The 144,179-nt window shown below is 38.0% G+C and overlaps 3 protein-coding genes across 13 annotated transcripts in view; all 3 read right to left on the bottom strand.

The window, feature by feature from the left end:
- Positions 1-32,474, bottom strand: part of TRIM36 (tripartite motif containing 36) — a 48,589-nt gene extending 16,115 nt beyond the window's left edge. Inside the window, exons 1-8 of one of the 10 annotated variants that reach the window (XM_014730323.3) lie at positions 32,086-32,269; positions 19,235-19,469; positions 11,016-11,036; positions 9,915-10,240; positions 7,551-7,697; positions 3,590-3,685; positions 353-606; positions 3-127 (exon numbers count right to left, since the gene is read on the bottom strand). In XM_014730323.3, the coding sequence (XP_014585809.1) occupies positions 3-127; positions 353-606; positions 3,590-3,685; positions 7,551-7,697; positions 9,915-10,240; positions 11,016-11,036; positions 19,235-19,469; positions 32,086-32,148 (1,267 nt within the window). In that variant the 5' untranslated portion in view covers positions 32,149-32,269. 10 annotated transcript variants of the gene reach the window in all.
- Positions 32,475-62,636: 30,162 nt separating this feature from the next.
- PGGT1B (protein geranylgeranyltransferase type I subunit beta) lies at positions 62,637-110,429 on the bottom strand. Its single transcript, XM_001504572.6, has 9 exons — positions 109,372-110,429; positions 102,321-102,439; positions 90,113-90,180; positions 86,272-86,423; positions 84,786-84,918; positions 78,927-78,972; positions 73,161-73,345; positions 68,747-68,855; positions 62,637-64,904 (listed from the first exon to the last, which is right to left on the bottom strand). Exons 1-9 carry the CDS (start codon positions 109,509-109,511, stop codon positions 64,723-64,725), a joined length of 1,134 nt encoding a protein of 377 aa, XP_001504622.2. The 5' UTR covers positions 109,512-110,429; the 3' UTR covers positions 62,637-64,722.
- A 1,873-nt stretch (positions 110,430-112,302) lies between these two features.
- Positions 112,303-138,396, bottom strand: CCDC112 (coiled-coil domain containing 112). Of its 2 annotated transcripts, XM_023617849.2 has the most exons (10): positions 137,991-138,396; positions 129,235-129,356; positions 125,128-125,249; positions 122,206-122,295; positions 119,832-119,907; positions 119,032-119,422; positions 115,647-116,060; positions 114,104-114,199; positions 113,241-113,359; positions 112,303-113,030 (listed from the first exon to the last, which is right to left on the bottom strand). In XM_023617849.2, the coding sequence occupies exons 1-10, from the start codon at positions 138,105-138,107 to the stop codon at positions 113,000-113,002; spliced, it is 1,578 nt and encodes a 525-aa protein (XP_023473617.2). In that variant the 5' UTR covers positions 138,108-138,396; the 3' UTR covers positions 112,303-112,999. The 2 variants fall into 2 exon arrangements, with proteins under 2 accessions (XP_023473617.2, XP_070090538.1); XM_070234437.1 differs by lacking the exon at positions 122,206-122,295 and having other exon boundaries at positions 137,991-138,307.
- Between the last annotated feature and the right edge of the window lie 5,783 nt (positions 138,397-144,179).

The following is a 144,179-nucleotide window of genomic DNA, read 5'->3' as shown; positions in this document are numbered from 1 at the left end:
ACCACTAGAGAAAAAGGACAATTCTCCAAGAAGTTCTGTTTGTTTAGATGTATTAACAACATAGTCTTCAAAAGAAGTCTGAGCCGCAGGTCTAAAGCTCTTCAAAGATTCCGTAGCCTTCTGAATTCTGCAGACAGATATAGTACATATTATACAAAAATGACTTTTGAAAAGGAAAAGCAGAAGAAATGTTTGTAATGTGATTAACAAAAGAAAACTACACTCAACATTGACACGTGAAGCAAGAGGCTCTGCACGCAACGCAGCATCACGAACCACTCGAGGCCAAAGCTGAAACACACACAGCATTTAACCACATTGCTGGAGAGATTCTAAGTTAAAAGTGAACTACCTGAGGTGGAGTTGCTTTGCTGTCTGCACAAAGCAAGACTGATCTGTCTCCTTAAGCACTTCTTGAGCATATCCCACAAGGCCACTGTTCTCGAGAAGCCCCTGGTATTCTTCCATTTGAGTCTGAAATTTGTCTAATCTTAGCTTCTTAGAAGCATCAATTGCCTTCAAAACAGATGATTTCCTCTCTTCCAGAACTTCAAAGAGCTTTTCAAAATGTGTAATTGCTTCTTCTTTAGCCCTCTCTCCGTTACACTATTATAAAACAAGCAAAGCATTATCTCATCTGCTAAATCCAATGTCTCCTCATAAAATAGCCAAAACAACAAAACAAACCCAAATATTGTACTGAAAAAAATTTCATCTGACTCTGAAGTTTTCAGAACAATATTTGGCATCAAATACACTTAGCAAGGAACGACTGGCAACTTTTATTTAGACATACTTTGTAATTTTATAATATTGTACTTTCCTTAAGTTTTTAATCTCCAATGTCCAGCAATAAACAATTTATTCAATTAAATAAAAAAACAACTTTCAATTTGTATACAAAGGAACTTGAGGCAGAAATTAAGTGATTTAACCAAAGACACAGGAAAATACAATTCTGGAGTTTTTAATTCCTTTCTAATTCAGGAAAATTATGACACTTTCTACTCTATTCCAATTTTTTTAAAAGTTAAACTACAGCCATGAAACTCAGAAAAGATGACACCCTTTACCAAGATATAAAAATGTAACTCTTATCTTCAAATTACTATTAATTTAATTATAATTAAAAGCTGTATGGCCTTATGCAAATTAACTTCATGGTTGAGTTTTTCTCTTCTGAAAACTGGGGATAAGAGAAACCATTTAGGTTTTTTTGAAGATTGAAAGAGATTATTTACATAAAATGCCCACTACAATGTCACACATTCTGAATAAGCATTATTTTCATTGTACATGCAGTTATTCCTCTACTTTGTCATAAAATGATCCTATCTGTGGTGCTTAATAAACATTTTGAATGACCATAAAATCAGAGATCAACTTGATTTTGCAAATAAGACCAGCAGAGCACTCATAAGCACTTATCTTAACAGACTCATCTGCAGCAGCCAACAGAAAAGAGTCTTCAAAAACATTCTTGAAAGCTGACAATATATGGTAGAAGTGCACTGTGCGTTTTCCAATGGCTTATAGCCAACATTTACAACGAAAGGAAATTTGTTCCAGATTGTTTCTCTGTTTCCTAACCCCAACAGCCAAAATTTCTTTAAAATTGGGGCAGTGGGGAGAAGACAGAGGGTGGTGACATTTTGGTAGTATTTTATGACATCACAACATTAAATCCATAGGTAAAAAGGAGATTTTTCTTTCTGGCTAAGTATAATTACAGATAAAAAGACAGTGTCACAACTGTCACTGAGTTAAATTCAAGAATAGAGATGAATTCTCTAGTGTTGAAGAAAATTCTTACTGATAAACCTACAAATGCAGCTTAGGTCAAAGATACAAAAAGAAGTTAAATAATTTCTCCAGGATTCCAAGGAATCAGTGTCTATATGAAAACTTGACACCTGAGTTCCTCAATTTTCAACCCAGTGAATGACAAACTCAAACACAGGTACTGGGTTTTCCTTATTTCAGAAGCAAAGGACAGTGTGACTGAGAGAACCGGTAAAGACAAGCCTGAAATGACCAAAGCTACAAGCCCTGAAGCAACCTGCCACCTAGGTGATCATTTGCTAAGTGCTGGAGGACTACACCAAACTGAGTCTGTCAACCAGACAAACGTATGAAAAACAAAATCCCAGCTTTTTTTTTTGCAGGGAAAGATTCACCCTGAGCTAACATCTGTTGCCAACCTTCCTGTTCTTTTTTTTTTTCCTCTCAAAGCCCCAGTACATAGTCGTATATTTTAGTTGTGAGTCATTCTAATTCTTCTATGTGAGCCACTGCCACAGCATGGCAACTGACAGATGAGTGGTGTGGGTCCACAATGGGGAAGTGAACCCGGGCCACCAAACGGGTGAGCACCAAACTTTAACTACTAGGCCATCAGGACTGGCTCAACCCCACTTTTAAATTACATGGAAAAACAACTTATTTAGGGTGATAAATGCAGTCAGTGAATATCAGAAAAAAGAACATTAAGTGCAAAAGCAATACTGGTAACATGGTGCTAATTTACATAATCTCTCAATAATTTCAACCCATTTTTAAAAACCATTTTCAAGAAGCAACAGTCTTATATATTTAATTACAACTTTTAAAGTGATCAGAAGTAATGGCTCTTCAATTTATTTCAAATAGAGAGAAGAAATAGGTAAAGTCAGTAAAGAATATTTGGAATTTTAAAACAACCTAGTCCTATCCTGTTTTACTATATTTTTTAAATGCTATCAATTTTTCTAATTTTTTTATTGGAAATACAATAAACAGAAAAATGTACATGTAATGGAGAGACTGATGAATCTCTGCAAGCACACCCAAACAAACAGCATCCAGATTCTATAAAAGAACCTCACCAGTGTCCTAGCGGCCACCCTTACAACCTTTCCAGGCACTAATCCTCCCGCTCTTCAACAACTCCTCTCCTGAACAATATAAACCAACACGGTCCAGTCTCACCTTTATGGAATCACACAGTAAGTACTCCTTTGTATCGGGCATCTTTCTTTCAATACTATTGCAAGATTTATCTACATTGTTGCATATAATTGTAGATATTCATTCTTACTGCTATTTATATTACATCATTGATGGGCATTTGGGTAATTTCCACTTTGTGGCTATTACAAATAATGTAGCTATGAACATTCTAATTCATGTCTTTGGTGAACATATGTCAGGTGTATACTTAGGAATAGCTGGAATTTTAAATAAACCTGGTCCTATCCACATATAGTATGTTTTTCAAATGCCATCTGTTAATTCTGGAAAATACAGATAACTGTAAAAGCTATCATCTCCCTTATATTGCTATTTTTGAGTCCTTGTTAACTGCCACATAAAGAGTTAGTCGTTCTTTGCTCTGTGCTCCAATATCATTTAATCACTACTTCTGTTGCAGCACTGATCATACAGCATAACTTATTTTGTACATTTGTTTTCCTAGTCCCAGAAAAGCAGGGGGTGAAATCTAACACAACTTTGTCCTCTCAGCTCATCTAATACCCTCAGGATTTTATAAATGAATAAGTGAACATCTAGATGAATGAATGAGAAATACGCAAGCCAGTTTATCACTTACCTCTGTTTCTTTCATTAACAAGTTTAGTTCAGAAATTTGACTCTTCACCTGGCTCTCCTTGCCAATAAGGTAATCAATATCCTTTGAAAGTTTTTCCTGTTGGAAATTATTAGTAACACAAATAAGCAGAAATATAAGTTTAACAAAGGCCTTAAAGAATTTTTTTTTCAGAGTACTCATCCTCTTTGTTAGCCTGTGATAAACAGACAGTAAAATTGACAAACAGTAACATCAACTATGGTGATTATCCTTATTAACCCAAGGTAAACAGTTACTTGCCTTGAGCACACAGGCCCAAGGATATACGAGAAAGTAGAAGAAGGGTGGAAACAAGAACAAAATAGTGAAGCTCAGATTATCAAAAATCCCAAAGACACTAATAGTACATTTTTGTTGTCTCATCATCACTCCCAGGACTCTTTCTCTAAGTCTTCTAAGTAAATGGAAGGGCAGAAATTCAAACAGTATTTTCTTCCATCAGATTTTACAATTCACTCACACACAAAAACAATAGGAACAGAAAAAAAGAACCTTCCAAAATAATCTTCATAGCCCATCCCAGCCTAGATGGTCATTAAATAATTATACGATAAACAATATGAAAATACAGATTTATAAAACAGAGCTTATTAAGCTTCCAGAGCTTAATGAACAACTTGTTTACAAAGCAGTCATTTGAGAATCAGTAAAGTTTACCATAGAGATAACGTCACAGGTTTTGGTAAGATCTCTAAGTCTAGCCCAGAAAAAATAATATGTAATATGCTGAAGTATATTAAAAAGCAAACAAAAACCCTGAAGTACTTTGGGGTACAAAGTTCTAACAGACAAATGTATTCAGAGTCTAAAAAGAATAAGAACATCCAGAAAACACCTAAGGAGGTGCAGCCCTGCCTGGAGGACCTGAGCATTTCTCTGTCACTGCTGATGATCTGAATGAAAAGAGGGTAAGAAAAGAAAGGGGCAGAGACCCAGCTTTGAGGAATTTAAGAAGTGAGTCTCCTACCAATATTATCTTCCTCTTTTTTCCCTTAGACCACATAGCAGGGTAAGAGAACGGATGCAGAAACCAAAGTGACAGGTCTCCGGCAGCACCTGGCTCTAATTCACTGAACACCCAGCAGTCAGACACAGTGAGTTTCCTTGATGGCTCGCTGGAGGGACAGAGGAAGGACCCATGAGGTAGAGGAACAAGATTTCTGAGGACTAAAGGCAGGACAGGACCAAGAAAGAAACTGTAGGATGTTAGGGATAGGAAGAGACATAAAATCTTGTGTCTTAACCCAGCATTTTACAGATGAGGAAACCAAAGCTCAGTGAGTACAAATATCACATAGTCAGTAGCTGAACTAGACACTTCCTCAGTGCCCAGTACTAACCATCATTCCTTCCACGGGGCCTTCCGCAGCACCAAGCTGCAAGGAAGGTGACAGTTCCTCCCATGCTGCCCTGTCAGGCCCATGCTGGAACCAGAAGTACCGCGTGCAGGGGGTTGTACTCCTTTTGGCTACAGCAGCAAAGAGAAGAATTTGTAAAACTACAGAGGCCAGGCTTGTCCTACTTCAAGGTGCGCGGGCCTGTGTGATCTTCATTAGCTCTGGGGAAACTGACTCACGCTAGCATTTGAGAAGCACTGCTCTAGAGGAAAGCTTTGAGCAATTTTTGGGTCCTTGAGAAATTAGGCTTTGATGAGTTCCTAGAGAACTGGGGCCTACTATATCCAAAAGATTTAAAACTGCTTCCCCCATTAGACGCACTTCCTGAAGGAAGGAGCCACGTCTCTTCATGTTTTACTTTAATGCTCAGTCAATGCCTAGTGTCAGTGTCTGGTGCATGTACTTTTTGGAGGCCTATAAACAAATGGACACACTGATTCTTGGTTAAAACAGATCTAGTCTTAACACAGATTGCCTAGGTCCAATGGGACGCAGAAGAGAAATGATAATATAACATATATCATGGAGCCCTCCAGCTTAAAATCTAAAACCAAGTGAAAAGGAAGGAGATCTAAGGAGATCAGTTTGCTACTTTTAGCAAATAGCAAATCTAAATAATTTTATTCTTACTAAAAAGTGAGTAAATTAAGAAACCTATTATGGAGTCTATTTAAAAAAAAGGCTGAAACATAAGTGAGAGAAATTAACGCCAGAACATAAAGAATAACAAGTGTATACTGTAGTCAAAGATTTATTCCAGGTAACAGAAAAAAACTGGGGGACAGCTTGTGTAAGATCAAACCAATAAGAAACAAAAAAACAAGGTGTCAGAGTTAAACGTAATCAGCAAACAGTGGCACTGCGACTGTGGGGCATAATGCCCCAGCTTACTGTCTGAAGAGGCTTCTGAAGCCTGGTGCAGAGAACTCAAGTGGAGCTGAGGATCTACCATGAGTTGAGGAGAGGAAGTTGGGAGTCCAGGGAGGCCAGAGTTTATACAACACCTAACAACAATAGCTATAAAGAGAAAGAACTCTGCAGAGGTACAAGGGGGCCCCCTCGCCTATTCAGCAGAGCACTGATTCATTCACATGTGTGAGGAAACCGTCAGAGGCCATGGACAGTAGCACCCAGAAGGAGGAGAGGGAAGAACTCCAGGAGTTCACACAGGCTGGGAACAGCACCTGTTCCCTACCAGCCAGACTAAAAAATAACCCTCAAAATTCACAGGGCATCGGGAAGAGTACACAAAGGGTTTTACTTCAATAGTCAGGTAAGATTGCTCCGAGAAGTAATCGCCACTCAGTCCTGCCTAAGGCAGCTCCAAAGCAAGACCCGAAAGGAACAAACTGTTCCCAAGTAACTTAATCGCACACCAGAAGGAAACTCAAGAATATCTGGAGAAATGCAAAAATATCTAGTGCCCAAGAAGGTAAAATTTACAATACCTGGTGGCCAATAAAGAATTGCCAGGCATGCAAAGGAGGAGGGGAATCATAAGAAGAAAAAATCAGACAAAACTGACCTGGTAATGACACAGACAACAGAATTAATAAACAAGGACAATAAAACAACCACACATATAATTCACCTGTTCAATGGAGAAGGAAGACTGAGCATGACAGACATACAAAATGCAAAATATAAAATTGTACGTACATATGCAAATTACATATAGGCCAAAAAGTGCGTACACATATTGTTAAAAATTGAAACAAAAATTAAAATGGATGTTAGATTTACGGAAGAATTAATTCCTTTTTAAAAAGGAAAAAGGAATGGAATAAAAAATAGCATTATATCACTGCCTACTTGGCTGTAAATTATCAACCAAATTTGCAAGTTTTAAAAGGGCCACATACAGTCATGCATCACATAACAACGTTTTGGTCAACGACAGACCGCATCTATGACGGTGGTCCCATAAGATTAGCACCATAGTGCCTAGGTGTGTAGTAGGCTGTACCATCTAGGTTTGTGTACATTGCTCTATGATGTTCACACAATGACAAAATCACCTAATGACACATTTCTCAAAATCACCTAATGACACATTTCTCAGAACGTATCCCTGTCATCAAGCAAGGCATGGCTGTATAAGCTTACCAGACAGCAAGTAACTCAGTTTTAGATAGTACCCACCAGAATAAACAAAACAGTTTATACTAATTCTACAGGCAAGCAACAAGAATCAAGTGTCAAAATAGCTACTGTCTTTCAAAGTGTGTCATTCTCATATACACACGCGGTATCACAGGCATTGGGCTCACTGGCGACCATATGAAGTATCCGTCGTCCCGCTCTCTTTCTCAGAGTTCAGAACTAGCAGAGCACTGTGGCAAAGAACTGCCTGGTCAGAAATACTAACCTCATATTAGCAGATCAGTAAGTAACACTTTGGATGTTCACTCATTTCAGTAAAACAGACCACACAACATGCCACGATTTCAAAAGGAAAAAGTTAAAGGTATAAAGTAAAATAAAGTTACAAGGAATCAAAATTTAGTTCCAAAAATAAGTCCCACCTTTAAGGTTTTGTAGGCACTGCTCATGGTAGTCACACGGTGATTGGAATGATTACCACCCAACTTACAGAGATGACAAACTGGCCTCCTACATAATTCACAGTACATGTTGATTCTCTCTGTTTCATGTTCTGGGCACATTAAAATCTATTGAGGAAAGAATAAAAGTGTGATTAAGGGTCTTCATAGCTTACATGGCACTCAAAAGTTTTCAAGTAATGGGATAAAGTCCCAAAATGCAAAGATTTGCTTTATAAAATCACTAAATAAAGCCATTTAAATGAATGAAAGTGTGAAAAGAAATAAAAGTGTTTGGTACATCATATGAAAATTCTCTACAGTAGAATCACTGTTTTTCAATTTGAGGGTTCAAATGGTCAATAAAATACACAGATGTTGTCATCTCCCCTAAACTTGATGATAAGGTGAAAATTTCACTGCTATGAGACTCAAGTAAAACGCTTAACCAAGCTAGAAAGGCCCCTGGCCACAGTGACTAGGCAGCTCTTAATGATCACGATCAATGTTTTTATAAGGTACCATAACAAATAATTTATGAGAACCATGGCCTCATGATCCTCACAGGACATCTGTTACTAAGAGAGTCTTGGAATACTTTAGGATATAAGCTTCCAGATGCGTTTGCTTTTACATTTTAATTGCACACACACTGACCAAGTTCAGAACTGTGTTTTTCTGATTTAAGTTTCTACCTTTTTATTTAGTCTGTAAACTACCATCATAGCTACATTTGAAATTTTACATAAAATAACTGTTTTCATTTGGCAGAAGGGGAGAATTCCTTTAAGCTAGTGTCGTTAATGAAATCAAAAAGTTGTCCATGATTCCAATAGGTTAGATTTTAAGTAACTATAACTCATCTGATAACTGAGAGACATTAAAAAAAATTTCTTCTCAGGATATAAAGTCCTGATTCCGACGAGGAGGCACAGGAGAAAAACAACTGGAAAAGATTTCTAAGTATGTTCAAGTTCCTACATTCTCAAAGTCACTACATTAAAAATAAAATAGAAAGTTTGCCTTTCTCAAAGGAATGATCACAAGAACTCAAAGTTACAGGAAAATATTCTATAGGATACACAGACACTTTTTTAGAATTTTTTATAGTGAATAACACTAAAGACTTGAAGGAAAAAAACGTTTTTTTCTCAACGTACCTATTCATATGCCTTTGGTTCTCTCTTATCAATCTGATATTTGCAAATAGAATAAGACTCCAATTTATACTCAAAATTTTTCAATTTCATGAAATTCTTAGCTCATAAAAACTCAAGCCCAATATAATTCAACTAACAACCATAGGTTCTCTCATGATAGAATAGTATTAATCAGTTTAACTCATCTTTTACAAGATACAAAACACCAGACGGAAGTCATAAATTTTTAAAAATCTATGACCTTAAGCATTTAAAATGAGATAAGGACCATAACAGAGGACTAGAAACTATTTGATCAATCTATTGCCACACTGACATAGTTTGAGAAAAGAGTCATCAAAACGTGGGCACATAGACTGTTTTTGTTTTAATCTACCTGTCGTCCTACACTACTTCATATGATGTCAGAAAGGCTCAGCTCACAGCTTCAAAATAACTTGTGGGATCTTTTCTTCCATTTTTCTATTACAAATTAAAGGTTTTATGTTCAAGAACACAAAAACAGATTTTCAAACTCACAAGTTATTAGATTGGAATAAGAACTTTAAAAGAATCAATTACAGTGTTTTTATCTATATAAATCAGAAAGCAGTATAAGTGAAGATATCCATGAATCATTCTGCTTTTCAGTTACGCAGCAGAGAAAACAATACATAAAGTTCTCCTGAACGTTGTTATAGAAAGTACCCAGAATATTTAAGAAATGCAAATTCTACTTCAGACGTTATATAACCACTATATCACAAGCTTCAAACTGTTAGGCTGTAATTAGTCTTATTTATTCATAGTACTTAGCTAACTAAAAATGTCTGAAAAATGTTTACCAATTAAATCTTTTAGATAATTATGGCTTTATCACATTAAAGCACAAAAGCTCTTTAACTTGAATAATTTCAATCTTAGAGAGTACATCTGAGATAAGGTAACCTTTATTACTCAGAGTTACCATTAGGACATTCAACTGTGTCGTCTGACACTGTACTGTAACAGAGTGAACGGTAATATTGCCTTTTAAGCTGTGGGGCTGTTTAGCAACATACTAAATAACCTCAACTACTAGGCCTTAATTTCTTGTACCAGCTTCTCAAGTCAAGCAAGTTCCTTTCTTACTGTCAAGTTCTAGACTGGTAATAATTTCTCTTATAAATTAAGTTTAATACTCCAACTTAATAAACACTTCACTTACCTTGGGTCTAAAATTAGTGGTTGGGCCCACATACTCATGCTGAGCTTTTACAGTACCCCAAGGATGATAAATTTTAAAGCATTCATTGCAGTAGCTTGCACTACAGTCCAGGCAACTTTTTGTGGATTCTTGAGGTGGTGGTTTACACAGGTCACACATAATGGCTGTGGCCGCCCTGGCTGCCTGCCGGTATCTTTCAACAATAGTTTCCAAAGTGAAATTTCGAAACAGACCGCTGATTCCTCGTTCTCCAAGATCCACGTCATGCTCACAGCCAGGGCAAGGAAAAGTAGTCGTCCTAGGGGTCAATGAATTGCGCTTCCAGCCTGTGTAATTAGCAAGTCCTTGTTTAGTTACATCAGCAGGAAAATGAATAGAGTGAGGGAAAAAAGAGTCACGTTTTGGAAAGATATATATCCACAAATATTTTCCAAAAATATAATACTCAAAGTGGCTCCACTTGAGTCAATTTATATTCTGGAAATGCTTTTTTAAGAAGTTTTTCCTTGCATACAGAAGACAATCCCAAGTTACTAAATAGTTATTAAATCAAAGAGGAAAGGAAAATATTCTATAGTAAATCCCACATAAAAATCATATTAAATCAAACAGATATATGGACAAGACAGGTAATACAATACTACACAGGGTCAGGATCTTTTGCAATTATATAATTAACATTTACAGTTATTTTATATATTATATCCAAAGGAAATTGGCTTCCACTTAAATGAACACAGCCTTGGCTGACTGATAGGAAATGAATTCATAAATAAAAGAGCAGGATTCGTTAACTCAGGGTCCACGGATACACTCCAGAGAGAGCCAAACAGTTCTGTAAACTATTTGAAATTATAGGCAAAATTTTGCATCTATGTACCTATGCATATTTTCCGGTTAAAAAACCATAGCTTTTATCAGATTCTCAAAGGAATATGTGAGCACAAAAGTGTTAAGAACCACTGCAAAAGAGGGTTTCCCACTGTAGTATTGTTTTATTTGGAAACATTCAGTAGGCAAATCAGTTAATTGAGTGCAATCTATAAAAGAGTGAAAAGCTCATTCATAGACCCAGATCTAGTGACACTAAGAGGGACCAACCATTTAGTATCTTCTTTTGACCTGAAACAAAGAATCATTAAGATTACTTAAATTCAGTAAGCCAAAAGTTACCCAAAAAGTATAAAAAATAATTTTATAATATATACATAATACAATAAATGACCTTAAACATCACACTTTTGTTCAGCCTTATCCTGATTTTAACAAATCAGGAAATCAAGGCATGACAGACCTTATCCACAAGTTCACAAGAATCTGGGGCTGTCCACTTCACACAGGTGCGTGCCCACCATAGTCCCTCCTCTCATTTATGAATCTGTTCTTAGAGTTTGTAGTCCTGGTTGACCACAAAATAACTCCCTAAATATAAACACAAACTTCTTAACCTACAGCCTTCTTTTATACTACCATGTATCCAGTACCAAAAATGAATGGTTAAACTTAGCACACAACATTTATAAAAGGCCTTTAAACAGCCATATTAATAGTGCCTTGGCACATTACTACCATCACTGAAAAGACTGTCTCAAAAGATGTCTGGCAGGGCCAGCCCATGGCATGGTGGTTAAGTTTGTGCACTCCGCTTCAGTGGCCTGGGGTTCACAGGTTCGGATCCTGGGCGCAGACCTAGCACTGCTTGTCAAGCCACACTGTGTGGCAGCATCCCACATAAAATAGAGGAAGATTGGCACAGATATTAGCTCAGCGACAATCTTCCTCACCAAGAAAAGGTCTGGCATGATACACTATAGGTAAAATTTAGCAATCATCCCATGCTATTAATCATTTAAAATGACTTTACATCATGCTAAATGGCATTGAGCCCTGAAAGCTACTTATACTATAAACATGCAGAATATTTTTAATATTTTCATTTAAAAACATTTTTAACTTTTACATTTTTAAACATACAAAAAATGCATATACCAAAAAAACCTGCCCCATAAAAATCTGAAAATCCAAAATAAAATATATTCTTGTAATAATTCTAAAAACATGCAATACAGTCCAAAGTATTTCACACCACAGCAGGCATATAATGAAACAAGCAGCAGAGCTACTTTTAAAACACATGCCAATGAAAATTCCATTTAGTGAAAAAACAAGCCAAATAATTCTGGAAGTGATATAGTGCAGTGGTCAAGTTTAAACAAATGGAAATTCACATTTAATTGCATGCTTCCGCTCATGAAATAGGTGCTAGAAATTAAAATGGATAACTAATCTCAACAGTCAATGTTTTTAAAAAGTGGGTTATTATTGGTTTTACAAATTGAAGGTTGTGATCAATCAAGTAAAGGGAAAAAGAAATGAAATCATGACAACAAAATCATGCTTTAACTTGTACACTGGTGACACCCAGATCTTGGGCTTCATGTTCAGAAATTTCAAAAAACATGTTTTGTCCCTTTTCTGTAAACCTCTTTCAAACTATTTTTATAATAAAAATCCAAGTGTAAAGGATCACACTGAACTTCTTAAATCAGACAAAATATTTCATCAATACATCTTGGCTATTTTTATAAACAGACCTAAAAGCTCTCAAATGTTTTTAGAACTTATATTTTATTTCATCTGTCTTATACTTCTACCATTGTTTTCATAAAAACAAACAACAGAATATATGTTCAGGGCACTAAAGAAAACAGGACAGATTTAAGGCCATTCTGGGAAGGAAACCTAATTAAAAAAAAAATCAAGACAGTGGAACTAAGAATATAGTGTAATAGAGTCAACTTTTTACTCTCTATAGTTGTGCTGTCTAATACAGTAACCATTAGCCAAACTGGCTATTTAACTTTAATCAAAATTAAATTAAATTAGAAATTCAGTTCCTTGGTTGCGCTAGCCACATTTAAAATTCTCAACAGCCACCTGTGGCTAGCGGCTACCATACTGCACAGTGCAGGGTGAAACATTTCCCTGATCGCAGAAAGTTCACTGGATAACAGTGCTCTCTAGAGAGAGATAATGAGGAAGAAAAGCAACGATGGCTGAGAGAGGTAAGGAAGCAACGTAGGCCAAGCAGTGCAACTTCATATGTCAAACAGTATGCAAATTGTTTGAATACTGTCACCCTGCAGAATCAATTCTTTTCCCCACATACCTTTATTCCAAAGATAGATTAAACAAGTACAAATCATGACACAATTTTAAAATGAAGACTCTAAAAAATCTTCAAATTGGTTTATAGTAAATCTCCAAAAAAGAGGGCTTTCAGTCATGTCCTACCATTTAAATATCAAACTGAAAATAAAGCATTTCAAACCAGGAGTAAACTCAGCACTAACAGGTCCAAAACGTCTGCCAGCTGCGTCCTCTCGCCGCACATTCTGGTGGTAACAGCGTCCCCACTATTACCACCTGGCTGGTCAGGGGCTACCTTGCCCCAAGCTCAACACTCATGTCGGGCTTCTCGGTGTTTGGCAATGGGCTGATGTCTTCTACTGCCACCCTAATGTTTCTTTTAGCACACTCTGACCATCTGATGGCCACCAATTGCATTTACCCTTGAAGTATTATTAGCATTTTCAACCTGCAAAACCTTTTTCTTAAATGCTGTCTGAATCAAAAAAGGATAATAAGCAATTAACTTATTTTAAGCAAACTGCTCCTACCTTTCCTTCTAATTATTAAGTTGGAACACTTAAAATTCTCAGGGACTCGCCAAAGCCTATAAGAGGAAAGATCACATGTGGCATATAGAAGCAGCTGTAAGATTCTAGAACAGATGCATGCATGTAAGGAAGACAGAAAAGGGATAACATTTCAAGTGTTTATTTTCTTCAATAAAACATAAGGTATCACCAGCATTCGACAAAAAAAGTAGCCAATTTTACTTTAAAGGTCAACTGGAGTAAAAAAAAAAAAAATTATAGTAAGATAGGTCGGCCTATCTTTCATTCAGAATCAAATATTTCAGAAAGCCTAAAAAAGCAGTGTGCATTATTTACCCACAAATGGGTAAGATCTGTGTTAAAACTGAAATACTTTGAAACATTAACAAAGAAAAGACATCATAAGCATAAAACAAGCAAAGATTATGCTATTAACTACAAAAATGATCAATACCTGTAAACAAACTTTTAAATACAGAAGGAAGTACTGGCTTGTTTAACCTCCCCAAGGTAGCGAATGTGGCTGTTAACACAAGCTTCGTTCCACTAAGCAAATGAAAAAGACTTTTAAGGTAACCTACATGAAAAAAGCTAACAACAGGGGTATGTCATTTTCTTCAACAATATCTTGTCACTTATATTGACAAAATACAAGCTCTCAAAATCAGTGCTCCCTTTAGAAACATCAGAACTTGCTTGGAAATTTAGTCCTGTTGACCTTTAAGTCCTCTCAGCCCAATTCATTCACCTTCGACAAAATTTCGCAGACTTGACCACTGATATTTAAAAACCTTATCTACACGAGGTTATTTAACTCTAACACTATACTGCCTGCGGCCACACAAGCAATAAAGCGTTTTCTACCTCTCCACCCCCAAGATCTCCTCTGCGAAGCTGTGAACAATGAACAGAAAGCTGGATTTAGAATTTAATTTCAAAGAGAAGATTCACAACTTGTTAACAAAAGATAAAGCAGTAACTGTGTCCTGCACATAACACAATTTTTGAGTTAACAGTAGAAGAACGTGTTTTTCCTGGTACACATGGTATTTATGAAGCCATCACTGTAAGACATTCATCAAGCTCATCTCCGAGTTCAGAATTAATCACTGTTGGCACAGCACTCAAGAGGCCTACACTTTACCTTATAGATTGGTATTTTTGAACAATCATATCTCTAACTGTTGAAAATACAAAGTAAAATCAAGCATCTTTTGTCTGATTTTTTTTACTGATGTAAAGCAATACTATAAATAAACATTACTAAAACTGACTATATTTTTCTGATGAAAGGAGATGCAAAATGAGGGGAAACCTTGCAAATATATGACCAAAAATGTACAGCAATATACCTCTTTCATTTTTACATAATTTAATATACTATTGTGTTATACACACAAACCTTACTTGCCTTTCAAGGTACCCTTTTATTCTAAAAATCTGTCAAATGTCCAATGCATTGCTATCCAAAAGGAATATGTGAGCCAAAAGTGTAAGCCACAAGTCATTTTACATTTTCCAGAAGCCAGATTAATAAAAAGGAAACAAGTGAAATTAATTTTAATAATGCTATTTAATCCTAATATATTCAAAACACTATCACTTCAAAACATAATCAATATAAAAGTTATTAAACAGAACTTTTATATTCTGTTTTTCATTTTAAGTGTTTGAAATCCACTGTGTATTTTACACTTAAAGCACATCTCAATTCAGACTAGCACATTTCAAGTGCTCAACAGCCACTTGTGACTAGTGGCTACTGTACTGGACAGTCCACATCTAATTAATCCCTTATTAAAACAATGGCAACACTAATTTTTAGAATTCTATTCCTCCCACACCAATTGCTCAGAATAGGGTTTCTGGTTTCCTTCCCAAGTATGTCTAAATGATGAAAAATAATAAACCTGCTAGAAAAAAAAGGGAACCCATTCCTTACGCTTGAATTTATCTTTGAATCTATCCTAAGAAAAATTATTGGCAAATGCCCCATAAGTGGTGGGTAAGTAACATTATACTTGTAACACGATAACTTCTACTAGTTTAAAACTGGTGGTCACCAGGAAAGCAATCTTAAAATTGGCATTCATTTGATGATAACCTCCAGGAATGACTATACCTGGAGCCTTCTCACCCTCTGGCGCTCCATCTGTATTTGTTAACTTGCTCTGTATGTTCTTGATGAAGGACTAAGTTCTAATTATTGCACCTCTTATGACATACTTTGTATACTGCTAGGCTACACGCTTCTTAATAAAAGGAGGACTGGATCTATCATGTCATTACGCTTCAGCATTTAGCCATGCCTGGTAACTAGGAGGCAACTTAAATATTTGTTGAATGAATGAATGGAAATGGTACTCTATAAGGCATAGAATTTCAGGCCTGGAGAAGATAGGGCAGTTGACATAACAACTGGCTTGACCTACCACCCAAGGCAGAAATCCCCTCTACAGTACTTGCAAACAGTGGTCACCTATCCACTGTTTAAAACAAAGACTCCATGGGGCTGGCCGAGTGGTTAAGTTCGCGCACTCTGCTGCAGGCGGCCCAGTGTTTTGTTGGTTCGAATCCTGGGCACGGACATAGCACCGCTCATCAAACCACATTGAGGCAGCGTCCCACATGCGACAACTAGAAGGACCCACAACAAAGAATATACAACTATGTGCCGGAGGGCTTTGGGGAGAAAAAGGAAAAAAATAAAATCTTTAAAAAATAAAAAAAAATAAATAAAACAAAGACTCCAAACACTGATGGCCCAAAAGCTGGATGGGGCAGAGTCAAAGGTGTGTTTTGGCTGCCCAGGCCTCTGTGGAGCTGGCATCATCTTTTTAAATAATTTGAATTAACTGCCAACATTTAAAAAACAGATTTCACATCAAAACTACCATCAGGTTTTTGTGGGGGAAAGAAAGAAACAGTAAATCCGACAATCTGGCACCCCCAAACCATATGATAATTCCCTAGTGCCAAGTGAGGCTACTGCGACATTAGACAAGGCGTCTATTCTAATTGCCACAGTCCCAAACCACACCCCACCGTCTCCAAAAGGAGAGGCCTAGAGTCAGGTGGCTGTTGACACATGGGCTGCTGGTTTTCTTATAGTAGTTGAGTTCATGGGAAAATAAAATATTTACTGTCTCTATTTGAAAGAAGTAAAATGAAAGAGGGACCAGTATCTATTATGCCTAGGGCCCGCTTCCTTAATGTACCTGTTTGGCCCCTGCAGCATCTAAATTTGACCCATAATTTAAACCCTTCTAATGACAAGGATCTGCCCAAATCAGGCAGCCCATTTTATTTGGACAGCCTTAGGTATCTGTTTGCTCTCATGCTAAGTTGAAATCTGCCTTCCTGTTTCCTCTACTCATTGATCTGGAAGCTTCGCTGTGAAGATAGTCCGTGTACTACTCTCTTCCACAAGACAGCCATCATATTCTGCAGTCAGCCTTTCTCCAAGTCAAATACTGTTATTTCCTGTAATCGTTCTTCCCCACTCAGGACGTAATTCAATTTAACAGTTTTCTTCCTAAAGAAGCAGGAGGAGCATCTCCGCAATTCTATTTCTGATCTAGATAGTGCAAAGTATGGTGGAATGGATCTCTTGTTCTGGAAAAAATGCCATTATTACTGAATATAAGCCATTATGGCAGGCTTTGTACAAATCTTGTAGTGGAGGTTTGTCATTCAACGGCCACTCAACAAATATTTATTACCATCTACGGAGTACCATGTGAGGTAAGCTCCTGAAAACGATGAAACTATATTTCATCTAGATAACTATATCTCATATGAATCACATATAAAAACTAATCAAATTTTAAGATTAGAACCTACATAAAATACAGGATTTCAAAAAGTACATATGTGAGCTCAGTCTAATTGTAAGTAGACCTACTAGCACAGAACTAAAATTCCTTTGAACAGCCTATGCTCAATGTAGAAAAAGCGCATTTGCCTTCATCAGTTAAGCAGGGATCCCTGATTAGCCAGTGAGGTTCTACCAAGAGAATATCAAGTTTTATCTGGTAGGATGATTTTGAACAGTAATAGTTCAAAATTGTTCAGAATAGTTCAAAATCGTCTCCTTCCTCCTCAGTGCACCAGATTCCCAGCAAGGAGGGAGACACGACAGTGATGACTTCACAATGAGCACAACCCTCTCCGCCCTAATACCCCTAAACTCCCACAATTACCTAATGCTCCTTTTTTTGCCTATATGTATAATTTTTATGTGTGCAAAATATCTTACAAGTAATTAGTGATTACCATCTAAAGAAAAATATGTGTTTAAAATGACATAAGACTACTCTTAGAATAAATCTACTTTCATCCACTCTCTGATGGAGCACAAAGACACGAATGTTGCCCAAGGGCATTCCATATCACAGTGTGGAAGAGAAAAGACAACATTCTCTAAAATGCAAATAAGGAGAAAGAAGTTCTTTTCTAATCAGAAAGGTTTTTTTACAAGATTAAAAAGTTATTCCTATAACAGAGAGAAATGGACAGAGTGGACGAAAGAATTAAACTTGAAACCTCAAAGCCAGGGGCCGGCCCAGTGGCGCAGTGGTTAAGTGCACATGTTCTGCTTCTTGGCAGCCCAAGGTTCGACAGTTCAAGATCCTGGGTGCGGACATGGCACCACTTGGCAAAAGCCATGCTGTGATAGGCATCCCATGTATAAAGTAGAGGAAGATGGGCGTGGATGTTAGCTTAGGGCCAGTCTTCCCCAGCAAAAAGAGGAGGATTGGCAGTAGTTAGTTCAGGGCTAATCTTCCTCAAAAAAAAAAAAAACCTCAAAGCCAAATTGGGAGGAGTTGAAGCCCTGAAGTCTGGTGCTTACAGCGACTGAGTATTCTCCATACAAAGGATGAAGGAGGTGCGGATTTCTACCCAAGCCTCTGCCTCCCCATGGTCCTCACTCCTTTGGCCCTTCATGTCCCAGTGGCTCTGTTCCCAGTGATTTCAAGTTAATTTTGGTGTACATCAATCCTGCAATGGATGCCCACAAGAAAGAAAGTAACACTGTCCCAACAGGAAACAATTTAAACACTGGCTATATAACAAAGGTACAGTATGTGTGCTATTCATCTCATTAGATCTACTTCTATCATTACCACAGGGTTCCAGTACATTTAATTGATGTTCAAAATCCTTATTTTACAAAATGGATTAAAAACAGCTGAAGAAAATAAAATCCTCAGGTAGCCTAAGATGATACCAAATAACTCCTCTAAAAAATATTTTAGGACTAGTCATTATGTAATGTCATCCTTTACTTCTGCAACATTTATTTATATATTACCATACCTAGATGTTTCCCTAGCCAGTACTTCGGTAGTTCATTATTTCATCCCTCCTATGAAGGAGGTCACAGGGTGAGAACACCCCCTACAATACAGACGCAGTGAACAAGGGGGTTAACACAAAGTTGGCATTCAACATCCAACTTTAAGTGCATACGGAGACAGTGAGAGTTCATTTTGACATTTTAAAAGGGGGAGGGGTTCCTTGATAACTCAGTTTTAATTTATTCACCTGGAAAGCTTAACTCTCAAAATCACAAAAATAATTTCCCTTTCACTCTTACCACCAACTACCCCCTCCCCACCCCAGAGTTCTCCCACATACCTGGTCTGCTAATTCTGTCAATTTTATCCACGCTGGGGGAGGGGAGCCGCAGCCGAGGACTGCTCTGATTGGAGTTATCTGATCCCACGTCATTGAATGAATCATCAACTGTCAGTAAGAGTTCTTTTACACATTTATGACAGATACTGTGTTGACAAGGAAGAATCAACGGGTGGGTAAACAGCTCCTTGCATGCTGGGCAAATGAGCTCTCTTTCGATATTCCTGATGGTAACCTTAAATTGAGAAAAAGAAATCAGAATCAAACGCTCTTAGTAAACATATTAACATGCTTATACCTCTTGTATAAGTACATGTGTTTACCTTTCCAAAAAGAATTAAGAAACAGGGTTTTTTTAATGGAAAGTTCCTTTGGGCTATGAAATTCTATACCATCAACCCCCGTCAACATCCCATAGCCTAGAACTGAAGGGATATCTGATGGTAAAAACTGAAGCATGAGAAAAATCAGCAAAAAATATTAGGGGGCCATAATATTTCATCAATTACAAAATTATTAAATCATTAATTCATTGATTTAAGACTTCAGTGAAATCCTAAAAGTAGATTACTTCAACAAAAATTAAGAATATAGCATTAAGAATAAGGCTGTCTTCCTATTTCACACATTAACTCTGTGACTGGCAAATAACAAGAGCTGGTAAAAACTGGGTTAGCCAGTTTGTTCATGGAGCCCTACTTGAAATCTGTTTACAAGCTGAATTATCAGTAATTGTCTACTTTAAATGTGACCTTTTTTCATAAGCTGCAACTGTAATGTAGGTAAAATGCTTGAGGTTCTCATGCTGCAGATCAAGGCTGTTATGTTAACAGCACTTTATGAATATTGAAAGGGTGCAGAGGCTTAGAAGGCTCCATTCTAAGTGCTCTCAATACTAAAGGCTTGCATTATTTTCAATGAGAAACATCTAGACTCTTATCACAACTAAAAAGGTTTGATGACCTCATGCCAGTTTTCCCATCCTTTCCCTAGTAGCTTTTCCTCCATGTACCCCAAACTTCAGGTGCTAGGATTCTATATTCAGCATCCCTGACATTTTACTGATAGTCCAGTTTTAAGGTACTCATAACCTTGTACGATCATTTTGACTACTGGAAATAGAAAATTAAAACTGAATTCACTTATTTTAATTAAATAAAAATGTATGCTACCCTATTCCCCCTAAAGTGACACAGGGGCTTTAAGAACCCCTGACAACAGCACTACAGCCAACAGGCTTTATCATTGTCAATGGGTCTTTGCAGTGCTTCTTGCTGCATCACTCAACAAATACTTACTAAAAGCCCACATACATCACGTCACAATTTTAAATTTGGAAGACAGCCACACCTCACAATTCTGATCAAAGAATATAGAATACTCACACCCTATCTCACTTCACAAAGGAACTGACACCTAATTTAAAGGAAAATATTGTCCTGAATGTCTAAAATAGGTTCTCAGACCATATTTTATGGGAGATCTACTTCCCACTGGAAGATCTAAAATCATTTCCATTTTTCTTGTGCATAAGGCAGTATACAAGCTTCTAATCACAAGGGACACAAAGTAATTCTTATCCAAAAGGAAAATGAGTGTTCATTTTACATTCACTGAGAGGAAACATTCTGATGAAGAGAATGTGGACGTGGTGGCTCCCACAATTAAGCTGTTTCGAAATTAATGAGGTTCGACGGGAAACTAACATGTTCGAGGAATTGCATATTCGACCGCTTCAAACAACAACCCTTGCACCCCGACAGCTGCCGGCGCCAGCCCGCCTCCCGCGAGCAGACGCGGCGGGGAGGAGCTCCGCTGGCTGCGACGGCGAGCCAAGCCGGGCCGGCGGGGACCCGAGCGCCGGCCCCACGGCGCTCCCAGACAATGGGGGGCCGGGCACGCGCGAGGCACGCGCCCCTGGCCGCGACTGGCACCCGACCCCCGCGAGCGAGTTAATTATACAGACCGAACCCCATTAAAGACCCCCGCCCGACCTCCCCGAGGTGCTCAGGTGGGTGATCACCGCACCCGAGCGGCGCCCTCTTCCGGGCCCAGGGGACCCCGAGTCCGACCCTCCGAGGGGCAGAAAGAGGGCGCCCCGGCTTGCGGAACCAGCCCGGGGCGGGGAAGGCGAAGAGGAAACGGGGCCATCACACGGCCGACCCGGCTCCTCCGGAGCAGAGGCTCCCTCCCGGCTCACGGCGGAGGGAAGAGAGAAGCCCAGGAGCCCCGGCGCGCCGCCATCGAGGCGTCGAGCGGCCGCCCCTCTCCCCCGCTCACCAGCGAGTCTGAACCATCCCCCTCCATGGTAGCCTTCTGCCAGGTGTCATCAACGGCAGGGTCCAAACTGGCAGACGGGCGGCGCCGGGCAGGGGCTGGTGGGCGGCTCCCTGCGGCGGCCGTGGAGCCTCGGCTCGGAGCCGGAGGGCGAGCTGGTCAGCTGGACTCGGCCAGCCGACCGACGCGGCGAGGGGCAGGCCAGGGCGGGCGAACGCACAGGCGCGGAGAGCCGAGCTCTGCTCCCTGCGACGGCCCCAGAATGCCGCCCCGCGGCCGGCAGCGGCGGCGGCTCCTGCGGACTGCGGCTGGGCGGGCGGCAGCGCCGGGACCAGGATGGGGCGCCTCGGGGGGCGGGGCCAGGGCGGGGCGCCACCGTCGCCCGGGCAACAGCGCCCACCGCACAAAGGAGGAGGGGCTGCGGGCGGCTGGCTACCCCGCGACTGTGCGGCTGGGCGGGGGTGTGGCGCGGGGTGGGGTCGCCCCCCTTCCGCCGCTCACCCCTCGCCGGGTGGTCGCGGTCGCCCCCTGCCGGGGTAGGAAGGCTCTGAGGGGCGGAAGTGAGGGCCCGGCGGGGGCGGCGGGGGCGGCGGAGGCCGGGGCGGGGCCGGGGTGGAGCCCTCCGGCCGCGCTGACCCAGGCTGCAGCCCTGGCCCCCAACCCCGCGCAGCCCATCTGCTCTTGATTTTGTTTGCCCTGCGCGGTGGCAGAGCGCGGTGCGAGGCATCACTGACAAGCCCATTTTCTGACTCTGGACGGGGCGGTGGGGCCGAGGGCGGGACCAAGCCGCCTTCCCAGTGCGGTCGCACAGAGCACCGCAGAGCCGCGCGCTGGGGAGGCGACCAGAGTGAGAGCCCGCCCACCCCACCCCTTCTGGGGCTGGGGGTTCCCCTGATGAGTCGCTGTCCCTGCCTGGCTCTTCCTCTTCTTCTGGCCCAATTCTTTGGGGGAACTTCACATTCCCCTACTGGTCACCAACCACTCATATGCTGCTTTCTGCTTCTGCTTTTACACACCAGCGCGCGGCGCTGTCACGCACGACACGTTCTTGCCACGAGGCGCGGGGTAGGACCCCTCTCCCGGGTGCTGGCTAGGAATTGAATTCAAGAGACGGCGGCAAGGGAGCGCCCTCCCCCGCCCGGGCAGCCGCTCTGCGGTGTCCCCCCTGGGGATGGAAGGCGCAGGGAAATCGGGACGGCTGCTCCTGGGGTGCTCCGGCACCCATGCACCCACCCGGTGGGTGCCCGTCCGAGTGCTAAGGCGCGCGCTCGCCCGCTCAGGGGCTAGCAGCGTAAAATTCACCTGCCACGGCTCAAGCGCGTTTCTTGTCTTGTTTTCAAGGCAAACGGAAAACAAATTAATCTGGGATTGTTGGAAGCTGTATTATTAGATCATGCCACTGCCTTCCCGGCTGGCTAAATAATTCCACCCTTACGTATAGACTGAGAAAACAAGCGCTTTAAACAGCTGGTGAAGGGACCAAGGAGCTATAGCGCGATATTCTGTTTAGGTTTTGAAATGCTTCCCACTTTTATTTCCCACTTGGGAGAAGTCTCTCGCTGTGGAAAGTTCTGCCGTCTTCCCACAACTCTTTCAGCAGTGGTAGCCTTTTCTCCAGTCAGGCAATTAAATCACGGTGTAGCAAGGTAGAATTAGGAACAGCAAGAAACCATAGCAATCGTCTTTAATGGAATACCCTCACTTTACAGATGAGGTGCAGAGAGGATGAACACCTTGCCAAGTAATGACTGGACTATTCTGATCTGGATTAATGCCCGTTCCGTGGCCTCACGTGCTGGTGTGGAGGCTGCTTCCCACAGGTTCTGAAGCATCCTAATCAGGAGGGAAATGAGGAAAATAAACGCCTGCGTAATTTAGTCACCTATATCATGTACTACATGTTCCCATATAGCGTTTGAAAGCCTCAACCATTAAAAAGGCATTATAAATCAGTTTCCGTTTTTAATACTGGTCTTTGGGTTAAATAATTCCCGTCTGGCTGTAATCTCACATGAGCACACTTAAATAGAGCTTTGGTCCAAAACTAACTCCTAGTTAAACAGAGTAAAAAAGATTAGGCTTCATTAACATGAACTAAAGATAAAACTTGTACAGACAATATTTGGCTGGAAATACATTTGAAAGCCTTTCCATTATGCAATCAAACTTCAATGAGATTCTCAAAGTTCAAAAATGATGTTCACACTCTTGGCAAGAATGTGGGGAAGTAGGCACTTCCAAACTTTTTTGTGACACTAGCTTGGTTCAGTTTATTTGAAGGGAAATTTTGCAAATCCTATTAAAAATTGTAAATGCTTATACCTTTGACTAAGCAATTCCACTTCTAAGGATTTTCCAACTGAAAGACTACTATGCATGCACAAAAACATGTGTACAAAGATCTACTGGGACCTTATTTGTAGAAACTAAATATCTCTCATCCATAATATAGGGCAAGACCATGGAATACTATGCAGCTCTTAATATGACTGTAGTGTGAGAAAGGATTTCTACAATATAGTATTAAAGTACAAAAGCATATGGATTCTGTATGTTGCTACTTTAGCAAAAAAGATGAGACAGGCATGTATGCTTATATAGGCAAATAAGTAAATAAAAGTACATCTCTGAAATAGAGCACAAAAAGGGTAACTATTGTGGAGAAGCAGGGGAGGGAGTCAGGGGTGGAAGACACTTTTCACTCACATTGTATTGCATTGTCTGCACTTTTATAATATGTGCATGTTTTACTTCTAGAACCTTTTTAATGTAATTTAATCCTTGAACATTTTAATCTATATTTATTTAAAGTATTAACTCATAAACTTTTAAAGGCAAAAAGGGAGGAGGGGGATTATTGGTAAGAAGAGAGCAAACATGAAAACCACCATTTACACCCCGGCTCTCCCACTTCCCTAGTCTTTCCTGTCCTCCTTGGCTGCCATGCTTTGGGTCATCTCATCAATTTCTCTCAACACCCATACATCCCAGCCTCCCAGTTATGAAAGATGCCAAACATATTCCCAGTTCCTTATGTTAAAATCCTGTGGGTTCTTTTAATCCTTCTCTCTCCTTCCCCCTGTAGCTCTGGTCAGCCTTCAAATCCTCTTGTTTCTTCTTGTCAGATCTTGTCCCTTCTCATCCTCACAACTAATTCCTCTGCCCACCCTGAGCCTGCCCTCCCCATGCCTAGATTACCATAACAGCCTATCAATTAGGTATTTACAGATGACTTTCCATGTGTGTATCACTGGCCTTACAGCTCCATTTGCACAGGGGCAGAATGAGCTATGGCCCTGGACCACAAGAAGCTTAGTGTAGGAATACAACTGGGAGGGGATGTATGTGCATGTGAACGCATCTGAATGATGGGGGGCAGGGATTATAGCAGGGGTGGTAAACTTGCAATAACACAAAATGAGTCTGGTACAGGATGGAGGGTCTGGAATACAATGCATCTTTTCTGTAGACACTGGGGAGCTTTGAAGGCTTTTAAGTGGGAAATCTGTTTTGTTTTGTTTTTTAAATTATTCTCCCAATTTTCATCGCATATGGTATCCCTTGGTGCCTACCCCTTCCAGTTTGAAGTATCCTAGCACCTCCTTTTCCAATACTTTCTTTTAAAATACAGGTCAAAATTCAACACAAGGAAGCCTGTTCCACACTTATCACCCCAAGTCCACAGACCTTTAGTCTCTTGCCTACATTATGAGATCTTATCTTGCACTTGTTGGTGTTGCTTAATTGCTTAATTAATATCACAGAGGCAGGAGCTATCTCACATCTATCTACTTCATGAAGTCCAAAAGGTCAGGGAAGGATGTCATCAATTTTCTCCAACTTCACCTACTGACAACCACCACTCCCCCTCCCAGCCCCACACACACACATACACACCACTCAGGTTTAGTAAAATAGAGGCTCAATAAATGTTCATTACCTGACATTTAAAATATAAACCTGTGACCTTTTAGGCTATACACTACCCACTAACCTGACCTAGTCTCTTTCCTTACTGACTCCTAATACCCCAAGAGATTAAATTCCTGGCCGAGTCAGGTCCTAATGACCACGGTGCATATTTCAGTCAGTGCTGTGAGGCACCGCTCTCTCTTAATCTGTTCGGTCTGAGACGAAACGGCCAGGGTACCATTCTGTTAGCATGTCCTGAACAAGAAGTAGCAAAAAGGTGATATGGCTACATACTCCTAAATCTTGCCCCCTGTGGGGAACTCCTAGCCATTGAACCACCTGGGTACAAAATTAAGAGAGCCCCCGGACGTAGGAGAAATAAATGAAGGGCAATCAAGTAAATCACAGGGTTTCACAGTGGACTGGCACACGCACTCTCTATGCTGTTGGCTATCAGGAGGTTACAGGTGAAGGGACAATGAATGGCATTTATCAATTATTGACCCAAGCCTCTGACAGGCCAAGCTAACATGTCATAAAGTGTTTCTATGGGAACGACCTCAGGGGAGAGGAGTGGAGCAGGCCAGAAAGTTCAGGTTTCCATTACCTAGCCAAATCCTACTCATCTTTCAAGAGCAGACCTAGAGCCTCTTCCTCATTAGTCTAGTTTTCACTGATCAGCTCCCCTTACTTTGAACTCCTTTAGCACTTATTATCGCTCAGTTTAACACGATCATATACTCTCATTTCTTACACTCATGTTTAATGTTTTCTAAGCCTTATCTTCCCATTCACTTAAGCTTTTATTTGTTTTAAAAGAAAATCCAGTAGGCATTTATCTACTAATGGTAGCACCAGACCAGCAATCTGAAATCTGATAGAGGAACACATTGGTGCTCTGCCAGACATTTTTCCGTTAATGGCAGGAGTGTCCTGGTGGGCAGAGGTCTCTAAGCCAAGCTGAGGTGAACAATATTGGTAATATTTAGAGGTTGTTAGCAGGTCCCCTTTGACCACATCTTATTATTCCTACACTTAGGGTTTCTAGGTATAGTAAATAAAAACCGAGGACACCCTGTTAAATCTGAATTTCAGATACACAATGAAAGTTTTTTAGTATGAGCATGCCCCAAATATTGAATGGGACATACTTATACCAAAAAAATTATTTGTTGTTTACCTGAAATTCAAATTTAATTCTATATCCTATATTTCATCTGACAACTCTACATCCCTTGTTAATGATCACAGTTTAAATATGTGTCTCAAGACCCAAGCCTGTTGTCATAGTAGCTAGATATAATAGCTTTCATTTATTAAGCGCCTACTATGTGCCAATAACTGTATTAGGAATTTGCATAAAATATTCATGAATCCTTTCAATAACCCTGTGAAACAAGTATGATCTTTTCAGAGGGGACAGGTAACAACCACAAACCCTCCCTACCTCCACCCAGAGATTAAGTACTACCCTCAAGGTCACATGGCTCAACACCAAGAGCCAGGATTCAAACCAGGGTCTCCTTCCAGCATCCCTATTGCACGGCCACAGGTAAGAATAAAACAGGCAACTTACAATTTCATAAAAGATACGATTTAAACATTCTTTGACAAAGTAGTTTAAAAGATACTTTTTTTTCAAATCATCTTTTGAACAATGTAGTAAAAACAGAGGAAAATTATAATGATATTTATGACATTAGCTGTTTTCAAATGATATTGCTAAATTCTAAATCTTCTGTTTGCCTTCCCTATTCCCACAACAGGCACATTTTACTCAATTCCAAGATATAAAAAAATTTTAAAGAATACTTTGCAGTGGACACAACCTTGGTATTTTCACCCATTTTAGATTTCAGTCGTGTGAGCAACTACCTATTGAGCCTTCTGAAACAGCTCATTTGGTGGTATTCTAGTTTAGCTCTCAGGAGATGCTTAAGACTTTACATTAGTCTAGATTTGAGGATTTTCTAAACTTAATTCTTGCAGAATATAAGTATCTTCTTGTCTTACAGGAAATCTTGTGTTTATAAAAGTTCTTGAATTTTTTGTGCCTCAAAGTTAAAAGTAATAATTCACCAAATAATGGAATCATTGCCTGTTTCTCTATCAAAATTAAATGTAGGCTTTCCAAAGCCTCTTTCTTTTTATTTATTTAATAATATTTATTTTAAAAAATTGTATTTATTTAAAAGATAAATATTTTATTTAAAAATAAATATTGTATTTATTTATCAAAATTTTTATTTATTTATTTATTTAAAAAATGATATTTTTTTTTGAGGAAGATTAGCCTTGAGTTAACATCTGCTGCCAATCCTCCTCTTTTTGCTGAAGAAGACTGGCCCTGAGCTAACATCAGTGCCCATCTTCCTCTACTTTATATGTGGGATGCCTGCCATAGCATGGCTTGACACGCGGTGCTAGGTCTGCACCTGGATCAGAACCTGCGAACCCCCAGTCGCCAAAGCAGAGCACATGAACTTAATGGCTACATCACCAGGCCAGCCCCCCAAAAGCCCCTTTCATTTTGCTTAAACTATTATACTCCATGGAAGTTCCTGAACAGTAACTATTGAACTATGAGAAACAAGAATTAGTGTCTAGCTATTTATACATAAATGTAAATATGTTAAATACTCTAAATATGAAGAGGTATACTAAATTTAAATTCTAAATTTTTCTATGTTCCTTGTCATCAGGTCTTCATGATATGATGCTGAAGCCAGGAACCTGAAGGTTACTGTAAATACTCAATAAGAACATGATTACCTTTCAACCTTATTCCCAAAACAGATATAGAGGAAAAGAAGTTAACCTTGTTAATTTGTTGTCTTCTCTTTTAACCCGAGGGATGACTCAATGGTCACAAGGATTTGAGCTTGTTTTGCAGAAGAATGCCTTCAAGGAAGTTAGGATCACCAGATAACCAGCCCCCAGCCACAATGGACACCTGGAAGTCAAACTGTCCTTATCTGGAGTGAAAGAAACACAGATCACCCCTTTGTTTCTCCAAAACCCCTCCTGCCAAGCCCCTTAGCTCTATAAACTCCCCTGCTTTCTTCTCTTGTTAAGGCAAATTTGAGAGAACCTATCCTCTCTCACCTTCTCATTTTGTCCAATTGGAATAAACCTTTCTCCATCTCCAAGCACTGATGTCTCAGTGACTGGCTTACTGTGCATCGGGCACATGACCTTGAGATGAAGAGGTTCAGTATCAACTCCAGAAGAGTGTGTGATGGTGTGAAGGGAAAAGGTGTATGAAGATAAAAAATCAATGAGGCAAATCTTTCTAGAGACCAAAATAGTTTGAAAATACTGCTTTGAGCAATCCTAGAAATTGACCACAGATTTGGAAAGCTCTCTTTCCGTCCAAAGAGATGAGTTACAAAAGAAACAAAAAGGGGCCAGCCCCATGGCCCAGTGGTTAAGTTCGTGTGCTCTGCTCCAGCAGTCCAGGTTTTCGCCAGTTTGAATCGTGGGCGCAGACATGGCACTACTCATTAAGCCATGCTGAGGTGACATCCCACATGGCACAACTAGAAGGACCCACAACTAAAAATACACAACTATGTACTGGGGGGCTTTGGGAGAAAAAGGAAAAATAAAAAAAATTTAAAAATAAAGAAATAAAAAGCAGCTTTCAGGAATGATACAAATTTCTCTTGATAGTGAAATATAAGGGAGTCCATTTATATTGATTTTTAAACCTCTTGATATTAATCATAGATATTAACTGTATTTATGGGGAATTATTTGATGAGCAGAAAGACCACAATGGTAGAGATCACTGTGTGCTTTAAATATTAAAGTGATCATCACAACAGAGTAAAACAAGCTGATCAAGTTTGTCATGCAAGTTTTAGGTTACCCCAAGATGAAAGGCTCACCTGCCACATTCAGAGAACACACAATAAGCTAATTTAATTCCAAATAAACACGCAAAAAACTGCTGCCCTGGGGAAGGCAATGGATTGGAGGTGGGAGTGAAGTTCCACTTTTTACTCTGTAAAACTTTCTATAGCGTTTGAATATTCTGCAACAAACGCATTAATTTTGTAAAATTTTAAAAGCATCAGAAAAAGTGAAAAAAATTATGACGATGGTCAACCCACTGGTCTCAGCTTTGAAGGAAGGAAAGGGAAGCGGACAGGAAGACTAGGGCCTCTGCTCTCCTTGAACTCCATGAACTTGGTGTAATTAGACCACTTTCACATTATTCTTTACATTACAAACCCACACTGCAAAGTGGAACCTAACTCCTCAAAGGAAAATAAGGCAAGTCAATCTCAAAGGTCTGCGACTCCATGGCTAACACTCAGTTATTCAGTGTTCAAATCCTGTATCACACACACATAAGGAGGGTTTTACATGGAGTTGGACTGGGGTGGGGTATGAGGAAAGAGGGCAGGGAATAAGCTTGAGTTGAAATGATTAGCAGGCTACTCAGGACACCCTCACCGCCCCCCACCCCAACCTCGCCAAAAAAGGGCACAGAGGGAACCACCCTGCGTTCTTATTGTGAGAGCCTGTTTTCCAACCTGAGATTTCATAAGGACACCTGGCTCTCTAACTTGGGAAGTCAGCTGAGAATGCTCTCGTGTTTGGGCCAGGCCCATGGCTGAAGCCTAGTGAAGAGGTCTGTCCAGCTGAGAAGGAGGCAGAGAAATTCAGAGGATGAAGCCAGAAGGTTATTTTGGTTTTGTTGTTTCATTACAGTGAGCATGTTGTGAACACACTGCTGATTCTGAGAGGTTTATTTTTGTTTACCTGACTTTATTATAAGAAGTTTTAAGGGTTCACTCATGGTTTCTCCCTACTTGACCATTTAATGTTTATGGGAAGTTCACCTGTCTGTTTCAGAATCACCTGGGGAGTCAACATGCAGATCCCTGGGTCCCACCCCAGAACTAGTCTCTCAGAATTTCAAGTTTTGCTTACTGCTGAAGGAAAGCATTAGCCCACTAATACAATTCTGTCTTATTTTGAGGAAATTCTGATCACCACAGGCCTAAACTCACCTCTCAATCATCCTATTCCGGATCCCATCAAAAATGGTCATTTATTTTGTAGTCAATAAAAGGCATCCTCTTTTCTCCTCGGCCCTGCCCGCCGCCGAGTTCCTGGGCAGCCAAGGTCCTGCTGTGTGCTTTAGAGAACCTGGCCCTCTGACTGCAAGCTTCCTCGCTCAGAGCCATACTTCCTTCTGGACTTCTCCTCTCCCCAGGGACGGTCCCCCAGAGGGTGGAGCGGGCTGTGGTACGCACCCTTGGCCCTGGGGGTGGCCAAGAGGAGGCTGCTTGGGTCGACAAGGAGCTTGGATGTACTGCCCAGGCTGTCCCCACGCATGCGCGAGGGCTCCCCGAAGTTCAGGATGCAGCTCCGGGTAGGAAGAAATCCGGAACGAGGGTCCTCCATTTGTACTTCTAGTCCCGGGCTATAAATGGTACGGGTTTTGTTAATAAGTACGCATTCTATTTCAAATGAGTGTATTCCGTGTTTGCAGAACAGAGAATTCAGGAGGCGCAGGGTTGGCTGGGACGCTCGGCTGGGAGCGCCTTAAACCGGCTCCCCAACCTGGGAGCCCCGAGACTGGTGGCCTGAAGCTGAAACCACTCCAAGCTCTACATCCGCGGAGTTGGGGTTAGTGAGGTATCAGACTGAAGCTTCAGGGGCTCATACCAGGGCTGCAGAATCATCCTCTCCTTGCCGATGACCGCGCACAGAGTCCTTTTCTTCTCGGCGCCATCACCTCTTCTCGAAAGTCCAGGTGCCGACGGCAAATGCAGACTCCGTTTCTCGCTTTCTCGCCGCCTGCGAATCCCGGCGGACCGCGCACCGTGCAGCCTTTGCATTTCCCGACACCTTCCGCCTGCAAACCACTTAGGAGCCCCCCTGGGCACTTTCTCGGATGCAGCGCGGAGACCAGCCTCCCCGCAAGGCTTTCTGCCCAGGCGCGGCGCCACCCGGCCCGGCTGAGGGCGTGGTCGCCAGGCGCCACCGACAGCGCCAACCCGGGTCTTCTAAGGGCTCCGGGACAGGTGCCGGGCTAAAATAAGGCTCCTTAGCATTTCCCCCTCCCCACCAAGAGAAGGTGTTTGAAATGCTCGCGGCCTGGGGCAGCGGCTAAGGACCTAAGAGGAGGTTTAAAAACGCCAAGGCAGGGCGGTCGCAAGTTCTGCTCCTATTTACAGACCAACATGGTCGGACTGCGCGCTGAACCCGATCGTGCCCTCCGGGGCTATGCAGCCGCTGCTCGGACCCTCCCTCCGAGCTCCGCGCCTGGACAGACGAGGTCACCCGCTCGAAGTCACCACCCTTGGGCAGCCCTGGGCGCGTCGAAGAGCGCCTCCCTCGGCCAACGCCCGACCGTCCTCCCCATCTTCGCGTGCTGAGCTTTCGCCCCTCGCCGTCCCGGGAGCTCCCGCCGTCGCCCAGCTGGCCAAGTCGCCCTTGGCTCATTTCAGAGATGCCGCGCAATAAAGAAAAGGCGGCTACTTTGCATTCTGCAGCTGCCCGGACGCCCGGGCCGAGCGCGAGGACCCGGGATTCCAGCCCCGCCCTCCTCGGGCGCTGGAAGGGACCGGGACGCGCACAGCTCCGGGCCAGGTAGAGCCAGGGGTGGGGGCCCCGGCCGCGGCACCGCGCGCCCCGGCACTTACCTTGCCTCTGGCTAGCAATTCCATGATGTAGCCAAATTCACTTATCTCCCCCGATTCAGACATGGTTACGACCCTTCACAAACTCCGGAGGGCCGAGGCGGGTGCATCGAATTTGTTCTTTTTTTCTCCCTTTTTCTCTTTTTAGTCTGTTTTTCCTTGCCAAGCGCCCCGCCACTATGTTGTTAACAAGGAAAAGTGAGAAAGCGGGGAAAAAAGCAAAAAGCAGGGTTGGGTGGGATGAAGGCCATAAAGACCTCCTGGGCAGCCGCGTCCGGTGTACTTGGCTCCGGGAGAGGTGGTCCGGGCAGGGCGAGGTAACGGAACAAACGCGGGCGGCGGCGGCCGTGAAACCCTCGCCAGGCGGAGCCGGGCGCGGAGGCCCCGCCTCCTCGGGGGTCGCGGCCCGCGCCTCCCGCCCGGGGTCGGACGGCTGCGGAGACAAACACCGACACAAAAGCCGGTCCGTCTCCGGCGTGGCGCGGACCCAGCCCCGACACCCCTGGAGGGTTAAAGTGGTCCCTTCTCCGATGCCGGGGAAGGTGGCCGTCCGGAGCTCTCAGCGCGAGGACCAGGAAAGATCCCCATCACACTGTCTGGAGGTGCGAGGGCAGAGAGAATGAATGCAGAGGAGACACAACAAAGGATCTGGCTGCCAGCGCTGGAAAAAAAATAAGTGAGGGCCCAGGAAATGGCAACGCCGCATGTCAAGTCAGCCTTCCTGAAATCCAATAGGTAACAAAGACCAAGCCTAGCGCTTCTGAGATGAGAACAAATACGAGGATTGTATTTTAAACACTCTAAGAGTGTAAGGTCGATTGTATCTCTATATCCTCTTGATACTCAACTTTCCTTTAATTAAAAACAAACAAAAAGAGGCATTCCCCTAAGCAACGTCCTGAACACTCTCACTCTTGGTTATGACTAACTCACTATTCCAATTCGTTTCATTGATTGAGTTCAACATTCAGTGCATGTTTCTCACATTTTATACTTCTTTTTAAAGTGGCAGCCCCCCTAGGAGGCTGCGGATGAAATGGCCTCTCAGTCTTCTCGCTGCTTCATTCACACCTGACAATCTTTGCTTCTCTTGAAAAGAAGACTTGGCTGACCAAAGTCAATCCTGGTATATTACTCCACTCTAGGCAGCCTCTTATCTTTCTTGAAAAGGAGGAAAGTGACAAGGGCCAGAGATAATTAGATTCGACACAAATATAAGATTTACTACAGGAGTGAAACTGCTTTCCTTCAGCAGGTTGGCAGACTTTGCACTGGGCTGAGCATCAGCGGACAGGGTGATGTGTGGAAATGACCCATTTTGCAGGTGCACAGGAGTGTTGGAGGTTTTTTGAGACACAGGGGTTTTCTTGTTTGCCCCTTCTTTTGGTCATTTTCTAATTTCTCCCCTCTGGCCCAGAAAACTAAACACATGCAACAATTTCTTTCTCTCTTTCTTTCTTTCCTACACACCTCTCCTTAAAGCTCCAATAGTATTGGTCCTTGACTTTCTTCTACCCAAACTTTGCTCCTTCAATGTATTACATTCCTCCGTGGGGTGGTGCTGATAGCCTCTTAAAGCAAGCAGCAAATTAATGTGCTGTGTTCACAGTTGGGGCTCACTAAGAGGTAAGACACAATCAGAATGCTTCTTGCTTAGAAGCTTTTTGTCCTTTTCAAGTTCTGTAAAAGCTCCTGCCTGCTCTTTGCTTCTGTAAGGAAAACTAGTAGATTTCACATAAGGTCTGTAGCATCCATGAATGGACTCCTCCCTAATATTAGCAATACTTGACAGATTACCAGAAAGAGGTATTGCTCTAAAAGTGAAAGTTTTTCAAGCCCAGATTGGATTCTGGAACATGATAAAAATCACAGTGTTACAGCTGGACAACCAATCTTACGTCTGCATTACATGCAGGAAGGAGCAAAGTGGACACAAAGGTGTGTACAAGCCAAGTGCTTCCGCTTAAATAGCTTTTCCCCAAATCCCATCCATGAGGACCACATACGTCTCCCTGGTGAGCACTGGGTCAGACCTCCACCCCTAACTGCAAGGGAGGTGGAGAGGGTGAGTACTCTACTCTGGGAACATTGCCACTCTAAACAAAATCAAGGATTTGTTAGTAAGGAAGAAAGTGAGACACATTGGGTAGCAGTTTCTGCTACCGCTGGGGTAAGTCTGTTCAATTTCCTGAGTTTCAGTTTTCTCTTATGTAAAATGACTGGCTTCGAGCTAAATGGTATCTAACCCCTTCCTGCTCTAGATGCTAAGATCTCTGATCTAGGGATCCCTTTGCCATCTGGCAGCACTAGCTGCCACTCTCTTCCCTGAAAAAGTTATTATTGTAACAGGTCTGTCCACCTGATCACTTGCTACTAGGAAATACTCCAGGCCAAATATCTTTGTCAGTTGCCTGGATTCCTACCTAAGACCAAGATGGAGGTGGGAGCAAGGGTCGTGGACTTAGCTGCTATGTGGCAGAGAATGGAATTGCCCATGAGAGTCCAGATCAATGTCCAGAAGTTAGAACCTGGGTTGGGTCCTGAGCCCTTCTCAGAGGCCTGGTGGTAATTGCCCCTCTTATTGTTGTCAGTGTGTGAGGCACTATGGAGCATTAAAGACCTTTTCAAAGATGACAGGCAAACAAAATGAACACCACTTTAAAATTTCCCCGGAAATAATTATATGCATGGACTTCAAAGACACAAGGTCAGACGGTCAACAGGTACCGAACAAAAGTTGCTTTATTATTTCTCTTACTTCTAAAAACAAAATCAAACTTCATTCTCCACAGGAACCAAAAATAAGAAAAAGTTAATTCATATTTCTAAAAAATATAAAATTAACAGATGCTGCTTCACAGGGAACTTCCCCACCTAAGAGAAAGATATTTAAGAGAGGGATTATGTGATGTGTGAATTTCTCACACTGAGAAGACTAGCAATTTTAGAGTCTCTTCCTGTGGAAAATCTGCTAATTGCCAACTTCCATCTAATGGAGAAAATTTATCAACATAACTGCTCTATTGCCCTGCCAATTATTGAAATAATTGTAACCTATAGAGAACCACAGCTTTTGACTTCCTTTTCCTCCACAACACCCTGTTTTCTCCTCCTGATGGTAAACAACACAACATATAATAGTTTTAACAAATAACACTGACAAAATACACATTCCAAATTTTTTTTAGACTGTGGACACAAACAACTGTATTTGTGAAGGTTTAGAAATTGAAATCTATAATGATGAATGTTTAGCAGTTTAATTTAAGAGTTAGAACCTGAATAAGGAAACTAAAAATATCTTGGTTTTAATAAACCCTCATATTTACTTCAACAGTTTTTATTTCAAAAGTGCAAACATAAAATGTGACTTCCTGCCACAAATGCATCCTAGCACCTGTATCTAGAAAGGTCATTTTAAAAACCAATTCTTTTTTAAAAAACAGTTTCTTTGAAGTAAGATTTACATACCATAAAATCCACCAACTGTAAGTCTACACTTTAGTGATTTTTATTAAATTATGGACTTGTGCCACCATCTCATAATCTTTTTTTTTTAAGCATTTTTTTTTAAAGATTGGCACCTGAGCTAACATCTGTTTCCAATCTTTTTCCTCTTCTTCTTCTTCTTATTCTTCTTCTTGTCCTCCTGCCCAAAGCCCCCCGGTCCATAGTTGTAGATTCTAGTTGTGAGTGCCTCTGGTTGTGCTATGTGGGACACCGCCTCAGCATGGCTTGATGAGCGGTGCCATGTCCACGCCCAGGATCCGAACCAGCGAAACCCTGGGCTGCCAAAGCAGAGAGCAGGAACTTAACCACTGGCCCACGGAGCCGGCCCCTCATAATCTGGTTTTAAAACATTTGAATCTCTCTCCATTTATTTAGATTTTCTTTAATTTCTCTTAGCTATGCTCTATAGATTTTAGTATCCAGATATACTGTACTTCTTTTGTTAAATGTATTGCTAAATATTATTATGAACAAAATTGGATTTCTTAATTTTATTTTTGGGTTGTTCACTGCTTGTATATAGAAATACAACTAATAATTAAATAATGAGCTGTATCTTGCAATGTTGTAAAATTCATTTATCCCATGAGGTTTTATTTGTAGATTTCTTATGATATTATCTGTAAATAAAGAAAGACTTACTTTTTCCTTTCCAATCTGTATGCCTTTAACTTATTTTTCTTGCTTTATTGCTCTGGCTAGAACCTCCAGGATGATACTGAATAAAAGTGACAAGAGTGGACATCCTTGTCTTATTTCCTAATCATTGGGTAGAAGCGTCAGTCTTTAACCTTTAAGCATTGGTTTAGCTACATTCCATAAATTTTGATATGTTGTGTTTTTGTTTTCATTTAGTTAGAAATATTATCTAATTTCCCCATGTGATTTCTTCTTTGACCCATGGGTTATTTAGAAATAGTATGTTGTTTAATTTCTAAATTATTCCAAACTTCTAAATATTTTAGATTTCCCATATTTCTTTGTGATAATTTCTAATCTGATTATGTTTTGGACAAAGACTATCCTTTGAATGATTCCAATGTTTTTAAAACATATTGAGGCTTTTTTATGGTCTAACATGGGAGTCAGCAGACTTTTTCTTAATGGGTGAGGTATTAATTAAACATTTACACTTGTAGCCATTTAGTCTTTTTGACTACTCAGTTCTGCTGTTACAGGATGAAGGCAACCATCAACAATAGGTAAACAAACAGGTGAGGCTATGTTCCAATAAACATTTATTTAGAAAAGTAGGCAGCTGAATAAGCACATGAAAAGATGCTCAACATCATTAGTCTTTAGGGAAATGCAAATCAAGATTGATACTTCACATACCTATTAGGATGGCTATAATGGAAAAAATGGAAAATAAGTGTTGTTGACAATTTGCAGAAATTGGAATCCTCATACATGGCTGGTGGAAATGTAAAGTGGTGCAGCCACTGTGGGAAACAGTTTAGTGGTCCCTCAGAAAGTTAAACATAAAATTACCATATGACCCAGAAGTTCCACTTCTAGGTATATACCCAAAAGAACTGAAAACAGGGACTCAAGCAGATACTTGTACACGAGTGTTCGCTGCTGCATTTTTCACAATAACTAAAAGATAGAAATAACCCAAGTTTTGATCAACAGATGAATGGATAAACAAAATGTGGTATATACTTAAAATAGAATATTATTTGGGTATAAAATTGAATGAACTTCTGATATATGCTACAATATGGATGGACCTTGAAAACATTATGCTAAGTGCAATAAGCCAGACAGAGGAGGACAAATATTGCATGATTTCATTTATGTGAAATATATAGGATAGGCAAATTCATTGGGACACAAAGATCAGAGAGACTGGAAGGAGTAGGGAATGAAGAGCTATTGTTTAATGGGTACAGAGTTTATGTTGGGATGAGGAAAAGGTTTGGGTATAGATAGTGGTGATGGTTGCACAACATTATAAACATAATTAATAGCACTGAATTGCACACTTAAAAATGATTTTAAAAATTTAGGTGGCTGGCCTAGGGCTGTAGTTTACTGACTCTGGCCTAAAATGGCATCTATTTTAGAGTAACATTCCAGGTGTGCTTAAACAGCATGTGTATTCTGCTGTTGGGTAGAGTGTTCCACGTGGGTAAAGTTGGGTTTCGATGTCTTAATCCTTCCTCCATTCCCTCTTTACTGCATTCTTTTGTGTTAAATATTTTTTAGTGTACCTCTTTTATTCTTCTGTTATTTTTAATGAAGCTTTTGTTTCTTAATAGTTACTCAAGGCATTATGATATAACTGATCACAATCTACTTTTGGTTAATCTTGGCTTAATTCTGGTAAAATATAGCAACTTTACAGTATAGTTCCAATTCTCTTCCCTCCATTGTCATATATATTACATCTATGTTATGAACTCAACAATATGGTGTTATAATTATTGCTTTACACAGTCTAATAAAAGATTGTGTGTTTTTAAAATAACTAAGAGGAAAAAATATATGTATGCAATTTATTTATTCACAAGTTTATCATTTCTGGTGCTCATCATTTCTTACTATCTGTAGTCATTTCCTTTCATTCTGAAAACTTCCTTTAGTATATCTTGTAAGACAATCTGTTAGCAATGATTTTCTTCAATCTTTTTATTACTTTGTAAATCCAAATTGCAATAAAAATCTCAAGGATTTTCCAGGAATTGTCAAGTTAATTCTAAAATTAATTTAAAAGAGAAATGCATAAGAAGGCCCAAGATGATTTATAAAAGAAGAACAATGCTCTAGCAAATACAAAAATGAAGCCATAATAATTAGAACAATTGGTATAAGAATAGACAAAACATAAATAAAATAGAACAGAAAAATCTAGATAAAAGCTCATAATCAAATTTTACATGATTTATATTTATTTACTAAATATTGAAGGTGACATTTCAAATCATTGGTGAAAGGATGGACCAATCAAATGGTGATGAGAAAATCTCTGTACATCAAAAGATACCAAAGTTAAAAGAAATAGAGAGACTAGGAGAAAATATTTGCAACATATACAATGGATAAAGGATACATTTAAGAATACGTAGAGAACCTCCTATCAAACATGACTCTACCAAATGACCACAATAATCTTCCAGAAATTGATCCCAAAGACATGGAGATCTGCAATATACCCAAAAAGAATTCAAAATGGCTGTTTTAAGGAAACTCAATGAGCTATAAGAAAACATAGGAAGACAATACAACCAAATCAGAAAAACAATACTGGGGTGGGGGAAATGGGAATCTAATGTATAGCATAGTGAATATAGTTAACATTACTGTATTATATACGTGAAAGTTCTTGAGAGATCTTAAATCTTAAATGTTCTCATCATGAAAAAGAAATAGTAATTATGTGAGGTGACGGAGGTCTTAGCTAACACTATGTGGTTATCATTTTCAATATGTAAGTGTATCAGCTCAATACATTGTACACCTTAAACTTACACAATGTTATATATCATTTCTATCTCAATAAAGCTGGAAAAAAGAAAAGAATGAAACCTTGGGAAATAGCATTAAGAGGCAGGAAGTGAAAGAAAGAGTCTCAAAAAAAAAAAAAAAGAAGAACCTCCTGGAAATCAATAAGAGAAAAATAAATAACCCAATAGAAAAATGGGTAAGGAATATGAACAAATTATTTGTAAATGAGGGAAAACAAAATGACCAATCAACATGAAAAGATGCATAACCATAATAGTAACAAGGAAACAGAAATTAAAACTATGAGACACCATCATTCATTCACCAGACTATTGGACATTAAAAATGGCAAATTGAAATGGCAAGCAATAGGATATATTGGAGTATATGAGGAAGCCATTTGGTATAAACCTAATTCGGCCTGACTTTGTTTTTTCCAAAAGGGCCTGACTGTGGCCATTGAGCATGCATTGTATATCTGCTTAGACATTTTGAGATAAAGGTGCAACTCCCTGCCCCTCCCAACATTGGCATCTCCTTAAAGATTAAGCATCTTTCTTTAGGGTGGGAACCGATTGCAGCACTCATCTGTGACAGCCCAGCTGGAGGCAACACACCTGCCAACCTGCGGCGTTCACTGAGACAGCAGACCTATCTGCTGTTTCCATCAATCACTGTGCTGACAGAGCAGCCTCGTGACTATTGTAAAAGAGACATTTCAATCATAAGTGAAACATACTCTTCGAGGGTATATAACCATCCTGTATACCCCCAGTTCTTTGGAGTGCTCTGTTCTTTTGTGGAAAGACTTTCCCGGGTTACAATCCTCAGATTTAAGCTCAGAATAAACTCACCCAAATTTTCATTTATATATTGGTTATGGATTATTTTCATCGACAAAAGAAATGGATAATACAAATTTTTCTAAGAGTGTAAGGAAATGTGTATCTTTAAGAACTTTTGGTTTCAGTATTGAACCAGCTATTTTGGAGGGCAATTTGGTAAGAGTGATTAAAATGTTAAATGACCCAGCAATTCCACTTTTCAGTATCCAGAGAAGCACCCTTCAAGGAGGCATATATTAATACATTAATTGCAACATTGTTTATAATCGTAAAACACTAGAAGCAATTTAATCGTCACCAATAAAGGAATGCTTAAATAATTTATGCTTTACCAAACTTGAGACTCTGTATAGTATATATATATATATATTTGGTGTTGAAAAAAAGAGGAGAAACAGAGGAAGGTAGAGAAAATATTTGGAGAAATAATAGCTAAAAACTTCCCAAATTTGATGGAAAACATTAATCTACAGATCCAAGGACTCAACAAATCCCAAGAAAGATAACCCCAAAGAGGTCCACACACCTAGCCACAAAGCAGACTTCAGCATCTTCTTGCTGTGCTCTCCCATGGCAGAGGGGCAAGAATACTCTCTGGGGTCTCTTTATAAGGGCACTAATCTCATTCATGAAGGCTCCACTCTCACGACCTAATCACCTCCCAAAGTCCCCACCTCCTATTAACATCACATTGGGGGTTAAATTTCAATACACGAATTTTTGAGGGGACACAAACATTCAGTCCATAGCAATATCTTCTAAATGGATATTGCTACTAAGTTGGAAGGAGATGGATTTTCTCTGTTAATCTTGTTTCTGGTCACCTTGTTGGGTTCTCTTATTATTTCTAATAGTTTGTTGATTCTTCTGGAATTTTTCAAAAAGACAATTATATTATCTGCATATATGTGTGCAATTTTTTCCTATTCTTTGCCAATATTTAGAGATTTTTTTTTCTTGTCTTATTTGTTAGAACTTCCAGTGTAATGTTGGATAGCAGAAGTGATAGTAGTCATTCTTGTCTTATTTCTGACTTTAATGGAAACAGTCGTTTGTAGCTGGGAATTTTTTGGGTTAAGGATCTGGGATTAGTAATATCCTTTATTGGGTTAAGAAGGTTCTTTCTATTCCTAGTATGCAACAAAAAAATGTTCATTAGGTAAATAAATTGAATTTTATAAACTGTCTTTCTGGGACATCTACTTACATGATTGTAGGGTTTCCATTTTTAATCTAGTAATAAGAGTGAATTACATTAATTTTTTTTCAACATTGAACCTCTCCTGGAATAAATACTGCTTGGTTATCATATATAATTCTATTAATACATTACTGAATCTGACATACTAACATGTTTTTCAGCATTTTTGCTTTAACGTCCACATTTGTCCCATCTGATCACTTTGTCATGGCGTAGGGCTCTTCCTGTTCCGTGTGTCTGCCCTTTCTGAGTCAGTAGTGCATTTAAAGTCATCCCATTGTTAGGTAGTAGTTCTTCTCTGCTAACATTATTCTATCTGCCTTGCATATTTCAGGATTCCTTATAATAATTTCTGGCCCACCTAGTGTGTCCATTTCTGTTTTCTAGTACTACTTTGAGTTAAAAAAAATAAATCTGTCACTTCTAGGAATTTGGGATGGGAGGGACAGAGGCTGTTGCATGGGATTTACCTTCTATCTTGTCCAAGATCCAAGAATGATGCCATTTTGGGGCTCTTGCTTGAACCTGATTATTCCTATTACTCTCTGCTTGGTTTAAATATCACCAGAAAAGTAGGCACACCTACCTAACATTTCCTTCTCTTTCAATAATGTGGTTTTCTATTTACTTCTATAAAATGTTGACCATCCGGAAGAAAGGTAGTACATTAGCCAAAGTTGTCTGTAATGGAGGTATGTCACAATATGCCTTTCCTAGATGGCTCTTCAACACCTATTTGGGACAAATTCTTAGAATTTCTTCTTGGAATGAACCAGCTTGTTCAGCTACCAGTATTTTTTTCTCTTCTACATCAGAATAGCATTTTTCTTTTTCCAGGTGAAGTGCTGGTTACCTCAGCAGCATTAAGAACAGAGTTTCCTTTTCAAGTCCCTTTTTCCTCGAGGTGAAAAGGACATTGTGTTTTCTAACAGTTTCTTTTCTTTGGAAGTTTATTACAGACAATCTTTGTCCCAAAGAGTGTAGCCAACTGCCCTGGGAATGTTTGTGTAAGGACAAAGGACCAATCCTTTTCTTTCCCAAATGGCAAATTTGGAACTGTGTGCATATATCCTAAATTCATTCTCAGTCTTGGAGGATGACAAGTTATTTCTCTAGCAAGCAAGACTTTGCCCAGGCGGAAGTCTGGGCTGGCCAACCCAGGCTATCACAGGAGCTGTTGTCCTTACACAAACACTCCCAAGGCAGTTTGCTACCCTCTTTGGGACATAGATTGTGTGCAACAAACTTCCAAAGAAAAGAAACTGATAGAAGTCCATTCACTGACTCCCAATATACCAACAACATTCATTCATTCATTCCATATGACTGACTACCTACTATGTGCATGGCAGTGTTCTGGCAGTACAGATCCAGCAGTGAACAAGATAAACAAGATTCTTAAAATATAGATGCCCTCTTAATACCATGCTGTACTTGAAAGCTTCAATTTTGTATTAGGCTTTTTGATGCGGAGGTAATATGACCTTGGTAGGGAGGGCAGAACCTTTTTTTCCTGCAGGGTACACTGTGACATGATATACCACTTCTTTCCTAGGAAATGAGATATGTGAAGAGATCATCAGTTTGTTTGTCATTAGATATGGTAGCGCTATATTGGATAACGAGTCTTCTCTTAACTAAGGTCCTGACCTGTAACCACCCCCGCCCCCCAACACTACCTGTACTTTCCCATTGGAGCGTAATTGTTTGGGGGGTGGCAGCTTCTTCAGGTTCGAGGAAGGTAGGGTTAAGAGAGAAAACAGCCTCTGATCAATACAGCTGCGGCCTCATCATAAATAATTTAACCAATTCTCCGTTTTTAGTTTCTTTGATCTGCTTCTCTCATCATGCCTGGTTGTGTTACTGCCACAAAAGTTTGCTCTTTGTGAGGCTGAAGCACCTCCCCGCAGTATCTCAGTCATCTTCCTGGGGCAAAAGTCAACTTTGTATTATTCCTCCTGCCTCTCATAGCTTAGCATCTCTGTTTTTTTGACCATCCTGAAAGATCTTGAGTGTATTGTTGCTTTGAGATGTGAAAGCTGGAGATAAAGGAAGGTACTTGGTGCTGGTACTAAGATAAATGGGCTGGCTCTAACAGTCATCTTCCCGTTGTTCCTCATTCATTTTAGAAGGTTGTTTGTTTCGTGAGTGTTGAGGGAGGGAAAACATGGAGAAGAAGGAGGAGGGATAATTTACAGGATCTCAGATTCAGATCCAGTATTGTTTTTGGTGGCAGTAAGTGAGCAGATGGGCTATATTAAGAGGTAGTAATTAGAGTAAGATTGGCTGCCGTCTGATTATCAAACAAGGAGCTGATTGGCTCCGGCAAAAATGATAAAGTGTGCCTATTGTTCTATTTTACCACAAGACATATTTTCAAAATCTCCTTCTTGTTGTGCCAGGGTTTCTCAACAAAGAGCACAGCTCACATCTCCATTAATTTGAACTTTGGAATGTTACCAACATCAGTATACGCTTCTGATTTATTGATTAATCTAAGTATTTGCTAGGGCTCAAGCACTGTGCTATTATAGAGAGCAATATCTGGGAAGAAATTGGCAGAGTAGAAAAAACTGCTAAGAAAGGGGTTCTTTAAGCATCAGACTATAAAAATAACATTGACTTTGAGGAGCAGAAAGGATAAGCTTTGGCCAAGAGAGCGGCACATTTTCACCTACAAACTGGCCAGCCAAGGCAAAGAGAGGAGCTGTGGCGTATGCTTAAAATAAAAAAATCACCTTTTTCTGGATAAGATCAAGGACACAACAGGCAAAGCATGTTGAGAACAGCATTTATTAACCTATTTGCTGCTTTTTTGTAACTGCCATATTGCTCCCTTTGCACAGAACACTTCCCTTCAGAGTCTTGCTGTTCTCGCTGTCTCCCTTCTCCTTGTTGACTCTGTTTTACTTCATTTTTTTTCTTATTTGAACCCATAATTGAAATGGAGGGTTCCGTGTCTTTTGTAATGTGAAGTAAATACACTCTGTTTTACAGACTTAAGTGGCTTTTGTGGTCCCTTTCCCTAATGCCTGCACATTTAGACAGATCTCCAACCAGTGGACAGAAAACAAAGTTCCTAGCTGCTCGGAGCTTCCTCCCACAGCCACCGTTGGCTGTGTACTCTGGCAAAGGAAAGGCGAAGAGTTCAATAGTTTAAATAGCTTGTCTAGTGTCAGAAGGTAATCAGAATTAGTACCAAACTGAAAATGAACTACAACACCCCAGCCACAGCCTTAGGCTCTGACTCGAATTCCTCTCTCTTCATTTATTGTGACATGCACAATTTTCAATTTTATCAGGGGAGACATCATTATAATATTTTCAATTGTAGAGGATTTTTCTACCACCACTTTCTTCCTAACATATTTTTGGAACATAGTAACAGTATTTATAAATATTTCCTTATAGAAGCGATATGGCTACATTAATATAAATGAGAATATTTTCTGCAATATATCTATTTCAGATTTACATCAGCTTGCTAGGGGAGAGCATTGTATTTCACAAAGGGATTTCAGAGTATATTGTTCACTCTTAAAAAGGAAAATTGTTAATATTTATCTTCCTGTATCCTTACACAGAAAGATTCACAATATATGTTTTGCTGTGTGTAATGTGTACTTAGGTGAAATATTTGTAACTCATCATTCCAAAAGGAGTTTTAAATTTCTTTTCAGTGTACCAAATTCAGTTTAGCTGTATTAAAGAAATACTTTCTATTTAAGCATAAAAGTATTCATTGAATAACAAACTTGTTACACATTACCCTATTATTTTAACAATGAGACAAAAATGACTATCACATATAAAGCATCCAACACCTATTAAGCCCATAAGTATTTATTCAATGAATGAACGAATGAATGAATACATCTACTTTACAACTGGAGAAACTGAGGTCAAAAGAAAGGTTTTAGCCATAATCAAGTATAGGATAACTCAGTTAAGAAATTCTCTAAAACTTTAATTTAAATATTCTTTTCATTTTTTTCCTTAAAAGACAACTGAAAGCTTTAATATTGGACATTTACTCTTTGAAAAGGAAATTTGAGAGTAATGTCTTGCAGGAAAAAGACCTTCAGCTTAAAGTTTCAGAATAAAAATAAGGAAGAAAATTATCTCATCTGAACACCACTTCTGTCTTGCTTTTACTCTTATTTGTAAGAATCTAAAATAACCATTTAAATACTATGACATTAGAGAATCTCATCAATTCTAACACCAAATTGTGGATAAGGGAAAACTGGAAATCTTGGCAAAGTTCTGACTTTTTTTATTGTGTACGCCATCTTGTTTGTATTTTCCAAATGACTACAGCAAGTGGGAAATAAAAACAGTAATACAGTCTTATCTTAACCTGCTAGCCAACACCACAGTTGTAGTCTGAGAAACTGTATTTTATGGTGCATGGGTCCAAAATTTATTTTCTCCTCCTTCTTTATTACAGAACCTTGAGAAATGTGCCCAAAAAACAAAAAAATAAAACACATTTCCCAGCCTTCTTTATAGCAGAGGTGGCTAATGGGATGTGAACGGAAGTCATTAGGTGGGGCTTCTGGGAAAGCCCTCATGCCCTCTCCTTCCTGCTCTTCTAAGTGAAACACAGTTCTGCTGCCTGGCCTTCCAATTTCCGTCTTGGACTACTGAGGAGAACCTGAGGATTGAAGTCATGCCCTAAGATGACTAGAGAAGAAAGAGAGATGAGCCTGAGTCTCTTAGAGTGGTAGGGCTGTCATTCTAGCCTTAGACTAGCTACCTCCCATCTTCCTTTATTCAAGAGAAAATTAAACTCTAACTTGTTTAAACCATATTGTTTGAGTTTTCTGTTACATGCAACCAAACCTAGTCCCAAGTGATACAGCCGCATTTGGCTATCTGACCTTTAGCAATTCATTTAACTTCTCTGTATCTCAGTTTACTCATCTGTAAAAATAGGCACTTTAAAATAGTACTGGCCCAGACAGTTGTTATAAGAATTAAATGAATTAATACATGTAACGAGCTTAGAATTGTAACCAGCACAGACTGAGAGCTCAATGAATCCTCTCCGTTGTTATCATACACTTGCACCATCTATAATACAATTCCTGGAGTGGAAATGTGAAAGGAAAGGGTATATGAAGAGAAGAAATCACTGCATTTGTTTCTTGTCACATTCTTCAGAGACAGAGACCTGGGCAAAGAGCTTAACGGAACACTGATAATACTTCTCAATTAAAAGCACTTTATAGATTACCAAGCACTATCAGAGAACTGAGGCCCTCTAAAGCTCACCAGATCTCTGAGATGACGGTGAATGTTGAAGCTTGTTTGTGTTGGCAAGTCATTAGCTGGCTGGCTCAGTGGCCGGAGTCCAAATGCACTGTTCCGAAGAAGGCCAGTTGGCTTGGCTCCATTTCATGACCCTAGACAGTGCAGCATACTCAGCCCTGGTTAACTGCCCTCTGAACATGATTCCAAGTTTAAATCGTGTGGGAGAAGACAGGAGGAAGTACAACTCAGCATGCTCTTGAGAAATTCTAACTAAGCGTCTGCTGCCTCCACCTGCCAGCAGGTGCATGTGGGTTGTAACTAAGGCATTTTTTTAAAGAGTGTTTTCCTGAATCTTTTCCACAAACCTGACATTTTTTTCAGCTAGTTTATTTAGAAGTCTTCTGAGACTTAGAGTTTTAACTTTAGGATGCTTCCCAGATTAGCTCCACTCCAATCTTAATATAATAATAATGAGAATAGTTAATATGTATTGTGCACTCACTATGGGTCAGGCACTTACCATAGGCACTTACATCATCCCACTTGATCCCCAGAAAACTACAAGGCAAGGACTACTATATCCACCCTTCAGACATGGTCACCCCGAGGCACAAACAGTGGAGTGACTTGCCCAAAGTCCCTGGGGCCAGGCAGTGGCAAAGCCAGGAGACAGCCCACGCTCTTAGCCACCACCCAGTATCTGTCTTGTATTCATATACCCGCCACTTTCTGCCCTTACTCTTCAAGCTCAGCCCCTCCGGAGAGCACGGGTGTTTCTTTGACCAGATGCCTTTGATTGTGGCCATATTTTTATCACTTATTGTTCCACATTCCAGTCTTTTATTACTCACAAAGGATTGTAAAATCCCTCAGGCAGTGTCTTCTCCCAGAATTGTTCCGTTTTCCACGAGGGAGGCTTTTTGCCTTTGGCTGTTCCTTCATCTCGTTCGCTGTCAAAAGCCCAGGAGACCCTCTGGTCTGTGGCTCTAAGGCCACTCCTCCAGGGAAGTTTTTCCTAAGGAGTCCATTGCTAGCAATATCCATTTGGGTAAGAATGACTTCCTGTAATACACGCTAGAACAAAGCTTCATTTCCTTGATCCGCCAGGCAGTATCAATGTAATAACAGCTTTGAGGCATGGAGGGAAGAGAGTGGGGGGGAGGAATTGAGACAGGATTTTTAAAAAGTGGGAAGGTATAAAAATGCACTTTACTTCTATAATCTTCCTCCCAAAACCCCGTAATCTCAGTCAAATAATGAGAAAAACATTAGACAAATCCAACTGAGGGACATTCTACAAAATACCTGATCAGTACTCCTCAAAACTGTCAAATTCATCTAGAACAAGGAGAGTCTCAGAAACCGTCACAGCCAAGAGGAGATATGATAACTAAATCTAAGGTGGGAGATGTGGGGGGAAGGAGGAGGGGAGAGGAAAAGGAGGAGACAGAAAACAATGTAATGTGGGAACCCGGAACAGAAAAAGGACAACAGGTAAAACTAAGGAAATCGGAATAGAGTTAATAATAATGCATTAATACTGGCTAATTAGTTGTAGCAAATGTACCATATGAATGTAACATGTTAATAGGAGAAACTGGGTGCAGAGTATCTGGGAACTCTCTGTACTATCTCTGCAATTTTTCCATAAATCTAAAACTTCTAAAATAAAAAGTTCATTAAAACAAACAAGTGTGGGCAACATAGTAATGTTCTGTGGTATCTGAAATTCTGCTGGGCTGGCCGACATGCTGTCTCCTCATTTATAGAAACCCTGAACCAAACAGCCCCTCCTCTCCTCTGAACAGTTTCGGGCACATTTTAGATGGGGACACATCAGTTTTTATTGCTTCTCCTGATGCAGGTGGTGCATTTTATGATTCCTGTGTTACAGGGTAATGAGATGTGACACAGGGAATGGTTTGCCAAAGGTCACCAGAATGGGGACATAGCTGGGTGGGGAGCCCTGTCTGTTTACCTTTCCTAGTACCATTGCAGGCTGGGCAGGAAAACTGGCTTAGATGAATTCAACTCTGTTCAATTCAACCAATATTAACTAGCACCTACTATGTATTGTAAGCACTGGGAATCAGCAACTGAGTGACATTCAGTTCCCTGCTCAAGGGCCATGTGGTGCAGCTGGGGAGAGACAAAGATATCAGTAGGTAATTTCAACACAACAAGCTAAGTGCCTGGCAGACGTGTGAAGGGCGTAGAGGGAGCTTGGAGGAAAGATGCCTCCAGGCCAGAGGTGGTTATTCAGCCCTAGGAAAAAGTCTCAGCCTGAAGTGCGGGTGAATCCTGGCTGGGGAAAAATATGTTTCTTGGTTCTGCTGCACCTGATTTCTCACAGGCCTGGCGGCTCTTCTGAAGGGTTCACTTGGTGGCAGTAGTGGGACCGCACTAAAGCCCATTTTCTGGCAGGGCATGAACCCTACATTCAGTGGCCTAGTTCTGGTGAGAACATGAAAGGGCTTTGCCATACACAAGTAGAAAAATCACTGTCCAAGTAACTTGGCTTACTCCTGTGTCTCTGAGGTATGAACTGAGGTATGAATGGAGAAGGGAGATTTGAGCAGGATTTTCTGGACTGTAAAATATGTCGGCACTCCTGAGAGTGTGACAGCCCTGATTTTCTGCTTATGCTTTAAGTGACTGATCAGCTCGTCGGGACAATGGAGATTAATGCTATTTTCTTATAGCCTTTACTAGCGAGGCAAGGGCATTTCTTCTTTAGGCCGTGAACCAGATCCAGGAGACCCTCCCTGGGCCCCTTCCTCCCTGCGAGAGATTTTAGGAGCCGTGTTAACTGTTTAGGCCACGAGGCCTCGGTTCCAGGCACTGTAAAAGGCCTACTTTACAAACTTGAGAGATTTTTTCTTTTTAATTGTGAGTCTCTGCCTTAGAGAAGCAGTTTTCTAAACTGGGGGTTCCAAATCAGTTGTCTGTGCTAGGTTTGATTCTATATATTCTGAAATTCTTTGCTCCCTGTTCACGTTTTCGGAGGGATGGTGAGCAGCCAAGTGTCGAGTCCTCTTCTCTCTCTGCTTGGAGTCTTTGCTGTCACCACTACCTCCCTTTCTCGTGTCCTAGAAGTTTCTCCTCTCAAAGACAGAGGCCACGTCATATCCTGAGAGAGCTAACATCCTTCCCTTCATACCCACTTTCCTAAACTCAGAAGGGGAAAGAAACTGTCTGCTTGGTTTTATTCAGCGCCTGGTGTGGTCTCACAGGCTGCAATTCTTTGGTAAATTACACCAATAATTGCTCAGCTTTCAGGGGGAAATTGGCCCTTTATAACATCTTCCTTTTATGGATCTCCTTAACATGATGGAACGGCCCTAGCACCCAGATGAGGATTTAAAAAGTGGTGTGTGGAGAAGGCCAGCTGAGAATGTGTATACTCAGGAAGAAAAACGATACAATATGAGAACACGAATTTTGGGGGCCGGCCCGGTGGCATAGTGATTGAGTTCACACATGCTGCTTTGGCTGCCTGGGATTCGCAGGTTCAGATCCCAGGTGCAGACATGGCACCACTTGCCAAGCCATGCTGTGGCAGCATCCCACATAAAATAGAGGAAGATTGAGATGTTAGCTCAGGGCCAATCTTCCTCACACACAAAAAATATAAAGAAAGAGTATGATTTTTAAAGTGGATACAGACCAGCTGAAATAAAGATTTCTTACTATCTTTAAGGAAAAACAGTGAATGATCAATATTTAGGCTTATATTTTTCAAAAATAAGCACTGAACAGTGATTTAGTAGACAGTGGTCATATCCGAAGACGTTTTCTTCTATAACTTATTTTGATATTATTGAATTTCTCTTTGGAATAACTTTATTACACTTAAGATATATTAAATCTTGAAAAGGCAGACTATAATTTTACATCTGGCCTGAGGGATAAAATGGGGTTTACATGGTATCCTGAATTTTATGAAACTGGCTACAAATCAGAGGAACACAAACAGAATTATTTTGAAATGATTTATAAATATTATATACACTATTGTTTTTAGAGTAAATAGTTTTCTGGAAGAAATGGCTAGCAAGATTCCCTAACTGATTTATCCAATAAGCATGAATTTCACACCGACCATGTGTTGTGTTACCTCCTAGAAATTCAAAGATGACTAAACCAAAGCCACTGAGACCAAGAGCTCACAGTCTTCTTGAGAAAATAGACAGTAAACCGACAATTATTGTCCAATGTGCTAAGTACTATAACAGAGGCACATAATCAGAACTTGGGAGCAACAGGGTGGAAATGAGACTTTGTAAAGGGCTAGTGTCTTGCGCAGCCTAAGTCAGCTGGGGCAGGTGAAACTTGACTTTTACATTGACAGTTGAAGGATAAGTAAGAGTTCAGACAGGCAGGTAAAGGGCATTCTAGGTCGAGAACCAGCCTGTGCAAAGGAAAGAATAGCGGGAGCAGAGTGTGTTCAGGTATTATAGATACTTCACTGTGAGTGGGTTGGGGAGAGAAGAATGACCAAAGATGAGGCTGGAAAGGGGGGTAGGGCTTAGGTCTCCAAGGTCCTTATTCAGGATGCTAAGGAGGTAGATATCACCCTGTAAGCCAACACTTCTCAAACTTTAGCATAATGAGACTCACTTGGGGAGCTTGTTAAACTGTAGATACTGATTTGATGGGTCCAAGTGTCAGCTGTTTCTAAGAAGCTCCAGGTGATGCTGCTGCTGCACTAAAGTGATCTGCAAGCCTCACTTAGGTAGCAAATAATTACGGATTCCAGTACTGGGAATGGATTACCTGTGTGCTCAGATATGATACCTTCAGCCCTTTGAGAGGAAGGGTGCGGGCTGAGACCTGGGCCAAAAGAGCCTTCAGGATGGTGGATTCTGCCCAGAAGCTGCCTCTTGTGTTTCCTGCAGGTGCCCTAAAAACAATATTTTCTATGCGTTCTATGATGTGAAGAAGGTGGGGAAGCAATGCCAGTTCCAACAAGCAGGTCTGCGCTGTAAGAACCACAATCTGGCTTTCTACTAAGAAACCAGAGTTCCAACAAATAGGCCCAGTTACCCAAAGCACCTGATAGTGGTTTGTCATAATGGCCCAGAGGCTTCTCTGCTCAGGCATTAAGCATTTGGAGATGGAAATCTCGGCTCCAGTTTCCCTCTGCAGTGGGACTTAGTTCATCTCAGCCTGAGTTGGTTTCTGCAGCAGCCCAACTCTGTCAAGCTCAAAGTTAAGAAATTCTGTTATGCAGTGGCAACAGAGGAGTGGAGGAATTAAAAAATAAGAATCTTGTTCTATGACCTTCCAGTTATTATTGTTTAATTATTATTTTTATGAGTTTATAAGTTATTTTAAGTCATTTCTTTGTCCTTTCTCAAAATGTAACAAAAATTGTCAGCCATTTTTCCTAATTGCCTGCAAATGACAGGCTATGTCAAGTGAATGAAAATTTGAATTTCTGTTGAGTCAACTGGTCCTTGAGTCACCATTGTAGGTAAGTGTCTGAGTATAAACATATTTACACATGTGGTTGTATCTCCAGCTCCATTTCTAGAAAAGAAACTGGTCACACTTGTTGCCTCTGCAGAGGACTGGGAAATGGGGGGTCAGGTGTGGGAGGGAGACCTTGTCAACAACATCTCTTTTGTCCTGTTTAAATTTTTCTGATATGATTGCTTACCTTTTTTTAAAAAAGAAAAATTAGAAAAGACAGAGACTGCTGGTTTGGGTAGTAACAATCGCTTTCCTCCTGGGACGTATAGTCTTGAAATAGTTATATCTTTTGTTTAAGGGGAAAAGATGAATGTCAGTAGGTCTCCTGTGTTTAAACCCAGGTTGCTAAATTACCCATTAGTCTGTTAGTAAGGAAATAAATCTTTGAAATAAAAAATTCCCTGTAAGTCAGAATTCTTTTCAATTGTTTCCTCAGTTGACAATTTCTGCCCTCTTTTCAGACAATAGTGAAATATAATTGAAAAGAGATACAACATCACAAAACAACAAGGAACTGGAGAGAAAGATATTTGTTTTTAGAACAGGCAGGCATCTTCATCGATGCCACTCCAACCACCTTCTCTCTTCCCTCAACTATACTATCACAGAACTCTGGGGAAAAGTACATTCCAGATACATGCTACATTGACTGTTAACATTTAATGGATAACTTCCATTATGTTATTATATATTTATAAGCAGAGAAGAAGTGTTATTGTGTCTTCTACCAATACTATGAGTATATTAAAGATTCAACAGTTATAACCCAGTTTGCAATCTCCTATGACTTACATAAAATCTCATTTAATAAATTGGAGTGAGCTCTCTGAACTCATTTAGACACTAAAGTAATGGTACATGCCTGTGGTAGAAATGATGGCTGAAATAATTTGGTTTGCAGCTCTGTTGTTCTGTAATCTCTTTCCAGTAGGTCGCACAATGTTTGAAAAAATTTAAAAGCAGTGCTTCCGGAAATTCATTTGTCTACATACATATTAATAGGCCTTCCATTTAGAAATTCTTCCCACATTCTTAGGTTTCATTTCTGAGGGATGTAGAGATAAAACACAAATGTTTGCAATACCAAAACATTGAGCCAACCCCTACTTCTCAAATGTTTTCAATGAAAACATCTTCCTTCTTCAGTGTTGGACATCGCCTAGTCAAGCTCAGCCTGAAGTAGAAAATAAAGACCTGCTGGATTTCTTATTCTTTTTTTCAAATCTTCAGAATTCCTACTACTGATGAACCTTCCAGGAAAAAAATGCTTCTGCTGGAAACTTACCCGCCTCCTAAAGACGCTGCTCGCCACTACTACTGAAGAGACACACTTGGCAGCCCGCAGTTACCTGAAGATCATGCACTCTCCAGGTTAGAAGGGACTTTTGAGTACTTAATATAGCGATTCCTAAACCTGGCTTCTCATCAGAATTACCCATGGAGGTTAAAACAAACAAGCAAGAAGATTCCTCTCTATCATGGCCTTCTGAATAAAAAGCCTCAGAGGTAAGCTCCACTACAGACTTTAAAAGCGAAGCTCTGAATTCATCAATCTAAATTCTGAATGTATCTCTAAAATATGAGAAAAATGTTTTATATAACACAAACCATTATCTCAACTAACAAAATTAAAAATAATTTTTTTTTTTTAAGGATTGGCACCTGGGCTAACAACTGTTGCCAATCTTTTTTTTTTCCTTTTCTGCTTTATCTCCCCAACCCCTCCCTGTACACAGTTGTATATCTTAGTTGCAGGTCCTGCTAGTTGTGGGATGTGGGATGCCACCTCAACGTGGCCTGACGAGCGGTGCCATGTCCGCGCCCAGGATCTGAACCCTGGGCCGCCACAGCGGAGGGCACGAACTTAACCACTCGACCACAGAGCCGGCCCCTAAAAATAATTCTTTAACGTCATTTAATATGTAGTTCATAATAGTTTTTCCTGATTCCTCTCAAAAATATCTTTTAAAAGTTAGTTTGTTCAGGGGGCCGGCCCCGTGGCTGAGTGGTTGGGTTCCCGTGCTCCGCTTCAGCGGCCCAGGGTTTCGCTGGTTTGAATCCTGGCGCTGACATGGCACCGCTCATCGGGCCATGCTGAGGCGGCATCCCACATGCCACGGCTGGACTGACCCACAACTAGAAGTGCACAACTATGTACCGGGGGGCTTTGGGAGAAAAAAGAAAAATAAAATCTTTAAAAAAAAAAAGTTAGTTCAAATTAGGACCCAAACAGAGTCCATATGTTGTTATGTCTCTTACATTTCTTTTAATCTAGAACAGTCTACTTTATCCTTCCTCCTACATTTTTTTATCCCTTCCACTTGAAGAAACCAGATTTGTCTTTAGGAAGTTGTACCTTCTGATATGGCTGACTGTTTCCTCGTGGTGCCATTTAGTTATTCCCCTTTCACTTGTTAGATCTAGAAGTTAGACTACGAGATTGATAAATTCAGTCTCAACTTTGTTTGGCCAGGGTACTATACATAGTACTGTGTATGTCACACAGCATTGTATCAGGAAGCTCTTAATGTCTGATGTCCCACTCGTAGAGGCGCCCAGATGATCAGTGGATGCAGGTGGTGGCAGCCTGAGCCTGCCATTTTTAAGTTCTCCATCAACTTTTCTCACAGTGGTTTCAGCATCCACCGATGATTGTTGCCTAGAATCTATTCATATTTGCAAAATAGTTCTTTAGTACTGCCATCATTCCTTCTACATTTACGAACTGAGAATTTTTCTGAAAAAGAGAACTTTCCCTCATCAACCACGATGATTTGTTCACTCTGAAAATGCAGTTTCTTGAAAACAGGCAATATAAATGCTGCTTTTTTAGAGAAATTGGTTAATACTCTACAATAATTGTGTTTGTTTTCCTGTTTGTTGTCCAAACTGAATGCCATCCGAATGCGGGTCTAGCTAGGTACTGCAAGCCTGCAGTCCTCAGGCTCCATTCCTGCTTGCCAGGTGAGACCCACTTCTCCGGCAGCAGGGAACCTACTGGGCTACCCATTCCAGCCTCAGGCAGCTCTGATGTTGCAAAGGTCTTTATGTTTCTCACATAGTGATTTGTTTATTCATTCCATTATTCAACAACTATTATCTGTGGCACATGCTAAAGTTTTGAGCAGCCCAGTTTCTGGTGGAGCTGGGGTGACTAAGGAGGGCTTACCTTAAGACTAACCTGTAATCTTCACCTGCTCTAAAGCCAGCTCAAATAAATGCACAATAAATACAAAGAGTACAGTGATCCGCAAACCATCTTCAAGGCAAGTCCTCTGGGCCTCACCTTCTTACTGATGGCCAGCCTCTAAGCCCCTTCTAAACAGAAATTCTGGAGTTGCCGCTGGATCTAAACCTTCTCTCATAGAACAGCTCTTTATATATTTGGATATGATAAATATGGCCCATTTCTCCTTGCCCCCCTGGAAAGCCACATCTTCCTACTTCTGACCTTTTTAATGTGTGGCACCTTGAACCGATTGTGTGTCCTGACGGTACATAGCACAGTGGTGTCATCACCTCCTTCATTTTAGCTACCCTACTCCTATTAAAGTTGTGTGGCAGGGAAACTAACTTTGAAAAATTTTGATGTGTTACTTTGCCTTTACATTTCCTATTCCACAGAGGCACTCGTTTACCTGAGAACTTTAGCATATTACAGCAAGGAGAAAGGGAGGAAATACACAGCAGCAAAATAAGGATCATAAAGCCAGCCTTTGTCACCTGAGAAAGGAGTTTCTCAATTTCTTAAACGTCAATAAACATGTCAAGGCAGCAGTAGAGAGAACTCAGGAGATGAAGAAAGTCCCATCCCTGCCACAAACGAAGCAGGGAAATCTTATGACTCCCAGTCCTGGGAGAGTGGAAAGGATGAAGGAGATGGCAGAAGAGAGGAGGTGTGTGGAATGCCAAGTAGCAAGGTCCAGACAGGCATGAAGAAAACTAAGAACATAGAGGCTGGTGGCCTGCCGGTACTGCCCTTAGATTCCGGCAAGTGGGGCCTTGTACGTTAGAGGACCCCATTCCAGTGTTCCCTGTAAGATGAGGAATTGGTGGGGCCCCTTTCTGGAGCATGCCCCAGGTACCTGAGATCCTGGAATTCCCACCTGAGCCCACTTCCAGGGCCTGCACGGGCTTCTTCCCTGGGTCCTTTTTGGACTGTGCTGCCAAGGTGTGTACCCTAGGTCCAAGGTGTGATGATGGAGCAGCTGTTTGGGAGAAGTTGGAGGTGATATGGAGCTTGTCACAAGAACAAGGGAGCTCCTTAGGTATGGGAGGGTGCCTAGGGTGGGCAAAAGGGCTGGCCATGGGCTGGGAACCCTGAGGCCAAGATTTCTTGATTTGAACCTGGTCTTCCAGCTTCAGGTTCCTTTGAGGCACTTGAAAGGGTGATATTGATGGGGAGGCTGGATGTGTGTTGTGAACAAAGATCTTCTGATTCTGACTGTGTGGAATAAAGAGGAAACGAGCTCAGAAGGAGGCGGTGCAGATGGGCAAATAGAGGAGATAAAGTTGGGATGAAAGAACCACCTGCTATACTACCTCCAAGAAGAGAAAGTAGGTTTTTTGTGTGGATATCCCCAAGGATTGCAGGGAGGCAGGGCTGGCAAGATAGTAAGCCAGGGAGCAATCTTTCCTTTTGTCCACTCTGCTCCAGCCCAGCAGCAGCCACTGCCAAATCATGGTGTGGGGTGGAAAATGAAATTAATTATGGATTTGTGCTATTCATAACTATTTGGCATGACCTGCTATTTTTAAAAATCTGTCATTGTATATTTGTCAGCCTAGGAAGATGGAACATCATAATTTTCTAGTTTGATTTGTAACTCTTAAATATTTAGACATGTGGTATGTGAGGTTGTCCTCTGACCTGCTTCTCCAGGCATAGCCTAGAAGAAGCTGCAGTCCTAGGAGAAACAGTTTGAACGTATATCTATATCCAAGGTGGTTTGGTAGCATTGCAGTGAGAGGAGAGGTAGCTAGACGTAGGAAATGGAGACAGTGCTTCAGGCATAAAGATCTAGGAGTTTCTGTATATGCCAAAGAGGTGTGTTTATGGAGGGGGATGGAAGGTATAGCTATGGAGTCACTAAGATGAGGTAGATTGGAGGAGGCCTGGAATTAGAGCAAAAGGCCATTGTGCTGGGACTGTGCAATAGCAGCAAATGGCAGCAACCCACCTCTAAAGGCCACATTAGGCCATTGGCAGACACTTCAGGAGGTACCAATCCAGGCACCAGACCAGAGCAGCAACCTGCAGCAGAGGCCTCCACCAACCACCAGGAGTCATATACACCCAGACAGCAAGGAGCAGGAGAAAAAAACACGGATATCAGAAGAGGCCGAGTTTGTTAGCTGACAAATTTAAATGGCCCCATTCCCTAGCCTCCCCTAACCCTTCACAGCCAAAGATATGGGCAAATGAAAATTGGGTCCATTTGAGAAAATAAATTATATTTTCCTTGCACATCTGAGTATTCACTACATTTCAACCCTACTACCACAGACTAAGATCATATTAGCTCTTTCAGGGTGGGAGTAAAGATCACATTGTTGAATCATACTGCGCTTACTGTTAACTAAAACCCCTTTTTTAGGGGGCTGCCCCCATGGCCGAGTGGTTAAGTTCACATGCTCCACATCGGTGGCCCAGGGTTTCTCTCGCTGGTTCGGATCCTGAATGCAGACCTAGCACCGCTCATGAGGCCATGCTGAGGTGGCATCCCACATGCCACAGAGGGACCTGCAAATAGAATATACAACTATGTACTGGGGGGCTTTGGGGAGAAGAAGAGGAAGAAAAAAAGATTGGCAACAGACATTAGCTCAAGTGCCAATCTTTGAAAAGAATCCTTTTAAAATTTAAATTTACAAATAATTATGAGGTTTTCACTTGCATCTCCTGCCCAAGCTGCTTTTTCTAAAGCAGTAACTGCTTCTCAAATTTGAGTGTGCATCAGAGCCACTTGGGGGGCTTATTAAAACACACATAGCTGGTCCCAGGCCCAGAGTTTCTGAGACAGTAGGTGTGAGGTGGAGCCAGAGAATTTGCATTTCTGAGTTCTCAGGTGATACCAATACTCCTGTCTGCAGCCCACACTTTGAAAAGTATCGTTTTAAGTCCTCTGTTAAGCAAAGGCATTATTCTGATTTCACTCGCACAGACATAGAACGATTACATTCATTTACACAGCACATATAAAGAGTGACCGCCCCCTACAAACCTGGACTTGTTTTCTACACATATTGTTTATCAACAAGGGAATACCACTTTTTTCCCCATGCAGAATGGAAAAGTCTTAAGATTGGTAACACCCAGTGTTGCAGAGAATATGAAGAAACAAGTGCTCTAATACCCTGTTGGTGAGTTTAGGAATGGCTACACTGTTTTTGGACGGCAATTTAACAGTTACTACCAGTATTTTTAAAAGCATACATCCAGAAATTAATCCAGAAATTTCCTTCTAGGAACTCCATGGAAAAATATATATGATATTCACAGCAACATTTGTGAGCTGGAAATGAGAAATATTAAAATATGTATCAAGAGGCATAAAAGTAAAAGGTATTGCCTGAACAACTATTCTTATATGCATATTTCTACAATTTAACCACTGTATGTTTTCTACAGTATGTTCTGTAGCAGAAAAAAAGATATTCTACAGCAGAATATCATTTGTGGACATTCTAGTGGGCTACTCAAATGCTGAAATCCAAATGGAAAGACGAAAATCTGTTAACATTCTAGCAAGCTACTTATGTACACTTTATGAAATTGATTATTTTAATGATTATTTTCCTTCACTCCTTAGAGATTTCATAAAGCTTTACCAAACTCCCCAAGACTTGCTCATCTAGGAGTAAATGAGAGGGAAATTGGCTTTGAGCCTAAGCTCATGGTTTCCCCAATGAATTTCACATACCTTTCATATTCTCAAATACACATTTTAAAAACTTTTAATTTTGAAAAATTTAGACTCACAAGGAGTTGCAAACAAACTATGGAGAAGCCCTGGGTACGTGTCACCCAGCTGCTCCAATGACATCTTACATAACTAATGCATTATCAATCAATTCAGGAAATCCCATGTACACTTTTAATGGCAACACTGATTTAGCTAAAGCTCTAATGAGAGCTTTAATTAAAAGTTATTAGAACTAAACATCTGGAAAAATGTGAAAAGGGCAAGAGGATGAACACCTCAAAGAAATGTTATGGCATGAAAAGAAGATGCCTGTCCTGGAGACAGAAAATGCACACTCTCCTTGTGGTATTGCCACTAATTCCATATATATAAAAATACACACATATTAGATCGTGAGTGAGTTATTTCATCTTTGGGCCTCAGATTTATCATTTGTAAAATGAGAGTGAGGAACTAAGCCACTAAGGTCTTTTCCAATGGCACAATTCTGAGTCACAAGTAGATGGTATTTTATTATCAGAAGAAGATTTTCTGATCACCTTTAAAATCTCAGTGTCAAGGGATTGTGTACCAGTACAACCTTCTTAGAAAGCAGTGTGGCAAAAGCAACCAGAATTTAAAATGTGCACTTTTTGCCCCAGCAATTCCACATCTATAAATTTAAAGAATCACTAAGTAGACAATGATACATTTTCAAGGATCTTACAGCAACATTTTTGTAATTGTGAAAAATAAGATACTAGTTATGTTCATGCAATACTATGCAATTACTTGTTTCTTTTTGCAATCGTAAAAGGCATCTTTTCAAATATATCTTCTAACAGTTTGCGTTTGTATATATATGAAGTCTTTTATTCTTTTTACTAAACATTTTTATTGAACTATAATTAATATATACAGAAAAGTGCACAAATCATAGGTGTACAGCTTGATAAATATTCATAAAGTAACCAGCACCTAGATCATGAAACAGAACATTACCAGCACCATAGAAGCCATCTTGTACTCTTCTAGTCCTTATTGAGATAAAGCCAGTTGAAAAATAATGTATATGATTCCACTTACATAAAGTTCAAAAACAGACAATACTAATTAATGGTGATTTGTCATGATAGTGCTTACCTTTGGGGAAGGAGGTAGTGACTGCAAGGGGACACTGATTTCTGACACCATAGATAAGTTTTGCCTGTTTTGAACTCCATCTAAATTGAATCAGAGTATGCACTCTTTTGCGTCTGGTGAAGGCTACTGATATGTGTATGTTAATTGTATATAATTACTACTTTACTGCGTCTGGTGAAGGCTACTGATATGTGTATGTTAATTGTATATAATTACTACTTTACTAAGTTCTCTTACAGTTTTTCAACAAATTTCTTTGGGTTTCCAAATATACATAAAATCATATCTGAAATAGCTTTTTATAATTTATTAAAAAATTCTTCTTTCCAACTCATGTCTTTTTTTTTTGTCAAACTTCCATTGGCTAAAACCCTCAACACAATGTTGAGTAGTACAGGAGATAGTGGGCCTTGTTCCTGACTTTAGTTGGAAAGCCTCATTTGTTCTGACATTAAGATGCTGGCTTTTGAGCAGAGGTACAATGTCAATGAATTACTCATCAATTTCTATTTAGTGAGTAGACAACATGAATGAGTGCTCCATTCTGTCAAATGCCTTTTCTGCAAAGATGGACATAATCGTGATTTTTCTCCCTCTTTGACTATGACTATTAATGAGTTGTCTAATATTGCATTATCTGTGCATGCCTATAATAAACCCAACTTAGTCATGATTTAGTAGTTTTTGAAAGTGCTGTTGGATTGTTTGCTAATATAGTTAAAATTTTTTCCACTGATATTCGTGAGAATTTTCTCTTTGGTACACAATCTTTGTCAGATTTTGGAAACAATGCTATTATATTCACTTACAAAATGAATTTTGGAAGGCTTTTTTGTTTGGCACTTTGAGGTTCAAGATTCTTTTTCTAGCCTCTGGGATTGTTCAACAACATTAGGATTATTTAATCTTGAAGGTTTGGTAGAAATCCCCTTGACACAATCTAAGCCTGATGCTTTTTTTGTAAGGAGCCCTTTATTTTTTTTTCTATGGTAATTGGTTTGTTTTGAATTTCTGTCAACTAGGATAAATTTTGGCAATTTGCTCTTTTCTAAAAAAAGTTATTTTTCTAATTTATTAAAAAAGTAGTCTTATCATTTTGAAAATTTTGCTGTTTTGTGGTTATTTCTTCCTTGTCATTTAAACTTTCATTTCCTCCCCTTTTTTCTTGACTAGGTTAGTTGGTGGTGTGTCTATCTTTTTCTCCCTCTCCCCACCTTTTTACTAATTCCTTCCTTCTGCTTTCTCTTGGTTTGCTTTTTCCTAGAGTTTTTAAAACTTGGTGATTTAATTTTTAGCTTTTGCCATTTTTATTGATAGTTCTAAATTCTATAAATCTCCTGTCATAACTGCTTTTTTTTAAGGATTAGGTTTTCCTCAGTCTTGTGGTCATGTGTTTCTGGTGCTTTCACTGTGGGGATGTTGGTCTGCTTATTCTTTTCTTTCCTATAACTTTGAATGGGATTTGACTGTAACCCTTCTCAGTTGTTTTGGTGAAATGAGTTTTCCTGTACTTCTGGAGGGAGCGGTGTTCTAGGATGACTTTTCTTAGCTCCACAACCCTAAAGCTCCCTTTTCATTTTCAAAAAGTAATTTAAAAGTTATATATGTCTTATATATAATATCTATGCATACTGGCCTTCCTTGCCAACATTTATCTGGAATTTCACTTCTCTTTGTCCTATTGTACCTGTCCTGTCCGATTTGGATCTTAATTCTAGCAGTTTCTTCCCAGTGCTAGGCAGTGAGACATCATTACTTTTAAGATGTATACAGGACAGGGCCCAGACTGTTCTAGTAGAATCATCAGACCTTATTATATTGCTATTACACCTACCTGCAAATGGGAGCCTGTGGAACCCCTTCCAGTTTCAGCTTCCGCTCTCAGATTGGCCCACTGCAGTGAGCAATGTGGGCAATGTTATAGTTCTCCTATTCTCAAGACTGTCAGAATTCAGCTGCCTGCCTCCCACTTCCTCCCATACAGACGCTGAAACTCACTTATTTGTATTTTGAGGTTCATGGGGACACCACGTCATCTAGTTTTGTAGGATAGGGTCTGTGGCTATCTTAGTTACTCTCATTCTCATGGGGAGATTCAAAACTACACTGCTGCCGTTATCTTCCCCAAGTTTAAACTGTGTGAGATCTCCATTACAGAAAAGAGATTTTAATAACAATAATTTTATGATGGTTATGACAAATTATAATCAGGAATTTACTGTGTTTCAGGTACTATGCTAAGTCCTTTATATGCATTATCTCATTTAATCCTCAAATAACCTCACTAGTTAGGTTTTTTCGCTGTCGTTTTATCAGTGAGGAAGTTAGGATCAAAGGTCACAATGCTGGACTGGCAGATCTGGGATTCAAACCCAAGTCATTTGAATCCACAGCACCTTCTTACTTGAATTGACTCTCAAATGTTATCAGGCCCAACAGTTTTCAAACTATGTACCACTGTCAGCAAAACTTCTATTTGAAGTTAAACTAAAGATTTATAAATAACTATTTAAAGATCTAATAAAAACATATACATATTAGAGGTCAATTCTAAAAACACTGTAAATGATAAATAGTTGAATTATGTTGTATGACCTGATTAACCTTGTTTTCATGCATATGCTCAAAACGAAGCTTCTCCTACTATCTTCTAAAGAATACCATACTGGAGGTGGGGGTAGAGCATAGGAAAGAGAGTTGAGGTTTTGAACTTCATATTTTCCTTCTCATTATATCACCACTGCTAAAGAACAAAGTATATATGTGAAATATTGCTTATAATTAACTTTATTAATAAATACTTTTCTTGTAAATAACTATTCAGAAAAAGAAAGTTTCTCCACAGTTCACACTGGCCTGGTATTTTTTGGTCAATATGTTGCTGTGGAATGTGAACATTCACTGGTCCATAGAGTTTCACAAGGCCTCTCACAAGTATATCAATTAGAATCATACTGTAATTTATAATCTTACGTCACTAAATTATACAAGGAGTTAGAAAATACTTATTAGTAGTTTTATGAAATACTTTTACCTTGGAATTCTCTTTCATTTACGTTACTATTACTAACTGTCTTACCTTCCAACCACTAATGGTGATTCAGGAAAAACAATCTGGGCTTTTTACATAGTTTTAAAGCCATTACATAAATGCTATTTTAACTCCCAGTGTCTAAGAGATGACTTAGTTTGAGATATGGATGTCTTAATTTGCCAAGATTCAAATAGAAGCAACTAGAATAACTCACAGAAGGATAACATCTGTTGTTAAGCTTATTTTTTCCCCACCATCAGAAAATCAATTTTATTTCTAATTAAAAAAAAAAGTTTACTTTGCCAAACTGAGGTTTAAAACTAAGCATGCCAATAATAAATGAATCATTTCTCCAAATATATACTAGGTTTCCCTTGGGAAGGGCCATTATTTAAGGGTCTTTTCCTCTCCAGTTTAGGAAAGAAATTAAAATAAAAATTTAAATATTCCAATATCTAAACAGTGATACTAGTAATTTAGTTTTTATACTGATGCTTGTAGAACTAATAATTCAACATTTATGATCACCAAGACTTTAACTTAAACCCAGCTCCTTTAGTGAAGATTTCAGTATGAGTCTCACATATTTGAATGTTATCAAGCAACTGTGATGGATATAATTTATTGATAAATTGATTACTAATAAAGATGAATTTTTATACTAACTCCTTTACAATTAGCTAGTTCACAGAATGAAGAAAAAAACCCAAAAAGAAAAGCAAAACTCCACTCCTTAACCCCTAAATGGTACATTTCCCTCCCACTTACCTGAAAATATAAAAATATAAATGACCATGGATGGAGCTACACCATTAAATTTACTTGAGTGTTCTTTTTTTACTTATTTAATTTGAAAAAATTAGAAAATTATCAGTTTGAAATTATAGCTGCTAACAAACTGGGGGCAACAAACTAAAAAAAATCCAAATGGCTAAAAATAACTCAGTTATAAAAGTACAAGTATAATTTACAATATCACATATCTCAAATAAACAAACCACTAAAAGTCTTTCCTTCTAGATAAGACTGTTTTCTCCCCAGAAAGAAAAAAAAGCAACTAGTGATTTGAGATTAAAATCAAACATAATTGCTCTTCACCAGCAACATCTAAATAAATGACCGGCACAGCACAAAATTTTCCCATTCACAATCACATACAGTTAAATTCCTTTTCCCTCAGTTACATAATAATCTTCTTAAAACAATTTCCCTTTATAAAATTATTGTATTAGTTAAGCCTATTCATTCTCGCTATGAAGTTAATTTCATTTATATAGGCCACACAAGTTTAATTGGCACACTGAAGAATAAGACAAAATAAGTCCTTCTTTTTAAAAACTATGGGATCATGTTTTCAAAGAATAATCCCAGATACTTAATTCCTTAAAGCAAATTTCTACCATCAGCAATCAAGCTTTTAAAATGATCACTGAGTTTTCACCCAAAGATTATCAATGCTATGTGAACTGTAAACTTATTTGGAAGGTTTTTGTCCCTTTTGTAATGATACAATTTGTACTGAAGAGTTTTTTAAAAAGATAACCTACATACAGTTAATATGACTCAAAGAACTTCTTAGAAATACAGTATAAACATTTAAGAACCACAACAGAGTCCACTGTGGTTCAAACTTCAACAAAGATTTTCTTGAAACCCAGTACAAAGGTTACTGGCTCAAGACCATATCCCAAAGTGACATCAGCACAAGATTTGATTGTAAGACTCTACCTCTTAAAAAAAGAGCACACTTGGTTATACATGGCTTTTAACCTTGAGCTACAGTTATGCTACAAATCCCCCACCCTCCCAACCTAAAGACAGTCATGTGGAGATGTGGACATTCTCTGAGCATTGTTTAGAGTCCTTGGTTTTCCAGCTCTGATGGAGATCTCGAAGGCGTTCAGAAGTCCGTGTGCTTACATTCAGGGCAGGATGAACTTTACAAATTCCACTTTCCTCCATTAGTGACAGGCCACAGATCCCAAAGTACGCATGCAAAGCATCTGAAAATGAGGCATTTTTATCATAATAGGCATACTTATTTGTACCTGCTTCAAAATACTTTAGCTACATACCTATCAGCCCATCACTACATTAAAAATAAATTTAGAAAAATACTATAGTTTTTGAAATACTTGCTCTCTCAAAGTCTCAAACATCAATTTTTTAAAAACCAGATGATCAAAATTAGATGATATTTTATTCAAGAAAATATCATTAACAAAGAAAAACAAAAGTTCCTAGCTGAAGCCGTGACATTCCCAACATCCTGTGTGATTAAAGGACAAAAAGGAAGATTAGCAGTAATATGTAAGACTTCTCACTCTAGCGAGTTCCCCTTTTGCTTACTACAGAATATGTAAACAAGGGCCTTTAACTCTATACCATAAAAGGAAAATTTTTTCTTAAACAAATCTCTTAATCAAGGTAGCAATACCACCTACTCCTCTCAAGTTTTACCTCTGACAGTTCTTAAACCATATACATATTGTTAAATGAAAGAAGTTTAAGCAAAATAATCCATTCTGGAATGCTGTACAATATTTAATTTTTCTATTTAGGGTAATGTCAGCCATTCTAAAAATATCTGACCTCAGGATAAAAACAAACTCACATTCTGTTTGGTTATAATAACGTGAGTGTTCACACCATAACAACTCTTCTACACTGGTCTCACTACCGTTTCCCATCTTTCAAGGGGCAGCAACCCTCTTCTATTTAAGTGGCCACTGAAATCACAAGGCTGTTGCCTGCCCAGAGCCTTATATGGGCTTCTGAAGAGCTCAGAGCCCTGCAGTTATGGGAACACTACAAAAAAACAGAGTTTGTAGCAGTCACTCTTTTTTCTATTTTTGAATAGGTCATTATTTATGACCTCAAGAGCTATTAAAGTTCAAAACATGTTACCAAATAAGACTTTGTGAAAAGAACTAAAGAAAAAGTTTTACTTACATGAGTATCATTTACTTTTCAAAACAGGAATGACAAAGAGTTATGCTTACTTAATGCTATTTGTGAAAAAGTTATTTTACTAATGAAGGCCCATGTCAGTCTCCTTTTATGTCTGTTCAGAGAATGCTTTGATTTCTTCTGGGTCATTCTCTGATTTTCAGAGCACAAAAAATAAATTTGATTTCCCCTGTACTATTACATTTTCCCTGCAGTTATCCTAAAATTACAAAGGGCACAAAGCAATATTAAATAATATTAAATAAAGAAATGAGGAAACTTGTCCAGGAAAAAATGCAAAAGAAAGAGAAATAAAGTACATCCAGAATAACATAAAATAGGATTGTACACTTTTCAGATAATGTAAAAATAAAACATTTTTTTCTCAAAAGGATTTTTGTAAAAGCCAACGAATCAGAAGTTAATTGTTTCAAACCTCAAATAGCTTTTGTTTTTTAAAATTCCTTATTTGTAGGTGGTAGTCAAGGACTTCAGATGTTGAAATATATATTTTCTTTGTAATAAAACTTCATTCTTTTCAAAAGTTTCTTCTATAAATGTATATAAAAACCCCTTTGTCAAATCTGCTACTAGATTTACTAGAATCAAGAATAAACTAATTTTAATAATCCTGTTAAAATGATTTCTATAAAGGCTGTGGGAATAGGTGTTTCCACATATACTCAATTTAGCATACCTATATTTTATACTCTGTAGTGCATATGTTCTGAAGACATTGTAAAATATCTGTAAAAAGTATTACATCCAAGTATTCACACAAATGTTAAAGTGAGCAACTGATCTCTAGAAAAAAGCCTCAAGAATTTTCTTTTAAAAAAGCTGCTGTAAATACTCAAAATGTATTTCAAATGCTTTTTAAGAGATTATTTCCCTCTTCCCATTATTTGTTATAATAGTGTATAATTTGTTAAAATAGTACCATGCCTGACTGAAAACAATGGCATCAAGGCACTTTTCTAATATATTTATAGCTGTGTCACAGGTAGCAAAAATTTAAAAATATTATTTTGCTTTAAAAATTAAAAGCACTGTACATTTTTTCTAAAGAAACATTTTTCACATGAAAACACAAGTACGTATGGATGTGAGGAAATACTCTTGCTCATTTCAGGTACAAAAATATGATTTCAAGAGCCCCTTAGTTATATTTTGATTCAAGGACATATTCCGACTATAGTAATTCTATGACAGGAGATGAGCTGAAGAGATTCTAGACTAATACTAAAAACCATGATTCTTTTGCACTGCTGCGAAAACAATCATTCCTTGAATCTAGTTTCATATATTTATAGCTAATACTTTGTCAACTTGCTTATAAAAAATGTCAGTATTCTGAATTATTTTTAACAAACTCTTAAATTGATTTTTGGGGAAGCTGTAAATAGATTCATTTTGCTGGAGGTAAAAACATAAGGGGAAGGTCTAGGTAGCATGGAGAACGATGCTAGAGGTGGGAGAGGAGCCATATCTTGGGAGGGCCTTGTGTGCCATGCCAAAGCACTGACTTTGATTGCTGAGAAGGTCTTTGAATAATTGAATAGATTTAATAGAAGAGTTTAGATTAGAGCTTCTCAACCTTTTTTGCATCAGAGGTCACTTTGAGAGTCTGAAAAAAGCTTTGGCCCCTCTCCTCTCATTTAAGCACAAGTGTACACACACACACAAACACACAAAGTGTCAATGTGAGGGAGACAGACTAGAGGCAGGAGACTGATGATAAGACTTTTGCACAATCTGAGGCCTGAGCTTGGGCCCAGTGCCACTAACACTCTGGGGCAGGCTAGAGCATGGAGATAACGAGTTCAGCTGGCAGGCGAGGTCTGAGGGGCCTGTAGACGGCATCCATGTAGTTACTGAGCAGGCAGTTTTAAGTATACAGCTTAGACTGAGGTTGTTTCGGTTTAGGAAACAGCAGCATTATCCATGTATTTTGAAGAAATGTCTTTATTAATAAAGATTTTTCATTATTTCTAAAGAATCCATTCAAAAGTACTTATTTTGCTCTTCACCTCCATGCCATTCCTGAATTTGGAAAGCATGGAATATCATTTTGTCTGATTCTCTTTGGTTCCTGAGTTTTAGATAATGAATGGTGAAAGTTTGGATAGCAAAGTATTCAGCTAAAATTCAGAGAACAAGAATATGGACAGTGAGCAACACCTGTGTTCAGGATTTAAAATTTTTGATTTAATGAATTCTGAAAAGAGTAAGAACTGGTTCCCTTTTGGATTAAGAGTAATTTATTCTAAATAGCTCAGTGATAGCTAATAATCTTAAAGATTTTGGATGGAACAAATGCTTCTCTTATTTTGGAAAGGGCCCATTCAGATCATCTGCCTTATTGCCTCAAATGAAATAAAACAATGCTAAGTGAATATTTGGGGAAAAAATACAAACTATGCCAATATATCCTGATAATTAAGCCCTTCCTTTATACCCGCAACACCCTAAATATACCCTAAACTTAAACAACTTAGCTTTTTAAAAATATATTACTGGGGCTGGCCTGGTGGTGCAGTGGTTAAGTTCATGTGTTCTGCTTCAGTGGCCCAGGGTTCACTGGTTTGGATCCCAGGCACGGACCTACACACTGCTTATCAAGCTATGCTGTGGCAGGTGTCCCACAAATAAAATGAAGGAAGATGGGCACAGATGCTAGCTCAAGGCCAATCTTCCTCAGTAAAAAGAGGAGGATTTGTGGCAGATGCTAGCTCAGGGCTAATCTTCTTCAAAAAAATCCCCATATTATTTAATGTAAGTTTACAAATGTGGCTAAATTTTCTATCATATGCCCTTTCTGACAAAGATGCTTGAAGATCTACTCAAGAAATAACAGAAGAAAAGTTGTTCTAGATTCATACAAAAAACAAATTACCTGGATGACTATCTGGCCACTTGGCAAATCCCCCTACAAGGCGATCTTGAGTTGATAAGATGTAATTTCTATTTTTCTCAAAGTTAGTGTATTGGAAAATTTTCAGAAGCTGAAAAAACATGATAAATATAAATTTAATGACATAAACTTTCATATTAACCTTTGGCTCAATTTTCAGATGTGTATCATTTAAATATGCTCTTTTCTATCTAACGCTCTCAGAGCAAGCTTCTGTGGACTTGAGCACTTAAAATGATTCAACCACATTACTGTCTTTTTTTTTATCATCTTATCAAATCTACTCTCCTTTTCTTGACCCACCACTCACTATTTCCTTCTTCTAAACCACGCCCAAATAACAACCTCTTTGCATCACATTTAGCTAGGTTCAAAACACAACTTCTGCAATCTGTTCAACTTAGTCATTTAAAAAAATGCAATTTTATCTTCTCATATTTTAAGACTTATGATGCTTTTGAGCTATTAGTTACAAACTGGTGGTAACTAGAACTAAAAATATTTCAAAAGAGAGCAACAAAATTATTACCAAGATGCTAGAGACAGTTTTGTTTGAGAATAGTAAAAAATTATAGCTCTGTAATTAGGAAAGATAGAAGGTGAGACAAACGTGGTTTTAGCACAAAAATTAGGTAGCTTAAAGATTTAGGACATGTGTTTGTCTTCACTCTCAAGATCCCACTAAATAGAAAAAACTAAAGGATAAATCAAACTGTGAAGAGAATAGGGCAGGGGGTGAGCAGTAGACAAGAGAGTTAAAGAGATTTCTGTAAGACATAAAGCAGTTGAAAGTATGTAAATGAATCAGAGAGCCAGGGAAGATATTAGTGATTAATAAAAAAGCATTTTCTCAAAAAGAAAAACAAAACCAACATAGTTATGGTACAAATAAGAAACAAACCTATTCATTCATTTTGATTTAATTCATAGGATATAAGGAAAGAGACTCTAGAATCCTGATGCTAGAAACATTTTCCATCAAGTGGCACATGGATCATTAAATAAACAGAAATTATAATCTTAACACTGTATTTAGTTCAGCAATAAACAATATTTACATGATCATAATAAGTGATTATTTGTTTTCAAACTTTAGAATCAACCTACAGGCAAAGGAAACAACAAATAAAAAACAAAATAAACAAAATAAGTAATTTATAAATAAAACAAAATAAATAATATTTAAATATTTTATTATTGTTAGTAAACAAAACGAAATAAAATAATTTACAAATTTATAAAACAAAATAAAAAATATTTTATTATTGTTACTAAATAAAATTTGAATGCTACCTAACTTGACATTACAAAAGTGAAGGCAAACTGACAGAACTAGAAGGTGTAAAAGGTTCAGAACTAAAAAAAATATAAAACCAGTAACAATTTGCTAGAAAAAAAGAAGGCTAAATCTTCATTTTTCCTAGCTAGAAATAAAGCTACTGTCTAAAGGTGCTAAGTCAAGAAATCAGTATATTATTTAAATTATCCACAAGAATTAAAATTTTAAAAATGTTTAAAAGTTGTCAAAGAATACCAAGGTCATATGAAGAAGACTCAAGACCAAACTGAAGGGGCTCCTTCTGGCTAAAGATGGGACAATTTGAACATTACAAACAATATAATGAATTAAAACATATAAAATGTTAAAATCTATGAGTTCACAATGATACTTAAAGGAAAAAAAGCCTGTAAAACCCAATTATTTTATTGGAAAACTTTAGGGGATGCTAGCAAACCAACTCACTGTACTGGACGAACATTATTGAAATTAAGAGAAAGAATTAACTGTTTATCTGCCTTTCACTGGACCAACTATACCTCAGGGTAAAGTAAAATTCTTCTTTATAGAAGAATCCTAGTTAATATATTTAGAAAGAATGACAGATTATCACCATTTTGCAACCCCCAGTGACATAATGGATCTATTGAGCAATGATCCTCAATGGCTGCTAAAACCATTCTGTAAAAAGGTTGATAAGGTTTTTATACGCTAGCAACAAACAATCCAAAAGGAAATTAAGACAGCAATTATGCTTACAATAGCATCTAAAAGAATTAGATACCTAGGAATAAATATAACCAAGGAGGTGAAAGACTTGTATGCTGAAAGCTACAAAACACTGCTGAAAGAAATTAAAGGTCTAAAGAAATGGAAAGACATTCCATGCTCACAGATAGGAAGACTTAACAAAATTTCAACAGCCTTTTCCTAAGAAATTGGAAAGCCAATCCTCAAATTCATATGAAAGTACAAGGGGACCCAAATAGCCAAACAATCTTGAAAAAGAACAAAGTTGGAAGACTCATACTTCCTGACTTTGAAACTTACTACAAAGCCACAGTAATTAAAACAATATGGTACTGGCACAGGGATAGACCCATGGACCAATGGAATAGAACTGAGAGCCCAGAGATAAACCCTCACATATATGGTCAGCTGATTTTCAACAAGGGTGCCAAGACCATTTAATGGGGAAAGGACAGTCTTTTCAACAAATGGTACTGGGAAAACTGGATATCCACATGCAAAAAATGAAGTTGGACTCTCAGTTTATACCATATACAAAATTTACTCAAAATGGATCAGAGACCTAAACTGAAGAGCTAAAACTATAATAATGTTGGAAGAAAACATTGGGGAAAAATCTTCAAGACACTGGACTTGGCAATGATTTCATGGATAGGACAACCAAAAGCACAGGCAACAAAAGAAAAAACGGATAAATTGGACTTCGTCAAAATTAAAAACTTTTGTACATCAAAGGATAATATCAGCAGAGTGAAAAGGCAACCACGAAACTGGAGAAAATATTTGCAAATATTTTTCTTGATAAGGGATTAATATGCAGAATCTATGAAGAATTTAAACAACCCAACAAGAAAAAAAACAAACAACGTGATTAAAAAATGGGCAAAGGACCTGAATAGACATTTCTCCAAAGATATACAGACGGCCAATAAGCACATCACAAGAAGCTCATATCACTAATCATTAGGGAAATGAAAATCAAAACCACAATGAGATACCACTTCACATCCATTAGAATGGCTATCATAAAAAAAAAGAAAAAACAAGTGTTGGTGAGGATGTAGGGAAATTGGAACCCTCATACATTGCTGGTGGGAATGCAAAATGGTGCAGACACTGTGGAAAACAGTTTGGTGGTTCCTCAAAAGAGTAAACATAGAGCTACCACATGATCCAGCAATTCCACTCCTAGGTAAATATTCAGAAGAAATGAAAGTAGAGACTCGAACAGGTATCTGCACATTAATGTTCATAGCCACCTTATCTACAATAACCAAAAGGTGGAAACAACTCAAGTGTCCATCAACAGATGAAAGGCTAAACAAAATGTGGTATACATACAACAGAATATACATAGCTATATTATGTATACATACAATAGAATATTACTCAGCCACAAAAAGGAATGAAATTTTGATAAATGCTACAACATGTATGGAACTTTAGAATATTATGCTAAGTGAAAGAAGCCAGAGAAGGGCACATATTATATAATTCCACTTATATGAGCTACATAGAATAGGCAAATTCACAGAGAAAATAGAATAGAGGTTACCAGGGGCTGGAGGGAGGGGAGAAAGGGGAGTTAGTGTTTAATGAGTACACATTTTCTGTTGAAGACGATAAAGTGTTTTGGGTATAGAGTGGTAATGGTTACACATCATTGTGATTGTAATCAATATCACTGAATCATACATTTACAAATAGTTAAGCTGACAAATATTACATTATGTATATTTTACCACCGTAAAAAAAGTAAAAAGAAAAAAAGCTGATGGGTAACTTTATAATGGATAAATTAAGTTTGACAACTCTGGAGCCCTTTGATCAAAAAGAGAGACAACCACTGATTACGTGCCCTTGATGTGATGCAGCAGTAACAATTATTATCACTAACTGGATATTTAATGATAATAAGGAATTATCACTGATTTTTTAGACGTGATAATGATACTGTAGTCCTGGTTTTTTAAAAAGTTACTTTTGTTTAACAATTATACTGAAGAATTTCCAGATAATATAAAGAAATGACTCGTGGTTTATTCTTTTAAGATTAATATCTTCCCATAAAACCTTTATTGGTATGTTTGGACTACCAGTCAGTTTCAGTAAGTTTTTTGTGAACTTATATCTACTTTCTTACCTAGGTTCTGGGCCACTTGAGTTTTGTAAGAATGCGAATTTTCAAGTAGTACAACAGATAACTGAAGTCTATGGAAAAACCAGAGACTAGCGTTGCCAGAGCAACAGGAAAAACTTAGTAGCCTATAACTAACAATATTTAATGAACATTACAAAGACCAACCCTTTAAGCACAGTTTATATTAACATAGAATACAGGTTTCTCATTTTTATTATTTCTCTTACCTTTAGAGTTGCTCCCACCCAAAAAGAGTAACAGGTGTCTACGGGCTTATTAGGTCTTCCATGGTAACCATTTTGTTGCCTCATTATACACCACCTCTTTATCCTGTTCAATTCTTTTTCTGAAAAAACTTCTTCTAGTTTACCCATCAGACATAGTGATGCAATGCCACAAAAAGTGGATCCTCCTGTTAATCAAAACCATACAATACTTTAGACTTCAAGTTAGATGTCTAGGAAAATAACATAAAATGGTTGGAGGAAAAAAAAAAGCAATTACATAATTCTGGAAAATAGTGAAATAAAAGTAATTTAAATTTGAAAGACAATTAATTATGATTTTAAAATAGCCACTAAGCACTGAAATCTTCAAAATTAATTTGATGAGAGAGAAAAGAATTTAAAATAATTTAAAGCTAAAAGAAACATTTTTCTTACAAAAAAAAGTAAGACTGGGAGAGATTAAGGAACTTGTTCAAAATTACATAGTTAATGGCAGAGTTGAAACTACACTCTAGGACCACTACTCCCCATCCAAGACTCTATCACCTGAGTCTAATTTTAATTCTCTTAAAGACAGTCTATTGCTTATGAATTGAGGTTAAATCTGCTTCAAGCTACAGACTAATTTTCACATATAACATAAACATGGTAGAAGCTGATGTACAGATATGATACCTTGTCAACTTAAGAAATTTAAGGAAGAAAAGTCTGAGGGGGGAGTGAGGGAGTGTGTGAGGGGAAGAAAAGTGTATCTGGAAGTAGATGCACAGTGAGTATCCATACTTAAGACTGAATACTCTCCCCAACGATACTCAGGTACAAATCCCTAGAACATGTGCCTGTCACCTTATGTGGCAAAAAGGACTTTGCAGATGTGATTACATTAAGGATCTTGAGATGGGGAGGTTATCCTGGATTATCTGGGTGGGCCCTAAATGTAACCACAAGTGTCCTTATAAGGGGGGCAGAGGCAGATTAAACTACAGAAAGAGGGGGCAATGTGACCATCAAAGTAGAGACTGGAGTGATGTGGCTACAAGTCAAGGAATGTTGGCAGCCACCAGAAGCTGGAAGAGGCAAAGGAACAGATTCTTCCCTGGAGCCTCCAGAAGGAACCAGCCCTGCTGACATCTTGATTTTAGCCATATAAGATGCAGCTCAGACTTGTAGCCTCCAGAACTGTAGAGAATAAATTTGTGTTGTTTTACACCCCTACGTTTGCAGTAAAATGTTACAGCAGTAACAGGAAACCAATATACTCCCAAAGGTAATTACTTCCCTCAGGAAATGAAACGTCAGTATTTTCCATAAAGGAAAAGAAACAATACTTTCCACCGGCACTACCTGTCAACTCCAAACAATTTGAAAATACTTACATTCTCAATTTATTACAACTTCACTTAGCGATTTTTATTAATTTCAGCTATTTAAATGGATTATTCCTGGGAGCTAAACAAAGTAAGTTAGACAGAGAAAGCCAAATGCCATATGATTTCACTTATATGTGCAAGATAAAAAAACAACAATCACCAAACACATAGGTACAGAGAATAGATTGGTGGTTACCATAGGGGAGGGGCGGAGGGAGGGTGAAAGGGGTAAAAGGGTACATGTGTACGGTGACACATGGCAATTAGATGTTTGGCAGTGAGCATGATATAGTCTATACATAAGTTGCAATATAATGATGTACACCTGAAATTTATATAATGTTATAAACCAATGTTACCTCAATAAAAAATTAATTAACAAAATAAAATAAATTGATTGTTCCTAATATGCCTCATCCTGTAACTTTCCTTCTGGTGTTAGAAATCTTGGATGTATTCTCTGGAAAAGTGAACACTCCCTCTAGAAAGCTCAAGGCATCTATGACATTAAAAGGGTTCCTGTCAGTAAGAACCATTTAATCTTCAGAATTTTTCCCAATTATTTGGGAGATCTATATTAGTCATGAGTGAATTAAAACAGAAAAGTAAAAGAAATTTATCATAACCTTTAGAAGAACGTCTATTAAGCAACTATGAATCTTATTTCCTCTTCAATGATCCACTAGTTTCAATTTCTCTTTCATGATAAGTTGGCCACGACTTCAGGTATTACAACATCATTACATACAAAGCCTCTAACAGACAGAATGTAATCTTTACAACTACTGAAAAGTAAAAAGAGGTATTTGTTACTCTCCAAATACTTGTTAGAATTCTTTAAAGCTAACTGGCACAATTCAAAGTAAAAATACTCTTTACTTGCCCAAATCACTAGATTTTGAAAATAATAACTTCTCAAGTAAGTATGGGCTCTGAGTAGCCAAAAACAGTTATGCTTTAAGCTAAATTGATTTAACCAACATTTACCCATGAGAGGTTCTTGTTTCACACGAAATTCCAAAAAATTAATTCTAAAAACCTGGATTAAAAGCAAGATGTTAGAAGAGTGTTAGAGGCATACATAAAAACAGCGAGAAAAGACAGGTAATATCCTGACAATAAGTAAATTAAGAAATACTACGAAAAAGCAGGTACAAGAATGCAAATAGAATATTCTTTTAGGGCTAGACAGGATTAGGTCAATGATTCCTACAAGTTTCAAAAAACCTCAAGAGTATCACATTATTAAATTACAGTACAATCCAAGAACTGCTTCTCATAATAATGATCTGAATTCATCAAGAAAAGGTTAAATTGTGTTCATTATGCCTTGGTTGAAGAAGGTATGAAAATAACCTTTACTGAAGGCACGTAACAGTACAAGAATATTAGGGCACATGCAAATAAGAGACAGATTTCCAACTGCAATTGCTAAAAGTTTGCCACCTAAAGTGATACACTTCAGTTAGATGGATAATTAATGTACACAGAGTACCTCAGTCATAAAGCATCGCAGCTAGAAGGGACCACAGAGGTTCTCTATTAACAACGTACCCAAGTTCTTTGAGGTGCAACGGAAAGGAGGTGTTCCTGACTCTAGTTCCGTATTCAAGGGAGTTGAACGCTTAGATGAAATTAGGCCAAAAAGAGTTTAATATTTCTCTTCTGGATTAAGGAGTAGAGATATTTTAAAAGAATCACTAAATCAAATTAGTTTATCTGAAATTTTATATTATGAATCCTGAGAGGAAAAAATAGTGTTAATCCCTGCAATGTGGGAAAATTCAATTCCTATAAAACACATGAACATTGTATCCTATAACTATACTATCATAAGAGAATCACTAGGATAAACAAAATCATCACACGTGATGATCACGGCCTAGAAGGGTACAGTGTGCCTGTTTACTTTTCATGACAAATGGGCTTCAGGCTAAGGAGCAGTTGGAGAAGAGCAGATGAATTAAAAAGAAAAAAACTCCAGTGTATTAAATAACGTTTAGACTGCAGACTTAGAAAGAAAAGCACATGAAGAAACTTGATTATTATCAAACTGTAGCAGAAGTACCCATTCCAGATTCAGCCTTCTCAGCTTCAGGATGGGGAGTGGGATAAAGGATAACCAACTCAATGAATACATACTGAACAACTACAAGTGTACAGGGCATATGGAGTAAGATACGAATAAGACATGATCAGCTTACAATCTAGCAGAGAAGATAAGGTAAACAGAGATAAGTACCGTGAAAATGGTATGAACCAAGTTTATGGGATTACAGAAAAGGGAGAAAGTGCTCAGGGCTAGTGGGGATGAGAGATGATGAAAGGTCTTAGAGAGAATGTGACACTGGAACTAGGCATAGAAAGATGGGCAAACTTTGAAGGTTAAGAAAAGGGAAACGAGAAAAAGCAGGTGGAAGAGAAGCATTTCAGGCTCAAAACAACCCAGAATAATAGCAAAGTCCAGAGGTGAAAAGGCATGTAAGAACATTTGGAGAATACATTTTCTCTACAGCCTAAAGTGCGTGGAAGGGCTCTCTCACACGTGTGTCTACAAAGCTAGGGTAGAACTGGATCATGGAGAACTAACCTAAGGGATTTAAATGCGGGCAGAATGGTATTGCTGAGTAAGCACAGGGTTTCAAGTGGGTTATGACATTTATCTGATATGTGAGCCTACTACGCAAGTTATTTAACTTCTCTGAGTAAAATGACAATAATTATTGTGGTGGTTTTGTATTGTGTTAACTTGGCTAAGCTAGAACTCTGTTTCCCAGAATCCTCTTTCCTGTATGGCCTAAAGTTAGAGAAATCTGTGTAAGATTTGTAAGGTGGAAGTGAAGCAGCAGCCATTACCCTGGTTGTGGTTAGAGGATGTAAGAGAAAGGCAGAGGCACTGGTAGATTCCAGCTTGCCCTTATTCTCTCATATACTTGGAATCCAAATTTTCTTACTTCTCATCCTGGTGACAGCAGGCCCATGAACGGATGCAGGAGCAAGAGTTCTCCACAGACTCTTCCACCACAGTCCCAGTCTGGCAGCTGGATGTGCCTGGCTTTCCAGATTCCCCTGCAGGATCTGACTTGTCTACCTGTGCCAGTGCTTCAGAAGGGCTTGTCAGTGACTTTTCTCTGACCCGCCAATTACTCCGTTCAGGCCCTTACTTCTCCATTTTCTTCCAGAACTGTGTAAAATCTTATTCTTATAATAAACCTTATTCTTTAATATTCATAGTGGTTTTGCTTCTCTGACTGAATCCAACTAATACAGACTCAGGCACACACAAGAATTATGGTGTCCTAATTAGAGTATGGCTTCAAGGGAAAATCCAAGACAGTCTTCTACGTACTCCTTAGTGACACATACTCTACAAATACTTACATGGAAGGAGGGAGTAAAGATGTTGAGAGAGGGAGGAGAGACCTGATAGGACAAGGTCCCAGGGGAAGTACAAGGATATGAGGTTGAGGAGTATATGTTAAAAACATCTTTTTATACATGTTTTATAGTTTACAAACCACTCTTCCCATATCTCTTATAATCCTAACAAGAATCTTAAAGAAAGATATAATTATTTCTACACTGTCGATGAGGAAACCCTGAGAGAGATAAGTGAGGAGACAAGGTCACACAGCAAGTGTCAGGGCCAAGATCTGATTACTGATGTGTTCTGTCCACTCTATCACACTAGCAGAGGGATGGACACAACAAGTAAGCACAGAAACTGCTGTGATCAAGAGGAAATAAGAGTTTACTCAGAAAGCCTCCTTGATCTGGGCTCTTTCTTTTCAAAAAAAAGAATATGTAAGCTTATTTACTTTTACATGGAAATACTCAATTTGAAAGAGTTCAGGCTATGGATGTGCTGACAAACTAAATGAACAACATCTTACTATTCTGATTCTGCCAAAAGTGGGGGAAAATGTGAAAGAAGAGATTATATTAACGTATGTACTGAACATATGCTATGTAGCAAAACGTTTTATGACCATGACTGAAGATAATTATATTAAAGGTAAATAAAAAATTTTCATTCACAAACTAATTCATGTTTAATATTCTGCATCTAGCCTTTTTTAGTTATGCCAAAGGAGAAACATTGCTGTTTTCTAACAATATCTTAAGAAATCACTCCAAGATATTTTCATGAAGTTAATACTTGAAAAGATTACTAGCAAATACTGTAGGAACATTTTAGTCTGAATAATCTCTGAATGATTACTGACCTAGAAGAGGGTCAAATTGGCACCACAGTGTCAAAAGAGAAGTAGGAAAGAAGATAATCAGGCTGTACCAAGGGTTGAGACAAACTTCTGAGGGCCTCCATGTCAGATACCATGATGCTATTTAAAGGAACAAAATAAACTATGTGTTCATTTATTTTAAGATGCCTTACCATGAGATTCAAGTCCAGCTCCCTGTGCCAACCCATTGTCATAGGACTGAAAAAGAAAAACATTGTTCAGTTTAATAGGGAAATAAAATAGACAAATAAGTTGTCATTATGCTATGTTTTTTGTCTCAGTCTAATTTATTTCTCCTTTATATCTTCCAAAACATGTACTCTTTTCCACAAAGAAGTAGATCTAAGCATTTTCAAAACTTGATCTTGTCTTATTCACTATGCCAAATTATTAAATGTATATACTAGGCACATTCTGAGAACAGACTGCTCAAATAGGGCATCTACATATTCAACTTCCACCCAACAGAAAGCCCCAATCCTTATCATCTCCCACTTGCAAGAACATATGAGTTTAAGAAAAATGTAAGCATTTTATAGTCATAAAACATTATAAACATGAAACAAATCTATTTTGAGGCTTTGAGTAGCCGAGGATAATGGTGCCTGCCTAAATTTCAATCTCCCCATGTACCATACAAAATCAAAACAGAACACCACAACTATATAAAACTGAAGCCTTAGCAAAGTTGGAAGACGTGTTCAAGCTTCAAACTAATTCTCTATAGAAAAAGAAACATCAAATCCCAGCAAGCCATCTCTCTGACTCCTGACACACTTTTCCAGAGAACATGGGCAATTTGTGAAAAATCATGAGAAGGGAGAGGAAGGGAGCTAATGGCAGGTCTGAGATTGATCTAAAATTACTGCCTGAAAGAGAAAGTCTACCCTAACTGTGAAATACAGGCAGACCTTGCTTTGCGCAGTTCCAATATGCACTAATTCCAGGTACGTACCATGGCTTAGTTACACAACACGATAGGGTTCAAATTTCAGTAACCATGTATACTAACTGTGAGTGATCACATAAAGTACAAACTTGCTGCTAGCTCCTCAGTCTACAAATCACTACATAAATAACAGACACGCATCGCGATCAGTGACCAATCATGTCACCTTTCTCAAAGCCAGTTAGAAATTTGTCACTGAACATGTTATTCAGTTCACACACAGACAGCAAAGTATGTGGCTGTATGGTCTCTTTGGCTCTTAGTAATACGCCCACATGACATTTTACAAAAAGGCACAACCAAAAGAGGAGATTGGCCACCAAAGCTGAAAGTGCAGTAAAGAAATGAAAAGCAGTAACACTGGAATGGAAATTGAGTTCAAACAGAGTGATATAAGAAACAGCTGATCATGGGACTGTTGCCAGTACCACTGTTTGAGACTACATATGGAGTCAAAAGAGCTAAGTGAGGGAGCAATGTCTACATGAGTGAGGAGAGCAGCTGAGATGAAAAGGGTGAAGATATTCGAGAAAAAGTGATGCGGGCAAAAACTTCACAGAAAAAGAACTCTCAGAGATATTTCACAACAATGATAATGGAAAAGATAAAAATGTTGAAAGCTGATACAAACTAAGAAAAGTATAAACATTTACCAAGACAGAAAAGACGTTTGCTCCATATAAGTTATATTATGAGAAGAAGGCAAAGCATTGTTCAAACTACTCTTTATAAATTCTTTGCAAAGAAAACACTTTAATTCTCAATATTACTAATGCTTTAAATTATAGGGTACTAGATAAATATCGGCCTTACTAATAAAAAAATTATATATTTATGACTGACAGTAAAATAATTTTTAATGTTTTGCCAACAAAGTGTAACACAACAATCGTGATTTTTCCCACGGATGATTAAGACCACTGTGCATGATTTCAGCTTGCATGCTCATCACTGCAGTCCGGCACTACCATGCAAAGTGAGCACTTCCTGAACTGAAAGAGTTCTGGTAAAACTCAGCACTGACTAGAGGCAAGGGACGACTTAAGAGAGTGTGTAAGTCAAGGCAGCAAAGGGCATAACTGCAGTGAAGACAGTTAACAAGGAAGGGAGAAGGGCCCTCTGAAGATCAGACGATAAAGGAAAACTCAAAAGAGAAAAATTTAGAGATCTAGGAAACCAAAGAGAATTTCTCTCCTACTGGAAAATCATAGAACTCATAACTCTTCCTCCATCACTAAAAAAAAAATAAACAATACTCATTAAAGAAATCAAACTTTATTTCTTTGTATTGAAAAGAGGGCACTATTAAACTAGGAATTATTGTAAGAAAAAAATCCACTAAATGACTAAACAGAAAAAGACAAATCTGTACAAAGTAACTCTGAGACGCAAACACAGTGATTGGAATGAAAACATCTCAGTATATGAAAATCTACTTCCAACTCCAAGAAACAGTGATAAAGCAGAAGAAACCTGTAATACAGCACCCAAATTACACATCACCCCCAATTACAAACTCAATTACAGATCCTCAAACAAGCACTTGGGAATATGAAAAGGAAATTAAAAATTAAAAGCAGAAAAGACCAAACAGTAAGAAATAGAGAGTTAAATGATTTCAGGAAAGAAAGGGAAGAAAAAGACAGACAGAAATGAAGGCTAAATTATAGGATGCCTAAAGAATAACAGTCTCAAATGAAAAGACAATAAGGGACATTAAGAAAGGCTGAAAAGAGCCAGAAGAATAAAAATAAGATAAAGTAGTAAGAAGGGTCAGAGAAAAGTGGCTAAAATGAAAGATAAGTAAAGAAGAAAGAACATACACAAAACTAGAATACCTAAAGAAAAAAGCAAAATAATAAACTAGAAGTAGGGGTCAGCAACCAGGGACTGCAGGCTAAATCTGGCCTTCAGCCTGGTTTTATATAGTCCTGGAGTTAAGAAAATGGTCAATCTCACTCATAATAAAAGAAATGCAAATTAAAAATACACTGAGATATCATTTTTCATCCACTAGATTGGTAAAAATCAAAAAAGCATGGTAACACATTCCATTAGTGAGGCTGTGTGGAAACAGGCACTCTCATATACCGGTGGGAAAATAAACTGGTCCATAATTTTTGGAGAGAAATGGGCAGTATCTAATAAGGTTACATAAGCATTTACCTTTTGATCAAGCAATTCCACTATTAGGAATTTACCCTGAAGATATATCTCCAATAATACATAAATACACATGCAGGTTTTAATTTCAACACTGTTTATATTTGGAAAATAGGTACCCTATACATAGATCAGTTGAAAAAACCACGCTACATGCACACAATGGAGTACTATGAAACTTTAAAAAAAGGAATGAGGAAAATCTCCATGACTTGATATGGAATGATTTTTAAGCTATACTGTTAAGTAAGAAAGGCACACTACAAAAAAGTCTCTGTGGTATGCTACGTTTAGAGTAAGAAATTGAGGGCGAAATAAAAATATACATTATCTGCTCATCAAAAAGAATAGGAAAGATAAAAAATTAACGAGAATGGTTACCTACAGAGTGAATGGGACTAAGGTGGTAAATATGGAGGTTAGGAAGGGGGTGGAAGATAGAAGGGACAGGAGGAGGCCCCCATGAGCTACGTGTATCTGACTTTACTTTTCTTCTTTGAGGAAGATTGGCCCTGAGCTAACATCTATTGACAATCTTCTTCTTCTTTTCTTTTTCCTCCCCAAAGCCCCAGTACATAGTTGTATACCCTAGTTGTAAGTCATTCTAGTTCTTCCATGTGGCATGCCACCACAGCATGGCTTGATGAGCGGTGTGTAGGTCCATGCTCAGGATCGGAACTGGCGAACCCTGTGCTGCTATAAAGCAGAGCACATAAACTTAACCACTCAACCATGGGGCTGGCCCCTGAATATACTTTTTTGTATAGTTCTGACTTTCAGAACCAAGTTAATATTTCACATATTAAGTAAACAAAACCAACAAAGTTGGGGGGGGGATCCTAAAATGGAACCCAAACAGAAACAAATAAACTTAACTGTATTTCAAATAAATAAGATAAACATACTAAAGGGGCAAAATAAAAGAAGTAACCTAAATATTTATTAAATATAATATTTTGACTACACACTCTCAGGCTCTCCACAAAAGAACCAATGCATTCTGGATAATAGGAGCCAAGTTTGCCACTGTCAGAGAAGGGAGTTACAAATGAAAAGAGGAAAGTTAAAGTGGACCTTGTGACGTTGGACTGAAAGTTGAGGTATCAGTATGGTTTGTGGCTTTTAATATATAGATAGATAAATAGATACAGAAATAGATATAGATGTAAGTATGTGTTTAAGGGAGTGTGTCTGTGTGTACATGCGTATATATACATTTCCTAGCTCTGCCTGCTGAGAGAGGGGCCAGACGCAATGATAGCCCAACACCAATGAGCATATCTAGTGCCCAAATCCTGGCTTTTAAACACTACTCTCCAATAAGAAGAATCAGGGCTCCTTGAAGAAATGACTGATTCCAGAACTAAGGCTGGGAAAGTAAAAGATGAACCTTGAATATCTTGTGTAGAAAGGAATGAGGTGATCAAAGAAGTAGGGGACATGTCAAAAAGGCACAAGAGCCTGCCTGAAGGGGTTCTCACTGGCCAAATCTGGGACAATCTGAGCATCAAAACAAATAATGGGAGTAACAGATAATAACCCACTGAATAAAGCAAGAATCCAGAGTCCAGGACGAAATAAAATAAGTAAATAAATAAATGGAGGCAAAGGTAAAGCTTTTTTTAACAGTACCATTTCAATTGATAAGTATAGAAAGAAAGACAAAGCTGGAAAATCACCAATGTATACTAACACTAGTGGATAAAAGTTTGACAAAGGACAGGATATTTACATAGTCTCCAAATATCTCACCACAAGATACTGAATAATCACAAAGGGAAAAATGCTAACTTTACAGAGAAAAATCTGGCATACATCAACTTAACCAAGTGATCAAAGTTAACATCACCAGTAACAGGGCAAATCAACACACTGTACTACCAAATACAACGCACTGAGAAGAACACAGTATTACTTCTGTAGTACTCACGCCAAAATGCCTATTAAACCTCTGTATAGGACATAAATCTCTTTTCCTCTTAAAACTTCTTCAAAGGTTTGCGCTCCCTGCCTCCACAGGCTTTTAAAAATTTGTGCTTCTGTAGATGCTACAAAATCTGATTCATATTCACACATTCAAGTTAAAAATAAATCCGTTCCTTTAAGAATTTACATTTTCATTTTGAAATACTGACTAGTGAAAGCTGAATTACCAGTCTAAAATATTCTAATCTATAATATTAATAACTTCATATTTGGGAAGTAATAAACCTGGGAAGCAGGACTTCTACTTCTCCAGTCTTATATGAGAAACTACAAAGTAGAGTAAAAGATAATTGTGGCTGAGACTAAGCTTTCTTTACAACTGCCAATAAAAAGATTAAATTGTATTGTGTGAAAAAATAACATTTCTACCTGACATTCTTCTTAAAATAAACCTTAGATTAAAAAAAAAAGACACATTAAAGTATTAAGAAACCAAAAGTGATCCAAAAATCTGTCAGCCCAGTCAATCTTGTTACATTTGGGTCTTACTAGTCAAAATGTTTTAAGGAACTCACACCTCACACCTAACATAGGAATAATCTCACTGAGGATGCCACAATTTTTCATTATGTTTGGCCAGGGCTCCCCAGTGACCTCTGCTAGGATAGACTATCAATATTTGCCTTTGAGATTTTATTTTATTTTTTTAGAGGGTAACCAATCTCTTTCTGAAAAAGACATTTTGTTTTTGTTAGATACAATCAGATCACATTTAAGTTTTAATGGCCAAGGAGTCAATCTGTCCTTGAAGATTATTTCCACATGGTGGTTCTGATACATGACATACCTAGCAAGCAATCATATTGCCCTTATTTCCAAATTCTTGCTGAAGGAGATGAGGCATGCATTATACTGCAGCCCCCATACCCCAGAAATAATAACCTAAAACGAACAATTTATCAATATAACTCACCATACTTCTCCTAATATAGTTGATGGCTTTTTTCATATCCATGCCGGACCAGTTGTTGAGCATATAGCAAATACAGGAAGCACAGTATACAAATCGCATGTCATTTTCACTGCCTTCAGGTACTGCACAAAAACTGAAAATAATAACAATATTATTTACTATTAACACTGTACTATATATTTTTTTGCAGAGGATTAGAAACACCTATTTCATGTCTTTACTCAGAGAAACCTATCACTAAATATGGGATTTAAAAATCTAAATATAGATTTTAAAACCATATACTACTTGTATTATTCAATAAAGAAGAAACTATAAACTCAAATAATATAAAACTCTCTAAATCATTATTCGGATTTCTGGGTAGCTTTACATACCACCAGTTACTCCTTCCCAGATGCCACCACTGAGAGTAAGTTTGTTTGCTCTCAGCCAAGGACAGTGGTGGCACATTCGCTTGAGAATGCAGAAAAAGTAGCAGGTAAAACCTCGGGCCTATTGGGTAAGAAATTCCCAAGCCCAAGTTTTGCTACGTGAAATTTCTTCTAAATGTATATATAGATAACCATTAACTAACTGATCACATTATTTTAATTTTTACCTATTTAATTAGTTTTAGAGAGGTAATAGTCTATGTTTTATATCTATTCTTTTATTTATCAACAACAATAAGGTAGCAGTAATCAAAGACTATACTGAAATACTGAGAAATTAGTCACATGTAACGACTGAGGTAAATATTTAGTTTTATAGTATTTCCAATTAGCATCAATTTATCTTAATATGTCTACATTAATTTTTCCTTCATCAAGAGCAGTGTTTTTAAAATACTGACAGGAAAATAGAGATGTTAGCAGCTGGAGTACAGATGTAACAACAGAGCAGGATTTGTCCCGAATCTTTTCCTTAGACAGCATCACTACTGCTTATCACTTCCTGGACTTAACAAAAGTTTCACCTGAAAACTCGAGGAAGACTCCTCTTTACTTAGATACACCACACAAACCATCAAATATTAATGAATTCACTTCTTCTTCTGGCCTTTAAAAATGTCATGGAAACTACCTATACTAGAATATTCAATGTTCATTCCTTTCTCCCCCATCACTATGTCAAAAGGAATAAAAGTTCAGACTAAATGTAGGTTTACTTCAAAATATCTATTTTTTTACCCAGAAGGTAAATTAAAGCAGATCATAATCCTGAAACTATTCAACCATTTATTTATGGATCTGTTGTCTCAGTTAAAAAAAAAAAAAAGAAACCAAAAGGGAAAGAATGGAGTTCTGCTATTTTCATTCACGTAAGAAATCACGGATTACTTTTTTGATTAGGTACTTACCTGTACATATACAGTGAACTTTAGGTGGTTCTAAGAAGAGTTTATGATAAACCCTAGAGTTCTAGTATAGTAATTTATCCATTTTTTTTAGTTCCAAAACATTTTTCTTTGGGGAAAAAACAGTAACAAAAGAGTGACCCATACCTTCCATCTTCCAGCTGAAGGGCTCTCAAGCCTGCTAAGCAAGCTTCCTTATTTACTCGGCTTAGGTCGTCTCCAAGAATAACTAAGCATGAAAGGCCAGTGTAGGTCATTGCTATGTGGCCACTATCATAAGGATGAGCTGTTCCAGGATTCTGAATTCAAAATTAATATAACATTAATTAGTAAACTGAAATGAAAACCTATTTCATTAAGTAATTTGACATGAGGTTTCAGTAAATAGTAAAATTAAATGTTGTTCACACTGATCTGCATAGATGTCTGACTGAGAAAAACAAACCTAAATTTTATATATGTCTCAATATAAGTATAACTGCCTACTTTCCAGGCTACATAATTTTCAAATTTATCCTAAAGACTTTTAAGCTTTATGGGAGTAGTTCTGATATTCAAATAAACCAAATTATTTGAACTTCATATTTAATCAACCATATCAGTTGATTCAAGTATAATAATTTGTCTTATAAAGTTATAAAATCATATAGAAATAAAAATTCTTTTATGCTGTACAAATCCATATTAAATACCATAGTAGTAATCACTATATAAAAATATTACAAAACAATACAGATGAAAAACCTTATTCTGCTCTCATATACAGTTTAATTATTTGAGTCTCTAATAAATACCAGTGCTTAGAATAGCAAAAAACAAAAAAATGCAAAGAGCTCAAGATATTAAAATCAAAAAGTTCTCTAAAAATAGAATAGTGTAACTTTTAAAATTTAGAGCCCAAATGGGTATTGATTGCAACAAGTGTTTTGTGAAGACTATTAGATTAGCAATTGTTTAAGCAGAGCTGGGAAGTCTTACTAGGAAACTCATATTACCACAGTATGTGTTGAACTAATTTTTCACTGATTTGACCATTTCAACAAAAGATAACCAGAAACAGTTATCAAAGACCTTTTAAGCTTTTTATAAAATATGTGACTCCTTGTAGGAAATCCTGTAAAGACTCTAGGAGCTGGCACAGGCCCACTGGGCCAAATAATCAACCAATCCTATTAATCAGTTATTTAAAAAAAATTATTTCACTTGAAAAATGTAAAATTTCACCTTGTACTAATTTACTACTCAGTTTAAGAAAGTTTTAGTTTTGATAGAATACGAGCATATTTTTAATTCATCTTCCTCATTGGCTTCCCTTCTATTTTAGTTTGGGCTCATCAATAATTGCCTCAAATACCAGAATAATTACTCATAATACCAGAAAGTTAAAATGAAACTTTACCAAAGATTTGGTTAAAACAGACTCCTCTGCTTTCTAAAATGTTAGCTTCTACAACCACTGAAAGATCAAATCCTGGCTCTACTATCTGTTGGCTTAATTTTCCTCATTCTGGAAAATGGAGATATTAGTACATACCTCATAGGGTTATTGTGAGGATTAAATAAACTTAACTATCTATAAAGGTCCTAGTTATCTCAAGGATGATGATGCAAATGCAAGACAGATATCAAAAGGGCCTACTACTTTTTTGGACTCAAGGGTCTTGGAACCACCAGTGACTTAATCACATTATTTCCTGTTCACTGACCTTCCAGAGTTCCTCACAGAATAAGTGTGTATGGTGGTCAATACCCTCTACAGTCTGAACGCAGCCCACACATCCAGCCTTAGATATATGGTTCTTTATAGCTTCACAAATATGCCAAGCAAATTTTCATCTTGATATCTCTCATTCTGAGTTCCTCCTTAGAACTCAATTCTCATACTCCTGGCTATTTTATTCCACATTTATAACAGCCTTATTAGAAGTCCTATAGCATAGTTCATTTTTGGTACTTAAACTAAATGTCTCCTATGTTAAAATCCAAACATAAATCAAATGTGGACCGACCTTAACCTTGAGGGTAGAAGAGAGGCCCGCTTAAATAATTTTAACACAAAGCAGTATGTAACAAATGTCATGAGGGAGATATAATAACACATGGATTTAAATAAAGGATTCTTTTCTGCAGCAGAAGAGGAGCTTGGCTAGATATACATGGAGAGGAGGCTTTAGAGGTAGAAGAAAAAGTAAAAGCAAAAAAGCAGAGAAGGAAAATTCTGGGGTATATGGTACATGTTAAGGACAATACACAATTTAATACATACGTGATTTGTGAAGGAAAATAGTGAGAAAAGTCAGCCGGGAGAATCTCTTAGTGTTTCTCAAAAAGTGCTCTAAGACCAGTGAAGGTCCTGGGCATTTATCAGGTAAGGCAATGGCCCACAGGTGGTTTAGTGGTTTCAGAAGAAAAACCAATGATACTATTTTACTTATATACTGTATTGGACAATCCTATGTGCCTCCTAAGATTCTCTTGGTTTCATCTGTCCCCTGGACTCTCAACCACTGCCTTCAGTGAAAACTCCTTGTGAGCCTTTCTGATTCCACCTGAAGTCTCTAGCTCCTTCCAGCACTCAGAATTCAGATGAAGGGAACACAGAAGGGAATGGCACCTAGCTTCCCCAGAATATGCCAGGGTCTAGGTGAACTAAGGGCCAAAAATGGGTTTCAGGACAGTCTGTGAACCAAGGGCAAAAAATAGTTTCTTCTTAAATTTTATTCCTGTTATTCTGAAAACGTCTTGCGGGGGAGGAAGACGGCTGTCTTTATAAAGTAATGCTATCAAAGCACTGTTTTCCTCCAACAAGTATAGGTGTACACCTGTAATATGGTATGGTAGTGTACAATGGTCATCATTACCAATGTCATGACATCCAGATATCCTGTCTATTTTAAAAAAATGGAGAGCTATCTTTATTCAGGACTGGCTTAAATTGGAAAATATTATATGCATCAGAAAAAAGGACAAATTTTACGAATTGTTTTCAGAGTCCCTGCTAAAATGCAACAGGCACACACAACTGGAGACACCTTGGCAAACTGACATGACCTTGACAAGACAGGTTGGTCTACAGCTTAAGGCAGAGGAAGAAAGTTGAAGCAGTGCCTCTATGAAATCATGTCACTGTCTCCAAAATCACTGCCATTTATTCTAAAATTATGAAGCAGATTATGGAAAAACTGGCAGCACACCATTTACCTTCAGCTTGCCACTGGACATAAATCTTGACATACTCAGTGTAGCCAGATACTGGCTTGTAATTATTATATAAGCAGATTGACCTCCATTAAGGAAAATGTTTCTATGCTATGAGGACTCTTTTGCTAAAATGATGAAGTTATTCTCTGCTTTCTACTGTAGAAAAATATTACTATTTTGTGTACAGATGAAATACCTACAAGCTTGTTCTGGATCTGATTCTTCAAAGAAAAAAAACTCACTTTGTTAGAACTCACTGCTTTCCACCTGCATGTGCTGGTACCAAAGCCTCTGCCTATAACCATGAAGACAGTGTGCCTACTGCCATGAAGGTCATCAAATTCATCACTACTGAGGTCTTCAGTCACTGCCTTGGCAAGAGCTTTTTCTTTTATTCCTAGCAAATGAGAGCCAAATACAAAATCCTTCTCTAACACATGGGAGTTCACTGGCTTCTTAGAGAATAAGTATCAAGCACTTAGGTGCTTTATTTCCATTTTCCACAGGAAATCACCAATTATTTTTACACATATACACAGGGTAGTAAGGACATAATTTTTATAACAACAGGAATTTGTGTGTGTATATGTGCTGTGCATTCCTCCAGGAAGTAAGGCAGATACAGCTTTCTTTTAAACAGTTTCAGTTCATAATGTACATTATAAGACAGTATTTAACTATATTAGAACCTGGAAGCCTGGTACTTCCTGTATAATTTCTTAGTTTTCTTTCTCACTAAAATCTCCCCACCTCCCTTCCCCTTCCTTCTGACCCAAAGAGAACTAACCTTTGATGGATTGAATGGAATACCGAGGTATGAAGAGCCTCGGAAACCACAGCGATTTAGATTTGATCCTAGAAAATAAAAACATGTACTTATGTAAAGTATACCTTTTCTTGTATAGATTCTAAAGCAGTTCAATTATACAATCTTTCAGAAATAGAGCATTTTAGCACCAAAACTTTGCCGCTATCTCCATTTTCATTCTAGCTAATGTTGAATGATTACTATGTGCCAGATCTATTCTAAGTGCTTTATGGGAATTTCTTCATTTAATCTCCAAACAGTCAGAGACAAAATGACAATATCCTACCACTTATTTTTAGTTTATAAACCACCTCACCGTGTACAAAACACTTTCATACTTCTCCTATATGACCATATTTCATGGGATCAACATATTCAATCTCCCATTCTCAGAACAGAAAGTAGAAGCCTAGAGGTTAAGTGACATGTTCAAGGAAAACAGTCAGTTAATAACATAACAGGAGCTAGAATCGTAACTTCCCATCTTTTTATTCGAACTCATTGCTTCTTTACATGTCAGCAAGCTAAACGTCTAAGCTGTTCTACAGTCACAGAAAATATATGTACTTTGTCTTTCAGTATTAGACAAATCTTCATTCTGAGTGCAATAACCCATTTCATTTCAAAGTACGAAGAACACTATGTTAGCTCTTAATCTCTACTCAAAGTATGTTTACTCACACAAGTATTTTTTTAATCTAAAAATTATCATTTTTCAAGATATCAATGGAATATAAACCAGGAACTTAAGAAAGAAAACAAGTCACATCCACGAAAAGGGAACCCTTGTACCCTGTTGGTGGGAATGTAAATTGGTGCAGCCACTATGGAAGACAGTATGAAGGTTCCTTAAAAAATCAAAAACAGAGCTACCATATGATCCACCGACCCCACTTCTAGGTATACATTCAAAGAAAATGAAATCGCTACTTTGAAGAGATATCTGCACCCCCATGTTCACTGCAGCATTATTTACAATAGCCAAGATATGGAAACAATCTAAGTGTCCACTGATGGATGAATGGATAAAGAAAATATATACAGGAATATTATTCAGCCATAAAAAAGGAAATCTTGGCTTTTGCAACAATATGGATGAAGCTTGAGGACATTATGCTAACTGAAATAAGCCAGACAGAGAAAGACAAATACCACATGTTCTCACTTATATGTGGAATCTAAAAAAGCTGAACTTGTACAAAGAGAGTAGAACAGTGGTTGCCAGTAGGGAGATGTTGGTCAAAGGGGACAAACTTCTAAGTATAAGATAAATAAGTTCTGGGGATCTAATGTACAGCATGGTGACTATAACTAACAGTATCTTATATACTTGAAAGATGTTAAGAGAGATCTTAAATGTTACCACCATACACATACACACACACACACATGCACACACACACACACACACACACACACACAGAGCACAGAGGCAATTCCGTAAGGGGATGAAGGTGTTAACTAACCTTATTGTGGTAATCATTTTGCAAATACTATACATGTGACAAACCATCATGCTGTATACCTTAAACTTACATATGTTATATGTCAATAATATGTCAGTAAAGCTGGAAAAAAGAAATTAAAAAAATGAAAAAAGTTGTATCCACAATAAGAAAATAATTATGGTTTTGGTAGCTATTAGAAAACCAGCATGATAGATAGAGAAGATAGAAATGTAGTTTCAGCAGACTGTGCATGCATTGTCAATTAAAAAAATCAAGTTGATTTAAAATAGCTTCTGATATGAGGAACCAGCTTCACATCTCTTATGACAGGTACATGACTAATTCACAACAACTGGTTTTCACTCTTCTATTTCTTCAAATCAGGCACTGTACTCTATTCAGCTTTATATCCCCCCAAATACTTACAACACTGGCTTATACATTAATTCTTTGAACAATTTAGGAAACCTTGCCACTAAATTTAAAACCTTCCACCAAGCATCTTCACCTATTAACAAAAAAATTACTTAAAAAGGATACCATCTAATAGTGATTTTGATGAACATGGTTCTCTTATCCTTGCTAAAGACTTTTAAATTGGCAGCCCATTTAAGACTTGCCACTACATAAGAATGATAAAAGTGCTCATACCCTTTGACTTGGTAATGATACATCTGAGAATCTACTCTAATAACTTCAAATAGGAGAAAGCTCATATGCAAAGAAACACTCACTGCAGTATCAGTGAAAATTTATAAGCGACACAGGTTAAGGATAACATACTGTATCTACTAAAAGGAACATTACACAGTCACGCACTGTATGTCGGTCAATGACACACTACATATACAACAGTGGTCTCATAAGGTTAGTACCATATAGCCAAGGTGTGTAGTAGGCTATACCATCTAGGTTTGTCTAAGTGCAATCTATGACGTTTGCATAACTACAAAATCACCTAACAATGCACTTCTCAGAACTTATCCCTGTCATTAAGCGATGTATAATTGCCATTAAAAGTAATAATTAGGGAAATCTATGTAGCAACACGGAGAAACATATATCATCAAGTTAAGAGAAAAAGTAGAATACAAACATATGTGCATTATCATGTTTATAATTAAGCAAAGGGTGCTTATCAATAAAGCTCAGAAGGGAACAAACAAAATAATATTGTGGGATGATACAAGGGTGAATTTTGTTCTCTGTTATGAGTCATCGTTGCCATAACAAATTACTACAAACTCAGAAGATAAAAAAGCCACTTACTTATTATCTCACAGCTCTGTAAGGTCTGGAGTTCAAGGCAGATCTCACCTGGCTAAAATCAAGATGTCGGTAGGGCTACCTTCCTTACTGGAGGCTCTGCGAGAAAATCTGCCTCCAAGTTCATTCAGGTTCTTCGGCAGAATCAAGTTCCTTGCAGTTGTGAGACTGAGGTCTCCGTTTCTTTGCTAGCTGTCAAGTGGGGCCTCCTTAAGCTTCCAGAGGCTGCTCTTGCCATTTCTTGCACATACGTCTCTATATCTCAGAGCCAGCAACAGTGCTCAAATTCTTTTCATGCTTAGACTCTCTGGCTTCCCCTTCTGCAGCATCTCTCTTTTGCCCTCTTCCACTGCATTTCTCTGACTGACTCTTCTGCTTTCTCCTTTTAAGGGCTCCTGTGATAATACTGGGCCCACCTGTTTACATAACAGCTAAAGATAATCTCCATATTTTAAGATCAGCTGATTAGTAACCTTAACTTCATCTGCAAGTCTGTGTAGTACAGTAGTCCCCTCATTGTTGCAGTTTCAGTTACCCGTGGTCAACTGGGCTCTGAATATATTAAATGCAAAATCCCAGAAATAAATATTCATAAGTTTTAAATTATGAGCGCCTTTCTGAGTAGCATGATGAAATCTTGTGCTGTCCCACTCTGTCCTACCCAAGACATGAATGATCCCTTTGTCCAGCATATCCTCGCTGTGTACGCTATCTGCCCTTTAGTCACTTGGTAGCCACGTTGAGGTATTGAAGTGCTTGTGTTCAAGTAACCCTCATTTTACTTAATAATGCCCCCAAAGTGCAAGAGTAGTGACACTGGCAATTTGGATATGCCAAAGAGAAGCCATAAAGTTCTTCAAGTGAAAAGGTGAAAGTTCTCAACTTAATAAGAAAAAAATTGTATGCTGAGGTTGCTAAGATCTATGGTAAGAATGAACCTTCTATCTGTGAAATCGTGAAAAAGGAAAAAGAAATTTGTGCTAAGTCTGTTGTCACAGCTCAAACTGAAAAAGTTGTGGCCACAGCACATGATAAGTGCTTAGTTAAGATGGAAAAGGAATTAAATTTGTACGATAAGCTATTTTGAGAGATAGAGACCACATTCACATAACTTGTATTACAGTGTAGTTATAATTGTTCTATTTTACTATTACTATTGTTAATCTCTTACTGTGCCTAATTTATGAATTACACTTTATCGTAGGTATGTATGTGTAGGAAAAAACATTGTATATATAGGGTTCAGTACTATCCACGGTTCCAGGCATCCACTGGGGGTCTTGGAACATATCCCTCACAGAGAAGAAGCAGGGACTATTATACCTAGATTACTGTTTGATTGAATAACCAGTGCACAGGAATTCTGGGGGGAGGGGGACATGTTTAAAAATTTGCCTACCACTCTTCCACATTCCAAACTGGATGTAATGTTATACTTTTAAAATCTAAAAATAATCCCTTCCTTACCAAGCTGTGGATGCCTTTATCATTTTATCTTCACTCGTTTCCATCTCTCCCTACTCAGGGGAGGGGTTGTTTTCAAAGGAGCATTTTCCTAAGCCCTGCATTTTATCTGAAGCCTAAAATGTTTTCCTATTATGATTTAAATTTTTGAAATCAGTTCTTTCCTTTTTTCCCCTAGGATTGCCTTTTTAAAGGTTATACTTTCAAACTACTGACTTTTTAATAGTCCTCTATAAAAATCTGATCCCATTTCTACTTTTGATGGAAGAAAGCTCTGACTCCACGTTTCAGGTCTGAGTTTCTATTTCCATTAGGAAGCCTTTCTTGAGCCCCCTGCTAAGTTAGATAATTCTGCCAGGTGTTTTACACAGAAGCTGACATACAGTAGAGATTAAATATGTATTTGTTTCTGAATGAAATATCATTTCCTTAGAGGTAAATGAGTGAATGGCATTTCTATTTGTTCATTTCTAGGTTTTCAGCTTATTTAAATTAATAATTTTCTGAAAAGCAGCAAAAATATTGATGCTCAAAAATACCACATAAGGTTAGGAGACTGTGGCATGGACACTGGGAATCAAATTCAAGATTCTATTCTTACTAGCTCTGGGTTCAGTAGGCAAGTAACAACCTCTCTGAGCTAGTTCCCTCCATTTTTGAACTAGGAACAGTAGTATATTGCAAGCATATCTTGTAGGGTTCTTGTTAAGGGTTAAAGGACATATTTAGATTGAGCTCAGGAGAGTGACCACGGCTCAATAAACAGTAGCCATTTAAAATCAGTTAATTGGATTTTATCAAAAGAGAAATAGGAAGAAACGAACAGCTTCTGCTGTAATTTCTCAAGGAAAGCTTCTTTAAAACACAAATGCCTTTTAGCCCCTTTTCAAAAGGAGAGTGCAAATTGTCATCTTAAAAACTCATTAGCGATCCTTTCTGTTTCCTGTCAAGATCTGTCTGCCCTTGTGCTTTCCTTTATAGTTCTAGTAAGCTTACTTATTCATAATTATTAAAGTATAAATACGCAATTCATTTCAAATTTACAAGTGGATGTATACGCAGGATAAAGTCTGAACTTCTTTGGCAGTAATTAGATAGCACCATCTAGTGTTCCTATTCAGTAGCAGCAAAACAAAGTGTGCTGTGGCTGCCCACAGAAACAATTGAATAGTTTGAAAAAATGTCTATGTTTCTTTGGTCCTAAGCCAGGTTCATATCAAATCCCTGAGAGTGGAGCCTGGACAATCACATATAAAAAAGAAAAACAATCCTGTCTGATACACAGCCAGAAGGAAGAACCACTGATTTGATGAATGCATCCTCCACCATTGTAGAGCCATGAAGTCAAACCAGTTTATCCTGTTACACGGAAGGAGTTCAGATAGCAAAATATCACAAAAATCCAGATTACTTCAGAAAGATGAAATTGGGTAGATGGGAAGAAAAGGAGAAGCAGAAAAAATGGAAACAACTACATGGATGTAATACGTATGTGTGCTTATGTGAATGTAGAAGGATGTGTTATTAGAGAATATAGTGTGTTTAGCTATCAACTGAAAGGAAAAACAATCTCTTTATTTGTGTGCCTCCTCGTGAAAGACAATCGTTAAGCTACAAATCTGACTCCTGCCTGATGATTGGGTCATATCTCACTTTTTAACTTACAGTTTTACAATTACACTCATAATAAACACCAACTACATGTCAAGCATCAAAAAGACAGTGCATTTAGAAATTCTTAGGAAAACAAAGAAAATGGTTATAAACTTGTACGATATAAAACTGAAATGAGCATTTAAAAAGACATTTTAATCAGTGGAGTTGCTTTACATAAGAAGAAAGTGGCATATTTCCTCTCTAAGAGAAAACTTTATTGTGAAAGATAAAATGAAAATATGTTAAAAATTATACTTAGGTGCTTCTAATAAAGGACAATTCTTGGGCTAAAATAGCACCACACTATTAACAGTGATCATGCTATAATTCAAAACCTCATTTGGAGATGTTCTTAACTTTCTAATCTCCATTTTAAAAGTTAGATGTCTGACCTAAGCAAACAGAATTCAAGTGAGGAATGTGGAAATTTTTTATGTAAAAATGGACATTTACATTTTATGACAATAGAAATAATTCCTCACCGGTCTCAAGAAACACAAGATTTCCCAGTAAAAGGACATACATTACACAACTCCTTGTTTCAGGATATCAAGAGAGACCCAGACAAAGTAAATAAAAAATTCTATAGCTTAAAAAAGTTTTTTATATCTATTTTCTAAATTTTACAGATTAGTTTCAGAATCAAATCTAGACCAATTAAAGAAAACACATGTGGGAGACTTTCACAGAGAGTAGAGATTTAACAGCATTTCATTTAGAATTGCAGTTGGATTGTGAAAGATCTGTGGTGTGGCCCAGGGACAGCTGGGGTACATAAAGCAACCACTGTGGGACTATCTTAGCAAAAAATGCTTGATCTATAATGCTTCCAAAACAGGTGCTCTATAATTTTTAAAATGTGGAACATGCTCAATTTAGCCAAATAAAACTATATTTACATTTTAAGTATGTTATTAGAAAAGGACAGCACTCTGACTGTAAAATCTACTAAAAAAATAAAATCATTAAACATTTTACCTTTTAATATTAAACCACTTTACCTACATTTCCAAACACTTAATCCTAAAATTTTATGGGATCTATTAAGGAACAGATACCAGAACTATGTTCCTTTAGAGCCATAAGACAGCTTAAGTTTTCATTAAAAAAAGCCATATCTCAGAAAAACATACATGATAAACAGAGTACCTACTGCACTTAACCAGTATTGGAAATACCCAGTAATGGAAATATCAAAAGACTAGAAAACAGAAAACTGTATTCTAATTTTGCCTCTAGCATTAACTAGCTATATTATTGTGGATAAATTACTAATCTCTCTGGACCTTAATATCCTCATTTATAAAATGATGGACTATAATATTCCTTGCTCTGTTTCAGCTCTAAAATTTTCTGGTTGTGCCCTTGATCAGAGAAGGGAACAGACAATTCCCAGCCTCATCTCTTGTGTTTCCTAAATCTTCCTCCTGAGGTTGATGAGAAAGGCTCCAATACTCCAATGGGCTGACCACACACTTATTAGCAGGGTACTACTAGCGTCTTCACAATCCTGGAGTTAAGCGGAAGGTCAGGGTTAATTGTGATGAAATATTCACAATGTACTTAAGTGGTATACATGACATATATATATACATATATATATATATATATAAATAGTTTCCACCAGGGACCTATATACTTCAACAGTGAAGCAGCATTGGGACTTGGAGTCAGAAGCCTGGGATTTTAGTCCAACTCTATCACTTGACATCCGTGTGTGACCTCGGGCAGGTCTCTTAATCACTCTGCCTCTCATTTTCCTCTTCTGGGGAAGGCAGATTAGGCGAAGAACAAATTCGATGGTATATTTGACAGTGCTTTGAAAACAATATTAAATAATGTAAACCATTATTTCTGCCATTAGCAAAACATCAATATTTGTGTATAACCATATAACTTTAAGCTCAGTTTTATTTTTTTTTGTTTTGAAGAGAAGTTAAGCTAAAGCTTTTCTAACTTGAATTTTTAAATACAGAAACATACTGTAAACATTCAAACAGTACCCTGCCATCCTCCTCTTCTGTTCCCATCTACCTCCCCCCTCCACAAAGATTTTCTACGTATCCTTTCAGTTTTTCCTATATATTTACATCCCAAGATTATTTAAGCAAAACACCTCTGTACAAGTTGGCATTTATCATTTAACCACACATGATGAACAATTTCACATCAATACATACAGAGGTCTACCTCAATCACTTTACTATTGCACAGTATTCTTTACTGGACCATAGTTTATTTAACTGTTTCCCTTTTGGTGAACATTTATTTTGCTTCTCATTTGTTACTGTAATAAACAATGCCAAAACAAACATTTTGTGCACATGTCTCAGTTTCCCGGGGTTAGTAACAAATTACCACAAACCTGGAGGCTTTAAACAACAGAAATTTATTCTCTCACAGTTCTGGAGCCCAGAAGTCCAAAACCACAGTGTTGGCAGGGTCGGTTCCTTCTGGAGGCTCTGAGGGAGAATCCGTTCCATGCCTCTCTCTGAGCTTCTGGAGGCTGTGGGCAATCCTGGCGATCCTTAGTGTGCTGACCCAGCACTTTAATCTCTGCCTCCATCTTCACATGGCCTTCCCCTCTGTGTCTCAAATCTCCCTCTCCTTCCTCTTATAAGGACATCAGCCATTGATCTTGAGATCTTTACCTTAATTACATCTGTAAACATCCTTATTCCAAATAAAGTTATTTGGAGGTCCTGGTGAATATATCTTTTTGGGGCCATTATTCAACGCAGTACAACACACGTGACAATATGTCAGATAGAGTAAAAAAATAATACTGCTAAAATGCCCTTCAAAATGTTGTAAACATTTTCACTTCCACCAAAAGAATATTAAATTTCTCTTTCCTCCATACACTTGCCAACTTTTTAAAACTTTTTGCTAAGTTGAGGTGTTAGGTAAAAAGTAATGTAATATCATTGTTTCTACTGAATCTCTCTGATTTCTAGTAAGGCTAACCCTCTTTTCATGTATTTACTGGCTATCTGTACTTCTTTTGCGAACCTTTTCATAAAGTTTGTCATTTTTCTAAACGGCAATGTGTCATTTTCTTCTCAATCTTAAATAATTTCTCATAGTCTGGATAATAATATTTTGTCTATTATATATATGCCATAATTTCCTCCAAGTCTATCACTTATCTAACTTTATCTTCCACTGATAACATTTTAAAATATTTAGTCAAATCTATCAAATTTTTCCTTTATGGTCTCCAGATTTTGTTTAATGTTTTCGGATTTTTTAATTCCCTAAGATTTTATGTGATATAACAAAGTGGGACAAATACAGACCTATGATTTAGAGAAAGCATATTCTACTCAGCCTTCAAATGCCTTATGAATGAGAAAATACTTGAGGAGCCAGAGGATGCTCCGGATGCTCTAGGTGAAATGTGAGAATACAGAAAAGAGGAACAGTAAAGTTGGAGAAGGTACAGGTGAATAATAGCAGTCCAACAACTGCTGATATCTAACAATACTTTAGGCACTGAAAGGGAAAAGAAATGTAAGACAGACACATTCTCTGCCCTCCAGAAGTTTACAATTCGGATGTAAGCAAAAATATTTTAACCAACAGTTAAGCAGGAATGATTGAAAAAAATAGCAATGGGCTTCAAACCAATGAAGTCCATGGACTTCACAATTCAATGGGAAAGAGAATTCTGATGGGTCTCAAAAGAGACAGTGAGTACCGATCCCAATTCAAAGAAAAAAAATTTTAAGCTTTCATGACAGTATAATAAACATAAGAAAAGCACAACTGCTCAATGAACTCATACAAAGTAAACTCCCCTGTACAACCAGCATTCAGCTCAGGAAGAAGCACATGACAGCACCCGAGAAGCTCCTTCCTCATTCCTTCTAGTCACTCCCAAAAGCTCCGACTGGTTTTGCCTATTTTTGTACTTTATATAAATGGAATAATACACTATGTACTTCTTTCTTTCCAAACATGTTTGTGACATTTATCCAAATTTGTGCACGGAGTTATAGATTGATTGTTCTTTCCCATTACTGCCTAGTATTCCATTCTAATACGTCATTTATCCATTATACTGATGACAGATAGTTTGTATAGTTCCTACTTCTGGGCTCCTGTGAAAAATAATGCTATGAACATTCTAGTACATACCTTTTGGTGAACACATGATTTCATTTCGCTGAGAATGTACTAGGAGTAGAATTGCTGGGTCACAGACGGTACATGTGTTCAGCTTTAGTAAAGACTGCCAAACCGTTTTCCAAAGCAGCTGTAAAACTCCTTCAGCACTGGATGAGAGTGCCAGTTGTGCTACATCCTCATCAACACTTATTCTACTTCACCCTTTTCATTTTAGTCATTCCAGTGAGTTTGTAGCAAACACAATTATTACGGATAATATGAAAGCTCAGATAATAGCAAATCTCTCACAACAAAAGATCAAACAATGAGTCAGGTAAGCAGCTATTTAAAAACAACAAGGTATTAAAAAAACTTCTCTCTTTGTTGTAAAAAACTCATTTCACTAAAAAAAATAGAAGGGGAAAGTAAACACATAGTAAAGAACAGACAAAAAAACAGCTCAACCACAGAACCAGTAAATAGCCCTAAAAAGTGGGGAAAATTATAAGAAAAGACAGAAAGTTTGAAGTATGGTGAGTAAGTGACCAATGTTCTAGTAAGTGTAACCTATAGTATTAGATCTCTCACTAAAATGTTATGGTCCACACTTTTCTTTCCTTTTTTTTCATTTTTTTTTTAACTTTTTTTTTTAATTGAGGTAACATTGGTTTATGGGTCCACACTTTTCTATAGAGACAATGGCCATTTTATTTCAGGGGAATGAATATCAGTAAATTTTTTTCTAAAAGTAATAAAAAAGATATTTTAGCAAAAACTTACAGAACAGCTTTCCATGTACTACAGTGTGTAATTCCCCATCTGTACTATGTGAGATATATTTCTTTAAGACACTACAGTGTATAATTTGATCAGGACACATATGTATTCTTACTAAACAAACAAAAATCAGAAGCTGTAATAATACTACCTTGCATCTGGCTAGTATCTAACTTTGCAAAAAACCCCAGACTTTCACTTAAATTAGTGAAAAAAAAATGCTGGTAAAAAGGGAAAATACAAATTACTTTCATTTTGCAGATGACTAGCACTGGGACCTCACCTCAGCCAAAAGCTCCTAGAGAGTGAGGACCCTATCACAGCCTTCTCTACAGGTTTAGCAGAATAGTCAATAAATTCTACTGGACAACATGTTAGAATCTATAATTACTAACCAATACATCACATACGCTGCTTCATGTAGCTGGTGAAAAGTGATTAGATATTTATGTATTAGATTCTGGTAGACCTAGTTCAAAAGGCTTAATCATTTTTTAATAAGAATTCATCAACAGGCACAGATTTTAAAAGTTATATAAAAACAAACACAATGAACTTCAAGAACAATAAAGTATAAAGCCACAAACTCTATGCAATAGCATCTACTAATAGATCAAACCTCTTTTCTCTCTCTCTTTCTAAATAAAGCTTTAGCCTATTATTTCTCCTAAATTCATCTGGGGGAGATTTATATATGATTACTCCAACCAACGAACCACACTGTTAATTTATAAATGCTGACTCTTAAAAGACATGTGAGTGGTGACCATGATAAAAATTGCATGATTTTTCTGGGAGTTTATTTGTTTAATCTTTTCAAAGTTAGAATTTCTAGCCTTTAAAAGGTAAATTGAAGTTAGGTATTTTACGCTTAATAGTGAACAATAGAGTTTATAAAACGTGTGTGTTTAGTTGATCAGGTAATTTAGGAATTTTGAGACTTTATTTGATCAAAATTTATGAAGTTTTAAGAAGCATAAAAATGATTAAAGTGTAAGTAAGAGCGCTAAGAAACCATTAAAGAACTACTAATGAAACAGTAGAGGGAAAACAACCAGGAGATTGAAATAAAACTTTCTGATGGAAAAGAGTTTTTCACTGAAGAGACAAAAAGAATGCTTGAGAATGAAAAACACATCGAATATGATAAAACTACTCGGACATAAACATGGAATACAAATAATCAACAAGATTCATCAAAGCAGAAGTACACAACACAGCATGGCGCAACAACTGTGAATCTATTTAATCCCAGATGACTCTAAATTGTTCTCTCAAGAGATTAATGACTACACTTGTTAAGTCTTGGTATTTGAACAGAATGGGAGTGTTGCATTACAAGGAAAACATAGATGAATAAAATACATTAATAGTTTATGAATAAATACTAAGATTTCCTAGTCCAACACACATTACGTCAGGTACAACTAGTCACACTAAAAATATACTGCTAAAAACTCACTCACTGTCTTCTGTGGGAAGGACCTGCAGGGAGTAAATCCACTCTATTATATCATCTTTGTTCACCACATCTAAGGAATCCAACATATCCAGCCCGGAGAGCGCAAAAAATGCAATTGTCAACCTAAAAGAAAAAAACGTAAAATTTCATCTTAACTATCAAACCACTGAAGTCTTCCTGGTTCAGAAAAATAATAAACTCATTCTAATTTTACAATTTAAACAATACTCCCATCTTGCAAAAGCCAGAAGACCCAATTTATTTTTATAATTTAATAATATCAAAGTTTTGTTTCAAATTTTTTTTTTTTTTTGGCAAAGAAGATTGGCCTGGAGCTAACATCTGTTGCCAATCTTCCTCTTTTTGCTTGGGGAAGATTGTCACTGGGCTAACATCTGAGTCAATCTTCCTCTATTTTGTATGTGGGACACCTCCATGGCATGGCTTGATGAGCAGTGCATAGGTCTGTGCCTGGGATCCAAACCTGCCAACCCTGGGCCACCGAGTGGAGCATGTGAACTGACCCCCTTGTTTCAATTTTTTAAAAAGAGACATTTAGGAGTTAAGAGACCAATCCTAATCATCTGAAGCATACCTGAATTCACTGAAGCCAGTATATTAGCAACCTGAAGGCTAAAAGTAGACATAAAAAAGAGATTTCCCTGCACCTAATCTGTAAAATAAGGCCAAAAGGCTAGAAAATATATAAAAATCACAATTTTCACTAATTTGCCAAGAGCAACTATGCTTATAGCTGGTGGTTAATTCTTAAGGAATGTTAGAATAAATCCATCTTTATTCAAATTTATTTACCAATAAAGTGACTCCCTTGGAAAAAATACTTTTAACGAATTTTGGGAAATAAGGAACACTTTAAAAAGTACTAATGCATTTTAGCTCCATTTTCCAAGAGAGAAACATTCTTTGATGGAGTGAAAAACTATAAGGCAACAATGTCGCCCCTTAAGATTGTATACTAAATCAGAAATCTAAACCTTGTGCTTCCACAAAAACTAGTGCCTTAGTGACTGCTTTTTACATACAGAGTTTATTATATATCATTCCTTTCATGTTGAGATGCATTCTACAATGTTGTTTGAGCATGGTTATCTCACTTCCATATTCTAATAATTCCTATGACTAATACTGATAAGTTAATACTACAAATTATTTGGTCTAAAATCTTGTAGTAGAGCCACTTGGCACATTCCGTAACCTTTCTAACAGATTCCAAAAGAGAATCAAGACTTAATGCCCCAAGGCATCCACTGTATATAATAAATTAACTTCTTTCCTGTGTATCTAGAATGGTATTATCTAGAATGGTATTACCAACTTTGGGAGGAATGAGAAAACAGTAACTCATTTTTTCTAGGGTGTAATTCTCTCTCTGATCTCTGGCTGGAAAGGGCTAGCAACCATTAGATAACAAGAGGAGAAGCAAAGAAGAATTCAATTCCACTCTTCTCCAAAACAAAATGACACTTTAGACAAGGGAAAAACTTCTACCTAACAAAAGCCAAGTTGGAAAATCACTGCTCTTGGTGATAATGTCTCAAGAGACAAGGTCTGCCTTGTTCGTGGTATGCACTCAAATATTTATTGAATTAACTGACTAAAAGACCTGCAATACTATAGCTAACTCTCCTAGAGAGCTCTATCAGGGTTTTCAGTTTTGCTGTTATCCATAAAGTGAATGATTACAATCAGATAAAATTAAGCATCTAATAATTTAGTTGATTAAAGCACTATTATGGAAAAAAGCAAAAGGAAGACAGAGATAACAGTGGAAAAATATGAGGCTGTTGATAAAACAACCTGCTGAGGTTGCCAAATCAAGTTGCTTCACCAGAGGATCAGTTTGCAGATGGGAGGGGTAAACTAAATGATGTCTCCAAAAAAATCTCAAAACTTTCAGGCTTAAGAACAAATTTTTCAGGCTTAAAAAACAGCATGAAATAAACAAGGATTAAGAAGAACAAAAAGAAAAAGTCTGGATAGTGGAAAAAGAAAATTTAGCCATACTAACCTGATTTTCCTATGCCACTAAATTTGTAGTGTATTGTCAGGCTAGAGCAGGTGAGCGACCATTTGGAAGTATATTGGAAACACTGATTTCTGGACGATGACCAGATTCCCAAACTTTGGATCACGTGGTGTGTCCCTTTCTACTAAAATCTCTTTACTGGCATCTCCAAGGGTCTTTAAAAGTGGACTGCATTCCTGCCTAGATCTCAGGTGGAGCTATAGCTAAATCATATTGCAAAGAGTTCTAAAATTATAAACCAGGAGCTACATTAACTAAGAACACAGACACTCAATAAAACTGATAACAGTGGAAATGGAGAGAGAGCCATAGAGGACACATTAGAAATAATCATGAAGTTAAAATATACAGCACAGAGACCTCAATAAATACTTCGGAATGAAAGACTGCATGAACTCTACAATTTTAAGCCTTATTCTTCATCTGTAATATTTTTAAATAGCTGATTCACCTGGTAAATATTTTCAAGTACAGTCACACATCTTTGGAATTATTTAACATGCAAAATAATTTTTCAATAACAAACATTTACTGAACATCTACTACAAACTAGATGTTGTGACAAAAATGAATAAAATAAGCCACCTAACCTTAAGTAGGTTAAATCATGAGGGGAAAATATCCAAGCAGCTACACGGTATGTGCTATTACAGAAAATGCCTTCTCCCCTTCTCAACCTGCTGCTTTTGCCTCTTGTTCTCTAGACCAGATGGCAGTTCCAACCCTAGAATCCTGGGGCTCCTTCTTCCTTCATCCCCTCCTTTCTATCCCTGCTTCTTGTGCCCTAGCACCTGGCTCCTGGACTACTGCAACAGCTTCCTAATTGGTCTTTCTGATTCTGGTTCTTGTCCCACTTAATACAACGACCAATGGTCACTCTGAAATGCATATCTAACTAGGAAGATCCACTACCTGGCAGCTTCCCATCACTTACATGATATCAAATTCAAGTTTCTAGACATGGCCCACAAAGCTGTCTGTGATCTGGCCCATGTCTACCCCTCCAGACTAAATCCCTACCGCACCTGCCTTACATTCTGAACCAATATTAGAGAACTGATGGAAGTCTCTGTGCTCAACACTCATGTATCTGCCTTTATTGTCTTTATTTATTGCCCATTTACCTATAATCCACCGCCCCCCGCCCCCCCCCCCCACCCCCCAACAAACTGAACACATTCTTTAATATTTAGCTCCAGGGTTACTTCTTCCAAAAAGCCTTTTCTGAGCCCTGTCTCTCTTCAGGTTGAGCCACTTAGGTGATTCCAGAATGTCCTGTGAATAACACAATCATTTTGCAAACACACTCAAAGTGTGCTCAGGGGATCAGCAGCATCAGAACCGCCCGGGATGCTTGTTATAATGAAGACTCCCAGGCCTACACAGATTGTCCAATGCAGTAGATCCGGAGAGGAGCCCAGGTACATGTATTTTTATAAGCACCCAATGTCACTGATTAAGAGCCTCCCACTATCACCATCACACTTTGAGAGACACACTGCTAGACTATGATATGCTTCAGATAAGGGAGGGAATGAAAGGACAGAGTAGTTATCTGCGGGATGGCAGGCGCTGAGTGGTTAAAACACAGGATACATAGGGGAATATGGAAGGCCATGAGAAAGACTAAGTAGATTGTGAATGTCTTGTAAGATAAAATCATTGACTAAACCCTTCTTCTAGAACAGTTGGATCTGTAAAAATAACATAATAGAAAATGGTCAATATTTTGATTCTCAATAAAAAAAGCCTATTCTAATTCCCATTATCCAAATACAAATGGCAACAATATCTCAAAACCAAAATACCTCTCTAAACCACTCATAAAAAAGAAACCTGTTAATTGACAAAGCTCATAATCCAAGGATTAATATTCACTTGAGCTAACTGGTAACTACCACTTTTCAGAAGTTAATACATATAAAAGAAAAACCTCGGCTGAAACAACAAACAACATATTTTTTGTTTTCAAAAAGCCATTGTTATTAGAAAAATAAAAGTTATTTATTTCTATTTGTCAGACTAAAAGAAACAATGAAATGTTTTTTTTCAATTTTGCCAAAATGGTGGGTCAGAAAATAAGTGTCTAAATGTCTACTCTATTAGCCTTCCTAAATGTCAGTCGTTTATATCCATCAGTAAAAACAAGTGAACACAGGAACACCTGAATCATTGGTTTAAGACCACATCCCCATGCCCAAGCACATGGTAGGCACTCAATAAATGCGTGTGGAACTGAACTGCCATACTGGTTAAGACTTCGACTTAGTCAACATATTGTTTCATCTTAAAACTCTAGTATTAGTAGAAATGTTGTGACCAGTCACCTTTGCTTAAAAGGCTGGAGCTTTTTCTCAAGCATCTTAAAAGTCAATTATGAATCATATACACCACAAAAGACTTAAGGCTAAACTGAGGTAAGTAAAGACTGTGAATCAAGAAAGAGAAAAACTGAAAAGCTTAAAAAAAAATCACTACAAAAACTAATATGTACAGGTTATCTTCAATGTGGTTAAGTGAGACATAAGAAAACCAAAAACAATGAAAAAATTCTACTCAAGTGACAAACATGAGACATAAAAAGGATATAATTAACATTTCTTATCCAATGGACTATGATACAACTATTATCTAATATATAATGCCTGGAAGATTATACTAAAGCCATAAAATCAAGCGTTAAATTAGTTGTCCAATCAGACAATTTTTGCTGTTTGCTTTTACTTATGCTGTGAGGATTACATAGTTTACTGCCAACATTCATTAATCTATATGGTTTTGTCCATGCTGGGATTTTAAATAGACCAATTAAACTCATTGGAATTTTGAAAATGCAACCATGGATCTATAATGATGGCTACAAGCAAAGTTCAACTGTTTAACAATCACAATAGGATGGAAGGTTTTTGTTACCCAAATACTTTGAATTCACATAAAATTAATCCCCACAAAATATAAATTTGATTTATCAACATTTTTCTCAATATTCTATACCATTATGATCAATGGACTGAGTTTTAGAAATCTTCATTTAAGTCTGCTAGTCAATCAATATCTATGGATGGAGAAAGGAATATAAAAATCATGCTTTGCTCCTACTTTAACAAGAATCTGTTCATCCTTCTGGCCTCAGCTCACATTATTCAACAAATATTCACTTAGTGCTTCTCACATGCCAGACACTATTCAAGGTCCTAGCACAACGCTGTGCAGAAGGACTTTCTGAGGTAACGGAAATGTTGAAATAGAAACAAAAGTCACTGGCCAATGAGGTGACTGAGCACTTGAAATATGGCGGCTACTGCAAACAAATTTAAAAATTTGTTTAAAAACAAATTTTTTAAAGATTGGCCCTGAGCTAACATCTGTTGCCAATCTTTTTTGTTTTTCTTCTTCTTCCCAAAGCCCCCAGGATACAGTTGTATATTCTAGTTGTAGGTCCTTCTAGTTGCTATATGGGACACCGCCTCAGCATGGCTGCATGAGAGGTGAGAAGGCTTGCGCCCAGGATCTGAACCCGTGAAACCACTGAAACCCCGGCCACTGAAGCAGAGCGGGGGAACTTAACCACTTGGCCACAGCTGGCCCCAGGAAGTGAATTTTTAACTTAATTTTTTTCTCTTTTGTGAGGAAGATTGTCTCTGAGCTAACATCTGTGCCAATCTCCCTCTATTTTGTATGTGGGACTCCACCCCAGCATGGCTTCATGATTGGTGTGTAGGTCCACATCTGGGATCCGAACCTACAAACCCCAGCCACCAAAGTGGAGCAGGTGAACTCAACCATCGGGTCACCGGGCCAGCCCTTGATTTAATTTTAACTAATTCAAATTTAAATAGCCAAAGGTAGTTACTGGTTACCATACTGCAGCAGGCAGCCTCAGTGTTATAGACATAAATAAGATAGACAAAGATTCTGCCTTCATGAAGTTTACAGTCCAGTGCGAAAGAAAGATATTAAACAAATAAACCAATAAATAAATAATTTCAGGCCATGATTGGAAGTGGTCTCTTTCGGAAAGGGCGACTAGGGAAAGTCTCTCCAAAGAAACCTGGATTAGGAACCTGCCCTTCCTATATGCTCCCATGAATCCTATACTAACACATGCCATAGAATTCTGTTGAAATGGCTTGCTTTTCTTGTTCAGCCGTACTCCAGCACCAACCACAATAAACAGTTCTTGACCACATATGCAGAAGCAATCTATAAAACTTCCAAAACTGACCCAGTCGTGCAATGTACAAAATACGTCGAGACTGAAGCGTTCAGAAAACGCGGAGAGAGATCAGAGTAAAAAACGATCTACTCTCTTCCCACGAGCTTTGGAGCCTCGCTTCAAAACACAGCAATGCAGAGCAAAGATCGCCGCCTCCTTTCGTTCTTCTCATTTTCAGTCTTTTACTCTGAATGACTAATTCAGTTTCTTAGCCTCTGCCAGATAACACTCCTCAGCCAACTCCAGCTTACAAGGCAAACACACTTTTAACAGGCTGCTTCAAGCACCATCGCACCTCTTTCGCCGATCTTCTCCTATCGTTAGACTTAGAATTCCTGGAAAGTTCATTTCTACTCCCACCTTAGAGGTTCTCTGCCGCTCCTACACATCAAACACCATACAGGCATTCAATTAAGAACTAAGGACTTCAGAGACGAAAAGGGAAGCACAGGAGAGGCTACTTATCTAAAATACGACGACAAACGCTTTGTCTTTTTTCCTTTCTACTCGGAAGAAGTGAGGCCAATTGTCTCAGGCTGAGAGGCAGCTAAAAGGATGCTCAGAGTTGACAGGGAAAATGGCTGGGAAGTGAAAAGGGCGGAAACTGGAGATTCCAAAAGGCCCCGCCGTCCAGCTTCCTCCATCCCGCCGCATCTCGGGGACACGAAGGGGACGGCAAGCCCCGGGCCGTGCCGGGTGGGCGGCGGCGCAGCCCCAGCGGTCTCCCGTTAGCCCTCAGGCTCCGCGGCGCCGGAAACCGTGCCCGCCCCTTTCACTGTGGCCAAGAATTACCTGCTGGTCTCGAGGGAAGAATAGCGCTCCGGCAAGACCTGGAGGCAGCGCTGGAAGAACCGCACGTGCCGGTCCCGGAGGAAATCCAGCCGCTCTCCTTCCCCACTCCCGGCCAGCCGCTCGTCCTCCGTGGCCGCCATGTTGCTCCGGAAGCGACGTCTGCCGCGCCCCGGAAGCAATTTGCGTGCGGCGCGAAGGGACCCAGAGGTGTGAGATGAAGCGGAGGGTGGGGAGGGGGCGTGCGCCTGTCGCAGACCCGGTCTGTGGTAGTAACTACACAGTTGAAAGAAAGTCTTACGCAACGTTTTCTCTCTCTGATTTCTCCCTAGGTAGCGCACGACCCAAACTTTTCTACTCTATGACCCCAAAGTTTGGGAACACCTCTCAAGCTTTGTAAGATTCAGCCCACAAATCGCTCCAGAACTTTTATCCTCGTTGGATATTTGGGAGGAAGTGCAAGGTCCAAGCTGTTGGCTTCCCGTTCGATTAGAAAAACTCATGACCCTAAAGGATGTTATATATGAAAACAGGGATGGGCCAGTATAAATCTGCCAACAGACTCATTTTTGGAAGGCCACAGATTTAACATGAATGGATAGGGAAACTAAACCTACAAATCAAACTATGGAGATAAATGTTTATTGAATAATTATTGGCACTTCAAAAGTTGAGAGTCATTCCTAGTCTTCTCTAGAATAGCAGGAATCACTTAAAAAATATATATAAATGCAATATGCATACCTACATAACATATATTTATATGTGTGACTGCTTGCACCATTTTCTTTTACAAGTCTTAAAAGATTTTACTCTTTAAGTCAATGTGTCATCCAGCATCAATATGCAACAGTAAACAAGCTCAACATGTTCTCCAACTACCCATACACTAAAAAATAACATGCTTCTAGCTATTTTTATCAAAAAGGGGGATTTAAATTGCTTCAGCCATATTTTACTCCCTTTAAAAGTTCATGAAGCAGTCTTGGGGGGAAAATCCACCCAAGGATCAGGCCTGAACTAGGTTCTTTATAACGAACTGTGCTAATAAAAGTGAGTATAATTTTAATTGTTGGCTTTCCTAGAAAACGTATTTCTTAAAAGCGTACCATGTGGACTGGAGTTATACTGGTTCAACAATCCAAGGCACTTAATTTTAGGTGCTAGTAACTATTCACAGGCATTTCTGCTTGTCTTTAACACCACCTTAACCAAGGACAGAGGGCTGTCCTTGGTGCTTCCTTACTAAGAAGGAGGCCACAGTCCTTGCCCTTCAGGTATGCCCAGTCTAGAGGAGTTTTCACTCTGTTATTTCAGTTAAGATCTCTCTTCTGTTACATACACACGCTGTCAAATGTCTGAAGATGTTCAAAGCGGAGTCTTATTGCACACATTTAACTTACTAGAATCAACTATGCACATTCTACATGTTCAGAAAGACAATCCTACTCAATCTGGTGCTTACAGGGAAGCCAAAAGGTGCATATGATTTTCAGCTCAAGAACCAGCAACCCAATTCAAATCTGGAGCAAATACTTACAAGGTGGATTCAATGTGTGATAATATAATACATCTTCTAGGTAAGTACAAAGCTACTTAAGATTTTGACCAGACAAGATTTTTGACAAATGCATGACAGAATCTAACCCCCACATAAAATGCCACTCTACATTATTAGCTAAAAAGTGTAACCAGGTCAAGTCTTCAAAGTATAGGAGTGATAGAGCATCTATATAATTGAACATTATTAGCCATTAAATGTTTGAATTATATAGAAATACAAGAAAATATGTCATATAATGTTACGTGATTTACAGTAACTAAAATGTATCCTATGACTGTAGCTATTTTAAAATATGTAAGTATATTTTTGGAAAAAGTTACCCTGGGGTGGTGGAATTATGAGTGCTTTATAAAATTTTTCCCTTAGTGTTTTTCTAAATATCTTGTTAATATACTTTTTAAACCAGTGTAAGAAATGTTTTTTTGACAACTCTTCTATGAGCCTGTTACTGAAGACATTATGTTTATTGTACATCCTTTATATAAAGGATTCATAAAATAAATTCATTTATTTACGATTCAGTTAGAAGGACTGGTTTCTTCAAAGTTCCACATTTCTTTTATTAAAAAGCAAAACAAAAAATAAACAAAAAGCCATAAGAATCACATCACCCAGTAAACTTACCTTAAATGCAGGACATTGAAAGCTGCATGTGTGTGCAACAACAATAAAAAAATGTTAGAAAGCCACAGATAAGAAATCTTTACTTTTCTGTATCTTGCAGCAGTTCAGCTGTGTTTTAAATCCCTTGTCCTGCTCTCTGTTTTATTTCTAAACTGCCTCATATCATTTAACAAAGTTATGGAGAACAAGCACTACAAATAAAATGGGCATTCCTGATTAAGGACGTTTTATGTTAATTCTCTCATTTTGTACCAATAATTGTACAATCAGAATTCAGTTTCCAAAATTTGGAAGCCATCTATTTCGAATATTAACTGTGAAATAAGAAAAGATTTTGACCATTACTTATAGTAAATTTCTGACTGAGTCATTTGACCTAAATGGATCAAATTACAATTAAAGATACTCTAAAATGTTATAAGAAATAAGCTTCCTATATTTCTTGTATATATGGTATATTTCCTATAAGTTGGGAACTAATTAAATTTAGGAACTAAGATTTTATAATATAAAAAGTTGAGTCAAATTAAGTTAAATTGTGTTTTCATGTACAAAAGTTTAGAAATTTAAAAATTAACTCTTTTGACCAAATATATTAGTCTAGCAATGTTAAAACATTTTAAATGCCACCAAGAGAAATCATAGTATTCAAAAGCTAACTTATTTCAGATGATGTTTCAGAACAGAGAATTTTCATATTTTGAGGCAAACAGAAGCAGAAAAGAAAACTGCATCAGCCAGGAAGATGTGAAAGACACAAAGATTTTATAAATGTGTGAAATCCAGAAGGCCTGAAGGGAAGTTTGAAATAGCTAAAGGAAACCAAAAAGATTCTATCAATACAACAAATTATAGAGTATATATGGGTGAGAAGCATATTTGTAAAATAAATATTCTCTATATAAAACAAAGCATGCTTCAAACAAATAGAAAATATTTATTACACAAAAATGTAGTAACTGACAAATGACCAATTTGTTAACTTAGAAAAAGTACTAACGTATTTCATAACTCAAAAAGAAACTTCACACTTTTGTTACTCAAACTAATTTACCTCCAAGTTATAATTGTTACAAAATTTTGGTTTAAAAAATGGTACTTTATCATTGTCCCAATTTATTTTGCTATGCTGTGACAAAAACAAAGTATCTTTAAAATGTTCTGAGTATTTAAATGAAATAATGTTTGTAACATAAACTTATTCAAAAAACTTTTACATCAATAATAGGCCAACATACACATTAAGTACCCTCTTAGTATAAACAGGAAATACTAATGACAATACTGCATGGACCTTGATATCTGTCAATTCACACAGAACACAATAATCAGTCTGGAGGCTAGTGACAGCTAAAGAACATGGTTAGTTACTCTCTCCAGGTATAACTGAACATGCTAACATTCTTATCAACTGAACACCAATTTCATTATCTCATATTCTTTTTAAACTCCTTGTCTCCAGGTTGGAATAGCCCTAAGGAGAAGAAGAGAAGAGCGATTATAAATATATAGGAAATTTTTTAAAAATCCTAACTGATTAAATGTTAACATTAAAAAAATGTATACAGATTTGCTTTATCAACTTTTTATTGTAAAATATAATATACATACAGAACTACATAAAATATAAACACATAGTTATTAAATTATTATAAAGTGAACATTCATTCTAAGTCCTTTTTACCTATGTGGGATATGCAGAAGTGGCCCAGAGCCTGTTGGTCCTATCTTTTTGGTCCGTTCTTCCCAACCTTTGGTAGGTCTGTAAAGTCTAGAGGGATCTCTACTGACATTGTTTTCAACCTGTAACCAGAAGTACAATGAGTGCCAGTTAATTTATATGAACTATTCAGTTGGTACTAGTGAGTAAGATCCTTAGTAATAGAAAGCAGTTTTAAGAAATATACTTAATATTAGCTAAACAGAAATAAAACTGTTAATAACCTCTTCAGTAAACTAATTGTGCTCACATAACTAAAATAAACTTGAGACTATATCAATCTGTTTTAAACTGTTAGTTTATTTTTTCCACTTAAATTATTTTATTCTATTGTATTGTTCTATTTTTTTTCTACTTCTATTATGAGGGAAATGTAATGCAGCAAAGTAGGATAGTGCTATAGCCAGGCAATCAATTTAGGATGGATAACCACTAGTAAGTCTTTTGTTTTATCCATGAGAGTCACCAACATCTTTAGTTGTGAGGATTACCAGTGAGATTAAGAGATGCTCATAGCTGCCAAAGGTCCAAAATAGAGGCTCATAGAGGAAGAATAAAGAAGAAAATGAAGAGTAAGAAGACAGAAGTAATTTAGGGTAAAAGAAAATGAGGCGCTTATAATGTGGAATTGTAGAATTTAAACGACAGTTGCTTAAATTTTACTAAGCTATGCTTCATAATATGTAAATACATGAAGGATGAAATTTAAAGGAGATGATATAGAAATAAAGCTGGATATAAAGAAAATGGATTTTATGTTTGTATCCTTACAAATCAAGGAATTAGGATAATAACAATAAAAATAAATTAACGTCAGTACAGAGTACCTTTTCCTTTAATTTTGCCAGTCTTCTTTGTTTTTCTGCCTTTTCATCTTCCTTTGACTGTCTATCCAGAATTTTCAATTCAAGTTTATGTAAATCCTAAAAAACATATACCAATAAGAAAAGGTAACATTAAGAAAGTAAAATTAATTAGAATTTGTTTCAAAGTTTAGTTGCTTGCAAGTAAAATTAAATTACTTTACATATCAATACTCTTTCAATATTAACCTTTTCCAACAAAGGCTAAGAGCTTTATTTTTTCTGAATATAGATGTAATACATGCAGGTTCTTTCTGAATCACCTTGTTTTACATGTATCTTGATTTATTATACAGTGTAATGTAAAACTCCTTTTAATAGTTGAAGTAAGCCCATTTTCACTTACCAACACAGATATGTCTGATTTTAGATCTCTTGTATTATATTTTGTTTTATAGGTTTTCTTTTTTCTACGTATTTTATTCTGTGACGTGCTTGCCCCTTTGTGGGGTGGGGAGGCATGAGATCTTTTGTTATTTAGGGATATTTTTACATATGGACTAAGAAAAATTCCATTAATGTGTTTTTATCTATTATTTTTCTTTGTATTTCCCTTATTTTTTGTTTGTAAGTGTTGCTGCTATGTATTTTGATGCACATAACAATTCATAACAATTATATTCATAACAGTTATATCTCATTTGCACCCTTTTTCATTTTAAATACCCTTTCTTGTCTTTTTTAATACTTTTTGGACTGAATTCCACTTTGATAAGCAGATTGTAACCTTTCTTTGATTAGCATTTTTCTTGTATATATTTGTTTAAAATCACCTACATCCTACCTCTCAGCAGTAACTTTGATTCCCTTAAGTATACATTGAGGATCTACAATGTACCAGACCCTAGAGTACAAGAATGAACAAAAAGGACAAAACCTCTGCCCTCATGGAGCTGACATTATGGTGGGGAGATGGACAGTGAACAAGGAAGCAAATCACTAGTGGGGCAGAACCAGCCAGTTTGGCAGAGAAGACAAGACAGTCATGGCCTGGCCTATGGCTGCCTTTCCAGCCTTGTCTACTGCTGGCTCTCATCCTCCACTGGATGCCCTAAGAACACCGAAGTGTGTATAGTTTCCCCCACAAACCACACTGTTATACTCCTCCAAGCAGCCAATTATGCTATTCCCTCTGCTAGGAAGGATCCTCCTCTCCTTACCTTTTCTTCTCCTTCCAGACTCAACTCAAGTATCATCTTCTGTCTGACACTCTAGCTATGGTAGGCTTCCCTCCCTGCGTATCCACCTCTTAAAGTTCTCTGTCCACACCTCAATCACCAGCCCACTTAGCACGTTATGCTGAAATCGCCCACCTGCACAACTATCTTTCCCACTAGGCCAGAATCCACTAGAAATGAGGGAGCATGCCTCACTCATTTTGATACACTAATGCTAGGTACAGGCCCAATATATAAAAAGCACTCAATTAATTTTTGCTGAACTGAATCTGGAAGTAATACCTCTACGTGTAACACTGAAAAATTATTTAGGAAACATATTTACTCACTCTTTCTTGAAACCTGGAAATTTCCTCAGCAGCAGTTTTCCTTTTTTCTGCCTTTTCTGTCTTTTCCCTTATCTCCTTTTCAAGTCTCAAAAATTCTTCCTGTTCTTTCTTCTGCTGGGTGTAACTTTCTAGTAGTAATTTTAGCTTAAACTGGCGCTGGCGCTCTTTCTGTTGCTTTTTCTCTTTCTCTTCCTCTTCTTTTAACTGGGAAGCATATTTCATTGACATTTCTATACTTTTCTGTTTTTTCCAAGCTTCAACTGCCAATTTCTGCTTCTTTCTTTGTTCTTCTTTTTGCTTTTGATTATTTTCTTGTTTATTATGAAAAAGCATAGGTATGTTCTCTGCCTTTTCTTTAAACTTGAAAATTTCCTCCTTTTTTTGCTGCTTTTTGGTTTTCCAATTCTGAATAGACTAAATGATTAAAACAAGATAGCAAGAGAAAAATATTTTTAACAACCAAAAGCACTTTAAAATACACCCTCAAATCCATCTTTCTAGAAAGAATATTGATTGCAGGATGCTGGCTGCTTAGGTTTTAAAGTACGTTTTTTAAAAAACAAATGCAATTTTTTTCTACTTCTGCTTTAAAAAAATTAACGTATCTTTTGAACCACTGAATGATGGTTTATTCGTTTGGCGTTCCTCTTAATCTGCAGGTTCACAAGGACTGCACCTCATGAAGTGTCCTCTTCCCCTTCACCTCCTTCATTTGTGTTCATGGGAAATATTGCTTTCTTCTGATCACCTCACTTCTGCTTCTAAATCCTCTTTCTAGGCTTAGAGCACTTTTGGAGCAACCTTTCTTGAGTCAAATACCAGAAAAGGAATTAAAAGTAGGGTGGTTGAGAGCATGGGTGTGAAGCCAGGCTGGCTATTTGGGACCAAATCACGGCTTTGCCACTTACTAAGTTCGACCCTGGATGAATCACTAAATTTCTCTGTCCCTATTTTGCTCATTTGTAAAAGTGGTAGGTAGTACATCTCAAAGACGAAATGAGTCAGTGTCTGGCACACAGTGCTTCATAGTGTAAACAAAAAGTTAAAATAACTCCATAGCTTTACATATAGGTATGTAAAGATTATTTAAATTTCTAGCAGCCTCTCTATGCCATAAAGGATACATCCACTGAATTACTTTCTCCTCACGTCAAGAAACCATTTCTTCATTTTCCTCATGGTATATCATTCGCTCATTAAATAAATCCTTATGGTATGTGTACTATATGCAAGGTAATGTGATAGGAACCACAGATGCTTAAAACTATACCAGATGCCATCTAGTACAATGCTACTCAAAGTGCTAGTGCACAACAATAGCAGGAATTTGTGCCAGAATGTAAATCAACGTACTGCTTTCTTCAACGAGAAAGTCTTCTATGAAAAAAACAGTCACCTGAACTAAACAGTGTGCTTACTGGTTAGCTGATTCTTGTATGATCACTTTACCTCACTGAAGACCAGTAACAGTTTGCAAAGTAACATCCAGTCCATGGAGCAAGTTTGAGTGGCACTGCTCCAGGTGAGGTAAGATGTGTGCATCAAGACTAGAATACAGAATGCGCCACAGCACATCATAAAAGAGGTATAAACAGAGTATTAGTGAAATTCTGAGGGGGACTGCTTATGTTTGAGTGGGCAAGCAGGAAGCAGCATCTGATCTGGACAGATTTTGACAGGCTGGCAGTGGAGGGGGAAAGAAAAAATGGAGGTTCCAGAAAATGAGAATAAGATAAGCAAGGGCAGTCAGGCCAGAGAGTTCAGGGCATGTCTGAAAATAAGCGTCTTCATTTAGGCAAAACATAGGACATATTAAAGGAAGTAGGAGACAAAAATGGTAAATTTCCTACACAACATCTTAAACTCAATAGATTTAAAACTACATTCCCGATGCTTTCCCCCAAATTTTCCTCTTCTCCTCCAACATGTCCTACTTCAGTAAATGGCACCTCCACTTTCACATCTCCTCCTACCTCACCCCTACATCCAATCAATCATCAAACATCAGGAAGTAGACTGGTTGGGGACAAGAAGAGTAAGCTAGAACCCGGGTGGTTTACCTCCATTACAAGAAGCACTGTGGCTGTTCCTTTGCCCTAGAGTGTTGGTTCTCAAACTCTGGCTTGTAACAGAATAAGCGGGAGGACTTGTTAAAGCAGCTTGCTGGGCCCACCCCCAGAGTTCACATTAGGTCTGGGGTTGGGGCTTGGTAAGTTCTAACAAGTTCCCAAGTGATGCTGATTTTGCTGGTCCAGGGACCGCATGTTTCAGTATCCTGGGAAAAAAGCCTCAATAATTCTTAATAGCTTGTTGTTTTGAGTTTTCAAAATCGACTTATGTTTCAAAAATTTTTCTTAAAGTCCTAAATGTCAATCTTTCCACATTCAACTTATTTCAGAGGGAACAAACAACAAACCTCAGCTATTTCCTCTAAAACTTTAGACTAAATGTGGAATCAGTATTTCTTTAATCAGCATTTAATTTCTTAATTTCTTTAATATTCCTTAGGTATATCATCTGTTGTACAGTCATATCTTTGTTGTAAAACCAAGCGAGTTGAAGTTTATCATAGCTGAGGTCTACAAAAAAGGGACTCAGACTTAGACTATCTAAACCCAGAGTTCTCAACCAGGGGCAGTTTTTGCCCTCCAGGGGACATTTGGCAATGTCTACACACATTTTTATAATCACAACTAAGGTGGTGTGACTGGCCTCTAGTGAGTGGAGGCCAGGGATGCTGCTGACCATCTATGCTGCTGCTGACAGCGCCTACGGCAAAGAACTAGCGAGCCCAAATAGTCAACAGTGCCAAGGTTGAGAAGTCCTGATCTAAACCAAAGCCAGAATATTTTTGTGAAAATGGAACTTCTTAGGTATTTGCTACAATTAAGGAGTTACTCCTTTCTCTGGGGTAGCCAAAATTTTGAGTCTTTTAAAATAAGCAATGAGACTGAGGTTCCAAAACTCAAAAAAACTTTTAAGAGTCCCAGAGTTCTTTCTTACTGCCTCTTTATTTTCTACTGAAAACAATGTGGCCTTTGCTGGTCAGATGACTTTTATCAAAAGCCTGAATAGATCTGGATTTCCCACATTTCTGGTGGACACAGAGGGTTTTTGCCCACAATCAGAAGTTTTCTTAACCCATTGTATTATTTCTTGGGGTAGAAATGTTTGGCCTCGAGGAAATCCAACTGTACTTCCATTAGTTGGGTAAAATTACTTAATTTCCCAATGCCTCAGTTTCACCTTTATAAGACGGGAGGAAAAAACTATAAACATATCTCATAGGGTTGTTGTAAAGTTACTGATACATGTTAAAGAGTTTAGCACAGTGCCTGGAGCACAGAAATATACAAGAAACAAGAGCTATTATAATTATTATTACCTCTTTTTTTCTTTCTTCTAGGGCCAGAAATTTTTGATACCATTTCTCATGCTGTTGAACTTCATCCTGTGTTCTTCCAGGAAGGTGTTCCAGAACTTCTCCCATAAATGTTGGCTTCCCTTTATGTTTGTTTCTCACCTTTACAAAGTTCTGGTGATCATAATCATCCCAGCCCCCTTGCCGCCCTCCTGTTTGCTGGAGGAATTTTTCAAAATCTACCACTTCTTCTGGAACAGTACTTGGTGTTACTTTGTCTACAGGAACTTTGCTTGACGTTGCTCTGAAAGCTTTCTCTGTCTCTGAATTACCCATAGCCCATGTGTCAATTTTTCTTGATATGGCACTCAACTCATTATCAGTTGTTTTTTCTTCTTTAATGAGCTCTTCATATCTAAAATTTTAAAAATAAAGTTTGAATAAAAAGATACCAACCAATCCATATTAACCCTTCATTTTCCCCCTCAAACTTAATTATTCTTGACTCTTTTCATGTCATCTTCTCCACTTAAAATTATTAACCTTTATAAATCTAAGGCTTAAAAGAGTTTCCTCAGAGAAAAAACCAATCTTTCACATTCTTATTTGGGATTTTTATGTTGTCCAAATATAAGCAAAAATTCTCTTTCAACATGAAAAGCAGTCTAAAACCTAAAACAAAAGAAGAGAGGTATTATAATGCTTTTGTCTAAGACTAATATTAAATACCTAACAATAAAATGGTTCATATACAATAACCCAGTGGAGAATTATTGAAAAATAAAGGTCACTAATTTTATATTTAAAATGAGTTTAAAACATACATCAACCTCTGCTCTTCCTTAAAAGTGTTAATTGCATTTTCAATTTCTTCCATCATTTCTCTGAGCTTTTCAACAACTGTAAAAAAAAAAAAAAGATGGAAAAATTATGTTATGTCCTATTTCAGTATGACTAAGAATGAAATAATAGGAAAAAATGGAATGTTCCCTTAATTTAAGAATATTACTTAACCTAAAGCATATGAAAATTGTGCTTTTATAAAGCTAATTTTTAGGATTGCAATTTTTTTCTGATGACAGATATTTTCCCACGCACACATATTATTAAATATTAATATTATGTTTTACAAAAAAATGTTTCATACTACACATACTGTTTTGTGACAAGCAGTTTTTAGTTTATAAAATGTTGTGGTAAAAAAAAAAGTGGTTAACTTTCCACATCAATACATATTATGGCTATCTCATTCTATTTACGGCTATATAATATTTCATTATCTAAATCTACCATAATTCATTTAATTGAATCTTCAATTGATTAACCTTTAAAATAGATGCAATCCTGTAGTAAATATCTTTGCATATATGTTTTGTATGCTCAAATATTTTTAGAGGATAATTGATAAATCTTGAAATGCTACATAAAAAAGTATGCCTATTGGGGCTGGCCCTGTTGCCTAGTGGTTAAGTTCGGCATGCTCTGCTTTGGTGGCCTGGGTTTGGTTCAGAGCATATCTACACCACTTGTCGGTGGCCATGCTGTGGCAGCGACCCACGTACAAAATAAAGATTGGCACAGATGTTAGCTCAGGTGAATCTTCCTCACACAAAAAGAGGAGGATTGGCGACAGATGTTAGCTCAGGGCAAATCTTCCTCAGCAAAAAAACCCAGTATGCCTACTTTTTACAGTATGTTACTTACTGTCACATTGTCTTTCAAAGAGGCTCTACCAACCCACAGCTCCTGAGAGAGCCCCTTTCCATGTACTTTGCACTTTTCCAAAATAAAAGGCAAACATTTATTGTCTTTTTTTTTTGAGGAAGATTAGCCCTGAGCTAACATCTGTTGCCAATCCTCCTCCTTTTGCTGAGGAAGACTGGCCCTGAGCTAACATCTGTGCCCATCTTCCTCTACTTTATATGCGGGACGCCTGCCATAGCATAGCCTGCCAAGCAGTACCATGTCTGCACCTGGGATCCAAACTGGTGAACCCCGGGCCGCCAAAGTGGAATGTGCAAACCTAACCACTGTGCCATCAGGCTGGCCCCTATTGTTATTGATTTAATTGACATTTTTGTGATCATTAACAAGCCTGAGCACTTTTTTCATATGTTTTGTATTGCTTTTAGTATAACGTGCAACTTATAATCTGTGCCTGTTTTTTTATTAGGTTATTTACCTTTGTTGCTGTAATTTGTAGGCACTCATTGTATATTATGGATATTAGCTTTTTAAGTTACACATATATTGCTAATATTTTCCTAAATTGTCTTTCAACTTTGCTTATGAGTTTAAGTTTTTTTTTAAAAAGTCAATTATGTCCACTTTTGTCTTTTCAGTTTCTGATCTGTGTCATTCTTATAAACTATAATACAATTATAAGAATATTAACCCATGTTCTCTTCTAGCATTTTTATGATTTCGTGTATTAATTTAATAAATAATAATTATATTGAACTTACCATTTTTCGTGCTCACTATGTTATAAGCACTGCACAAGTGCTTTATGTGCACTGTCGCACTTCATCTCCCCAACCCTACGATTCTCTCCATTTCAGAGCTGAGGAAGTGAAAGCTCAGGGAGATCAAGTAACTTGCCTAAAACCACATAACTGACAGATCAAGGATTTGACCGAACATCTGTCTGACTCTTAAGTCCATACATCTTGAGCTCCTCACTATATTGCTTTGATCCTTCAGGAATGAATGTTGGTGTAAGTAGAGAGGTAGGGATACAATTTTGTTTTTACAAATGACTAGTATTTGCCCCAAGACTATTTAATCTAACCCTTTCCTTACGTATTCGAAATGCCTCCGAAAGGCAATTATTTCCAAAAGCAAATGATAGGAAAAGCACTAGGCTAAGAATCAAGAAATCAGTTTCTTTCCATCTTCATTAGCTGAATCTGAATCTTTCCACACCACAGATTCTCTGTCCTCTAAACGACACCAATATCTGTTCTGCCTACTCTGATCTGTAAGGATTTGACAGCATTTTAAAGATTAAAAGAACTACATAAAAATCAGGTATTACAGTTCTCCAATGCATCCTTATTAACCCCTAACCAATAAAGTAGGGTTTAGCTCCATTAATGCCAAATAGAAAAATTTCTTATTAGAAAAGTATAAATTTTTCTAACAAACAAGGGAAAATACGAATTCATAAGAAAGAATATGCAATCTAAATTCACTTACAATCAGGTGTAGGCTTCACATCTTTTAACTGATGCTGAAGTTTCTTTACATTGTTATGTATTTTGGCCAATTGTTGCTGGATTTTTGCTCCTATGTGGAAGAAGTATGCACTTTAAAATAATTCTGTGACAAACATAGTTACAATACAGGATTCTACACATAAGACTGATCACCATCACTTAGTAAAAGACAGTCAAGAGCAATTAAACAATGAACAAAAGATGGTGATTTGTAAGTGTCAAAACAGCCTGGACATCTCAAGTAGCTTTGCTCTAAATAAAGCTTCTCTCCATTTCCTCCAATATTTAAAAGCACAATGGGTTAAATCTTACTATAACCTGTAACAAGGAAATGTCTCTCCTTTTTTTTTAACTCTGTGGAGATTGAGTTATTGGACACTGTTATAAATACATGGATCAGTAGCTTAGGCTTTGTCGTGTTTTGTTCTTTAACAGTTTTTCCTTTTCTTTTTAATTTGCTAAAATTTATGGAAAGAGAATTTGAAATAGACCTCAACTCTATTGCTGGGATACTAAAACTGTCCAACAAATATTAATTCTATGAATACTGACAAATTTCCTAATGAGAATTAATTTCATCTAACCACATCCTCTGAGACAGGGACTGGTGATACCCTCTGGTGTCACTGTCACAGCCTGGAGGAGGTGTCACAGGTGCCATGTAGTGGTATCTATGCTACAGGCTGCCCAGCTCAACCAAAGGACCAGCCTGAAGTAAAATGTTAGGCCCGCAATAAAAGCCTCAAAACCAGAGGAGGGTCTCAAAGACATTTCCAGGTGTGCTGTATCAGCAGCAGAAAAACTGGATTCTTCTCCCCTATTTTCTTTCTGAAGTAATAATCTTACTTTAATATTTATTTAAATGATTAGGCCAACATCATATATTCACTTCATACATATATATATTCATATAATAGTAATATTATTATTTTATCATCTTTGGGTTCTTTATGTATGCACCTCCCTCCTGTTATTTTTTGCAACTTTTTCACAAATGAGCCTAAAGCACCAAACAGCTCTGTCCAAAAGTCCTTAAAAGCAATTATCTTTTAAAATATTTACCTATGGGCCTGGAGCCAGTGCTAATATCCAAAACAAATCTCAATTATATATATATGACTTTGGTTTGTTCCATTTTTTATTAAAATTCAAGAGTTCCATAAAAGCAGAAACTATATCCAACATATTTTATAGGGTCTTACTTACTGTTGGATTTTAGCTCAAGAAACTTCTCTAGTAAAGTTAAGTAATTAAAAAAGTGTTTGTTATTGTTTTGTTTTTGCCACAGTTTCCTCAGCTACAGTGATAACCACTGTAGGGCAAATTATCTTTTATTTATTCATTTGGAACCGCCACTCTGTATAGGCAAACCATTTAAGTACCATATTACATAAATGTGGGCTAAAACTGTGGCATGAGATTTAAGGCAAGGAAAAGGTATTTACTATTTCTGAGCTGTAATACGGGAAGGGGAAACTTCTGTCTCTTTATACTAAGACAGTGCATTCCTTCTTCTCTGAGAGTGTGTGAATAACAAAGTGTGAATAAAGAGAGGCAAAATCATTGAACAAAGGGAAATAAAAAGATAAAATTAAAGTTGCCTTAAAAAAGAGAATACCAGGTATCTTAAAATGCACAGAATGGAGACACTGTACTTAACGGCATGATAGAAAGATCAGCCTCTCAACTGTCTACAAAAGAACTGAGCAAAATTAAGAAGTATTAAGGGCCAGCCCGGTGGTGCAGGAGTTAAGTTCACACGTTCTGCTTTGGCAGCCCAGGGTTCACCGGTTCAGATCCCAGGTGGAGACCTATGCACTGCTTGTCAAGCCATGCTGTGGCAGGTATTCCACATATGAAATAGGAGAAGATGGGCACGGATCTTAGCTCAGGGCCAGTCTTCCTCAGCAAAAAAAGAGGAGGATTGGTGGCAGATGTTAGCTCAGGGCTTTTCTTCCTCAAAAAAAAAAAAAAGGAAACATTAAACTAGGGATGTTTAGATTTCTCTAAGAATCAAAGAGGAGAACTAGAAATTCGGTTTTTATATTAGGTCTTGGTGTCATTCCAACAGAAGAGGGAGATAGATTCTTGTCACTACCTGACAAAAGACGACTTTTAAAAATAGTGCAATCTCATATTCTGAAAGAAAAAGATTTAAGAATTTCTTTTAATTGGCTATAATGGATTACCGTTAGCAGCATAATTTCTCTATATAAGTCTTAATATTTTATAAAGCTTAGTCAGTTGATAACCATTATTTTTCCTTTAAGCAATGCTAAGCAATTTTTAATTAAAACAAAGATTTTACAACATATAAAATCTACTCTATGATAAAACAAGGTATTCTTGCACAATTCTTCTTTAAGACCAATATTTAGTACACTATTAACAATGATTGATATTCATAACAAACAAAAGAACATATTTGCTGTACAATCGATAAGGCACTTTCTCATATATTATCTCATGGGCTGCACAGGACAGCTCTCCTGAGGTAGAGATGGTAGGTTTTATATCACAGACAAGTAAACTCAGGTTTAAGCAATTATGTGACTTGACCACTTCACATTACTACTACGTATAGGTTCTAAATCTGTTGATGTTCACTTAGTCCAGGTCTCGGTCAACAATACTAGGGTGATGAGCTAAGGTCAGAGAGCCCAGGAATCAATTTCCCTTTATTTTACAAAATTTTAATAGATTCATTGGTTTGTCAACCAGAAAACAAAACCCTCTTTTTCCTATTAAATTATAAGAAATACACATAGGAAGACAAACTTATTACCACATAGGAAGAATCCTGACAGAGAATACAACACAGTCAATGTACAAAGACAAGCACAGGGTAAAACTCCACCTTTATATCACTCAACAGTTTTTGTTCATCGTGAACTCAACTTACTTTCTGCTTTCCTGCTGTTAATCAACTTATTTTCCAATTCTTCCAGCATACCATGCTCAATTCTGAAGTCACTCTTTTGGTTGTAGAAATGACTGTGTTTATCTTTTTCTATGTTAATAACTCTTTAAGGAAAGAAACAAATGGTATAAATATGATTTAAATATATTTTTAATTGTTTAAAATATGAAGACACTCATAATAATCAGTACTTTATATCTGGATTAATTCAAATAAGGAGTCAAAATATAATTACTTGGATTGATAAGGCTAAGGAGTCAAAATAGTAGCCAGAAAAGAGTTCAAGTAAAATCACAAATAATGTGAATTGTTATTTAAATTACAAAATGTTAGTTCAGGAAAATGCAGTCACAGGCTTGCTTTGAAAATACAATACCTATTTGGCTATTGACTCCAACTCAATCTCACTGTGGCCTGAAAATGGCCACCACTGCTGATGGCTGCTTTCAATAGATACCGTTAACTTTGTAACCTGAGTCCGGACATTTGACCTCTCTTGGTGTGAACCACCTCATCACTAAAAAGTGAATGATATTAACCTCTCCTGGTGTGAACTGCCTTATCACTAAAAGGAGTAGTAACAGCTTTCCACTACCTAAAGGGGCTGTCATTAACCTTATATGAGATAATATATGTGAGGGATCTTTACACAGTAAAAATGTACTATGGAAATGCAAGTTATTAATATTGCTAATAAAACTAAAACTTTGAGTGATAAACAATCTATGAAGTAAGGCATTTTAGGATATTTAAGGGATATTGTCTACATTTACTTCAAAGCTTCTTTTGTCTCATTTTCGTTCGTTGGATTTAGTCCATCTACCAGTAAGGAGTTCTAATTGTTGGATTGAGCCCTCGGGTAAAACAAAACAAATACTATCAAGAAACTTTTTGGTTGGACTTAGAAATTTATTTTTCAAAACCTGTTGTCTTACTCCCAGAAAGTAGAAATTAATATGAATTCTTCTCCACTAATCCTGGATTTAATGAGTGATAGAGTGTCTCTGGCCATTGACTTAATTTCATACAACCTGAAGGACAACCATCTAAGGCAGAGCTTCCCAATCTTTTTCATTTTGCCACACATAGAGAAAATTTTAATATTTATAAGGTGCATTAGGGTAAACAGATGAGACTATCTCAGGTCTTACCTGGCTGCCCCAAAGGCTGAGGGGATCATAATCAGGAGGTATGTTTGGGAGAAGAAGCAATGGGAAGAACAGGGATGTCAAATAGACTTCAGTCTACAGGTCAGCTCTAATGGAGTAGGATGGCTACTGGAGTCCTGTGCTGAGGACTGGGAAGCCAATCTAGGCTCTGGTTGCAGGTGGGGGAAATTACTATGATCAAAATATCTGCCATGGACACAGGATATGCTGTGACAGTAAGTAAGTTATGTTTTGCCATTCCTGGCTTAGAAATATTAACCTATAAAGACATTCAAAACATACTGATGGAGACAAATTGCCAAGCATATGAAAAGATGCTCAACCTCACTCATAATAGGAGAAATGCAAACTAGAATTATTCCATGGCAACACTGTACACCTATCAGATTGGCAAAAAGTCACAAGTTTAAATAATATATTCTGTTGACAAAACTGTGGGAAAAATAGGTCCTCTCATAAATTGCTGGTGGAATTTCAAATTGCCTATGCAGGACAATTTAGCAATATTTATCATATCTGAAAATTCATATACCTTTGACCCAGCATTTTGACTTCTAGGAATTTTACCTAAAGATACACTCACACATATGCAAGATGATGTGGACCTATGTGGATAATGCAATTAACTGCAGGACTGTTTGTTAAAACAAAAGACTGAATATAACCTAAATGTCCATCACTAAGAGGCAGGTCAAATGAATTATGGTACATTCATACACTGGAACACAAGGCAGTGGTACTGTGTTTTACGTACTGACAGGGAAAGATCTCCAAGATATACTCTTTTTGTAACAAAAGTTTTACATGAAAAGGTTAGACATACCCAAAAGTAGAGAATAATAAATTGACCCGCCTCGTACACCCTCATATGATATGTCTCTCACATCACTGATGCGATACTTTCCCCTCTCTTGGTTTGTCTCTTTCTTTTCCTTTTTTTTTTTTTACGTAAGTATTTTAAAGTAAACCCACTACATTATGTAATTTCACCCCAACATACTTCAGTTTGTATCTCTAGAGATTATGGATATTTGACTTACATTACATTATAATGCCATCATCATGCCTGACAAAAATCAAAATTTCTTGGTATCTAAGATACACTCTTAAGTTAAAACAAAACAAAACAAGGTGCAGAACAGTGTGTACAGTATACCATCATTTATATAAGAAAGGAAAAATCTCAATATGTATTTTTGTCTCCTTATAAGCACATAAAATATCTGTAGAAGGATACACAAGAAACTAAAAATAGTGGTTGTCTGAGGAGGGGAAGTAGGTGGCTGGGGTCAGGGGTAAAACAGAGACCTTCCACTGTGTCCCCTGATATGCACTGATTTTTGAATCATGTGAATGTATTACCTACTCTGAAAATAAAACAGAATTATATTACACATTGTGTTTTTTCCTTTGTATCCATGAGAACTGTTGGATAGAAACACTCTTTTTTTTTTTGCAGGGGAAGATTTACCCTAAGCTAACATCTGTTGCCAATCTTCCTCCCTGCCCCCCCATCCCTGCAAAGCCCCAGTACATAGTTGTGTATGGCTGTAAATTCTTCTGGTTCTTCTATGTCAGCCACAGCCACAGCATGGCTACTGACAGTCAAGTGGTGTGGATCCACGCCCAGGAAGTGAACCTGGGCCATTGAAGTGGAGTGCGCCAAACTTTAACTGCTAGACTATCGGAGCTGGCTCTAGAAACGCTCATCCAATGGATTTTTCTAACACTTATTTTCCCACGAGTTTTTCTAAAACCTTCTAACAGATGAAGAAAGCCTAAACAGAGCTGTAAAACCAACACATACTAGTAGACGAGGTATCTGTACTGGCATAATCTACTGGTTTATATCTATATGGACATTCACTGCTTGGTAGATTACCCTCTCTAGAGAGAAAGATAAACCAGCACCCCTAACTCAGAGTCCAATGCTATCTAAGGAAATGCATTTTGGAAATCAAAGAAAATAAAATTGTATTTTCTCAAATTCTGAGTATTAAAAATACAAATATTATATAAATGCAGTGAAAATTCAACCTCTCAAAGCTATAGTATGGTAGTATAGTACATTATGCATACATGATAAAAGCATAGGATGGTATCACTTTTCAAAATTCAAACAATATACTTTTTTATTGGTAGAATTTCTAAACAATTGCCACTAATTCTGGTCCAGAGACCATTTCTTACAAAAGACTCCTGTTCTCTTGGTTCTTTAGCAAATTGATACTGTATAAGTTCAAAGCAGTGTTTTTTATAAAGCTTTCCACTATAGGGTAAGGTTGGGTGCTCTGAGTTCTAATTATTTTATCATTCTTCAGAATATTTATATCATGGTGCTGCTGAGGGCATTGAACACAATAAAAATCACTGGTTATTTAAAGAAAAAATACATAGACACTAAAAATTAAAACAAATGGCAACTTTTCAGTTAGTCTAGTCGTAATGTGCAGGAGGGTTCTGAAAGGGGCAGAGACCAAGGGGAGGGAAACCACTTAAAAGTCCGTTTCAAAAAAATAACTGGAGAGTACAGACTTTTCACTATTCACTCATTCAAAAATATTTACTAAATGCTTACCTTGCTAAGTGAAAAATGTATTCAATTTCTTATTTGATTACTACTTGAGTACTTATTTGAGTTACTACTGTTTCATTACCCTTGAACTATACTGATTCAAATGGTAAAAATAAATAAAGTTTAAATAACTCTATTAAAAATTAATTTTATATTAAATAGTCTATTATCTATCATCTGTCTATTTCACACTTCCTACCTTTCTCTTGTTTTGTATGTGAAAGGCTAGTGGTTAGAATTTTGTAACTTAATGTGGGGTTGGACTGGGTGGAGTAGAATTAACTTTACATTGTTCTTAATAAAATGGCTAGTAATACTATTTGAAGATAGTGTTCTTATACTTACTGATTTTTAAATTTTTCTGCTGTGCGTATAAATTCTGCTTTCTTAGTCCGACTAACTTTCTGCTTCCAGTTTTGAAGCTGAAAAGGACGAATTCCACCTGAAGTACCAAAACATCCATCACTCTGCATAGAAAACAAAAATACATTTATACTCAATAATAAAATGGATGGAGACAATGGGGTAAAGGGTTGTTTTTGCAGTCAGAATGGTCACAGAAGTTCTATTCAAGGGGTTGATGTTTAAGGAAGAACAGAGCCAGCCGTGCCAAAAGCAGTAGGAAAGCTGTCCCAGGCAGAGAGACCAGCACGTGCAAAAGCTCTAGAGCAGGAAAGACCTTGGCTAGTTCAAGCAGAGGAAGAGAGGAAGGGCAATTGTGACGTGCGATTAGTAAAGGTGGGGAGCTTGGTAGGAGATGAGAGCAGAGAGGTAGGTACCCGGCATATCACATTGGCATTTTAAGTCACTTAGGGAGTCTGAATTTTACTAAAGGTTTTTGAGCAGGAGAATGCCACAGCATATTTAATTTTTTAACAAAATCTTTCTGGATACTATTTGGAGAATAAATTGGTGAGAGGTGGGGGAGGAGGTGAGGCAAGACTGGAAGCAGAAGATCAGTGAGGTAGCTGGTTTAGCCACACAGACAAGGAAGGATAGTGTCTAGGACTATGGGTGACGGTGCAGATTAAAAGAAGATGACTAAACACATTTTGGAGGTATAACGAAGAGGAATTGCTGACAGACTAACGTGCAAGATGAGGGAAAAAGGAAACGAGGCTTTACATTTCTAGAAGCAAGCAAGAATAAAGTAATGACTTTAGGAAATATTTTTTTAATTGAGATATCATTCACATACCATAAAATGTAGCCATTTAAAATGTACAGCTATGGCTTTAAGTATATTCACAAATTTGTGCAACCATCACCATTATCTAACTCCAGAATATTTTCATCATGCCAGAAAGAAACCCATTAATACCCTAAGTATCCATTAGTAGTCACTCCCCAACCCTCTTCCCCCCAGCGTTTGGCAATCATTAATCTATTTTTGACTATGGCTTTGCCTGTTCTGGACAATTAATATAAATGGGATCACACAATATGTAGCCTTTTGTGTGTGCATGTTTCAATTAGCATGTTTTCAAGATTCATCCGTTTGTACCATGCATCTGTACTTCACTCCTTTCTATGGCCAAATAATGTTCTATTATATGGATCTACCACATTTTGTTTAGCCATTCATCAGCTGATGAACAACTGGGTTATTTCCACTATTTGGCCAATATGAATAATGCTGCTATGAACATTTCTGTACAAATTTTAGTAAGAATATGTTTTCAATTCTCTTGGGCATATACCTAGCAGTGGAATTTCTGGATCATAAGGTAACTCTATTTTTTACTTTCCCATTTGTAAAATTGGGTCATCTTTTTATTGTTGAGTTGGAAGCATTCTTTATATATTCTGGATATAAGTCCCTTATCAGGTATATGATTTGCAAATATTTTCCCCCATTCTCTGAGTTGTCTTTTCACTTTCTTGATAACGTCCTTCAAAGCACAAAAGTTTTTAACTATTTGAAGAATTGCCAAACTGTTTTCCACACTGGCAGCACAATTTTACATTCTCATCAAGTGTCTTTTCACTTTTTTTGATAATGTCCTTTGAAACACAAAAGTTTTCAATTTTGGTAAAGTCCAATTTATCTATTTTATCTTTGGTTGCTTGTGCATTAGGTGTATATAAAAGAAACCATCATCTAACCAAAGGTCATGAAGACTCCCACCTATTTTCTTCTAAAACTTTTATATTTTTATCTCTTACATTTAGGTGTTTTAACCATTTTGAGTTAATTTTTGTGCATGGTATGTGGTAAAAGTCCAATCTCACTCTTTTGTTTGTGGATATGGAGTTGTCTCAACACCATTTGTTGAAAAGACTATTCTTTCCTTACTGAATTATCTTGGCACCCATAGAAAATCAATTGCTTATACCTATAAGAGTTTACCTCTTAACTTTAACTGATCTATATGTCTATCCTTATGCCAGTACCACACTGTTGATTACTGTAGTTTGGAAGAAGCTTTAGAATTAAGAAGACTGTGAGTCCTCCAACTTTGTTCTTCAAGATTGCTGTGGCTATTTTGGGTCCTTTGCATGTTCCATATGAATTTTAGGATAAGCTTGTCAATTTCTGCAAAAAAAAAGGCAGCTGAGCTTTTGATGGGGACTGCACTGGATATGTAAATCAATTTTGGGAGTATGGCCATCTTAATACTAAGTCTTCATACTCATAAACACAAAATGTCCACTAATGTAAGTCTTCTTTAATTTCTTTAAATTATGTTTCAGAGTTTTCTTTTTTTTTTCTTTTGTTTTTAAAGATTGGCACCTGGGCTAACAACTGTTGCCAATCTTTTTTTTTTTTTCGGCTTTATCTCCCCAAACCCCTCCGTACATATTTGTATATCTTAGTTGCAGGTCTTTCTAGTTGTGGGATGTGGGACGCTGCCTCAAAATGGCCTGACGAGTGGTGCCATGTCCACGCCCAGGATCCGAACCCTGGGCTGTCGCAGCGGAGCGCACGAACTTAACCACTCGGCCACAGAGCCAGCCCGCAGTGTTTTCTGAGTATAAGCGTTGTACCTTTTTGTTAAAGTCAGTCATTCCTATGTACTCTATTCTATGATACCATTGTAAATGGAATTATTTTCTTAATTTCATTTTTGGATTGTCCATTGCCAGCATAAAGAAGTATAAGTGATTTTTGTATGTTGCTCTTGTATCCTGCAATCCTGCTGAACTTATTAGCTCTAGTAGTTTTTTTGTGGATTCTTTAATATATACAAAATCATGCTACCTGCAAATAAGGATAATTTTACTACTTCTTTTCCATCTGGATGCTTTTTGTTTGTTTTTCATGCCTAATTGCCTTGGCTAGAATCTCCAGTGAATAAAGTGGTGAGAGTGGAATTCTTGTCTTGTTCCTGATCTCATGGGGAAAGCTTTTCATTGTTCATCATTACGTATTATGTTAGCTGTGGGTGTTTCATAGATACCTTTATCAGGTTGAGGAGTTCCCTTATATTGCTAGTTTATTGAATATTTTAATCATGAAATGGTGTTGGATTTTGTCAATCAATATTTCTACATCTATTAAGATGATCATGTGGTTTTTGTCCTTTATTCTATTAATATTTTCTATTATAATGATTGATTTTCATATGTTGAACCAACCCTGCAAGTCTGGAATAGTCCCAATTGATCATGGTGTACAATCCTTTGCATATGTTGTTAGATTTGGTTTGCTACTATTTTGTTGAGAATTTTTGCATCTGTATTCATGAGAGATACTGGTCTGATATTTTCTTTCTTATGATGTCTTTGTCTGATTTTGATATCAGGGTAATACTGGTCTTATCAAATGAGTTGAGAAGTGTTCCCTCTTCTATTTTCCGAAAAAAGTGTGTTATGAACAAAAAAATACATTTATACTAGTTTTTATATTTACCCCTATATTTACCTTTACCAGTACTCTTTAGTCATATTATTCACATTATCCTTCATGTGGATTTGAATTACTGTCTAGTGTCTTTTTATTTAAGCTTGAAGGACTTCCTTTAATATTTCTTCTAAGGCAGAACTGCTGGCAATGAATTCTCATAGTTTTGTTTATCTGGGAATGTCTTAATTTCTCCATTTTTAGAGAATAATTTTGCTGGACATAGAATTGTTTGAGAGTCCTTTTCTTTCAGCTCTTTGACTATGTCATCCCACTGCCTTCTGGAATCCAAGGTTTCTGATAAGAATCAGCTGTTAATCTTATTGAGGATCCTTTGTATGTCTTGAGTTGCTTCTCTTTCAGTACTTTTAAGATTTTCTTTTTGTCTCTGTCTTTCAATAGTTTGATTATGATGTGTCTAGGTATGGATCTCTGAGTTTATTCTACTTAGAATTCACTGAGCTCTAACAATGTGTAGATTAATATTTTTCATCAAACTTGGGAAGTTTTCAGCCATTATTTCTTGAAATTTTTTTCTTTTTTTTTTTTTTGCCCATTTCTCTCTCCTCTCTTGAGATTCTCATTATGCATAATGCTTGATGGTTTCTCACAGGACTCTGAGGCTCTGGTTCATTTTTCTTCATTCTTTTTTTCTTTCTGTTCCTCACTGTAGATAATCTGAATTGACCTAGCTTCAAGTTTGCTGATTCTTTCTTCTGCCAGCTCAAATCTGGTGTTGAGGCCCTCCAGTGAATTTTTCATTTGAGTTCTCGTACTTTTTAACTCCAGAATTTTCATTTGCTTCTTCTTTATAATTGTAATCTCTTTATAGACATTTTTTCTTTGGTAAGACATCATTCTCATACTTTCTTTTAGTTCCTTAGCCATGATTTCTTTTAGTTTTTTGAATGTATTTAAAACAGCTGGTTTAAAATCTTTGTCTATTATAACCAACATCCAGTCTTCCTTAGGGACAGTTTCTTTCACTGCTTAAAAAAAAATTCTCCTATGTGTGGACCACAGTTTCTTGTTTCTTTGCATGTCTCACAATTTCTTTTTGTTAAAAACCTATTTTAAAAAATAGAATGTGGTAATTCTGAAAATGAGATTCTTTCCCATCCCCAAGGTTTGCTGTTGTTGCTGTTTGTTTAGGCACTTTCCTGAACCAATTCTGTAAAGTCTGTATTCTTCGCTTCTACAGCACTGAAATCTCTGCTTAGTTACCTTAGTTATCATTTGGTTGGTCAGAAATTTTCTTGGATGCCTTGAACCAGTGAGTCTCCCGGCCTTTGCTGAGGGGTCTGTGTGCATGCTGGGACACACCTTCAATACTCAGGCAGGTAGTTTACAATTCAACCTTAGCCTTCACTTCCTGCTTGCACAGAACTTCCAGTTCAGCCAAAGATGAGGACTTAGGGGCTTCTCTGGTCTTATATATTAGTTTCCTATTGCTACTGTAACAAACTTACCACAAATTAGTTTACCATAAACTTACAGGGTTAAACAATGCAAATTTATTCTCTTACAGTTCTGGTGGTCGAGTCTAAAATTAAGGTGTCGGCAGGACTGCATTCCTTCTGGGGGCTTCAGGGGAGAATCTACTTCCTTACTTTTTCCAGCTTTTAGAGGTTTCCTTCATTCCATGGCTGATAGTCCCTTCTTCACATCACTCCATCCTCCTGCTTCCATTGTCACATCTTCTATTACTGGCTCTGATCCTTCTGCCTTCCTCTTATAATGACCTTTGTGAATAATTAGTTCCACCCAGCTAATCCAGGATAACTCCCTGTCTCAAGACCCTTTATTTAATCACATCTGCAAAGTCCCTTTTGCCATGCAAGGTCACATAGTCAGAGGTGCTGGGTATCAGAACATGAACATCCTTGGGGGGCCATTATTCAGCCTACCACACTTGGACAAAGACAGAGCCCTACACATGTGCATGATCTTCTAGAGGAAATTCATTTAAAGTCAGAGAAGGAATGTAGTTATTACTCAAGGACTACTCCAGGCAGCCACGGGCCATAAAATTTAGACCATCACAGGGAAGGTCAACAGAAATAAAACAAAACAGAAGACACAGCCCTATCCTCGTACAAAACGAGGACATACCTAGTGTGATCTGTTAGGAATACTTCAAAACAGTAATAATTCAACAATTAAAATGATCAACAAGAAAGTGGCATTTGAGAGGAGGGTAAAGAGATTTGTCATCTCCAGTCTTGAAAAGCAATGGGGGGGGGGATAATGAACAAATAATATACAAATATTAAAAAGGTACATAGATAAGGTATTATTACTTTTCATAATAGGTAAGAAATTTATGAGATTTCACATCCTAAGGAGGTTGTAGAATAAAACACAATAAAAAATCATTTGAAAATTTCAAAGATAATTACTCCAAAATAATTTAAGGGAACTGTTATGAATTGAATTATGTTCCCCCAAAATTTGTGTGTTGAAGCCCTAACCCTCTTTGTGACTATATCTGGAGATGGGGCCTTTAAGATGTAATTAAGGTTAAATGAGGTCATAAAAGTGGGGTCCTAATCTAATAGGACTGGTATCTTTATAAGAAGAGGAAGCAACACCAGAGAGCTCTCTCTCTCTGTCTCTCTGCACAGGCACAGAGGAAAGGCCACACGAGGACACACGAGAAGGTGGCCACCTACAAGCCAAGAAGAAAGGTCACACCAGAAATCAATTCTGACACCACCTTCTCCCATCCAGAGCTATAAAAAAAATTTTCTGTTGTTTAAGCCCTCGTCTGTAGTATTTTGTTATGGACAGCAGACTAATATAGGAATTTTGGATATTTTGGTGGGCATCTCTAACATCATGAGAATGTCATCAGGAAAATTCTCTCTTCTCAAGAAAATATTAGTTGGTTTCACTGTTAGAGTCAATAGGAACACTCACTGATTGAATCATATGACAAATATTCGAGTTCAGTGTTAGGCTGTAGAATCTGAGTGTTTGGGCATGTGTGCAGCATGTGACAGAAGTATAAAGAGGGATATCACAGCTAAACTTGAAAATCTCATAATATGGTACAGCAACGGTTACAATTCTGTTTTAAAGCCCAAACACCCTTGAGGAATTCTACCGCATTACTGCTATGATTGTCAACTACGAGGCTCTGTCTTCCCTAAGGCAGTAAGAGAAGATGAAGCAGGGGGGCTCAACTTCAGTACTACTGACATTTTGGACCAGATAATTTTTTGTTGTAGGGGGCTGTCCTTTGGCCTTTGCCCACTAGATGCTAATAGCACACCTTTGCCCCACCCCTCCCCACAATGTCATGACATCCAAAAATGTCTCCAGACGTTGCTAAATGTAGGAAACTGATAAAACAGTTGAACCAGCTCCACAGGTGATTCTGATCCAACCCCTGGAAAGGCAAACCTCTGAGAATCACCATAGAGGAGTGATACAAGTCTGCATCAATAACATTAGGCAGCTTGTGAGAAATGTAAACCAGGAGGTAAAACATGGTTACAAGAATCTAGAGAACAAGTCACTGTGAACTAGAGTAAGCCAGAAAGGTTGTATGGAGAAAGCCAGCAAGATGGCTAAACTACTAGGATCATACATTCAAAAATATATTCTTAAGTTACTTAAAAATATTTTATGTGTGTCTTTATATATTTTATATTTTTTTTTCCCTGAGACATTTGGGCCAGAATTAGAATAATAAAGAGAATTACAGACGATGTGTGAGAAAATTGGCCTGAAGTGGAATTTCCTGAACTTATACAAGTAAAGACAGAAAATCACTATATTTTCTTAGAGGAAGAAAAACATGGAACCTGTCCTCAGCTCACAATAGCCTTCCTTCAGGTTTGGAGTGATCCACAAATATTCAGTGCATGTCTGCGATGTTCCTACTATGAACTAAACAGGCACAGTTCTTGGAGCTGGGAATGCAGTAGTGAGTAAAACTTCCAGTAGTTTCTGCCCTCATAGAGCTTACATTCCCACGGTGGGGGGCAGCGGCAGGTGGAGAAAGACAATAAAAAAATAGGTAATATATTACATGGTAATAAGCACTATGGAGAAAAATAAAACCGGAAAAGGCAACACGGTGTGCTGGAAAAGGGGATTCAGTTTGGGGAGGTCATGGAAAGGATCATTGAGCTGATGGCATTTGAACAAAGATATCTGAAGGCAGTGACAGTGCTAGCCATGGGACCATGAGGGAAGAGCATTCCAAGCAGAGGGAATAGCAATTGCAAAGCTATCGCAATTGCAAAGATATATGAGGCAGGAGAGTCCTTGGCATGTCTGAGGGACCACGAAGCTGGTATGGTTGCAGAGGACTGGAGAAGAGGTGAGAGGGCCGTGGTGGGGGAAGCTCATACACCCTGAAAACCATGGTAAAGACGTCGGGTTTACTCTGAGGGTTCTGAGCAGAAGAGTGTCATTATTAGACTGAATTGCCCTGGGTGTTGAGAATACTTTGGGAAGGAAAGAGTGAAAGAATAGAAACCAATCAGAAAAGTATTTCAGCCAGTGGAGAAATGACAGTGTGGACAAGGGCAGCAGCACTGGAGACAGTGAGAACAGTGGGATTCTGGACTTATCCTGAAGGCAGAACAGGCAGGAATTGCCCATGCTTTGGGTGTGGTCTGTGAGAGAATGAGAGGAGTCAAGATCTTTGCCTTGAGCCACTGGATCCAACAATCTCTTTCAGGGATCCTCTGGTTCTTACTGCGGAGAAAGGGGTCCTAAGAGGATCTCTGGGAACTCATCTGCCTCGGACCATCCCATATTGGATTCCTCTTTGTGTTCCCAGCGCAGGTGCAATACATCAGCCACCAGTTACTGGGCACTGAATCCCTCTCCAACCAAGCATTGTCCCAGGGGCTTCCCAGACAGATGTCCACGGCTCGAGAAGGTGCATATTATTAGCTCCAATTTTCAGAGAAGAAACTGAGTCGCCTAGAGGATAAGTATGTTCCTATCACACGCTAGGAAGCGGCAGAGCCAGGTTTCCACCCAGGTCTTTCTTGATTCCAAAACCACATGGACGTGGCTCTACAAGAGCAGCTTAATGCACAAGAGAACAAAGCGCAACGCCCGGCGTGCGCCAGGCCGCGAGCAAAGGGAGGCTAACCCCGCGCCTCCCGCCTCCCGGGGCCGCGCTGCAGAAGACACCTGTTCAGCGAGGGCGGGGGCCCCGTCCCGCCTCCGGGACCTGCAGCCCCCTCAGGCCCACGCCAGCCACCAGAGAGGCTCCCAGCCCTCCTCGGTTTACCTGTTGCGGCACAGGCGCTGCTCCCACGCCGGTCCCGGGGGTCGCGCCCGCCCCCGCCACAGCCCCGGCTACAGCGGTGGCCGCCGCCGCCACCACGACCGTCGTCAGGGCGGCCATCTTTCCTCGCTGACCGGCTTGGGCTGCCGCGGCCACGCAGGCCTGGGGAATTCGGGGGCGGGGGAGCTCCTGACTCTGCAGACGGTTCCCAGCGCGGCGCGGCTCCACCGGGTTCCGCCGGGATGCAGGGCTGGGCCGGGGAGCGGGCGGGGTGTGGGCTGGGCCCGGGAGCGGGCGGGGTGTGGGCGGGGCCGGGGAGCGGGGCTGGGCCGGGGAGCGGGCGGGGAGTGGGCGGGAGCGCGGCTGGGAGCGGGGCTGGGGGCGGGGCCGGGGAGCGGGCGGGGAGCGGGCGGGAGCGGGGCTGGGAGCGGGGCTGAGGGCGGGGCCGGGGAGCGGGCGGGAGCGGGGCTGGGGGCGGGGCCGGGGAGCGGGCGGGAGCGGGGCTGGGAGCGGGGCTGGGGGCTGGGGGCTGGGGGCGGGGGCGGGGCTCAGGGCGGGGCGGGGGCGCGGGCGGGGGCGCGGAGCTGGGTGGTGGGACCCGGGCTACTCTGTGCGCTGCTTTGTAAAAACCTTTGTTCAACCTTTTTTCCTGCCCTTATGTACTCTTATTCGGCAAAATCTTCCAAACCGACCCCCTGTACCCGGTCCCTGTTTTCTGATCGCCAAGAAAATTCTTTCGTTGTCATACTTAAATTTATTCCAGTCATATATAAATATATATTTCTATTGTATCTATATCTTTCTATAGATATACATATATAGATTTTTACATAATAGAACTTCTTTCTAGGTTTCTATTAAGTGCTTGTGAAACTGAGTCTAAATGAAAAAGCATTACTGTATTGATGGGTTTGAACAATAAACTATGTTTCACATTAAAAACAAAAAAAATAGACACATGGCCCACGCTATCAGATACCAGAGGCAGGAATGCCATTTCGCTCCTAGGACTTGATCAACGAGAACAAAAATTCCAAAGACACTGTGCTGGGAAGTTGGAAAAAAGCCATGGATGACCTCTCCAGCCAAGGCACAGCCAGTGGCAATTCAGCTGATTTTTGGATGCACTGCTTTTCCTCCTTTGAAGAAATTCTTTCATTCATTCATTCATTAAATCAATATGGAGCTCCTACTATATGACAGGCCTCGAGAATTCACTGTTGAATTAGACACGTAAACAAGGTTCCTTCTCTCAACTTCTAATAAGGAATTTAAACAAGTAAAGAAATAGGGTATTTATTGAGCACTTCCTTTGTGCCAGCACTGTTCTAAATAACCTAGTGAAGTAGGTGCTATTATCATCTCCACTTCACAGATAAAGCTAGTAACACAAGGGCACAGAATTAGGGACTGGAATACAAACCTAGGCAGCCTGACTCCAGGTAGAGATGTTCAACAGGCAACTGGATGAATGAATGCTTCAGAAGCTCAGGAAAGAGATTCAAGCTAAAAGTGTGAATTTGTTCTTCATCTCTATGTAGAAAATATTTAACATAAGGCTGAATGAGATGACTCAAGGAGAGTATAAATTGAAGTCTGACAGCTGCGTCCAAGGGCCCTCCAACATGGGTGACCACAGACCGAAGAAGGAGGAGACTCAGAAGGAATCTGTGAGAAGGGAGGAAAACTGGACTTCTATGGAAGAAAGTATTTCAAAAAGAGAAAGATCAACTGTGTAGTCCACTGCCCAGAGGTTGAGTGAGATGAAAACAGAAATGGTGGTTGGATTTGGCAACAAAGGAGGCCATGGGCCACCCTGACAAGGGCAGTGCCAGTGGGGTGGTGAGGACCAGAGACTGGCTGAGAGGGTTGAGGAGATAATGAATGTGAGGAGTAGAAATGATGTCTTTAGACAACTATTTTGATGATTTTGTGATGTAGGTGATCCGAGAAATGAAGCAGCAGCTGGAAGAAGATGTCTGATGAAAGATGTGTGATCTTTGTTGTTGTTGGGTTGTGTTTCAAGGTGGGGACTAGTAGAGGGTGTTTGTGCCCTGGAGTCCAGGACACAAGTGGAAAATTCGGGCTTTGATAGGGGCATGGGCTCTTCCTGACTGGAGGGTTACTGCACAAGATGGTTGGTAGATACGGAGAGAAGATAGCTGCTCTCCTTTCCTCACGAAGTAGGAGGAAGTAGGTAGCTTGAGTGTGTTGAGAAGGTAAAACTTCTCTAAGTTATATACTGAGCTTTCGCCCAAAATGAGGTCTGCTGCTGTAGCACCATCTAAACTCCTGTAGCTGTTAGTCTACAATAACCCGGCAGCCTCAGGGGAAATCAGTCAGTCAACAACCTGAATTGAGTGGTCTCTGCAAGGGGCGACACTAGGCTGGATACTCTAAAGAAATACGGGAACAACAAGCAAGTTGACTGCTTTGTTTAAGGTTATTAAGGATTTATTAGGATGGAAAATTCCAAAAAATGATTAAAAATCTAAGAAATGGAAAACCAGAGAAGGCCTTTGCAATGTACAGATTAGGCAGCTGCCTGGGTCCCCACTTCTAAGGCCCTTTCAGGGGTCAGAGTTACAAAAATTTTTATTGTATAGTTTCATTTCTTACATTTTGTACCAATTCTAATTTAACATCAGAGGATTGTCTTTCCTTATCTTCTATTTGCATTTCTTTTCCCTTACACTGAAAATCTTGGTTCCTTAAAATATCAACATATTTAGGTATTTGCTTTTTCTTGCAACAATTATTTGGTTTCAAATTACAATTCTAATATAACCACTAATAGTAAACCTACTGAGCGAAGTTTAAGATCATTTTGCAGTTCTTTTTGTCCTTAGAATACGTCTTGCACAGGATATCCACTCAGAGTACTGTGTTCAAAAGTTTTCTGAAATCTGTCTTTTCTCTGTATGGGTATGGAATCAATTTGTGTATAGTTGGGTTCTTTTGATTTTGTTCAATTTCAGTGTTTTCCTCTTTTTTTCCCTTTTTGGGTTACTTTTTAAAAAATATGTAAAATTTGTAATATATGTAAAGTCAAAACGATACGACAAGGTATATTTAAGAAGTCTTGCTTCCAAACACATCCAAAATGAAGTCTAAAGTCAAGGCTGGTTCCTTCTTGGGGGCTCGGAGGGAGGGTCTGTTCCGTGCCTCTCTCCCAGCTCCTTGTGGTTGCCGGCAACCTGTGGTGTTTCTTGGCTTGTCGAAGCATTACCCCAGTCTCTGCCTCCATCTTCGCATGGCCTTCTTCCTTGTGTGTTTGTCTTTGTGTCCAAATTTCTCTCTTCTTGTAAGGACGTGAGTCATTGGATTAGGGTCCATCCTAATGCAGTATGACTTTATCTTAACTTGATTACATCTGCAAAGACCCTGTTTCCAAAAAAGGTCATATTCACAGGTCCTGGACATTAGGCCTTCAGCATATCCTTTTGGAAGACACAATTCAACTCATAACACATATTATATGTAATACTCTACAACTTAACATTTTTCACTTATGAATATTTCCTAAAAACTTACGTGATATCAGTTCACAGAAGTCTTCCTCATTTTTTAAAATGGATGCATAAGACTCCATTATTTTATTCAACCAGTCATCTACTGACAGATGTTTCGGTTCTTTCCAATCTTTTGTTGCTGCAAGTAATGATTCATTAGTCTTTCATATTTGGGGAAGTGTATCGTCAGTGGAATTGCTGAGTCAAAGGATAAATGCAATGTAGCTAGATATTGCTAAATTCCTTTCCACTGGAATTGTACCAGTTTGCACTCCCACTAGCAATGCCTGAGGGTGCCTCTTTCTTTATTACTTGCCATCACAATATTTCTTTGAGTTTTTGGATTTTTGACAATCTGGATAGGTGAAAAATGGTACCGTCCAGTAATTTTAATATGCCTTTCTCTTATTATGAGTGAAGGTCAGCCTTTTTTTCATGAGTTGAAGGACCTCTGCTTTCTTTTTCTTTGAACTCTCTGTTCACATCTTTTCCCCATTGATATTTGGTCTTTCTGCTTCCAGTTTTTAAGAGCTCTTTATCAATTGGGTGATTGTGATATAATTTTGTGATTTAAATTGCAGGTATTTTCCTCTAGGCTTTTAATTTGTGACTTTTGCTTTGAAAAAGTTCTTTTTATTTTACATAGTCAGATTTGTCAATATTTTAGTATTTTCTTTAATGCTTCTAGATTTGTATTCATAGTTGAAAAAGCTTTTCTTACTCCCAGTTTATAAACAACCAAAAGAGGAAAAAAGGAAAAAGGAAAAAGGAAATGTGAAAGTAGAAAATAATAAAATAAAAAACAGAGAAATGGTGATCCCAATGAATAAATTTAACAAATTAAGATAGATAAACCACTAGCTAACCCACTCAAAAATAATTAAGAAAGCACAAATATACATAATAAGAAATACAAAGGAAAATAGAAGAATCACAGGAGACTATTTTGCTTAATTATCTGCAAATAAATTTGAAAATTCATGTGAAATGAATCATTTTTCTAAAAAAATACAATTTAATGAAATTAGTAAATTAAAAATTTAAACATTAAATATTAAAAACTTAAGAAAAAGGAAAAAGTTATCAAAATGGTAGGCTCCCAAAGAGCACCAGGCCCAGAGGACTTCACAGGCCCGTTTTACCAAATCTTACGGAATGGATAGCCTCTATTGCTTTTGAAATTGTTCTGGAGCAGAGGCAAAAAGAGGAAAAGTGTCCAAATTCTAACAGTAAAAACAGCATATACTTATTACCAAAAACAGACAACAATAGCACAAAAAGACTACTGGAAAAAATCAATTATGAATATTGACACAAAAAATGTTTATCAAAGTTTTAGAAAACTGAATCCAGCAGCACCTTAGAAAATCAAAAGCAAAATAGGTTGTTTTCCCCCTAGGATCATAAGAATGATTCAATATTATTCACTATGTTAGGTGGTGGTTGGGTACAGTTGGTTGGCTCACTCAGCATCTTTTCATTCTCTTTGTATTGTGTTATTCTAAACTGCATAGGCTGAAAAAGCTCAGAATCATCATTTCCCAGGCTCCCTTACAGCTAGGGTCCTCAATGTAAATTATGTTTTGCCAATCAGAAGCACAAGTGGGAAACTTGACTTCAGAACTCTGATTAAATAGAGAAAGAGGTGGTGTCTGTGGCATACGTTTCCCTGGGGTAGATTATAGCAGAAATGGTGACACTCTGGAGCTGACAGTTCTACCATCAGTTTCCTGATCCACAGGTGACAAATAAGAAGTTGTGTTCCTGGAGCTAAGAATTCTGGGTACCTGGGTACCACTGCTCATTCCCAGATCACATTAAGATGGTGTGCTCCTGGAGCTAACAGATAAGAGTGGAACTACCTGACTGTGGCAGAGGGAGCAGGTCTCTTGGTGGGCCAGTTCTGCAGTGTGGTTCTGAGAGCATGCTCCTCCAGCTCTCCATTGATTTGTAAGCAGTTCATTCCCTGTATTAAATTCCTTTCTGTTTTCTGCAACTGAACTCTGGCTGACAAAGTAGATTAAAAGAGAAAAACAATTGTGTGATTTTTTTCCAAATATGCTGGAAAGGGATTTGACAAATTTCAACATCCGTACTTGATTTTTTAAAATCTTTGTAAAATAGGAAAGATAGATATTTCTTAAAAGCCAGCATTATATTTAATGAGGAAACCCTAGAAGCATTCCCATTAAAGTCAACAGCAAGACAATTATATCTATAGTCACCATTATTATTTAGCATAGTTCTAGGGGTTTAACCAATGCAATCAGACAAGACAAAGACATAAGAGGTATAAACATTTAAAGAGAGGAACATTTATTTCTATTTACAGATAACTGTATACCTGGGAAACCCAAGAAACTCAGTTACAAATCTATTGCAAACAATATGAGAACTTATGAGATGGCTGGATACAAAATCAGTGTGTAAAAATCAACTGCCTTTGTCTAGACAAACAACAACCTGTGAGAAACATAATGGATATATGTAAATTATACTTCAATAAAAAAAGAAAGAAAACGTAATGGAAATAAAGACCCAAATTGCAATAGCAAAAAAGAAAATACCTAAAAATAAACTGAAACGGTGTTTGATAAAGGGGATGTTTGAAATTAGTAACTCTTTCAGAGAGGACTCGTGGAAGGTTGACTTTCATACCCATGCATGTCGAAAAACGCTT

Source organism: Equus caballus, chromosome 14 (assembly GCF_041296265.1).
Source record: "Equus caballus isolate H_3958 breed thoroughbred chromosome 14, TB-T2T, whole genome shotgun sequence".
Classification (NCBI taxonomy): domain Eukaryota; kingdom Metazoa; phylum Chordata; class Mammalia; order Perissodactyla; family Equidae; genus Equus; species Equus caballus.
The sequence above is the reverse complement of the archived record's forward strand: the minus strand, read 5'-3'. Positions and strand labels throughout refer to the sequence as shown.

Excerpts from the sequence above, each read along its gene's own strand:
- PGGT1B (XM_001504572.6), bottom strand. The coding sequence starts at position 109,511 with ATGGCGGCCACGGAGGACGAGCGGCTGGCCGGGAGTGGGGAAGGAGAG. Across the intron at positions 84,919-86,271 it reads CTTCAGCTGGAAGATGGAAG|TTTTTGTGCAGTACCTGAAG; the intron begins GTATGGGTCACT and ends TATTATTTTCAG. Across the intron at positions 68,856-73,160 it reads GGGTGGGAGCAACTCTAAAG|CTTCTGAAAATTTTCCAATA; the intron begins GTAAGAGAAATA and ends ATGTTTTTTCAG.
- CCDC112 (XM_023617849.2), bottom strand. The coding sequence starts at position 138,107 with ATGGCCGCCCTGACGACGGTCGTGGTGGCGGCGGCGGCCACCGCTGTA. Across the intron at positions 129,357-137,990 it reads CAGCGCCTGTGCCGCAACAG|AGTGATGGATGTTTTGGTAC; the intron begins GTAAACCGAGGA and ends TTTTCTATGCAG. Across the intron at positions 122,296-125,127 it reads TAACAGCAGGAAAGCAGAAA|GAGCAAAAATCCAGCAACAA; the intron begins GTAAGTTGAGTT and ends TCTTCCACATAG.